Source organism: Plecotus auritus, assembly GCF_963455305.1.
Source record: "Plecotus auritus genome assembly, chromosome: 3".
Classification (NCBI taxonomy): Eukaryota; Metazoa; Chordata; class Mammalia; order Chiroptera; family Vespertilionidae; genus Plecotus; species Plecotus auritus.
In genome coordinates this window covers 98,287,608-98,431,786 of record NC_137772.1, presented here as the reverse complement: position 1 = coordinate 98,431,786, position 144,179 = coordinate 98,287,608, and the positions used below count along the sequence as shown (strand labels likewise).

Here is a 144,179-nt window from a genome sequence, read left to right as displayed (position 1 = left end):
GTTTATCCCAGGAATGCAAGGATGGTTCAATATCCGCAAATCAATAAATGTGATACATCACATAAACAAATTGAGAGATAAAAATCACATAGTAATATCAATTGATGCAGAAAAAGCATTTGACAAAATCCAACACCCTTTCTTGATAAAAACTCTCAACAAGGTGGGAATAGAAGGATCATACCTCAACATAATAAAAGCTATATATGATAAACCCACAGCTAACATCATACTCAATGGGCAAAAACTAAAACCATTTCCCCTAAGAACAGGAACAAGACAGGGATGCCCACTCTCACCACTCCTGTTTGACATAGTACTGGAAGTATTAGCCACTGCAATTAGACAAGAAGAAGAAATAAAAGGCATCCAAATTGGAAAAGAAGAAGTAAAGCTGTCCTTATTTGCAGATGACATGATATTGTACATAAAAAACCCGAAAGACTCCATCAAAAAACTAACAGACTTAATAAATGAATTCGGCAATGTAGCAGGATACAAAATTAACACCAAGAAATCTATGGCATTTCTATACACCAACAGTGAACTTACAGAAAGAGAGACTAAAAAAGCAATCCCATTTTCCATCGCACCAAAAAAATTAAGATACTTAGGAATAAACCTAACCAAGGAGGTAAAAGACCTATATGCGGAAAATTACAGGACACTGAAAAAAGAGATAGAGGAAGATGTAAACAGATGGAAGAACATACCATGTTCATGGATTGGTAGAATCAACATCATCAAAATGTCCATACTACCCAAAGCAATCTATAGATTCAATGCACTCCCCATTAAAATACCAACGGCGTATTTCACAGACCTAGAAAGAACTCTCCAAAAATTCATCTGGAATAAAAAAAGACCCCGAATAGCCACAGCAATCCTGAGAAAGAAGAATAAAGTAGGAGGGATCTCAATACCAGATTTCAAGCTGTATTACAAAGCCACTGTCCTCAAAACAGCCTGGTACTGGCACAAGAACAGACATATAGATCAATGGAACAGAATAGAGAATCCAGATATCGACCCAAACCAATATGCGCACTTAATATTTGACAAAGGAGGCATGAGCATACAATGGAGTCAAGACAGTCTCTTTAATAAATGGTGTTGGGAAAATTGGACAGATACATGCAAAAAAATGAAACTAGATCACCAACTTACACCATACACAAAAATAAACTCAAAATGGGTACAGGACTTAAATATAAGACGGGAAACCATAAAAATACTGGAGGAATCCACAGGCAGCAAAATCTCAGACATATGCCAAAAGAACTTTTTCAGTGATACTGCCCCTAGGGCAATGGAAGCCAAAGAGAAAATAAACAAATGGGACTACATCAAAATAAAAAGCTTTTGCACAGCAAAAGAAACCATCAACAAAACAACAAGAAACCCCACTGTATGGGAGAACATATTTGCAAATGTTATCACTGATAAAGGTTTAATCTCCAACATCTACAGGCAGCTTATACAACTTAATAAAAGGAAGATAAATGATCCAATAAAAAAATGGGCAACAGACCTAAATAGAATCTTTTCGAAAGAAGACAGAAGGAAGGCCAAGAGACACATGAAAACATGCTCAAAGTCACTAATTATCCGAGAGATGCAAATGAAAACGACAATGCGATACCATCTCACACCTGTCAGAATGGCTATCATCAACAAATCAACAAACGACAAGTGTTGGCGAGGATGCGGAGAAAAAGGAACCCTCGTGCACTGCTGGTGGGAATGCAGACTGGTGCAGCCACTGTGGAGAACAGTATGGAGTTTCCTCAAAAAACTGAAAATGGAACTCCCATTTGACCCAGTAATCCCACTCCTGGGAATATATCCTAAGAAAGCAGAAACACCAATCAGAAAGGATATATGCACCCCTATGTTCATAGCAGCACAATTTACCATAGCTAAGATTTGGAAACAGCCTAAGTGCCCGTCAGCAGATGACTGGATCAGAAAACTATGGTACATCTACACAATGGAATACTATGCTGCCATAAAAAAGAAGGAATTACTACCCTTTGTAGGCACCTGGATGGAATTAGAGAACATTATGCTAAGTGAAATAAGCCAGTCAATGAAAGAAAAATACCACATGATCTCACTCATTTGGGGATAATGAAAAACATTTATAAACTGATGAACAAAAAGATAGATACAGAGGCAGTAAAACATTAAACAGACTGTCAAATTACAGCAGTAAGGTTAGGGAGAGGTGGGGGAAATAAGAGATCAACTGAAGGACTTATATGCATGTATATTAGAGTAACCAACGGATGCAAAACATTGTGGGGTGAGGCATGTATGGGAGTGGGGTGGGGGGGCAATGGTAAGATATGTACACATATAATACCTTAATAAAAATTTGAGAAAAAAATAAATAAATAAAATAAAAAAATAAATAAATAAAAATCAATTTAAAAAAATAAAATAAAATAAAATAAAATAAAATAAAAAAATAAATAAAAAATTCGACCTGATGAGTCACAGCCTGAGGAGCTGATATCTAAGTTATTTATTTATTTATTTATTTACTTTAATTGAATTTATTGGGGTGACATTGGTTAATAAAATTATACAGGTTTCAGGTGTACAATTCTACAACACATCATCTGTACATTGTATTGTGTGTTTACCTCCCCAAGTCAAGTCATTTTCCATCACCATTTAAGCCCCCTTTATCTTCTTCTACCTCCACTACCCCATCCCCCTTGGAAATCACCACACTGTTGTCTATGTCCATGAGTCTTTCTTCTTTTTTTCTTTGCTTAATCCCTTCACACTTCTCACTCAGCTCTCAAAACCCTCCCCTCTGACAGCTGTCAGTCTGTCCTTTGTATCCATGAGTCTCTATTCACTGTTAGTTTATTTTGTTAATTATATTCCACATATAAGTGAAATCATATGGTACTTGTATTTTTCTAACTAGTTTATTTCACTTAGCATAATGCTCTCTAGGTCCATCCATGCTGCTATAAAAGGTAATATTTTCTTTCTTTTTTTATGGCTCAATTGTATTTCATTGTGTAAATGTATCACAGCTTTTGTAACCACTCATCTACTGATAGAAAATTGGGCTGCTTCCAAATCTTGGTTATTGTAAATAATTCTACAATGAACATAAGGATGCATATATCCTTTGGAATTAGTATTTCAAGTTTCTTCAGATATATTCCTAGAAATGGAATTGCTGGGTCATAAGGCAGTTCCATTTTTAATTTTTTGAAGTAGCTCCATACTGCTTTCCAGGGTGGTTGCACTGATCTGCATTCCCACCAACAGTATCATCCACAGCACTTGTTGTTTGTTGATTTATTGATGATAGCCATTCCAAAAAGTGTGAGGGGATTTCTCATTGTGGTTTTAATTTGCATTTCTCTGATGATTAGTGACAGTAAACATCCTTTCAAATGTCTATTAGTCATATGCATATCCTCTTTGGAGAAGTATCTATTCAGGTCTTTTGTCCATTTCTTAATTGAATTGTTTATTTATATATCTTTTTGGTGTTGAATTTTATAAGTTTCTTAAGAATTTTGGATGTTGAGTTATTATCAGATGTATCAGCGAATATGTTCTACTATTCAGTGGGATATCCTTTCATTTTGTTGATGGTTTCCTTTTCTGTGCACAAACTTTTTAGTTTGATGTAGTCCCATTTGTTTATTCTTTTGTTTCCCTTGCTCAAAATGATATGTCAGAAATAATATTGTTCATAGCACTACAGGCTTACCTCAAAAAAACAAGAAAAACTTGTAATAAGTTATCTAACCCTACAACTTAAAGAATTAGAAAGAGAGCAACAAGAAAAACCCAGAGTATGTAGAAGGAAGGAAATACTAAAGATCCCGACTGTAAATAAATGACATAGAAACAAACAAACAAAAAATAATAAAAATACAAAATACAAAAGATCAATAGAACCAAGAGCTGGTTCTTTGAAAGGATAAACAATATTGATGAACCTCTTGCCAGACTCACCAGGAAACAAAGAGAGAGGACCCAAATAAACAAAATCAGAAATGAAAGAGGTGAAGTAACAACTGACCCTAAAGAGGTACAAAGGATCATTAAAAAATACTATGAACAACTCTATTCCAACAAACTGGAAAACCTTGACCAAATGGGCATATTACCATAAAAATACAATCTTCTAAAACTCAATAAGGAAGAATCAGAAAACCTGAATGGACCAATAACTACTGATGAAATTGAAGCAGTAATAATAATAAAAAAATCCCAGCAAATAAAAGCCTGGATTTGGATGGCTTACAAGGGAGTTTTACCAAACATTCAAAGAACTAACACCTATCCTCCTCAAACTATTCAAAAAAATTCAAGAGGAAGGAAGTGTTCCAAACTCTTTCTATGAGGACAATGTTACCCTAATCCTAAAACCAGATAAAGCCACTGCAAAGAAAGAGAATTATAGGAAATATCCCTTGTGAACATAGATGCTAAAATCCTCTACAAAATTCTAGCAAATCCTCTACAAAAATTCCAGCATTACATTAGAAAGGTCATACACCGTGACCAAATGGGATTTATTCCGAGGATGCAAGGATGGTACAATATCCGCAAATCATTAAATGTGATACATCAAAAGAGCATGTAATGGAATCAAGGCACTGTCTTGAACAAATGATGTTGGGAAAATTGGACAGATAGATGTAAAAAATGAAACTAAACCGCCAACTTACACCATACCCATACACAAGCATAAACTAAAAATGGATAAGATACTTTAAGTCATGAAACCATAAAAATCCTGGAAGAAACCATAGGCAGCAATATCTGAGACATCTATTGTGGCAATATGTTTATGGATACATCTCCTAGGGCAAGGGAAACAAAAGAGAAAATAAGCAAATGGGACTACATCAAAATAAAAAGCTTCTGCACAGCAAAAAAACCATCAACAAAATGAAAAGGGAACCCACTGTATGGGAGAACATATTTGGCAATGATACATCTGATAAAGGTTTAATATCCAAAATATAAGGAACTCATACAACTTAACAAAAGGAAGACAAATAATCTAATTATAAATGGGCAAAAGACCTAAATAGACACTTCTCCAAAGTGGTCATACAGATAGCCAAGACACATATAAAAAAAAAAAAAACCTTCATAGTCACTAATCATAAGAGAGATGCAAATTAAAATGACAATGAGTTATCACCTCACACCTGTCAGAATGAAAACCATCAACAAATCAACAAATGACAAGTGTTGGAAAGGGTGTGGAGAAAAGGGAACCCTAGTACACTGCTGGTGGGAATGTAGACTGGTGCAACCATTATTGAAAACAGTATAAAGTTTCCTCAAAAAATTAAATATGGAACTTCCGTTTGACCCAGTGATTCCACTTCTAGGAATATATCTTAAGAAAACTGAAACACCAATCAGAAAGAATGTATGCACCCTATGTTCATAGCATAATTTATAATAGCTGAGATCTGAAAATAGCACAAGTGCACATTGGCAGATGAGTGGTTAAAAAACTGTGGTACATTTACACCATGGAATACTATGCTATGCAGCAGTGTAAAAGAAAGAACTCCTACCCTTTGAGTCAGCATGGAGGAACCTGGAGCGTATTATGCTAAGTGAAATAAGCCAGTCAGAGACAAGTATCACATGCTTGCATGTGAAATCTAATGAGCAAAATAAACTGATGAACAAATAGATCCATAGACATAGAAGCATAGGACAGACTGTGGAATGTCAGAGGAAAGGCAGGGGAGGATGGGTGGGTGGGAAGAGATCAACCAAAGAACTTGTATGCATATATGCATAACCCATAGACACAGACAAAAGTGTGGTGAAGGCCTGTGGTAGGGAGTTGAGGTGGGCTAGAAGGGGTCAGTGAGGAAAAAGAGGAAATATATATTTCTGTCAACAATAAAGATTTAAATTTTTAAAAAGTAGTTATGCAATAGTAATATATACAATGATAAGTATTTAAAAAGCAGTAATATAGAAAGCTTTTTGAGACTTTCCATATAAACAATTAACAAGTCTTATCCTAATAGCTAAAGTTTGAGTATTGTAAACATCTATATGTTCAATATACTCTACATATAAACATAAATATATACATATAAATATATAGATATTAGTACAATAAAATATTGACATAGAAACTCGCTGATTCTCTGATAAATAAATGTATCTTTCTCTACTAATTCTTAAGCAGTCTAATATTAGTCTTTTCCTTTCTAAATAGCCATATTTGGATTCAGAGTAAGTCTTTCTTTTCACTTCTTATTTAATCAACATTGGCACCAAATCTCCCTCTGTCAGCTTGATATTCAGTTTGAGTCTGACCTAATTCTATTCAGGCAATAAACTTACTCCCCATGGTCAGTCAAAAGCAGTTGGAAGGAAGGAGAAAAACATGTGAGAAGAGAGATGTCAAGTATTTCTTGTACTAGGCAGCATTATGGCATCAGCCTAATAATTTTAGGTAATTTGGTAACATTTCATGGATTGTTAAGTATTTTTCTCATTTCATACTGCCCCTGATTGAATTTAACTTGACCCAACTCATTTCTTCCCCAGCTATGCATAGCAAGCTTTTCAGGGAGAGTGGGGTCTAGAAAAGTGCATTTTTCATCACCTCGAGTCAGTGGTTCTAACCCTTGTGTGTTTGTTCCCAATGCCCTTCCAAGCACTATATTGCCTAGTGGTACTTGTGAGCCCAATTGCTGATGTCTGCTGAGTCCACCCTCTGGGTGTGTTGTTTGTGGAGCTAATTGTGTAGTGCTCTTGTGTGGTCTGAAGCCAGCCACCAGGTGTGTTAGTTCGAGGGTCTCTTGGGAGGAGTCTCTGGTGCAGGCCAACATCAGTGGTTGGGAGTTACAAAGTGATCTGCAATTGGTAACTGCCTGTGCTGGGCTTAGAGGCACACTGGAAAGGCTATGCTGTGAACTCAGGCCAGCTATCACTACTGACAGGCTTGGGGCCACTTAGCAAGAAGTATCAGGCATGCAGAGGCCAGATGCTGCTTGTCCGACCTTTGTGAAACTCTGAGAGATTTTTGTTTGGTCTGTAGCATGCACAGAGGCTGGCAGCTTGTGAAGCAGCCGCTGCAGAGGTTCAGGCTGGTGAGCAAGTAGGGTGGGACAGAGTGTCAGGGAATCACCAGGGCCAGGTGAGGTGGCGTTAGCCAGGTTGATGGAGACTCCGATTTGTTGCCCTTTTGCACTTGCCAGCTGTGTATGGGGAGGTCTCAACAAAGGAATAATGACACCTGCTGAGAGGACTGCTGATGGCAGCCCCTCCAACCCTCGCCATGAAGCCAGACAGCTCCCAAGAACAAGCTGGAATTACAACTGAAATACAGAAAGGCTTCCTAAATAATCAACAGAAAACTCCTAGGAGAGAACCCAAGGACAGAAGGTGGAGACCCCATAGAGACTGGTAGGAGGGACAGAAGTGTGAAAGGGCTGGCTGGGCACCCACAGACAGCAACTGAAGTCCCAGAGAGATATCTCAGCTGTGGGAAGTGCCAGTGAGAACTCTGGGATCTAATCCCCAAGAAGGGCTCCCCAGCAGAGAGCACCAAATCTGAGAAGGTCACCCACATAACATCTAGCTGTGAAAAGCAGCAGGGTGCTGTCTGCCAGGGAGTGGCAGCTGAAAATTCCAGCACCCTCTGGAAGGGATAATGCACAAAAATTCCCTGTGGAGCCACCCACCTGGTGCTCTGGCACAGGGAGGGTGAAGTGGACTGGAGCTGTGAGAGCAGAACCCAGGACTTGGGACTCAGGGGGGTAAAGCTCAGAAGGCAGACACCCCAAGTTTCTTGGGCTAGGTCATTCCCTCATGCAATGGAGGACATCTTTCCCACATAACATTTGCCTTGCCTGGGAGGAAGATAGTCCACACACTTTATTGGAAAACACCTTGCCCTGAAGCCACTTAAGGGATTAAAGGTAACAATTAGCCTCCAGGCAGAAGCAACCACCCCACCCTGTTGAAAAAACTCTCACTACACCTGAGGATGATTGCCTGGCAGCAATTAAAGTCAGAATCCTATTAGTCTGTAGACAGAGGCAGTCTCTGGAGGCTTTGAGTTTTTGCCCGATCCAATTTGTCAGAAACAGCCTTTAACACTGTCCTGTACTAGAGATTGAGAGGCATAGAGGATCTACCTAAAACATAGTCACAAACTCAAACAGACAACCAAAATAAGGAGACAAAGAAATAACCCCCAAATGAAAGAACTAGAGAATTCTCCAGAAGAAGAGATAAATGAAGCAGAGATAAGAAATTTATCTGAGCTAGAGTTCAGAGTAATGATGGTAAAAATGTTCAACAGTATGAAAAAAGATATAGTAACTATGAAAAAAGAACAACCTGAGATAAAGAATGGTATAACATAAATAAAGAACACATTAGAAGGAAAACACAGCAGATTAGGGGAAGTTGAGGATCAAATCAGTGAATTAGAAGACAGAGTTGAAAATATCAGGGAACCAAAAAGAAAAAACAATTAAAAAACAGGAGGATAGCTTAAGGGAGCTGTGGGACAATGTAAAATGTAACAATATTAGAATAGCAGGTGTTCCAGAAGAGGCAGAAAGGGATAAAGGAATAGAGAAGGTGTTGGAAGAAATAATGGCACAAAACTTCCTAACCTGGTAAAGGAAAAAGTCACACAAGTTCAGGAGGCACAGAGAACTGCAAACAAGAAGAATCCAAACAGGCCCACGTCCAGACACACCATAAATAAAATACCAAAAATTAAAGACAAAGAGAGAATCTTAAAGGCATTAAGAGAAAAGAAAACTGTTACCTATAAAGGAGTTCCCATAAGGCTGACACATGATTTCTCATCAGTAACTCTACAGGCCAGAAGAGAATGACATGAAGTACTCAAGGTAATGGAAAGCTCTGCGACCAAGATTACTATATCCAGCAGGGCTATCATTCAAAATAGACGGTCAAATAAAGAGCTTCCCAGACAAAAAAAGGCTAACGGAGTTCATCACCACCAAGACAGCATTATAAGAAATGCTAAAGGGATGCTGTAAGGGATTGCTGAGAAGAAGAAACAGAGAGAGAAACCTAGCCATACAGAATTAAAATGACTATAAATAAGTACCTCTCAATAGTAACCCTAAATGCCATGGAATAAATACTCCAATCAAAAGGCATAGGGTAGCTGAATGGATACAAAATCATTACCCAACTTACATGCTGTCTATAAGAGACCTACCTCAAAAGAAAAGACACACACAAGATGAAAGTAAAGGAATGGGAAAAAATTTTCCATGTAAATGGAAAAAAAAAAAAAGCTGGAGTAGCAATACTCATATCTGACCAAATAGACTTTAAAATGAAGGCTATCACAAGAGATAACAAAGGTCACTACATAATACTAAAGGGATTGATCCAATAAGAGGATATAACCCTGGTAAACACATATGTACCCAATATAGGAGCATCTAAACATATAAAAAAAACTTCTAGAGGACTTTAACAGAGAGATTGACAACAATACAGTCATAGTAGAGGACTTTAACACCCCTCTGACTTCACTGGACAGATATTACAGACAAAAATTTAACAAGGAAACAGAGATTCTAAAGGACACAATTGATCAGATGGATTTAATAGACATTTATATATAACATTTCACCCCAATGGAGCAGAATGTACATTCTTCTCAAGTGCACATGGATCATTCACAAAGATAGACCACATGTTAGGGCATAAAACAAGTATCTACAGGTTTAAGAAGATTGAAATAATATCAAGCATCTTCTCAGATCACAGTGGAATGAAATTAGAACAGTAAATGAAATTACTATAGTAAAAATACCCAAAAACATTCAAACACATGGAGGCTAAATAGCATGTTATTAAACAATGAATGGGTTACCAATGATATTAAGACAGAAATCAAAAACTTCCTGGAAACAAATGAAAATGAACACACAACAACCCAAAATCTCTGGGACACAGCAAAAGCAGTCCTGAGAGGGAAGTTCATAGCACTACAGGCATACCTCAAAAAAAAAAAAAAAAAAAAGGAAAATCAGCAATAAACTATTTAACCCTAGAACTTAAAGAACTAGAAAAGCCCAGAGTAAGTAGAAGGAAGGGAATAATAAAGATTAGAACAGAAAGAAATAATATAGAGACTAAAAAAAAATTCAAAAAATTAATGAAACCAAGAGTTGGTTCTTTGAAAGAATAAACAAAATTGATAAACCATTAGCCAGACTCATCTAGAAACAAAGAGAGAGGACCCAAATAAATAAAATGAGAAACAAAAATGAAGAAGTAACCATGGACACCACAGAAATACAAAGGATCATAAGAAAATACTATGAACAACTATATGCCAACAAAGCTAGACAATATGGATGAAATAGACAAATTCCTAGAACAATACGATCTCCCAAAACTGAATCAGGAAGAATAAAATAAAAATCTGAATAGGCCAATAATCACTAATAAAATTGAAGCAGTATAAAAAAAACTCCCCTGAACAAAAGCCCAGGTCTGGAGAGCTTCACAGGGGAGTTTTTCCAAACATTCAAAGAAGAACTAATACCTATACTCGTCAAACTATTTCAGAAAATCCAATAGGAAGGAACACTTTCAAACTCTTTTTATGAGGCCACCATTATCCTAACACGAAAACCAGATAAAGACACTACAAAGAAAGAGAATTACAAGTCAACATCCCTGGTGAACACAGATGCTAAAATCCTCAACAAAATATTAGCAAATCACATCTAGCAATATATTAAAAAGATTATACACCATGACCAAGTGGGATTTATTCCAGGGATAAAAGGCTGGTACAATATTTAAAAATCAATAAACATGATACATCACGTTAAAAAATTGAAAGACAAAATCACATGATCATATCAATAGACTCAGAAAAAACATTTGACAAAATTCAACACCCATTTTTCATAAAAACTCTCAGCAAAGTTGAAACAGAGGGAACATATCTCAATATGATAAAGGCCATATATGACAAACCTACAGCCAACATCACACTCAATGGGAAAAACTAAAAACATTTCCCCTATGAACAGGGACAAGACAGGGATGCCCACTTTCACCACTCCTGTTCTACATAGTATTGGAAGTGGTTAGCCATAGTGATCAGAGAGAAAGAAAAAATTAGAGGCATCCAAATTGGAAAAGAAGAAGTAAAACTGTCATTATTCGCAGATGACATGATATTGCACATAGAAAACCCCAAAGACTCCATCAAAAAACGACTAGACTTAATAAATGAATCTGGTAATGTAGCAGGATACAAAATTAACACCCAGGAATCTATGGCTTTTTATACACCAATAATGAACTCACAGTAAGAGAAACTAAACAAACAATCCCCTTTACCCTTGCAACAAAAAATTAATATACCTAGGAATAAACTTAACTAAGGAGGTAAAAGACCTATACTCAGAAAACTACAGGACATTGAAGAAAGTGATAGAAGACATAAAAAAAATGGAAGAATATACTGTGTTCATGGATTGGTAGAATGAACATCATTAAAATGACCATACTACCCAAAGCAATCTATAGATTCAATGCAATCCCAATTAAGATTCCAACAGAATATTTTCACAGACCTAGAACAAACTCTCCAAAATTCATCTTGAATAAAAAAAGACCCCAAATAGCTGCAGCAATCCTGAGAAAGAAAAACAAAGTTGGAAGGGTCACAATACCAGATATCAAGCTATATTACAAAGCCACTGTTCTCAAAACTGCCTGGTACTGGCACAAGAACAGACATATAGACCAATGGAACCAAACAGAAAACCCAGAAATCGACCCAAGCCATTATGCTCAATTAATACTTGACAAAGGAGGCAAGAGCATACAATGGAGTCAAGATAGTCTCTTCAATAAATGGTGTTGGGAAAATTGGACAGATACATGCAAAAAAATGAAACTAGATCACCAACTTACACCATACACAAAAATAAACTCAGAATGGATAAAGGACTTAAACATAAGACGGGAAACCATAAAAATCTTAGAAGAATCCATAGGCAGCAAAATATCAGACATATGTCATAGCAATATCTTTACTAATACAGCTCCTAGGGCAATGGAAACTAAGGAGAAAATAAACAGATGGGACTACATCAAAATAAAAAGCATGGGCACAGTGAAAGAAACCATCAACAAAACAACAAGAAAGTCCACTGCATGGGAGAACATATTTGCCAATGTTATTTCGCATAAGGGTTTAATCTCCAAAATGTATAGGGGGCCCACACAACTTAACAAAAGGAAGATAAAGAATCCAATAAAAAAATGGGCAAAGGTCCTAAATAGACACTTTTCAAAAGAGGACATAAAAAAAGCCGAAGACATATGAAAACATGCTCAAAGTCACTAATCATCCAAAAGATACAAATCAAAACAACAATAAGGTACCATCTCACACCTGTCAGAATAGCTATCATCAACAAATCAACAAAGGACAAGTGCCGGTGAGGAAGCGGAGAAAAAGGAACCCTATTGCACTGCTGGTGGGAATGTAGACTGGTGCAACCACTATGGAAAACAGTATGGAGTTTCCTCAAAAAATTAAAAATGAACTCTCATTTGATCCAATAATCCCACTTCTAGGAATATATCCAAAGAAATCAGAAACACCAATCAGAAAGGATATATGCACCCCTATGTTCATAGCAGCCCAATTTACAATAGCTAAAATTTGGAAACAGCCTAATGCCCATTAGCAGTTGAGTGTATTAAAAAACTGTGGTACATCTACACAATAGAATATTATGCTGCTGTAAAAAAGAAGGAACTCTTACCATTTGCAACAGCATGGATGGACCTGGAGAGCATCATGCTAAGTGAAATAAGCAATAGGAGAAAGATAAATATCACATGATCTCACTCATTTGTGGAATATAATGAACAACATAAAATGATGAACAAAAATAGAGCCAGAGGGGGAAAAAATAACATTTTAGAATATAATAGAGGTAATCCTATTATTTTCAGATATTTATTATTTTCTACAACTTTTGTGATATCATACTATGTTAGTACAGTTTCATAATATTATTATACTTAAAATCCTTTTTTCTTGAAATATTAACATTTATTGCATGTATTATTATATTTTAAGATCATTTTTCTTAAAATATTAATGTTTATTGCATGTAACATTATTATATTTAAAATCACTTTTCTTGAAATAAAAAAAAAAACAGTTCCCATTTGCAAAAAAAAAAAGGGGGGGGGGAAATAATTATCACTTCCAGTCTCTTTATACTCAAGAGTTTCATGTGTTCAGAACTGAAATACTCAGAAAAAACAAGATGGAGAATGGCCCCTCACCCTTCTGAGCTGTAAAGAATTGTTAGTGCTCTGCTCCCATTGTCTTCTTATTGAGGGCCCCTCATTACTCAGGTACCAAAGATGCCAGGCAGACAGAAGGCAGGTCCCTCTATTCTGTCTGAGAAGTCCATCTCCTGCTTAACAAGGACAACTGGGCAAGGGGCAAGTTATCGAGATAAAATCTTAAGACATAAAGAAAATCATTTGAAGATTAATTAAATGCAAATCCTTTTTTAACTTCAAGTGTCTTACAAATCTGACACCACATAGATACAGATACAAGCATACTATATTTTGAATATTTCCACAATATACATAAACCAAAGGAAGTGTTCATATTATAAACTTCAGTTTACCACTAAAAGGCTAATTCTGAAAGTCGTAAATACAGTAATATCTCCAGGGATCTGGAATCAAACAGAAAGTGTTTCAAAATTCTAGCAGCATAAAAGAGTGATATTTATAATAAATATAATTTATCTCACAAATAATGATAAAATCACACATTTCCTTCTTAGTTGTTTGGCCCATGGGATAAACTAGAGTCCTGCTGTAAATTTCATGGCACCTCAGTGATCACTTGAAATGGGTCAGTGATTGGGGAGTGGAAGCCTCTGAAATAGTCTTTTGAAACTCATTAGCTCTATTGAAATATGTATATAGGTGTAGCAAAGACACCAACTACCTACCAAAGATTCAGGCTTCCCCTATAGTATAGAGTTGTGGTCAAAAAGTGGGTCCATGCTGGCTCAGTTCTCTGGGTAAAAGAATGAAGGTGGAAATAACGTGTCACTCATGCCTGGCCCATGAAAACCTACCTGTAATCTTTAAAGCTCTCCTTCATCCTCTCTCCACTGGCAGGAAGTGAATAATCTGAGGCACTCGGTGATGGCACCACAATACAGAAAGAGCTTGGATCCCTGTAACATTATGTGGCTATCTGTTTGCATTGGACTCACCTCAGACTAATCTTTAAACAAAAAGTAAACTTTGTGCTAAACCAATGACATTTGGGGACTTATCTGTTACTAGAGGCCCTGTGCACAACATTTGTGACTGGGGCGAGGGGGGTTGTCCCTCAGCCCAGTCTGCGCCCTTTCACAGTTGGGGAGTCCTTGGAGGATGTTGCTGCCCCAGAGGCAGGAGAGGCTCCCACTACTGCTGCTGTGCTCGCCAGCTGATAGCAGTCAGCCCGGCTTCTGACCAAGCCATGCTCACCCTGTGGGAGTGCACTGACCACCAGGGGGAAGCTCCTGTGTTGAGCATCTGCCCACTGGTGGTCAGTGCGTGTCATAGTGACTGGTCGTTCCACGGTTTGGTCTATTTGCATATTACCCTTTTATTATATAGGATTATTATATAGGATTCCAATTAGCTCTGGCTTAATTAACAAGGCAGGTTATGGTGTATCAGTCACAGAATCCTCATTCCTCCTCTCACTGCTATGATTTCCTTTCACTAACATTAACTAAAAAGAAGGCTTTTTTTTAATGACTCCTCCATTTCTTTGTTCTTTACATTTTCTCTATAATACCTCTTTTGAATCTCCTGTCAATCCACTAGGGATTGAGTCTTGATTGTCTTCATACAGGCTCCAGTGCCAAAAACTGAATTAGGAGTATAGGAAGTACCAGGAGGAAGAGTTGATAGAATCAGTCCCCTGATGGTGTTCTCTCTTTGACTCTTTCCACTTTCACACTGCTTCGTCTCTTCCATCCCAGGGCTACCTGAGTCATACTCTGAGGCCTGGCTGTCAGTGCTTTACTGAGTTCAGGAATGAGGCCATGTTGCAAGAGTGACTCTGGACAGGACAGAACCAGGGGCCTGCTGCATAGCAGCCTGAGAGCACCGGGAAACCCAGTCCCATTGTGCTCATGATAAAGTGGTGACTGATGAAAGTGTAAAGGGTATCTAACTTGCAATTTTTTAAATTCCCCAATGTTCCCTGAGACTATGCCAATGAATAATTACTATTTCCATTCTTCCAAGGAGAATCAATCACTGTACAAAATGGTACCTGGCTCCTTTATGTAATTATCCCTGGAATTTAGGTCATGGCAATATTTTAGTTTCATTTAATTAATAGGAAACTTGCTTGAGAAACAGCACCACATTTTATTGCCTTTTGTTGTATTCCTGAGTGTAAACAATTCAGGAGTCAGAATGGGGTAAGTGTGCACCTGTGTGCACATGTAAATGTGTGCATGAGTGTGAGAGTGTGTTCTATTTACTTCAACACCAATAGTCTAAACTGGCATCTGAAAACTGCATCTTGAGGACTAAAACTGAATTTGTTATAGATCTCCAGAAGGATTTGACATGAAAAGTCAGAAGTCTTTATTCTTGTCACTGCTATTTCACAACTAGAACAATGCTGTGTCTCTATTGCCTCAGTGCAGATCCTGGTTCCAATACTTACCAGCTGAGTAACTTTAGACATGGTACTTAACCTCTCTGTTTTTCAGTATCCTCTCCTAAAATATGAGAATTGTAATGTTACCTACTTCATAGGATTGTGTGATAATAACAAGAGATAAAAATAACATCCTTAACACAGTACTGTAATAGTAACCCTTAATTTATATTAGCTAATACTACTAGTAATTATAAAAAGAATGATCTCACTCATTTGTGGAATATAATGAACAACATAAACTGATGAACAAAAACAGATCCAGAGACAGAGAAACATCAATCAGAACGTCAAAACTCAGGGAAGGTAGGGCACAGTAGGGGGTAAGGGGGAGAGATCAACCAAAGGACTTATAGGCATGCATATAAGCCTAATCAATGGACACAGACAACAGGGGGGTGGGGCATGAATGGGGGGTGGGAGTAATGGGGGAATAAGGACACATATGTAATACCTTAATCAATAAAAAAATTTAAAAAAAGAAATTACATCATCCATTACAAAAGATATTTATGTTGAATAGTCCATGAATCTATACCAGAGCTTCATATGCTATAAAATAGGGGTGACATTGACTTATCTACCTCATTAGGTTCTTGACCAGGTTAATTTAATGGTACCTGTATGTTTCCTGCTCAACAACCTGACTCTTGCCACAAGCCACAATGAGAAAGCCTTTACTCAGTCTGATCATGCCCTCACCCCTGCTGAAAATGTTCCAGTGGTTCCCTTTATCTTATACAGTCATAAGAAACTCCTAAGATGGGTTATAAGGCCCCAAGCCCACCAGTCTAGCCTTACCAGTTGTATTGCCTGTCTTGACTCCATGCTCAAACTTCTCACAAGCCATGAATCTCATAGCATGCCTTTCTTTCTATTCACTCTTCTCTTAGGCTTGAATGCTGATCCTGACCTTCCAGCTACACATATTGTCCCTTCACCACATGCAAACATGTTTCAATATCATTGCATTTCTTTCAGGATTCATTTTAAGCATCCCTTTCATTTTGAAACATTTCACCAATCCTACTCCCAAAATAAAACTGAATTCCCTCTTCCCTAGGTCCTCACAGATCTTCCTACATGTGCCTATCACTACACTCATAACCCACCACTGCAACTGTTGTTTGCATGTCTGTCTTCTTATATCTTACTAGAGGCCCGGTGCATGAAATTCGTGCATGGAGGTGTGTGTCCCTCAGCCCAGCCTGCACCCTCTCCAATCTGGGACCCCTTGAGGGATGTCCAGCTGCCCGTTTAGGCCCGATCCCGGTAGGTGGACATCCCCTCTCACAATCCAGGACTGCTGGCTTCCAATTGCTTGCCTGCCTGCCTTCCTGATTGCCCCTAACCGCTTCTGCCTGCCAGCCTGATCATCCCCTAACCACTCCCTTGCCAGCCTGATTGCCCCTACTGTCACCACAGTAACCCAGCACTGACTTCCGGTGTTTTGTCGAGCCTTGGTTGTTATGGATCCTGGCTCTTTATATATACAGATGACAGAGATATATTCATAATTTTGTTCCCAGGCAAACAGAAGATTTAAGAAATGTCTCAGACAATCTCACACACACACACACACACACACACACACACACACACACACACACGTGTACTCACATACATACTTATTCCATTCTAAATCCTCAACTTTTACATACTCATCACTGTTTCTCCCCACTGAAACAGTTTGAAACACTATAAGAGGTTCCAGTTTACTCAATACATTATAATTAATCACTATATTATCTAGAAGCCAAATAATATTTTTTATTTCCCAGCCCCACTTCCTGTACCTGCCATCTATTCTTCTAAAAATGTTATTGTGGTTAAAAAAAAATGGCTCCAAATGTGTTGAACAACCATAGAACAAACAACATACCAGAGGTGTTTGTGTGTCGCATTTCATAATATCAGGGAATGACCCAAATAAAATCATCCATTTAGAGTACCTCTTTGGGGATTTTCTCTGATCAAATAAATAAAGATAAAATATATAATAGTAATTGGGGTTCACAACACCTCAGGTATAGAATTTCACATTTTGACCAACATTGTGCTGAGGACCAGTCCTCTGAGATGGGACCTGACTTGACAAGTCAAGGAGCTATATCCCTTCTCTGAGGGTGAGCAGTCTGGAGAAGACCACCAATGGGTTGTATGACAAAATCAGCAAGCACATATTCAAATGCCTAGCGAGGCCAGGTAGATAATGTAAATGGGAAAAGGAGAATAAATGTAAAACAATAGAGAGCAGTTGGTTAAAGTATTCTGTAAAAAGGAAACAGCCACTCAGTTCCAATAATGTGTTAGCTTGCTGGTCTATGAAGTCAATGTTGCCAGGTTTTAGAATTTTTAAAAGCTAGAAATGTGGATGTTTATGAGAAAATTTCCAGTTTTAAAGCACTGCATATGTCATACAAAATATTACTGAGTGTTAAATGTGACCTCCACTCAGTCAAAAATTGCAACTCCTACATGAAGCAGTGATCCATGAAACCTTCTGAAGACAAGGTACTCAGGAATTGAAAAGGAGTTCTCAGGTTAGAATGTTCAAAGACAACTCTAATGTTCAAAGACACATAGTGGAACTCATTTCAATTTTTAATTTGGAAACTATAACTTTAATATCTCTAGTTCACATTTTGGACATCCTTAGAAGTTAGTAGTAGTCCCACAAAGCTGGGAAAGAGAGAAGAAACAAGCCTAAATAGTAACGGGTGAAAAAAATGTTGAGCTACACAGTATGTTTCTTTTAGGGAATAAGGAATGTTAAAAACTGCCTCAATGTTTTTCAGCTCTTCTTGTGTCTCCTTTTCTTTCACTTGCTCATATCTCTCAAAATTTAAATGCTTTAACTGTGTTAAGAAATTGTATGTGAATCATCCTCAGAGATTTGGTCTATGATGAGGGGACCACATCCATTATATAATTACTACTCCTTTCTAAAAGTTTTCATTTAACAACGCAAAACCTGCTTTGCAGCCTGAAATTCTTCCAGCTCCCTAACCAACAGATGACATTACCAACTTTCCTAAAACACACATACACCATTCCTGTGAGAAAACACACAGTTCAGCACTGGTGTTAGAAGCACAGTGAACTTATCAAGCAACAAAGTGGGTGGCAGGGAGAGAGATGAGTCTAAGGAAAAGTTTATCTCCATTTTCCCCTCCCCATTATGGAGCCCAGGGCACTTAAGGCCTACCACACTTCCATGTGAGGACAGAAACATCTCTATATACAAAAAGCCAGCAACCAGGATGCCATAATGACTGGAACGACCGGTTGCTATGTCGCCCACTGTGGCCAGCGAACCTGCCCAATCAGAGGGTGGGGCTGGCCTGTGGCCCCTCCCCCCAGCTGTCCCTGCTCCTGATACCCCCACCCCAATAGGGGATGGGGCTGGCTGGCTAACCTTCTGCAGCCCCTTCCCCTGGCCAGCCCCATTCCTTATGGGCCCCCACCACCCCAATTGGCCCATGGTCCCTCCCCCTGGCCAGCTCCACCCCCTTTGCTCTCCCACAGACCCTCCCCCAGCCGCTGACCTCTGATCCGCCCCCCACCCCATTGGGGGTGGGGCCATCCAGCAAACCACCCACAGCCCCTCCCCTTGGCTGGCCCCACCCCCAATCAGTCCCCCCCACCCCAATTGGGGGCAGGGCTTGCCGGCAAATCTCCTGCAGCCCCTTCCCCCAGCCAGCCGGGCCCTGATTTGGCCCCAATCAGGGCGGGCCAGCCAGCCAACCTCCCACCATCTCCTCCTCCTGACAGGCCCAGCCCCAATCTGCCCTGATTGGGGCCAGGCCAGCCAGACCCCACCCATACATGAATTTGTGCACTGGGCCTCTAGTTATTAGATAAAATGTAGCCTTTGAACAGGAAATGGGAGGTTCATTAGTTTGGACTGGAGCATATATCTATATATATAAAAAGGCAGTGACCATAATGACTGAAGGCTCGACCAAACACTGGAAGTCAGTGCTGCAGTCCGTGCTGGGTTGCCGTGGTGACCCAGCACAGACTGCTGCCACTGCAGGCATGATGACCCAGCACTGACTGCTGAGGGGGCTTCAGATCAGTCCCAGAGAAAGGCCTGGAGAGAGAAGTAGGGTCTGATCCATAGCCTCCATGGCAGCTGTTGATCAGCTCTTGCCTCTCTCTTTCTCTCTGGGCCTGGCCAGCAGTGCACCTCTCTTTCTCTCTGAGCCTCTGTGGGGGCTGCTGAGTAATGGAGGATTTGATTAGTCCTGGAAATAGGTCTGGAAATTCTGACTGGCATAGAAACCGACCTATCAGAACCAAATCTGGGTGAACTGCAAGGAGACAATAGCTGCCTAGGAGGTGGAGTTTTTGATGCTGACTGGCATAGAAACCAACCAGTCAGAACTAAATCTGGGTGAACTGCAAAGGCAGAACCTAATGTGGGGGCTGAGGAGGGGTTTTAAGGCAGTTGAAGGCAAGATCAGGCTGGCAGGGGAGGGCAGTTTGGGGTGAGATCAGGCTTGCAGGGGAGGGTAGTTGGGGGCTATCAGGCAGGCAGAGGCAGTTAGGGACAATCAGGCTGGCAGGGGAGAGCAATTGGGGGTGAGATCAGACCAGCATGGGAGGGTAGTTAGGGGTGATCAGGCAGGCAGGCAGGTGAGTGGTTAGGAGTCAGTGGTCCTAGATTGGAGAGGGATGTCCAACTGCTGGTTTAGGCCCGATCCAGTAGTCAGACATCCCCTAAGGGGTCCCTGATTGGATAGGGTGCAGGCTGGGCTGAGGGATGCCCTTCCCCATGCATGAATTTCATGCACTGGGCCTCTAGAACAGGGGTGGGCAAACTTTTTTTTTTTTTTTAAATAGATTTTATTGGTATTTTACAGAGAGGAAAGGAGAGGGATTGAAAGCTAGAAACATCGATGAGAGAGAAACATCGATCAGCTGCCTCCTGCACACCTCCCACTGGGGATGTGCCCGCAACCAAGGTACATGCCCTTGACCGGAATCGAACCCGGGACCCTTCAGTCCGCAGGCCGACGCTCTATCCACTGAGCCAAACCGGTTTCGGCTGGGCAAACTTTTTGACTCGAGGGCCACAATGGGTTCTTAAACTGGACTGGAGGGCTGGAACAAAAGCATGGATGGAGTGTTTGTGTGAACTAATATAAATTCAAAGTAAAGGAGCAGAGGGGAGAGCAAGAGAACCGGATAGAACAGCCGGATCCGGCCCGCGGGCCGTAGTTTGCCCACGGCTGCTCTAGAAGAATAATATGTCACTGCCTTTGCTAGTGTCAAACCTAAATTTATTAAACAGCCTGTACAGTAGCAGGGCACCACTATCTTCAGATGCATCTGATACTGAGTGGTAGGAACAACAGCAAAAAATTCCCTGTCTACCCACCCAAATCAGATAATTATACTCACTGCAAAACATCCAGGCATGAAGCACTGGAAACCTTTTAAGGGGTCCTTTATCATGTCCTGCCTATTCCAGAACTAGACTAATTAGCTTCTATTTCAGCTGACTTCAGTACAGAGAGCAGGCAAAGGAGAGAAAAGAGAATGAATTGTCAGCATTATTGAAAAGATTCATGATTAGTCACACTCACTCACAGGCAAGGTCCTTGCCAGACACCACACCACTCATTAGCAGACCTGAGAACTGGCGTGCCTCCCACAGCTGAGCAACAGCTCCGGGCCTGGCAGGCCTTGGGGGACCCACAATGCCCTGTGTTCTCCCACACCCTGTGATGAGAAAGGCCAGTTGGGGCAGGTCTAAATGAAACTGGATCCCCAGATGCCAAATAAATCTGTTTGTTTTATGCTCTATTTTGCTTAAAATATAATTATTTAGGAGCTCAGCTGGTGTGAAATCAAGGTAACTACTTTTCATGTTACACTGAAACAGTTATCTGACTGGGGCCACCATTTCCTCCACAGGCTCCCTTTGGAGGACCCAAGAGCTGAGCATGTCTGTGGTTTGGCAGCCTCAGTCCTCTCATGTTCAGCTATAGCATGAGGTCTGCTCTTCCTGGAACTGGAAATGTTTCTTTTCCTTGTTGGAGAAATACCAGCAATTATAACCTAAATGTGTAGTGCTAGCTATCAGAAGGCTCAGAGCATTAAGACTAATCTAACTCATTGGCAGGAGACAGGGTGGACAGCAGGAATTAATTTACTAGTAATTCCTGCAGCAATGGGGAACCTGAGGCTGAGAGGCAAAGGTAATTGCCTGAAAGTAAAACAAAGAAGAGTCAGTTCCCTACTTTTCTGTTCACTTTCACTCCATGTGCTTGAGCTACAATCCTATACGAGAAGACGCCATTTCTAGTTAGAACAGTAAACCAACCCCCCTTTATCAAAACACCATTCTCAGAGCCACAACTCCATGAAAGCTCAATCAAAATGAATCAGACAATCCAGCCGGTGATGCTCAGTGGTTGAACGTCAACCTATGAACCAGGAGGTTATGATTCTATTCCCCGTCAGAGCACGTGCCCTGGGTTTCAGGCTCGATCCCCAGAGTGGGGCATGCAGGAGGCAGCCGATCAATGATTCTCTTTCATCATTGATGCTTCTATCTCTCTCTCTCCCTCTACCTTCCTCTCTTTTATTTTTAAATAAAATATATTTTTTTAAAAACTAACCAAACAGGCCTGACTTCTGTTAGTGAGCTCTGTACCCTCCACAGGGGATGTGAAAGCAGTGGGCGTGGGGCTATTACTTACAAGTGATCACAATGGGCATCAAACCAGGTGGGTCATTATCCCATAGGTCAGAGTAATGTGGAGCCATGGTGGGCTCTGGGAGAGAGGAAATAGCTGTCACCAGCTCAGTGTAGAGGTGTGGCATCCCACCCCCAGCAAAGTCAGTAGATAGCCTCATTCTAGAACCTGTGTTACTTTGCATACACAGCCATACATATTAGCTTAGCTTTATGGTACCTTCAAAAAGTGACCCTGGCCTAGAAGAAATTCAAGTGGTTAAAAGCCATCATTAACAATGTAAGTATGACTCAAACCATTCATACTCCATTTCTTCAGGCTTCTTGGAGTTGTTGCCATGATGACCCGGGCACATGTAGTGAAGCCTTGGGGAAATCACTGTGTTTCTAGAGTTTTCAAAACTCCCTGCAAACCTTCTAGTCAGTATTTTGCCTGAAGGATGTTGGCAAACTCAGAAGGACATTTGCCATGATGGATGCTCTGCCCTGTACATTCCCCTTCCTTTCAAAAAGGCGAGAAGGGGGTGGTGGACCAGGGGGTCCTGCAGAGGGAGGGGAAGACTGCCCCTTCCCTGTGGAAGTTCTCCAATCTCTCCCATTTGCTATGCTCCTGAGTATAAAGAGGTAGCACCTAAGACAAGGAATAAAGTTAAAGGAATACCTCACTTGACCCCCTCCAAAAAAAAAAAAAAAAACTTGCGTAGGAGTTGCCAGAGTCTCCTACAGGCTCCCCACCCCCATGAGACTGGCTTTTCCGGCAGTATGAGTATTCATGACCGTGGCAGCCAAGTTAAGCCTGACTTGTGTGCTCTTCAAATATGTGCCAGTCTACTTCTGAGAGTGTGCATATGTGCACACCGAGGAAAATATATTTCACCTCCAGTTTTTTCATTATTGGTTTTCAGAAGGGAAGTGAAAATAATAGCCAATAATACTTGCACTTTTCCCAGGCACCATTTTAAGTGTGTGGTCTCTGTCAGCCCTCCTCACAACCCTTGAGGAAATATTTTCCTCATTATACATGAGGGAGATGATACACAGAGAATTCCCATTCACAGCTAAGAAGTGGCAGAGCTGGGCTTTGAACCCAGAGCCAGTGTGTTTAACTACTATGCTGATTAAGAAATGATGGTATGATTCTATGTGGACCCTGGTTCTTACGTATCCAATGTACTTCTGAGTTTTGGGAGTACTTCTCTCTCTTCAGTGACACATATGCAGAGCGAGACAAAGAAGATTTGGGAAAATAAGGCCAAATGGAAATTTGGCATAATGGTCAAGAACAAGGATTTGTGATCAGCAGATCTGGCTGGAGTCCACTCTCTCATTTACCAGCTATATAATCTTGGGCAAGTTACTCATCCTTTCTAAGCCTCATTTTCCTCATCTATAAAATAGGGATAATGAGGGCCCCTAGCTCACAGGGTTCTTGAGAGGTTAAAAAGAGTTGACTCACATAAACAGCATTGAACAGTGGTTGACCAATAGTAAATGCAGAATAAATGGTAGTGTCAATTATTATTAAATACTGTGAGGTAAATGACAAAAGAAGATAAAGTTTTTAAAAAAGATTTAAGGTCCACATTGTTTTCTTAGTTATCAAGTTTACCATAGAGACTTATGTACCATAAGTAACACAGTTCCCTTTAAAACAGTTTTTGAAAATAGCTCCTTTTCCTATGTTGGCTGCTGTCACTTGTTCTATTTCATCCCTTCCTCCCAGAATTTGGTAAATAATTCACAGCTATCATGTAACAACTAAACCTGGCTTCTCCACACCTTGACTCCAGGCCTTGATCACAAATATGCTCCCATTATCTATTGGTTCCTGTCAGAAAGGTGCCTCTGGGCATTATGGCTGGACACTCAACCACAGGTTTTCATGTTCTGGAGAGGGCACAGCTCTACCCCATCTCCTCCAATCATCCTCACCTGCACCTTTCCTGTCCCTCACAGCTTGGCAATTTGCTGGCAGGAGCCCGTATTCCTCACACAAGTCCTGTCACTATAATAACCATATTTTCTCTTGTGGTGAAAAGTAATTGAATTAAATTGGGCAGCATTTGATCCTGACTATACTAATTGCCTGATCCAATTGAGGCCTCTGTGAGGTCATGGGCAGAATGAGTGGAGTATTCAGACAGATTTTCTCATCCCAGAGGCCTGCACACAAGAGACCCCCTCCTCCACATGGAACCCTCTGAAGGGCAGTAGGGCCAAGTGGGCTAGAGAGTGAACCAGGACACTCTCCAGGCATGCAGGAAGCATAATAGAGGACAGGCGGAACAAGGTTTGACTGATTCCACAGCATACGGACATGCAGATGTTTAAATAGGAACAGATGGAAGCATAGGCAATCAGTGACATCTATAAAAATGAGCTAAAGAAATACTTTGTGTGTGCGCATGCACACACACACACACACACACACACACATTGGAGGAGGATTGGCTAGTACAAATTGAGTTTTGCTCTGGTAATATCTCAAACTGTCCATGGTTCAAAAGACACCTGTCTTTGGCAAACAAGTCGTCCCAGTAGCTTTTATCAGAATAAATTATGTGGGTGTTTTTCTTATCTAAAAGTAAATAAGGAACACAGAGAACTGCTTTTAAATGTATAACTAGCTCTATTTTCCCTTCTCTCTGCAAATAAAATTAAATATAGACATCAACATCTAAATTTATCATCAGGATGCACAAAGGAACACCAGGAGGGGGAAAGAGGAAGAAATCTCAAGGTTTAATGCCCTTAAAAAACCTCTTTCTCCATCATGGTTCCCTTGTCTTTACTGACCACGAAGTCCTGGAATCACTGCTCATCATTCAGACACAAAATTTAGTGACCTTTGGAAATATTTAACGCCATCTCTCTCAATCTTCATTTCATAATCTCTTAAGGCAAAGATGAAAACACATGTTGAGGGCACCTGGAAATTCAGCTCTATCTGCAAAACACTGGCAAGACTGACTTTAGACTCAGAGGCACAGCCTCTGTCACTTCACAATATTTGTCTCCCTTGATGGTTGGCCCTGGGTGAACCAAGTAATTGAGTTGCTGGGCTGGGAGGAGTACTTTATTTTGACTAGTCACCCACGATCTTCCAGGAGGTTAAAAAAAAGTACTGGGATTTTGTGGACAATAAGCAACAGTCACACACAAGGACATAAGATGGTAAACATTGCCCAAAGTAAATGCTTCTTCATTGTGTCTGTTCTCATATTATTAATCCAGAGGTGATGGGAAGACTTCCCCCTTCATTGATATTCAGAAGATTCAGTTTGAGTGTGAAGATAAGGGTCTATGGGCTGAGTAAGAAAGGAAATCCTAAACACCCAATAATTTTTAAATTATAGGTTATGACACATTAATGACTCCAGGATGAGGAAAGTTTCCATGGGGCTATATGATTCAGCCCATTAAGGGAGTCCAATGCCTTTAATAAGTGTCAACTTAGTTCCCAAGCCATGAATCTTCTAGAGTTCAACCAACTCCTTCCCAGTAAGAGGTCCTCCCAAGAGATATGATGAATCACCATTACAGTATTGATACAGCTAAGGGAGTTAGTCTTGCTTTACTATATGAAACCAGCTTAAAGTTTACTATTAAAACTTAAAAGAGGATGAGGAATAGGAGAGAATACCAAAGGTACCCTGGCCTAAATTCTTTCCATATATGGCTTTATATCACTAGTATAAACTATACCCTTGAATCCTCAAATCCCTAAGGGTTGTCCCTAATTGTGTTAACATTACTAATTTGTCGTATTTATAGGCTGTTAAAGTAAATGAAATGTAGGTTAAATGTAGCACTGAGGCATGTGGTATATAATGTGGTCAAAGAATTCTCACAATGCAAACTGGCAAAGCATAATCAAATCTCCTGAGCCAACTTGAAATCCAGTACCATCTTGGTGCTTTCTTTGTTTGCTTCACCTGCATGTTCCTTATTCATGATGATGTTCTATCGGTGTTGTCTGTGCCCTTTTTCTTTTCTCACTTACACATTTTCCCCATAAGGGTAATTAAGAGCTACTAGTATTTAGGGTTTCAGTTACCATGTGCACACTCTGGAAATGTCCAAATTCAGATGTTCGGTTAACACACCTCCTAAACTTGAGTAAACTCAATGAATATCTATAGAGAATATACTGCATGGCAGGCCCTGGTCTGGGTACTGGACACCGGGAAATGATTAAGGCTTGGTGTCAGTTGTCAAGGCTCACATATAATTTTATATCCAGCTACTTACTCAAACTTAGAGCAATAACAATAGCAATAATGATTTTTTTAAAAAAATCTGCTACCATTTGTTGTGAATCTATCAAACAACTTTGTGCTCAATACACAGTGTTTTCTGGCCCACCAGAGCAAACAGGCACAGCCTTGCTCACTCACAAGCCAGGCAAGGCTCAGGTGCATCACCTCAATATGCATTCTCATCCCAGCCTAACAGCCAGGCAATGATAAGTAGACATGGACCAGATCACATCTTGATAATATGTTATAGGTCATTTCATCATCGATCCTAAGATCATGGTCTCATCTGACTTTTATATCTATAATAAGAAAACGAAGATGTTGGTAGATAATAATTTAAATCTGAAGTGAAATATCATACCACTTTTAAGCTTCCAGATCAATTAAGTATCCCAAGATTGCAAGTTGAGTTCTTTTGAAAAAAAGCTATCTTTTGTAACTAGTTCTCTGAGTAAATAGTTTTTTCAATATTATGTAATTAGAATAAATATGTATAAAATGGAAGTTGAGCTTGTCACACATAACCCCTATTTTTTAATTAATACCTCTTTATTATTCTCATTGATTAATTTTGTAACTTATAAATTTTAACTTATAAACTAAACATTCCCTAAAAAAATGCTTTTATTTGTTTTACATGCTGAGTTTCTCCATTAGATTTTGATGGGGGGAAAAAATCTAGTGCCAAAGAAATTTGAAAACCATGGAACAAACCTAAGGATTTAGCCCTGCAATTGGGGACCCTCCTGGGCAGGCCTGCCTATATCCTCAGCCCCACATCCTCCTACACCCCTCACACATACCCTGCACCTCGACATTCAAAATCCCCTGCTCCTCCCCTATCTGAATCTTTCCTTATACACTCTGTGTTCTCTGCTGGAATACCCTTCCCCCCTCACCTCTCATTGAACATCACCTCTGGGAAGCCATCCTGATATCTGCTGATTGAGATAGGATGTGTGTTCTCATATCTGTGTTCCCACAGAAGTGCTTCCCCAGCCCCTCCTCCATCACTAGTTTTGTGTGTGTACATGTCTGAGTTCCTAGTTAGGAAGAGCTGTAGCTTATTTATATTGATTTGCTTAGTGGCTACCCTCTACTGGCTCATAGTATATACTTAATAAATGCATGTTTAATGAACAGATAAGCAACTTAGGTAAGAACCCATATTTAGTCCTTAAACTTTTAAATTTCTAAAATGTCCATGCTTGATGTGTAATGCCTACACATTGATGTGTAATAGTTAAAGGTACTGCTTTAACTATTCATATGAATTGTCTCATTTAATCCTCCAAACCAGCTTTATGAGATAGCTATTAGAATTCTTATAGTAGTTTTTCAGATGGGGAAATGAGGCCCAATTAGGTGATGTAATATGACCTAATTCCTACATCTAGTGAAAGGAAAGCTACACATGGATGTTGTATATCCTCCTCAGAATGTGCCTACAGCTTACACAGAGATAGCTGGTACAGGTGAGCATCTCAGTGACACAGTCCTGATGACTATCCTCTAAAACAGATATATTTGGGGACTGGTGAAGCCACTTTCCTCTGCACTAGAGAGTCCCAGAGTGTGGTAATTTAAAGTTCTGATTCCATTGTGTCTTCTACCTTTGCTTTGATCCTTAAGGCTTGCTTCTCATTTCTCCAGTCTTTAGAAAGGCCAGGAAGAGAAGATGAAGGGACATGAGCATTGGAAGAATAGGATCCTGAATGTAAGGATTGAGTCTACCATTTTGGCTGACTTTCTTTGAATTTGTTTTATCATCTTTAAAATGAGTCAATAACACCTGTGTAACATTGGTTGCTATTGGTTATTGTTAGACTAAAATATATATGTATGACATATCTCACTTCACTTTCCTTTCTTCTCTTCCATTCTAATTACTTGATTCTAACGTGCTGTATGGTTTGAAAACCAAGGCTGGCTGTTAGAATCTCACCTAAGATAAGCATTAAACAAGCTTCTGACATGGCATTCTTTGAGTAAAACACATAGGCTTTAGAACATGTATTCTCTTAGCAGTTACTTTGGCAGCAATGGAATCTTCTTTGCCCTCTTGCTGTTTTTTTGTCCATCTTCCAGAAGATGAGGTTGGGTTCCGGGCAAGTGAGGGATCTTGGTAGTCATCAGTCTTAACATGGCTCACCACTTGGTGGCAGCACAACACATTTCCTTTATCCCGAGGCACTCTACTTATGGGCCACTCTCTACTTCTCAGTCTCCTACATTGCTTTTGATGTAAATTATTGCTTACACTTTTAGGTAAGAGAAAATACTGTTTGTGTGTGTTTTTATGCCCTCAGTTAGGATGACATTGAGCTTTGCCAAAATCAAACCAGGCACATTTTATTAGACCATTTCACTGGAGGTTTTTCTTACACAAAATTATCTACAATCTAAAAGGTAGAGAAATTTTCTCAGTGTTACACAGCTTTTTAAAAGTTAGGGACAAAACCTTTATTGGAAGAGCAATTTATAATAACAGTAATTTTCTACCTCTGTCCTGCTATTGTTAAGGATAGCAGTTTTAAAAGGAACTCAGCTCTGGTCTCTCCACTTAGCCTGTAGTCTCTCTCACATAATGGCCTGTTTTAACTTCAGCCCATTGCCATGGAAGTAATTATGCCACATGCTCAGAAGAGCAATTTGCTATGGAATCAAAAAAGCAATTGGGTTCAAAATGAAAAACAATCTCTATATATGTGAGGGAAAGAAGCATGATGAAGTGGGGAGGATCCAGAGAGCACTATTTTGTGTAAAAGAGCGCTGTGAACAGAAGTTATGACACAAAATATTATTAGAGTAAGACAATAACATATACCGTGAATTAAATAATTTTCCTGCTGCCCTCTTTGTTTCTCCAATATTTTTCTATCACAGCACATGGTTAGATGGTCCCAAATAAATAGCTCTTTACAGCTGTTATATTTTCTGTACCAAGCATTCCAAGTGAATAATTTTATTTCTTTCATAAAATCTTGAAAAAGAGTCAAAGACCCCATGGCTATAGATGTGATCTGAAAATTCATCTTCTACCATTCTCCTGTCTTCAGGAGGGTTCAAACTGAAACTTTCCCAAAACAACCAAAATCTACACTGAAAATACCATACAATATTTTTTCTGAGGCCAAAGACAAAGATCCCTAAGAGTGAAGGGTCAAATATTTTTTCAAGGAAGGAACATGATATTTGGAGTCAAGAGACCCTGTGGAAGTCTGGACTCTGGGGTTTGCCAGCCCTGGGACTTGGACAAGTCACATGATGTCTCTGCACTCAAAATCAAAGATAATAATTGGCATCACAGACTTGTTCCAGTGATCAAGGGACACAATGGGTATTAAAATGTTTTGTAAACTAGACAGTGCTATTCAAATGACAGTTACTAGCTGTGCTCACTCAGCCCATTTCCCCCTCAGTCGGCTACAGAATCCAAGCCCACAGAGCAGGAGTGCACTTCTATGTGCACAGGCACCACCGGCTCAGCAGCCTGCAAGGAGGTGTAATCTGAAGTCAAAGGGAGGACACAAGACCCGTGTACACCCAGCAACTTCCTGCCTCCTCTAAGGGAAGCGAATCTGTGCACTTTCCAAAGCCCAACCTTGATCTAGCACTAGACCTGTGGGGTTGAGGGACAGGAGATCCGGATTCGGGCCACTATCTTGTCACATGACTCTAAGTTATTTATTTACTTATTTGGTTACTTATTCCAAATAAATAGTGGTTAGAGACACAGCTTTTGAACCAGGCAGCCTGGGTTCAAAATCCTTGTTCCACCCATGATTCAAGAGGTTTCTTCGGGATAAATACAAATACTCGCCAGTATATATTTATCAAGCATTCAGGTAGGCCAGCATTGTTCCAAATGCTTTATGTGTATCAACTCAGGTGACCTTCATAATAACTCTATGAGGTTAGCGCCATAATAATTCCCATATTCCAAATGATGAAACCAAGGCCGAAGTGCTTCAGTAACTTGGTCAAGATCACTCAGCTAGTGAGTGGCAGTCTCACACACTCATCACAATTATGGCGAACTCCTCTTAAAGAAATGTGTCAATGTATGTGAAATGCTCACACTGGTCCCTGACATTCAGTTAGCACTTAATGACAGCTGTTAGTCATTGTTTATTGAGGACCCATTATGAACCAGCCACTTTGCTAGATGCATGAAGAAACACAAGCTCTACAGCCCCACCCCACAAATATCACAAATACTAACACCAGCTCTATTTATCCCATAATTGTTCTGGAGATCAAGTCAGAAAGACGATGTATAAATATTTAGGTGTGCTAAATATTAAGCAAAAAGTAGCCACATTTGGAAGTCTGTATTAGCATTAGTTTATATTAGTTGTATCTGACATGATGTCCTTGTAAGAGGAAAAACTTAATCCAAGAGATACATTATAATAACCTTCTTGTTGGAATAAACATAATCTGGTGCTGTGGCAAGTGTCTAGAATCCCATTTGCCAAAATAACTGATTTGATTTTGTAGTTCCCAGAGTGTCACGTTGACTCTAGCCCTGTTGTCATAACTCTAAGCTTGTTTATTTTCCTCCAGAGTAGGACACTTAAAGTGATATAAAATTCTGTTTTGTTTTCCAGGACTTGCTGGCCTTCTACCAGAATAGTGAAGAACTATTTTTTCTAAACACACAATCAACATGTATTTGCAAAACACTATACTAGGACTGTATTTGTTCCTGCTTTCCTCAATTCATATCTACCATTTTGGAATAATTATGCTATAATTTTTATATTACAAAGTCACATAATAAAGGCAATCGGGGCTTATTCTTCCTTTCATCTCCAAAGAATGTCTTATAGAAGAAATTTGAGCCTAATACAATCTGTGAAAATATTAAAGAACACATGGTTCTTTTAACCCAGCAGGCAAATTTCTAAGGGAACATAGTAAGTAACATGACACTAATCTGATTTTAAAGGGCATTTCTTGACCACCTACTGTGATCTAAGTTTCAGAATATAATAACAGCTGTGTTATGTTGGACAAGTTACTTAATTTTTCTGGACCTCAGTTTCTTTATCTATAAAATGGCAGAGGGCATAAAATACTTGTGAAGCACTTTCTAAGTATTTATTACATCATTTAAGCCTCAAAAAATATTGTGAAATAGATGTTGTTGTCCCCATTGCATCTGATGAAACTGAAGCTTAGCTTCCTGACCTAAGTTCTCACAGCCGGTAAACAGAAAGGTGAAGATTCAAACACACTTAATTTCAAAAGCCTGTGTTCTTTTCCCTCGACCAAAGGCCCAGGACAAGGTAGGATTGCCGCTGGAGAATTCAAAAGCCTAAGCAATTGGTGCTAGGTTTTATTCTGATCAACTCAGTTGTCCTTATCCTAGTTATTTGGACACTCTGGCCCCAGAATTTCTTGGTATCTGTATTTGCAGGTCAATGCTCAAAGAACTTCTCATAAACAGTTTCAAAATACCAATGCTCTATTTCAAAGGTAAGCAAAACCAATTTGATTTTAAAGTCAGAAAGTTTCATTCCCTCTGCTCCATGACATGCTTTGCATGCTAGAGGTCCAGTTTTCCCAGTGATAATGGGGCCTTAACTAGGAAGTTCTCAAAGCAGGAAAGTTGAGTGTGAGTGTCCCTAAGGTCATCAGCGGAGAGATGGCCTTGAGAAGAGGGCATGATCTAAGCAGGCTTGCCACCGGGAGTCAGGCATGAGCAAATACACACTATTTTTGCCAAAGGTTATACACCTAGGGAAGCAGCTGGCATAGTTGCGATTGCTGCTGGCTATGGTGTGAACGTGCAAAAAGAAGTGATGTCACTGTCTGGGTAGTAAGTGAAACTGAGAAACTTCCTTTGGGAAGTAAAGTGAGATTTAGTGCCTTAAAATGCATGACACTCTTATGCTCCTCTTCCCTCTCCCCCACCTCTTCCTCCTGCTCCCTATACTCCTGCTTCCCCTACTTCTTCTGCTCTCCCTCCCCCTCCTCTTCCTTCTTATCCCCTGCTTCCCCTTCTTCACCTGATTCCCCCCTTCTTCTCCTCTCCTCCCTTTTATTACTAATTTTTCATAGAACAGCAATCAGTCCATTTTACTCAATCCATTTAACTCAAAGCATATTATGTCCTATATGCTTATTTTTTTTTCTTCACTAAAACGTCGTAAGATATGCCTCACACCCAGCCCTACCAGGTACCACTCAAGGTGATGAGCATACATTTTTTCGATCCCTGTTGATATACTCATTCCCAGAAATGATATTTCCTTTAGGTCCTGTTCTTTGCACCTGTCTGAGAAAGATGCTGATGAGGAGTGCCACCACACTAACCAGGTAGTTAAGCAGACTGGAAGGATAGCAATGGAAGTTTTAAGAGATATACCTGGGATAAATGCTTAAATGATGTTAGAAAAATTACCATGTCCAATGGCAAGAGCCAGTTATTATAGTCAATAAAGGAAAATTATAACAACACTTTTAAAATTAGAGCACTCTCATTTATTTCTTTAAAACACCATGAAAAGAGTCCATATTCCAGCAGGATGGAAGAAAAAAATGCAGAAAAATAATGGTTTTTGCTCCACTAACTTTCCTGTCTGTCTCCTAGAGTCTCTCCTGACACAAAGGAGGCCAGTTTGGAGTCAAGTGCAGAAGCTGCTCCAAGCCCAGCTACTCCTGAGCCCAGTCAGGCACTCAGGGACACTTCTTCGACCCTCAGGGCATGGCAGCTCCAGCCTTTTCCCAGTGCTGTTCTGACTGTCCGAGAGGAAGGCCACCGGATTCTCCAAATGCTGGTTGCATTGCAGTTCTGACAATAGGTCCCGAGAGGCCAAGGTGAGGGCCTGGACTATAGACTTAGCCTTATGTTGCTCTGTGCTCAGAGACCACAGTCAAATGAGGAAATTCCCCATGTGAGAGTGTTGTGTAAACTTGGCACCATTGTCATATTCACCCCCAGCCTTCTTGGCTAAATGATTGCAGTTCTTAGAGCCTTTCCTGAGAGCCTTCTTCACTGATCCTCTCTGTGGTGCATCTCTGAGTACTCCATAGAAAATGTTCTCTGCTTTGGTAATGCAGGTCAGATTTGCAGAACCTAAATTAACTGAGGACTTAAACATTTTTACACATTGGCTGCCTTTTGTGCTTAAATTCAGATGACAGTTGCTTAGTTCCCAGCTCTGTTCTGCATAGATTTAGCCTAATATTAATAAAGAATCCTCAGGATCACTCAACTCAGTCCCAGCCTCCCCCTCTCCCCACAATAGTAGCAGTATTACATCTGCAACTAGAAAGGAAGAAGGATCTAATTACACAACCTGGGAAAGAGAGACTTTCCTGACTATAGCAAAATATAAAATATATTATGCCATCACTGGAGTTAGTATGTGAAACTAGTGTAATTTCATAAAAAGAGCTCAGAATTGAGAGATGGGAAATCTGGATTCAAGCCTTGGTTTTAGCACTTAAAAAGTAACAGATTCTCAACCTTCCTTTTTTGCATCAGGGACCCCTTTGAAGACCTTCTAAATTCTTCAGAACCTTGATCATATATATACAAAATTTGAGAGCCTGGCCCTCAGGGTAACAATCCCTTCCCAGTTTTTCTCTACAATCTTTTCTGGCACTAACACCCATAAAGTCCATTAATCTTGCATTAGGAGGAAAACAATCTATTAAGTTATGTTTTTAATGTTCAAAATGCTAAGTGTCCCATACAGCCTTGAGAGGAAAACAGAATAGTGTTGGGAAATTTAATCAACTGGTCGCTGTATCTTGTCCTTGGTTTTCACAGAATGCTAAAATTATCCCCAGTTCCTTGGAGTGTTATGCGCAGTTCCATATGGTTCATATCCTAGCAATCTAGCAACTCATCAATCTGTTTACATACCAATGTTATACTTAGATTGATATTTAACTCTGCTCAGAATTCATGCCTTGCAAACGACTTACAAATGACTGCTCTGTGGTAGTAGAGCAGATATTGCACTAAATAGACACTAGTAACCATTTTTGTTTCAAATAATGATCCCTTTCTTTTAATTTATACATACATAACTTCATATTTACACACACAGAGATAGAGCTGGCTATGCCAGAATCCCCAACATTAACAAGTATGCTAAATACTGAATGTCAATTTTTTAAACAGCAACCAAATTTCTAGATATAAACAGACTCAAGAAAAAATGTATGTACAGTAAATAAACGGCTATCAATTCACATATAAAAAGTGTGCACTTATTCTCTTTTTCTACTTGTTTTTATTTAATGGTATATGTCACAGTGGTTTTTAAAATCTGTCAACAATAAGTAGCTACTACTTCTGTAGTTTTATAGTCTTAAAGTTGGAAAGGATTTGAAAGGTTGTTTATGCTGGCTTCCAACCAAATACAGGAATCCCCTCTTTTACACCTTAACATATAGTTCTGCAAGCCTCTGCTTGAATACTACTAGTGATGGGGAACTCCCTTTTGTACAGATCTATTTGTCAGGAATATATTCCTTATATCAAGCCAGAATAGGTTCCTGGTAATTTCCATGGCAGATCTAAACCTAACTTGTCTTTTTTATTCTTCAAACTAAATCCTTCTTCTATGCTTCCTATTTTGATTAATAGAACCCCTAATCAACCACTTAGAAACCGGCCTCACACATCTTTCTTTTTCTCGTTCAGTTCCTTACCAAACCCAGGTGAGTCTGTCTTTCTAAAATCTCCTCTTAGGTCTGGTGCTTCTCTCTTTTCCAATAATTTTATAATCTCTTTCTTGGATTACTGCAATAGTTAATAACTGATCACTCTGCCTCTAATCTCACCCTTTATAATTCACCATACAAATGGAATCAAGTCTCTACCCTATAAGATCCTACACTGAAGCCTTTTAACGCTACAGCACGAAGCTCCCCTCCTTCCATGATCAGGTTCCAGCTTAGCTTCTCAGTTGTAGGTCTTCCTTACCACTGAAAGTTTAAGCCCTATGGAAACACTGTGGTTAGTTCCCTGAACATGCAATAGTAGTTGATATCCCATGCTTTCATGAATTTTGTTAATTTGCCTGAAACACTGGTCCCTTTTGACTTGCCTAATGATGTTCCTAGCATCCCATCCTTCCCTGGCCCCCTCAGGCAAAGCTGATTCCTGTCCTCTTTGAGTGTCCACTAAACCTTCTGTTCATCCCAATCACAGTAAGTATTGCTTTTAGGGGCATATATTTGAATGTTCACCTCACCCACTGGAATGAGAAACCCATGAATTCATCCATGTGTGGAGCCCTGGGAGAATAGCACAGTGTCTGGCTCTCTGGAGGGAGGAGCTCCCTAAATGCCTGTAGTACTGCTCTACCAGTCTCTGCCTGCTTTTTGCAAGCAAGAAGGAAGGCAGGAAGGCAGGAAAGAGGAAAAGGGGAAGGAACATGGAGGGTGGGAGGGAAGGAATAAGAAAGAATGGAGAGAAGAAAGGAAGGAGTAGAATAAATTATCTCCTCAAACAATAGCCATACCATTTATAGATAGCTAATCCCACTCTGAATTATAAAAACTACTACTCTCCCTAGATTAAACATTTCCCATTATTCGTTATAAGATACTTTTTATAGACGTTTGACTTTCCTAACAGCCCTCTTTCCACGAATGCTAGAGCTGAACAAAATATTCTACCTGTTCTGACCCATGAGAAAACTGTATGTTTGTCTATGACTAAAATACTCCTAAAGTAAGTTATTTGGTGCATATTGCAACTGAACTCCACCTACCCATTTTTTTTCTCATGAATTACTTATATGTTTTGATGTCCCAATTCTACACTTATATAGTACATGTACCTGCTTTTCTAAAACTTCTCCACCTACCATCTCTACTGCCCATATGACCTCCTCCTCTATCCTCAGCTAAGGCTCAGATAGTCCAAGTATCTCTTTATAGATATTGAAATAAATACACACACAGAGCTCAGACAGAGTGTCTCAGTGGTTGAGTGTCGACCTATGAACGAGAAGGTCATGGTTCAATTCCTGGTCAGGGCACATGCCCAGGTTGCAGGCTCTAGCATGCAGGAGGCAGCTGATCAATGATTCTCTTTCATCATTGATGTTTCTATCTCTCTCTCCCCCTCCCTTTCTCTCTGAAATCAATAAAAATATATATTTTTTAGAAAGATACACAGAGAATGTACCCAGACAGTGTAGGTCCTTGGACTATAGTACACACAGTAAGGTTGGGCAACCTTCTGATCAGTTTGCACACCGAGGAGCAAGCAGAGAAAGTCAAGTAGCAGAAGGAAGTGGGCTAATGGAACAGACACCCAAAGAGAAGAGAAAGAGAAATTAGGGGAGTCAAGGGAAAGGAAGGGAGTGAGGGAACTCTCTTGGTCTTTGGACTGATTTCATGAGATCTGTTTGGGCTTTGTTCCTGTGAGGTGACTTTGTATCCTTTCATTAACCATGTGCCACTGACCCCCACCCTGTGTATACTCATAAACACAGACACAGGGAACACACACAGAATTGTGTTTCCTTGAAATGAGAGAGGCTTCACTAGAAGTCTCGGCCTACTGATTTTTGTATCTTAGAAACCAAACATTATATTTACTCTTATTAAATTTAAATGTCTGTATTTTTCCAAAATTCCAGTATTTTAAAATGTCATAAAATCTCTCATAATATGTTTAGGAAATACACTCACCCGATCTTTCAGGCCAGTGACCGTCTGAAGAAAGAAAATGAGGCTTGTGTGTCCCAGTCTTCATAAACCCATGATGGGTCCATAAATAATCTCATCTCTTCCAAACATTTACAGGTCCTCTATTTAATTATCTAACTTAGAATTCTAAAAACTAAAATGTTTTCTTGTTTCCGGCCTTCTGCACCTTTTCCATTCTCCACGATTCTCCAGACATTTTCATGTTGTCCCACCATATTGCATTATCTTTCAGTTATCATGTTGGTTTGACCCTTTCTTGTCTGAAAATCACTTTTTATTGTTATTGAAAAAAATGAAATTCACATAGGAATAGGAATATTTGTTTCGTTTGAGGCTACATGATCCCAAATTAGCCCATGTGTGAGATCACCCCTTGCATGATCCAGACTAAAGTCATTTGTCCAGATCTCTTTCTTTCTCAAACCAGAGGAAACTAGGATTATCTCTACCAACTGCTGGTTCTATCATTTTAAAATATAAAAGCATAATTCTTCACTCCTTTTCCAATTTATTTAGTTTGACTATACACACACACAAAGACAACAGTAATAATAATAGCAGCTAATATTCATTTTGTGCTTCCTATATACCAAGCACTAGGTTAAATATGTACATCATTTCATGTAATTCTTATAACAGTGTTATAAAGTAGCCCTATTAGTCATCCCCATTTTCAGATAAAATACTACAGTTTAAAGAGATTATATGGCTTGCAAAATAACACGCAGAAAACAAATGTTAGAACTGCAATTTTACCCTAATCATGGTTTGCATCCTCTCTTACTCCTATTCCGCTGAGTATAGGGAGAAGGCCATTAGAACTGGTGTTAAATTTGGAATCTACTCTCTTATTCATTTGCTCATAAAAAATTCACTCTTACTACTGGTATTACTATTTTTATTACCGTTATTAATATCATTAAGGTCTCAGTGCCAATTAGTGATACTGATGAAGCTTGAACCTCAGATGACTAAATGTATCCTAAATTGGATACTAATAAACCCAGCAATTAGGGAAAGCAGCCATTGATATATCTAACACCTCATATTATGCATGGGCTATATTCAAAATTGTGTTTTTAAGTTAGTTGCTCAGAAGTTCAAACACATTTCCTCATTGAAATAATATTTTAGATAGGTTCAGCCCACACACACACAAAAGCTGAAATACTCTACATGTATAATTAAAAGAACACAAGACAATTTTACATGTATAACACTGTATTTTAGCTACACATTCTTCTATCTTTGCTGCTCCTGAAAAATTTCCCTGAGATGATTATAGCACTATCAGCACTGAAGTTCATTCATACTGAAGTCAAACGATGGAGGTCAGATTACTCTTTAACACAATCATCTTTGTGAGCTCCCACACTCATCCATGGGCTTTACACCAGGTGAGGTGAGCACACAGTAACTGTTTCCTGGGTGGGTGAAAACATTTAGTACTGAGGAGTTAGAGAACTCAGTTGTCCTAGGGTGAAAGGTGCACTGGTGAGAGAGAGTTGATGAAATCCCATGGTGAGCTGAACTTTCTTACTGGTATGACTATAACTCATCCCTAACTCCTATTTTTGGTGAGCACAAAAAGAAAACAGGCAGAATTGGTGTAAGCCTGGACTTTTCAGTAGAAGTTGATAATTATGTTGGTATCCTATGGATAGTAGTGATTCCAATATACCTCCTTCAACCAGCAAACATGGATTTTTCCCCCTAAGTTAGCCAAAATGAAAGTTATTTAACCTGAAGAGTTTGTTAATAAACAATCTACCCATAGGCTCTATTTTCTTCCTTATCTATTAAAGATCAGTTACCTGTGATTTGAAAAGAATTCATCAGGTACACACAGATTACCTATGCTGGGAATCGCCAGAATCCATGGAAATATTACTTTAACCACCTAGATAACCTTAGGCCTACTAAATTAGTGGTTGCCATCATGTACTTATGTTTTTCCCCAAGGGTTCAGAGAAATAGAGTTAATTTTTTAATTTCTATTCAACAAATAGCACCCTCTTGCTCCAACTAGCTTATGTGGAACTGACAGGTCTGGGCCTGACTGACTGATAAAAGAAACATACTCTCTCCTCTACTCAGGGGTCTCCCAAATCTCTCAGTCTCTGTTCATCTGGAACTTAAATACATCACTTAATATCTAATGAAATATCTATCACAAATATCTAATGAAAATTTATATACATACAAAACACTTCACAAATGTTTAGACCTTGATTTGTAATCACCAAAACATGAAAACATCTCAATATCCTTCATTTGGTGAATGAATATAGAAACTGTAGTACATCCATGCATTGCACTACTTACTTCAGCAATATTGATACATGCAACCATATGGGCAAATCTCAAATGCGTTATGCTAAGTGAAAGATGCCAGACTCAAAAAGCTACATACTGTATGGTTGCATTTGCATAAGATTCTGGAAAGGCAAAGCTATAGAGACAGAAAATCAATCAAGGGCTGGAGTAAAGGGAAGAGGTTGACCACAGAAAGGAACAGAGGCATTTAGAAAGGTGATAGAACTTTTCTATATCTTCATCATGGTGGTCACATTAGAATAGGTTTGTCTAAACTCATAGAACTGCACGACAAAAAAGTACATTATATCTCAATAAATTTCGCCCAAAATAATTTTTAAAATTTTTTGTAAAAAAAGAAAAAAAAAAAAAGAAGAAAACAAATGGCTATGTGAGATTATAGTACTCTTAACCCCTATAAATGTTCAGGTAGATGTTTTAAATTGAGAATGATTAATTTGATAGCTAAGTGGGGTCAGCATTGGGCAATATCCACCCAGCAGGGCAAGCTGATTGCTCTTCTGAGAGGCCACAGAGAGCCCTTGTGGGTACAACACTAAGTTTATTCCTAGGACTTGTTGATAGTGTAGGTTGGGATGGCAATTGTATGGCTGGAATAAAAGCCAAGCTTCTTGTCTGTGGCACATGGCTTTTAGTGCTTCTTCTCCTCTAGGGCAAAGGGTAGATGCCTAAATGATCTATGAGCAAAAATATGATATGATATGCACATAGTTTCCAATTGCTTCCGTTTGACATCTCATTGAATCTTCTTAAGAAGTTTCTAAGACAGGGGTTATCTCCCTGTTATGTAGGTGAATAAGCTGAGGTTGGAGGATGTGACTTAGCCAGATCATAGCAACATTGTGAACTATAGGGCTGGAGCTTCTGACTTCACACTTCTTTGCTTATTGTTGGGGGTAGTGGTTTAAACAGTACTTAACTCACTTGTCTTTGAGGTGAGTTAATCATCAAAATAAGAAGAAAGACTGGTGGAGGAAGATAAAAGCTTTTCTTTCACTGCAAAGATTAAAATTAGAATGAATTTCTGAAAAAGAGACATAAAGCAAATGTCAGAACTTTGTCCAGAAAGTCAGCCTGTGGCTACATGAAATAAAGTGTCTGATTTATAGCTGTGTAGTTCAGGACAGTAGTCAGGTATTTTGACTACACTATGGAAAACACTTGGATATTTAGAGTTTTGAGATTAACTGTCTGCCTTTTCCATGCCAGCCAGGTGTCCAGGAGTGTTTGATTTACATACCTCCCAAGGGACCCAGTGGAGGCACATGGAAGTTGGGTTTGTATCTACAGGGTAAGTGTCTCTCGGAGCTCTGTTGTTATATCTGAAATCACTAGACACCCCCCACACAAAAGCATGGAAAATAAATCATACTTCCACACACCTTCCTGGTAACATACATTCTGCTGCTACATTGCACAAGAAACACAGAGCATGTAATGTTTTTGGTTAGTATAGGAACAGCCTTGGAAATTTTCAAACAGGGAAAATTCTTGCAGTGGCAGCTGATAAGCTAATATCCTGACTAGACTCTCTCCTCTCTTTCTGGCACACCACCTGAATGAACAAATTGAGTTCTGTGTGGTTCTGCCTCTGCTTAAAGACCGTCCAAGGCTCCACAGTGTCTATATGGAAGACTGGGGCCCAGAAACATTGAATGCAGGGTTAGTAAGTGTGGAGGGAAAATAGGAACACAATGTGACATGGGCTTTGTGCGCACTATTACAGATCACACTAAGTCCCCTTATCAGTCTAGATGTATGTGAGAAAGAGAGCAGAGTTCAGAAGTGGCTTAATTCCACCCTACTGCTTTCTGACACTGGAGATTTCCCCCCTCTCTTTCACTCTTTCAGTCTCAACTTTTCTCATCAAACCCTAGCAGCAGGCTCACACCTTCAGAAGAAAGTGGAGAATATTTGAACGGTCTCTTCTTTGTTCTTTTGTTGTTGTTTTTCCTTTGTTTACCCAGTTTGGGGAGAAGCTGGAAGAGGAGGAACACCAAGGTGGGACGGGGAGGAGGCTCTCTAGAGGCAGACAACAGAGGAAAAACTAAAGCTTGAAAGCCTATGCACCTTAGAAGACTCCCAACACATTAATAATTGTACATCTCTGTATTACCTGCAATCAACCTTCAACAGTTCTTGTGTATTTCATTGGAGCAAACTCAGTTTGTGAAAATCTGCATTTTCACAGAAGAGAACTTATGGATGGATAATCCAATAGCAAAGATGTGACTTTAAAAGTATTTATAAACTCCTCCATTAAATGGTCAGTTTTAAATACACCTTTTCTAGAGCATTTTAACTATGACTAGATTTCTAAAAATGTGGTTATCATGTAGTTCTATTGGGTAAAGTGAGTCACACCTGCAATAAAATCAAGGTTTACAGAGGAGAATATTCTCCATTCCTTCCACCATTTACCTTAATACCTTAAGAGGGAGGGAGAAATAGCTGGCAAGAGGGATGAGCTTCCTGATCATTTTACTTTCCATAGCTCTGGGTTTTATGGGACCAGTGGGAATGAAGCAAGTAAATGAACTAGGAGTGAAATAAAGCAAACCAATTGCCTTTTCAAACTTATGTTTTAAATAAATCCTGGCTAAAAATACTCAATTTATAAATAGATTCAAAACTTAGCTATCCCCCTCATTATAGATCCTTCTCATTAATCTGCCTCCCGGTGTTTGAGAGTTCAAACTGCACAACACTATTCAAAACTGTAGAATATTAGGTGTCAGTGTCTTTATTCTGCTCACTGATACTGCAGAGAAATTATTCTTCATCACTGCTCAGCAAAATCATATACACTCAATGCTTAATCATCACTTGTATTTTTTCATTTTATTTTTTCCAGTTTCCTTGCATTATTATAGTGTCTGTTACTGGTTTTTAAGAGCTTGTTTATGACTAAAGATATTAACCATTTCTCATGCATTACAAATGAAATACCATGTTTTTTGTTACTATTTTACTCTGGTGTTTTACTTTTTGGTTGTATCAAACATGTGTATTAAATATAATCATGTTCTGTTTAAAAATTTTTTAAATAAGTAAATAAATCCTGTCTCTCAAGTAGTGGCCAATTTAATCTTTAAGTATGTCTGTGTCCAGATTGCATGTTACAAGGGCAGAACATTATAAGAATTTCTTGACTTGGCCCCAACCTATTTAAAGTATTAAAATAAATACCATAAATTCTATACAAATTATCAGCCAAGACTTGTGCTTAAAATCTTTAAAACTGCTTCAAGTGTAACAGTCATTCAGTCAACAAATACTTACTGGGTGGCAAGCTCAGCAGGAGGTATCAAGGTGCTCACTATAACTATATCCCGGATCCTGACATCTAAGTGTTTGCAACCAAATTGGAAGACAGACACATACACAAATAAGCCCAAGGTTATGTTAAAAGGGCTAAACAGGGGCACAAAATGAATGTGATGTGGAAGAGGGATTGATGAAAGGAATCCTGCGGATGGAGTTAGGAAAGAATATTCCCAGAGAACGGTGCTTGGCCCAGCCTTGCAAGATGAGCAGAAAGTAACAGGACCAAGAGCCCCCTGTTCAGAGCATTTACACTCTAGGGGATTCTCAACCCAGAGAGCATTGAATTTTCCATCAAGAGGGCTGCCAATCTAATTTTTCCATGAAAATATAGATACATGCACATACACACATTTGCCCTCCTCGATCTTATCAGATTGATAGCAATTATTTTTGTTCTATTTCCTCAGGTCACATATGTATTTAGATATAAATTCCAAAGGTGAATAAATAGTAATATGATTTCAAGCACTCTGGGGAAAGATTTAAGATATTAAATAAATAACAATTAATATTTTTCCATCTGACTGGCAGATCATATGGTGTTTTCTCTTTGGAATTAATTTAGCTTTCTAGTAAGGTTATCTTGCACACTTTCCAGGGTCCCCTGATATAAATAGACTAAGTAGTAAAGAGAAAATCAAAACAAGTGTGCATTTGTCTGGAACATGGTGTCAGTTGTGCGGAGTGGAGGAAGATAAACACAAGAAAACAACAACTAACAGAAAGCTTTAGGGCATAGCTAGTCACTATGATATCACTGCAATATCCTTGTCAGATCAACTTGTTGGTCATAAAATACTAGCTAGAAAGTCAGGTCAAGATCAAGGAGAAACCATAGATTACAGTGAAACAATGGAGGTAGTTGGCTCTTCTAATTTATTTTTAAAAATCGCTTCAAGTTTAGCAAATTTCTTCCATAAAGAAAGAAAAAAGAATACCTCACTATTAATCAATAATGAAAAATGGATCCAGTTCCAAAGTTGCCTAGTGCTTGCCAATAGCAAGTTGGGGATCCTAAATGAAGATTGATCTACCTAAATACTTTTTTGGGAGGTGGCAGGGCAGGGGAGGAGGGGAATGGATATGGAAAAATGCACATAGCCTTCATTTTATTTTGTAAATAAGAATCAACAACATGCCCTTTTGACATAGATTCTGCTAAACCAAAGGGGAGATGGGGTGAATGGTGTCCAGGTTTACCCAGAACTCTTAAGTTTTGAACTAGAGAACCCCTCAGTCCTGGACAGACCAGGATCAGGATCATTGGTCACCCTCAGGGAGAATGAATTCCCAAACACAGGTAGCTACATTCCGACTGAAGGAATTCTGGGATGGGAGGGGCTATTTGTCTATAGGTCAATCACTGACCTGGCCTGTTATGTCTCCTTTCTTTACACATATTTGGGCCTTTGATGGGAAGGAATAAAAAGGAGCAATCCTTTCTTTTCCCACATATATTCTCAAAGTCAGTGCCTCTTTCCTGTGGCCAAATCGTTACCAGCTGGCAGACACAGCTGATCAAGTTCTTGGTAAATGACAATTTCACCCACCTGTAGACAGTGAGATTGGTGTTTCTAAGAGGCATTAAGATAGCTCCCCTGAGCCTGAATCAGAAACTGGGAGGGGCCCAGTAAGCTTTGTTTTATAAGTCCTCCAGGTGACTCTGAAACAGACTCAAGTCTGAGAACTATCACGACTGCTCTACAGACTCATCTCAAAAGATCAGATAGAATCAGTATATACCTGATGTACCTATCACACACAAGTGAAAAAAATAAAGTTAGAGTGCAGTACATGAGTTTAAAGAATTTTTATTATAAATAGAACAAAGGCTAAACATCTGAAAGAATTTGATCAGATGTCACCTCTCCTCCTTTCTCCCTTTTCACACCCCCATCCTTACCACACCCACCCTTTTCTCCCCTCTAGAAGCAGGACAATCCGGTCTTGGAAAAGGACAGGTCCCTTTAATGCCGACCCAATTAGGTCAGCAACATCCCTTCTCAAGGCCTGTTGGTCTCTGCCCTCCTGGATAAACCCCACTCAGGGTTGCCTAGCAGCCTGGCTTTCTGGCCTTTAGAAATGATGATAGATTCAGAGGGGTTACTGAGCTCAGGTGCTGCAGAAATGGCAGGTGGTTGGAGCTGACTTGACAGCAATTAAATGTACAAATCTTTGATTAGGCTCCAGAGAATGGAGTCATTAGCAACCCAGAATGGACCAGCTTGCTTTCCACCGCCTCATTAGCTGCTCCACCAATGTTACTTTAAAAAGTCAAGGGGAGGGGAAAAAACACCCTCTCCAACACAGAATTAGGAAAGTTGAGTGACAAAGCAGAAAGAGAAGGGAGGAAGCCAGTGTAAGCATTTCTAGTTGAACAAACAGATCCCCCACTTTCTTGCAGTGTGGTTGCTGACATGAGCGTGCATATTTGCTGGGCTGTGAAATAGCCCCATACCTACCTGATTAAGCCCAAAATGGCTCCTTTTTTAAATCTTCTTTTTCAAAATTCTCAGTTGATTCTTTCTTACCAGCCAAAGCCTCAATGTGGTGGGAGCCTTCCTCTAGGGTGCAAAGTCCAGAAGGACCAGATCTCATGCAGAGCTACTGCAGGGCTCCTTAACTTCCTCAGTGGTGGATCTGGGGTCCAGAATCACCCAAAAGGGGCCACAGAACCCATCTCAGTGTCTATATTCTGTTCCTATTGCAAGGTCCTGGCTCCCTCTGTGATCTGGGTTGATATCTACCTTATGAACTTCCTCCATGTTATTAGAGAGCTAGAGGCTGGCTAAAACCAACCATGCCATTTAAATAATCTTCCCAACTGGGAGCTTTAAAACAAAAGAAAAATAGTCTCAGAGTCTTAATGTAAAATCTTGTGTGAACTTTTTTTGATATGTGCCTAATTCATAGCACAATTTATTATTTTTATTGTTCTCAACCTGCCAATTACTAGATTAATATTTATAAAGCATGTTCCACAAATATTTATTGATCATCTGCTATAAAACTCATATTAATTGCTGTGGGAAAGCTATGGATGAGAGGATATTCTCTCATTGACTTTAGAATTTTCTAGAAAGAAGTGTCATATATACTTCCCATCATTTTATTTATTTATTTATTCAACCATAAATGCTTAGTTTAAACACCGTTCTTGCCAAGAAAAAATACAAAAAACAATAAGCATTTTCATGTATTTGCTCATTTAATCCTTCCAGCAACTCTATGAGGTTGGTACTATTATTATTTCCATTTTAGAAGTAAGAAAACTAAAGCACAGAGATGTTAAGTAACTTGCCCAAGATCATGCTGCTAGTAAATAACAGGGCTGGGATTTAAACCAGCTGCTTAAACACTAAAATATATGCTCCTTTGAGTTGCTTACAGCTTAATAGGGAAAATAAACATCAAAACCAACCATTGCAATACAATGTGATAAGCACATCTGTGTAAGATATATAAAAAGTGCATGGTAGGGAGAGAAAATATTATTAAGTGCTCATGGAAAAGAATTCACAGTGGAAATGATGCTTGATCTGGGTTTTAAATTAAAAAGAAAAAAGCCACCACTTTTAAGAAGTTATAATCTAACTAGAGGCCCAGCACACAAATTCATGCACCATTGGGGTCCCTCGGCCTGGCCTGTGGGATCAGGCCAAAACTGGCTCTCTGACATCCTCTGAGGAGTCCCAGATTGCAAGAGGGTACAGGCCATGCTGAGGGACCCCACTGGTGTACAATTGGGGCTAGGGAGGGATGTGGGAGGTTGGCCAGCTGGGGAAGGATTGCAGGAGGGCAACAGGAAGTGTCAAGCCCATCTCACTCAGTCCCAATCGGCCGGACCCCAGCAGCAAGCTAACCTACTGGTTGGATCATCTGCCCCCTGGGGGGTCAGTGCATGTCATAGTGAGCGGTTGAGTGGCTTTAGCATATCATTAGCATATTACGCTTTGATTGGTTGATTGGAGGACTAGAGGACCAGACACTTAGCATATTAGGCTTTTATTATATAGGACTAGAGGCCCGGTGCATAAAATTCATGCATGGGGGGGGGGGGTGTTCCTCAGCCCAGCCTGCACCCTCTCCAATCTGGGACATCCCTCTCACAATCCAGGACTGCTGACTCCCAACCGCTCACCTGCCTGCCTGCCTGATTGCCCCTAACCACTTCTGCCTACCAGCCTGATCACCCCCTAACCACTCTCCTGCCAGCCTGATCGACGCCTAACTGCTCCTCTGCTGGCCCAATTGCCCCTAACTGCCCTCCCCTGCCAGACTGGTCTCTCCTAACTGTCCTCCCCTGCAGGCCTGATCACCCCCAACTGCCCTCCCTTGCAGGCCTTGTCCCTCCCACCTGCTATCCCCTGCAGGCCTGATCGCCCCCAACTGCCCTCCCCTGCAGTCCTGGGTCACCGCTAACTGCCCTCCCCTGCAGACCTGATCATCCCCAACTGCCCTCCCCTGCCAGCCTGCTCACCCCTAACTGCCCTCCCTTGTAGGCCATCTTGTGGTGGCCATCTTGTGTCCACATAGGGGCAGCCATCTTGTGTATTGGAGTGATGGTCAATTTGCATATTACCTCTTTATCATATAGGAAGATAAGATGCTTCACTAAATGCCTTTGATACCATTGTGTAGACATAAAAGGGGTTCTATGGAAAGTAACCTCACAGTATGATCTGATCATAAATTTCTAACTGGGCAGGTCATGATGAGTAGTCATGCCCCAAGCCCATAACTTCTTTAGTGAAAGGTTTATCTTTGCCATAAGCAAGCCCTGTTCATTTCACTTGTTTATAGGTGAACACACTTTTGAAATAAATGTAACCACCCTGAAGAAAGCACATAATGTAAATTACCCTGTACCCCAACCCCCAGCTTCATGTAATCTTTCTTATGTTCCCTCCTTAATTTCAAATGCATAAAAGAAGTCGCAAAACTGTCATTTTCTAGAGCAAGCATGTCAACCTCAAAGGCTAACTTGGGCCAAATAAACAAAGTTTAAGTTTATGTGGGCTGCAGAAAAACAAAAGCTTAAATTTTCATAGAAATGTAGGTTTAGCCCTGACCGGTTTGGCTCAGTGGATGGAGCATCGGCCTGCGGACTGAAGGGTCCCAGGTTCGATTCCGGTCAAGGGCATGTACCTTGGTTGCGGGCACATCCCCAGTAGGGGTTGTGCAGGAGGCAGCTGATCGATGTTTCTCTCTCATCGATGTTTCTAACTCTCTATCCCTCTCCCTTCCTCTCTGTAAAAAATCAATAAAATATATTTTAAAAAAAAAGAGAAAAAAGAAATGTAGGTTTATTTCAATAGAGATATGCTGAATACAAAGGGCTGAAATAAATGAGTAATCGTTAACATAAAATAATAGAACATTTTAATAAAAATCAATATTTTTTCTTGAACATTAACTTACCAGACACTGAATAACTGCACAAATTAATAAGAGTAATGCAAATAAACCTATTTTTCTTGTTCTCCGAAAGCAACATATTTCCTGTTGCACACACCAAACAAGTCAGTCCAAGACTAATGATGTGGCAATTGGCTGCTAAAATATTCGCTGCTAGTATTAGTGGAGAGAAATGGTGCACCTGCGCTTAAGGCGAGTAAGGGAAATGAATGCAACGCAATTATAGTAATCAGTCATTAGTGAACATTGTAGTTCGTTATTAATAATTATCTATAACAGGATATTATAAAAATTAAGTTACAAAATTTTTATTAAGATGTTTCTTACATACTGTTATATTGTCTGGGCTGCAAAAATATTCGTTGTGGGCTGCATGCGGCCTGTGGACGGCGAGTTTGACATGCTTACTCTAGAGCATATGAGTTCTCACTTCCTGACAATTGTCATCAATTTTGGCTCAAATACTTTTTATAAAAATTCTCTAAAGGTTTGGACATTTTTTAAAATCCTCATACAAAGACACATTTCCAGAGAGAGAAGAAGGGAGAGAGAGAGAGAAATATCAATGTGAGAGAAACATTGATCGGCTGCCTGCCATAGATGCCCTGACCAAGGATTAAAGCTGAAACCTGGGGATGTACCCTAATCTGAGATCAAACCCGCCACCTTCTGTACCTTCTGGTATAGGAACAACACTCTAACCAACTGAGCCACATCATGAGGTTTGGACATTTCTTACATCAACAGTTATGACACAGTTTTTGAAACAAAGATATCAATATATATTGGGAACCTTGAAAAGAAAGAGATGACATTTGGCTATGAGAGTGTTGGCAAGAATGATTTTAGGAGGTGGTATCTAAGTGAAGCCTTTAAAAGCTGGTTAAAGTTTAGGATCCAGCCTTGTTAAAAGCAGAGAAGTCAGGAAAAGGGGAAGGCAAGGATGGGATTACAGGAGGGAGAAAAGAGAGAACAAAGATAAATATGTTCTAAGGAGATGAGGTGAGGAGATAACATGGGAAGAATGATTTGATCCTAAGCATAGAGGGCAATGAATGAAAATTTATTTAATTCCAGATATCTACTGAAGTCTTTAGGAGGGAAGGGAGTAAAATAAAAATGACTTAGAAATACCAAGGAAAGAAATAGAGATATACAATCGAATTAGAATAATAAAGAAATATACTTTGAAGCTAAGAAATGTAAGGAGCTGCAAAGCTCAAATATAGTAACAAGAGGAATTGCTTTATAAATCATAATGTGCTGTACAAATATCATTTTTATTTTAAACAATATATTTATTTGATAAGTAATTCAATTCTCTTCTGTCCAAAGTTAGAATGATACCCACGCTATCTGCATGTCTCTATGGCTAATAAATAGAGAGGCCATCAAGGTTCTTTTTATCTTGAAGTAGACAAGTATGAGAGGCCTTTCTAAAATATCTGCAAGAGGAATGAATCAGAATGCCCATGGGCCTCCTACGGAAACTGCAGTGACATACCCAAATGATGTGGGTTCTTTCTCTATATGGTCCATTGAGAAGGTTGTTTTGAACCAGGGAGAAGAAATAATTATTATTCTTTCCCTGACACCAACAACAACCAAAAATATGATTCTTCTGATTAAATTAAGAAGGCACCACAACCTCATTTACTACATTCTAATTTTTCTATCCAACCAATTGACTTATATGAGACCACAGCCCAACCTGTTTCTTTTAAGAATTATCTCTTTATCTCTCTTAACGTACTCTTATAATTGTTTTGGATGTGAGGTGGTAAACTGGATTCAGTTTTCACCACATGTTCCAGATGCTTGTTTATTAAGTGATTTCCCAGTCTTTCTTCTTGTTGTTTCAATCTGGAGTTGGATGACTTCCACTCAGTAGGCCTGGGTAGATGTTCCTTCCTCCCTTGCCAAAAGTGTATAAAGACCATGGTAGCCCTCAGGATGCTGGGGAAATGCCTGATTGATATGGGGGTGGGAGGATGGTCATCCAATGATTTCAGAGTTTCAAAAACTTTAAGCTTATGCATAACCCCAGGACAAGGACAAGGAGAGATTTGAAGTTAAATATATTGTTTTTCATGATTGTGAATTGGAGCAAAAATGAAAATGGGATCTCATCTGTTAAATAATAATGATTGTAATACATGCATGGTTTCTTCTGTGGTAATTTCTTTCTCTTGATCTTCATGTGGATAAACAGGAAGATAGAATTATTATTAAACTTCCTGAGCCTGGAGAAACCAAGATGGCGGCATAGGTAAACATCTAAACTGCTGCCTCGCACAACAATTTCAAAACTACAACTAAAAGACAAAACAGACATTATCCAGAACCACAGGAAGGCTGGCTGAGTGGAAATTCTACAACTAGAAGGAAAGAGAAAAGCACCCTGAGACTCAGAGGAGCTGCAGGAGGCAGAGGTACTGAGACACGCGTGCGGAGAGGACTGGCAACTGAGTGTGTGGCTGGCTTTCTCAAGCAGGAGGGAGACAAAAGCTCCTGACTGCACTGAACTCTAGTTCCAGGCGAGACTCTGGGGACCCAGACTCATTCGAGGAATAACTGAACTGTCTGGCAGCGAGCGGAACTCGAGGGAGGCTTTCTCTCAAAGGTGCTTGCAGCGATTACCACGGGACACTGAGACACATGGGCTTATTAGGGCAGGGCTGATGGGAAACCAATGCTGTCTGCTCCACCCTGAGACTCCGCCCCATGCAAGCTGAGCACAGAGGCTTTTGCAAGTCTTGTCCCATAAGGGTGTCTCCAGCACAGAAGTTCTCTTAGAATAGACACAGCTGATCCTCACAGCCAATTGGCCTGGAGGTCAATTCCTCCCAGTGATACCAACAACAATCAAGGCTTAACTACAACAAGACTGTGCACACAGCCCACAAAGGGGTGCACCAAGAATGTCCACCTCAGATAACTGAGGAGGCTGAGCCACTGGGCCCTATAGGACACCTAGCACACAAAGCCACTCTATCAACACAGGGAAGCAGCCAAAATGCAGAGACAAAGAAACAGATCACAAATGAAAGAAATGGAGAAAAGCAAATGACTAGATATAGAGTTCAAAACCACGGTTATAAGGTTTTTCAAGAATTTTCTAGAAAAGGCTGATAAATTTAGCGAGACCCTCAACAATACAAAAAAGGACCAACTAGAAATTAAGCATACACTGACTGAAATAAAAAATATTATACAGAGATCTAACAGCAGACTAGAGGATCACAAGAATCAAGTCAAAGATTTGAAATACAAAGAAGCAAAAAACACCCAACTGGAAAAGCAAAAAAAAAAAAAAAGAATCCAAAAATATGAAGATAGTATAAGGAGCCTCTGGGACAACTTCAAGAGTACCAACATCCGAATTATGGGGGTGCCAGAAGAAGAGAGAGAGCAAGACACTGAAAACCTATTTGAAGAAATAATGACCGAAAACTTCCCCCACCTGATGAAAGAAATAGACTTACAAGTCCAGGAAGCCCACAGAACCCCAAACAAAAGGAATCCAAAGAGGACCACACCAAGACACACCATAATTAAAATGCCAAGGGCAAAAGACAAAGAGAGAATCTTAAAAGCAGCAAGAGAAAAACAGTTAGTTACCTACAAGGGAGTACCCATACGACTGTCAGCTGATTTCTCAACAGAAACTATGCAGGCCAGATGGGAGTGGCAAGAAATATTCAAAGTGATGAATAGCAAGAACCTACAACCAAGATTACTCTACCCAGCAAAGCTATCATTCAGAATTGAAGGGTAGATAAAGAGCTTCACAGATAAGAAAATGCTAAAGGAGTTCATCACCACCAAACCAGTCTTATCTGAAACTAGAGGCCCAGTGCACGAAATCCTGCATGAAGGGGGGGTGTCCCTCAGCCCAGCCTGCACCCTCTCCAATCTGGGATCGGGCCTAAATGGGCAGTTGGACATCCCTCTCACAATCCAGGACTGCTGGTTCCTAACTGCTCGCCTGCCTACCTTCCTGATTGCCCCTAACCACTTTGCCTGCCATCCTGATCACCCCCTAACTGCTCCCCTGCCAGCCTGTTTGCCCCTAACTGCCCTCCCCTGCAGGCCTGGTCACCCCTAACTGCCCTCCCCTGCAGGCCTGATCCCCCCCAACTGCCCTCCCCTGCAGGCCTGGGTCCCCCCCCAACTTCCCTCCCCTGCAGGCCTGGTCACCCCTAACTGCCCTCCCCTGCAGGCCTGATCCCCCCCAACTGCCCTCCCCTGCAGGCCTGGGTCCCCCCCAACTGCCCTTCCCTGCAGGCCCGGTCACCCCCAACTTCCCTCCTCTGTCAGCCTGATCACCCCCAACTGCCCTCCCTTGCAGGCCTGGTCCCTTCCAACTGCCCTCCCCTGCAGGTCTGATCACCCACAACTGCCCTCCCTTGTAGGCCTGGTCCCTCCCAACTGCTCTCCCCTGCTGGCCATCTTGTGGTGGCCATCTTGTGTCCACATGGGGGCAGGATTTTTTACCACAGGGGGGCAGCCATCTTGTGTGTTGGAGTGATCATCAATCTGCATATTACTCTTTTATTAGATAGGATAGAGGCCTGCTGCATGGGTGGGGGCCAGCTGGTTTGCCCTGAAGGGTGTCCCAGATCAGGGTGGGAGTTCCCTTGGGGTGTGAGACAGCCTGGTTGAGGGGCCTGTGGTGGTTTGCAGGCTGGCCATGCCCCCTGGAGACCCAATCAGAGGCCCTGGTATCTGGGATTTATTTATCTTCTACAATTGAAACTTTGTAGCATGGAGCAGAGCCAAGCCTTCTGCTCGCTCCGTGGTGGAAGCCATTTCTGTTGGGATTTATTTATCTTCTATAATTGAAACTTTGTAGCCTGGAGTGGAAGCCTAGGCTGGCCAGGGCTGCAGAAGCTTGGCTTCCTCTATCGCTGGGGGCAACTCTAGCCTCCTGCTCTCTCCAGCTCCACAGCTGCCACCATTTTTGTTGGGATTTATTTGTCTTCTATCATTGAAACTTTGTAGCATTGAGTGGAGGCCTAGGCTGGCAAGGGCAGGCAGAAAGCTTGGCTTCCTCCATTGCCAGGGAAACCCAAGCCTTTCTCCTGCTCTTTGTGGCCGCAGCCATCTTGGTTGGTTATATTTGCATATTCGCTCTTGAGTGGCTGGTTGGCGTGGCTTGTGGGCATGGCTTGTGAGTGTAGCTGAGGTACAGTCAATTTGCATATTACTCTTTTATTAGATAGGATGCTGAAAGGTATTCTTTTAGAAGAGGAAGAAGAAGAAAAAGGTAAAGATAAAAATTATGAACAACAAATACATATCTATCAACAAGTGAATCTAAAAATCAAGTGAATAAAAAATCTGATGAACAGAATAAACTGGTGAATATAATAGAATCAGGGGCATAGAAAGGGAGTGTACTGACAATTCTCAGGGGGAAGGGGGTGTGGAGGGTGTGGGAAGATACTGGACAAAAATCGTACACCTATGGATGAGGACAGTGTGGGGGGGTAAGGGCAGAGGGTGGGGTGGGAACCGGGTGGAGGAGAGCTATGGGGGAAAAAAGAGGAACAATTGTAATAATCTGAACAATAAAGATTTATTAAATTAAAAAATAATAATAAAATAAAATAAAAATACTTCCTGAGCCTGTTTTCAGACAGGTTCTTTGACACTACCATTCACCAACACCTCCAGTTGCTTTGCATCCCTGGCCTTTTGCTATGCCTAAGTGGCAAAGCTCCAACCCTGAGTGAATCCTGCAACCTGCCTTTCTCTTAAATATTGCCCAACAGTCTTAATGGGTCTGTCACAAATCCATAGTATTCAGAGCTTCAGAACTGAAGCTTTTCTTTGATCAGCACCCTTTCAGTAGAAATTCCACTTCTTCAGAACTCTCCAGAAAGGTTTAATATTCTCCTTTACCCTTCACTTATACCATATGGCTTCCATGTATGTGTTTTAAAAACCTAAGCCTGTTATGTGAAAACTTGAAGCTTGTCCCCACCTACTTAACCTTTCATCCACTTACCTTTTTGCCTAACTAGAGTCTCCTAAACATCGAAAAGACAATGTTTTTATTAGTTTCTTTTGTTTCTATACTATTCTTTTTTTGTTTGTTTTTAGATGGGCTGCCTCCTGTAAGCCCCTTACTGGGGAACTGGTAACCCTTTGGTATGTGGGACAACCCTCAACCAACTGAGCCACACCAGTCAGAGCTTGTTCCTATACTATTCTAGACCAATCTCTTTCCTCTTAAGCTCTTGGTATCATATCCACCTATCTCCTTTTGGACTTGGATCCATCAAATACCTTCTTTTTCTCTTGCCTTTACAATTTCTTCATCTCCCTAAGTTTGTTTCTATCAGAAAGAAACTTTCTTTAATTTCCCCCACTAGAAGAAAAAGGAATGAAGCATCCTCTCTGCTGTCCCTTCCTTCCTCTAGCTACTTCCTTTTCTTCTTTTCTCAACAAAATATTTCAGTCAACATTCTCTATCTTTATTTTGTCATCTCATATTCTTTCCTCCCTTCCTTGTCACCCACTTGCAAAATCAGTTGGCCCCTTCTCTGTCCTACCTTGATGGATCTCCATATGTCATATAAAATGATTGATCTCTCCCTTCTTCACATTTTGTAGCTTTGCTTATGTTCTCCCTTCTGCCTGAAATGTCTTCTCCCTCCCTTCCTTGCCTTTCCTAGCCATCTTCTGCTTGTCCTTAATTACCTGGCTTAAACAACAGCAGCTATATGAAACCTTCCCCAAACCCTGGTGCTGGATCAGGTGCCTGAGTCTATACCCCGACACCCACACCCATACATTCAGCAATCTCTGCACTTACACGTTTTGCAGTAATTATTTCTTAACTAGAGGCCTGATGCACAGATTTGTGCACTGGTGGGGTCCCTCGGCTTGCCTGCGGACATCCTCCAGAGGGGTCCCAGATTGTGAGAGGTCACAGGCCAGGCCGAGGGACCCCACCAGTGCACGGCCGGGGAGGGACCGCGGGAGGGCTTCAGGGTGTGTCTAGCTCGTCTCATCCAGTCCCGATCGGCTGGACCCCAACAGCAAGCCAACCTACTGGTCAGAGCGTCTGCCCCCTCGTAGTCAGTGTGCATCATCGCAACTGGTCAAACAGTTGAATGAATGGTCAGGCACTTAGCATATTAGGCTTTTATTACATAGGATTATGTGTCTCCCCCATCAGACTGTGTCTTATTCATCTTTGCACCCCCAGTCCCTTTCATGGTGCCTGACATTTACAACTTGTTCAGTACGTGTTAAAGGTGTAAGTGGTTGAAAGCCTGACCATCAGCAATCTCTTCCTCACTCTGAAAAATAAAGTGACATATTCAAGTGGCAAAAGAATTATGACTAATCATCTCAGACAGCTGTGATTTGAAATATTCTTCTTTACAGCTAAGAGCATCATTGTACTGAACCATGGTTCTGCACCATAAATGTACCTTCCTTGACCAACCTAAACTTCTTCCCCTCAAGTAACTGTTAAAAGACTGAGTCAAGGTAGTGGAGAGAAGTCACATGACCAGTGAGAAACTTAATATATTTGCATATTTTTACTTAAAATTTATTGTTTTATGTTGTAATTAACTCCCCAGCCTTTACTTAAGGCCCTTTATGTTAGTCTTCCTTTCCAGCCCTCACATGCAGATATCACTAACCGGAACTCCACTTCCCAACACTGGCTTTGCCTCTGGCCTTTCCCCCTCCATACTGTTCTTGCGCCATCTTTCATGTCTTCTCCACTTTTACAATTCCTGTCAAAGCCTCAAAAACAGTTCAGATAACACTTTTTATTTACAGTCTTCTGTCTTCCCCAGCCAGAAGTGACCTTCTAATAGTTATTCTTTACATAAACCATTTGGAAAGTAATTATACACTAAAATTAATGCTATATTGTCATAAAACATTCTTCTTCATGACCTGGAATGGTCTTTAAATTGATCATTTGTCATCATTTGGGTTTATGTATATCTGTGTCTTTTTTGCTAATAGTTTTTAGGGGACTAATGATTTTCTTCTCTTTAAACCCCTGATTCTCCCCAACCTTTCCATTCCAACAATCTCCTCTTTTTCTAAGCTCAAAGACTGCACTTAAATTCTGATCTTACCCTAGATCCAGGCTGTTACCAAATCCACCTGATCCTTTCCTAATACATCTGACTGATATACTTCTCTATCTATAGCCCTGCAGCCCTGTACCAGCCTGTCTACATGAATCCAGTGCTACACAGAGAGTATCAAACAGGAGCATCATTCTCCTTTATATTTTCCAGTTCTCCAAAACCACCTGTGTTATGCCATGTGGTCCTGGTTTAGCAAATACCCAAATTTCATGTTCCTTGTGTACTCTTAATAGCACTACAAGGGGAGGAGGTAAGAGTCAACACATTTACAAAATGCCCATGACTCAGAGAATCAGAAAACCCCCAAACAATGTGAGATGTAAATAGTGCCTTCCTTCACTAAGACCCCACTGTAATTTTTTATCTAAAATCAAATCACAGGGAACAATGCAACCACCCTTATAAGGTGTGATAAAATCAACTTACTTGTGATTTAATTTTCCACTCAATATGCTATTCTGATTTATGAGAAATATAGTTTTGTGAAGCAATCATGGCTAACGTACAGACTCAAGCAGGAGGCAGGTATCTGTGAGTTGGTTTCCAAAGACTTTCACATGGATGTGGAGAAGTCAGGGAAAAGGAGTAGCTGTGGAAATGTCTTTAGTAAGGAGTTGGTGACTGAAACTGGCATTTGAATATAATCATTTGGAAACTGTCTGATACGTGAGGTGATAAACAAAAGTGGTCATTTTCTGGCTAAAATTTTATATTATCTCACCATGGAACAAAACCACAGGTATAACATCCTATTACTGCCTTTATAGGTGATCACCTTATACAATGTCAACCCTCTATATAGGAAAATAATGATTTTGCTGAGCGTCCACTGGGTGCCAGGTGCTATTTGTTTTGAGAGCTGCGTAATATTAACTCATTTAAATTTCTCAACAATCCCCTGTTATGATTATTGTCCACCTTATACAAATGAAGAAACTGAGGCTGAGAGGGTTTTAGTTTCTAGCTGAAGGTTACACAGCAACAAGTAATAGCACCAGGATTTGGACCCTGGCAGCCTGATGGCAACCCCATGGTTTTCCTCTCTGGTGCCAGACTACTTATAGGTTCTTTCTAGGTTCTGAGTAGTGTCTTAAGATTTTTGTATACCCTAACTCTTAAACCTCACAAAAATTCTATGACACAAGAACTAGTTTTGTTCCCAATATAAGATGAGGAAACTAAAGTGCTGGCACATTATGTGACTTGCCCAAGGCCACATGGCTGTGGAGGGCCAGGGCACAGATGAAAAGCAGGCACTATGGTCCTGAGGCAACACGCTTGAGCAATGTTGCAGGACCTCACTCACCAGCCACAAGTAACAAAGGAAGGGCCACCACTCAGGGCTGCTGAAAAACAATGGGTATAAGGCATTAGCACAGAGCTGGCCCAAGGGTGTGTCCCACCCCACACACAGATCCTCATTCCCCTCTGAAGGCTGTCACATCACCTTGACTCTCTCTCTCCCTCTTTTCTGGTGCAAGGTGTCCTAGTACCCTTTCCTCTGCTGCAGTCCTGGGACAGATAAGAGGTCAATACTTCGGCTTCCTGGGCCAGGTTTTGTCTCCCACACCCCCTGCAAGCTGAGCTATTATCACATGGCTCTGATAGTGGTTTTGTTAGAAAGGGACACAGTAGGACTAAAGTGCCCTAATCCCTTCATCTGTCCAGGCTGAGGTGCTAGCCTTGCCTGTTCTAGTGCCCCTCCCCATCCTTCTCATATAGTCTGTTTGCTAAATCCCGTTTTTTTGGCTTGGCATCTCTGACTGTTTACTTGTCGGACCCCCTTGTTCTCAGTTAACAAATTGGAATTGATTTGGCGGCTTCACAAAGAGAGTCTCAATTCTGTTTCAAAATTGGGTGGGTTGGCTGGTAAGGCAGAGGGTTGACGGGAGGAGGGGGTTGTAGATGCCCCAGTTCTGCAGGGAAACTTCACTGAAAGGTAGTTGAGAGAAGGATGAACAATGTTTGGCCTAAAAGCTCAAAGTCTGTCTCCCTGCTCTTAGGGCAAACATTGCAGAATTTCCAAATGATAACTCTAGATGGTTTACACTTGATGTAAAAAAAAAAAAAAAAAAGAATTGAATGACATAGCACTGACAAACAGAAGATGGGGAACATAGTGCTTTCAGATTATGCTGTGCAGTATAAATTTAGGGAAAGAGTTGAAGGAATCAAGTTCAGGGTGTCAAGTGTGGCCTCTGGAGCCTGGTCACGTGGGCTCTTGCCCCAGCTTTACCACTAATCACGAGCTGTGTGGCCTTGGGCAAGAAATTAGCATCTCTATTCTCAGCACCCAACTCTGCAAAATGAGCCAGTGGTAACTGTGCCCTCTCCACAGGGAGGCTAGGATAATTATAACTGAGCGTGCTTATAATGTAATTATAAGCATGTCTGCTGCATAGTAAATTCTCAGTAAGGATTGGTGATCATTGTTACCTATGAAGAACATAACAGTAATGCTGCTCACACAGGTGGTGCTAAAAAAGGAATTGTTGAAAGGTTTTGAAGAGAATATAAACTTTGCTCTCCAGATGCTTCCATATTATCTGGTTGTTAATCTGTGTTTACCTGGTAACCCTCACTCAGGAACAAACTATGATTATAAAGGGTTTAAGGTTTGCAATATTATTCTTTAAGCATTTTTATAATAAAATGTCTTTAAAATACTAGGATTTTATTTTGGGTTAATTTTTGTTTAAAATGTATTACCCTCTTTTTAGAAACTTAATATTTTAATTCATGTATAAATTAGAAATAGAAGGAGAGAGTAGGATCAAGAAGAAAGTGCAAACAGTTAACACTGCCTTATGAAAACTTTTTAGAGCAAGACCTGCCTGGGTCCAAATCCCAGGCTGGACTTCCTACATGTTTGTGTTTAGGGGCAATTTACTAACCTTCAGTTATTTGTTTCTTCTCTTCATAAAGTGACATGAATAATGCCTGTTGTCAGGATTGCAGTGAGGTTTACGTGAGATGACATATGTCATCCCTCAACTAGCCACACACTAGGCCCTGAATATACATTACATTTTTATTTCCTGTAATAGTGAAGTATAGATTGGGGGAATAAGTGGGGTAGGAGTGGGGGTGGGAGTACAGGAGAATGAGTTTTGTAGATTTGATGAGAAATTTGTTTGAACTCTCTGTTGAAATAAGTTCAAAGCAAAATTGTAAAGTAGATGTTATAGTCTGGGCTGCTTTCTTCCTTGACCAGTGGCCTCAGGCAGTTTCTAACATGTGGACCTCAGAAGAGAGAATGAGATTAATTCATTCCTAGGAATAGACAAATGACAGGTTTTAAATATAATGACTTCTCAGAAAATTTTCATTTTAACTACTGAAAAGCCTTAAATCAAAAGAGCAAATTTTCAATAATTGAATCTCAGCAGGTAATGTAGAAGAGAAATTACATTTTTGTTTTTTGGTGGGTGGGGAAAGCAAAGTAAAGGCTTTTCTGGTGTCTCTGAAACATGCCACATAAAATCCAATGCCTTTTATTCCAGCAAAGTTTGTGGGGTGAAGGAAGAAGAAAACAATAAGCTCCCTTTCATCACTGCTCACTGTCAGATGTTGACTCTAGTGGACAGTGGGGCATCCTGAATTGTCACAGCCCAGCAAGAAACATAGCAGGAACTCTACAGGCACAGGATGCCATGGACAAAAGGACAGTGTCATCAGGAACCTGAGGACAAGCAGGAGGAATGAAGAAAATGGTCTAAATGTGCCAGGTAACATAGGAGTTTAAGGTACATTATCTCATTTAACCCTCACAATGATAGTAGGAGGATATTATTGACTCCATTGTACACACAGTAAATAAGGCTCAGCATAGCCCAGGCAACATGCCCAACATTACGCAGTTGGAGATCAGCAGGGCCAGGATTTGAACCAAAGTTGACTGTTTCCATGAGGACTAAATTAACCCCAAAGGACACAATAACTCTAGTGCATGTGTTCTGGTCCCTGTGTCTGAAAAGTTGAGAGAGCAGGGGCCAGCATTGTTACTCTTGTTGCCATCCTTCCTTTATAATGCTGCTTTCAAACAATTGGCTTTGAATGCCCCAGCAGACCCATCTCCCTGGGAGGCCATGTTCTGGCCTGGCCAAACCAGCTATCGACAGGAAGGAGGTGTTTCATTCTCTTCCTGCCTGTTCTCTCCTCCTCCCAGTAGCCTGGGGCCTAAGCACCTTTCCTGCAGTGCCTGCTTATCTGGAGAGTTTGGTTTGCTCTCTAGATAAAAAAAAACAAAGCCTGCTTCTTGCAGGCACTTGTAGGCCACTGTTCTCCGGTAATTGTGGAGGAAAGGAGGAGGAGAATGATGGTGATGATGATGATGATAATGATGATGATGATGATGATGATGATGATGATGAAGGTAAGCCCACCCCATGGGAAATGTAGCAGTGAGCAATTATTTCTTTTTATTGGGGCTTTGGGATAAGTATTCTCTTGTCATTTACTGTGGAATGTAAATAATCTAAATCAAAAAGTGATCAGGACAGGAGTAGAGAGCCACTTCCCCATCTGGGTTAGGATGGTAAGGAAGCAGAAGTGTCACCTAAACTTTATTTTTCTCCCCATGGGAAATGAGCAGCCTCAGCAATTTGGGACCTCCAGCCTCACCATAAGATATTGGCTCCTAGGATCACACTAAGTTTATGCTAACGAGGTGAATCATGGTAGACCACTAGATCATTTCAGAATGGAGGCTGGTCATGCCAGAAAGATCAGTCATGTAACTAAAGAGTTAAAGATTTGAGCACATGATTTCATCCCAACCTCCATTCCTTCAGGGAGGGAAGATAGAAATTGATATCAAACAAGTGTAGATCCTAAGATGGTGACAGATTAAATGGAAGCTACACTGACATTCTCCCAGGATCAAACTGGAATTACAACTAAAATATAATAAAATTATCCTGAATAACCAACTAAAGACTAGCAGGAGAGAACTCTTACAACCAAGGATGTAAAGAGGAGGCCACATCAAGACTAGTAAGAAGTGCAGAGGTATGAGAGGACTGGCCAGGTGCCCACAGGCAGCAGCTGAAGTTCTGGAGGAATATCTTAGCTGTGGATTCTGAGAATTCTGGAGTCTAAACCCCAAGCCAGGCTCCTCTGTGCCAGAACTGGAAAAGGTGCCCAATAACATCTGGCTGTGAAAGCAGCGGGGTGTGTGTCCACCGGGGAGAGATGACTGGAAATGCAGGCACCCTCTTAAAGGGCCAATGCATAAAATTTCATGTGCAGCCATCACCTTGGGCTCCAGCAGAGGGATGGTAGAGTGGACTAGAGCTATGTGCAGAGAATCCTGAGTTAGTGAATCTGGGGAGAGAACTTGAGGGGACAGCCACCTGGATCCCTGTGCTGAGTCATTCCCCCATATTGCAGAGGCCATCTTTCTCAGGTAGACTTTTACCATCCAGGCAGCTTTTGGTTGGAGGGAAACAATTGCCCCATCCATTGGAAACCCTCTTGGCCCCACCTTGTGGAGTTTAAGTCCTGCTGAGCTCTATAGCCTGATGCTCATTAAGTGACTGAGATTATCAATCAGCCTGTAGGCAGAGGCAGATCTCCAGGTGCTTTGAATCTTCGCCTGACATGCTTCTGGGCCCAGGTCCAGTAAAAGCAGACCTTGATCCCCAGCTTGGTACTTTTCACACACATCCAGCCCTAACAAAGGGAGCCACAAGCTGTGGAGAACTGATAGCTCCAAACAGGGTACTCTGGTCAAGTTACAAACAGCATCTGACATTGCCTGCACCTAAAAACCTCTAAAGAGGCCCAAAAACCAATAACCCCACTGGCCAGCTTTAGACAATAACGGATCAGGATCAATAAGCTTCGCAAGCAGTATATCAATAGGGAGATATTGGCAGGCTCCAAACCCTGCTGAGGTGAATACCATTTTGTTATAAGCACCTGCACAGCAGCCTGCATGCTGTGTGTGGGGTTGAACCTCAGCATCAGCCAGCCTGAGGGGAAAGCCCAGGCACAAACAGGCCAATAGCAATCAAGATTCAATTACAACAGGAGAGCCTACACAGTGCTCACAATGGACATTATTAAAGCACCCAGGTCTGCTGATCAGGGAGATTGTGCTACCAAGTCCCATGAGTCACCTACCACATAAGGCCACCCTACCAAGACTAGGAGTTTTAGCAGATCTATTTAATACATAGAAACAAACCCAAACAGGCAGCCAAAATTGGGAGACAAAGAAACAAGTCTCAAATGAAAGAACAAAAGAATTCTCCAGAAGAAGAGCAAATGAATGTATAAGATATAGAGTTCAGAGTAATGATTTTAAGTTCAAGAATATGAAAAAAAGAAAAGATATAGAAACTATGAAAACAACCAGTCAGAAATGAAGAATGACATAGCAGAAATAAAAAATACACTGGGAGGAATGAACGGCGGATTAGAGGAAGCTGAGGATCAGATCAACAAATTATAAGACAGGTAGAAAAACATCACTCAGTCAGAGAACCAAAAAAAAAAAAAAAAGAGATCAAATATAAAAGCAGGAGGACAGCTTAAGGGAGCTGTGGGACAACATGAAACATAACAATATTCATGAGCACCAGAAGGAGAAGAACATGAGCAAGGGATAGAAGACCTCTTAGAAGAAATGATGGCAGAAAACTTTCCTAACCTGGTGAAGGAAAAAGTGACACAATTTCAGGAAGCACAGAGAGTCCCAAGCAAGAAGAACCCAAAGAGGCCTACTCCAAGACATAACATAATTAAAATGCCAAAAATTAAAGACAAAGCGAGTATCTAAAGGCAACAAGAGAAAAGCAATTTGTTACCTACATAAAAGCTCCCATAAGGTTGTCAGCTTATTTCTCAACATAAACTCTGTAGGCCAGAAGATAATGGCATGAAGTATTTAAGATAATGGAAAAACAAGGATCTAAAACCAAGAATACTCTATCCAGCAAGGCTATCATTAAAAATAGAGGAAGTAAAGAGCTTCATAGGCAAAAGAACACTAAAGGAGTTTATCTTCACTAAATCATCATTGCAAGAATTGTTAAAGGGACTGCTGTAATAATAAGAAGAAAGAGAAAGAAACTAGGGATAAAGAAGAAAAATGGCAATAAATAAGTACCTATCAATAACAACCTTAAATGTAAATGGATTGAATGCTTGAATCAAAATAAATAGGGTAGCTGAATGGATAGGAAAACATGACCCATGTATATTCTGTCTACAAGGGACCCACTTCAGAAAAAAAGACTCAAACAATATAAAACTAAAGGGATAAAAAAAAATTTTCCATGCAAATAGAAACAAATAAAAAAAGCAGGGGTAGCAATACTTATATCTGACAGAATAGATTTCAAAGTAAAGACCATTACAAGAGACAAAGAAGTTCACTATATAACACTAAAGGGAATGACCCAACAGGATGATATAATCCTGATAACCATATATGCACCCAATATAGGAATACCTAAATATATTTTTTAGAAATCTTGGATGATTTTAAAGGAGAGATCAACAGTAGTACAGTCATAGTAGAGTACTTTAACACCCCACTAACTTCACTGATAGATCTTCCAGAGAAAAAATCAACAAGGAAACAGTGACCCTAAATGGCACACTAGATCAGATGGATTTAATTGACACTTATAGAACATTTCACCGCAAAGCTACAGAATATAAATCCTTCTCAGAATATAAATCCTTCTCAAGTGCACATAGGACATTTTCAAAGATAGACCACATGTTAGAACACTAAGTTTCTATAAGTTCAAGAAGATTGAAATCATATCATGCATCTTCTCAGATCATAATGGCATGAAACTAGAAATCAACTACAATAAAAACACTCAAATACATGGAGGCTAAATAGCATGTTATTAAACAATGAATGGGTAACCAATGAGAATAAGAAATAAATTTAAAACTTTCTGGAAACAAATGAAAATGAACACATGATAACCCAAAATCTATGGGACACAGCAAAAGCACTCCAAAGAGGAAAGTTCATATTACTACAGGCCTACCTCAAGAAACAAGAAAAATATCTAATAAACTATGTAACCCTACAACAAAAAGAATTAGAAAGGGAACAAAAAGAAAGACTCAGAGTAAGTAGAGGAAGGAAATAACAAAGATTAGAGTGGAAATAAATGACATGGAGATTTAAAAAAATACAAAAGATCAATGAAACCAAGAGCTGGTTCTTTGAAAAGATAAACAAGGTTGATGAACTTCTAGCCAGACTCATTAAGAAGTAAAGAGAGAGGACCCAAATAAATAAAACCAGATATGAAAGAGATGAAGTAACAACTGACAGCACAGAAATACAAAGGATTGTAAGAAAATATTACAAACAACTATATGCCAACAGATTGGACAACTTGGGCAAAATTGAAAAATTCCTAGAAACATACAACCTTGCAAAACTGACTCAGGAAGAATCAGAAACTCAGAATAGACCAATAACAACTAATGAAATTGAAGCAGTAATAAAAAATAAAAAAACTTCCAGCAAACGAAAGTCCTAGACTGAATGGCTTCATGGTAGTTTTACCAAACGTTCAAAGAAGACCTAAGACCTATACATTTCAAATAATTCAAAAAAAATTAAAGATGAAGTAAGACTTCCAAGGTCTTTTTATAAGGGTACCATTACCCTACTTCCAAAACCAGATAAAGACACTGCAAAGAAGGAAAATGACAGGCCAATATCCCTGATGAACATATATGTGAAAATCTTCCACAAAATATTAACAAATCAGATCCAGCAATATACTAAAAAAATTATTCACCATGACCAAGTGTGATTTATCTCAGGGATGGAAGGCTGGTACAATATTCGCAAATCAATAAATGTGATACATCATATAATAAAAATCATATGATCATATCAGAAAACACATTCAACAAAATCTAGCACCCATTTTAGTAAAAACTTTCAGCAAAGTGGGAATGGAAGAATCATATCTCAACAAAATAAAGGCCATATATGACAAACCTGCAGCCAACATCATACTCAATGGGCAAAAGCTAAAACTGTTTCTCTTAAGAACTGGAACAAGCCAGGGATGTCCACTTTCATCATGAATACAACATAATACTGGAAGTCTTAGCTACAATGATCAGACAAGAAGAAAAAATTGAAGGCATCCAAATTGGAAAGGAGAAAATTAAACAGTCATTATTCGCAGATGACATGATATTGTACATAGAAAACCCTAAAGATTCCACCAAAAACTACTAGATTTAATAAACGAATTTGGCAAAGTAGGAGGGTACAAATTAGCATCCAGAAATAGTTGGCATTTTTATACAGCAATAATGAATTCTTAGAAAGAGAAACTAAAATATCAATCCTATTTACCACTGCAACAAAAACAACAAAAAATATGATACCTTGTAATAAATTTAACCAAGGAAGAAAAAGATGTTTACTCAGAAAACTACATGAGATTGGAAAAAGAAACAGAGGAAGATACAAACAAATGGAAGAATATACTGTGATCATAGACTGGATGAATTAACATCATTAAAGTGTTCATACTACCCAAAGCAAACTATAGATTCAATACAATCCTTGTTAAAAAAACAAATGACATAATTCAAAGATCTAGAACAAATATTCCAAAAATTTATATGGAACCAAAAAAGACCAGAATAGCCACAGCAATCTCAAGAAGTAGGAGGGATCACTATGATGGATATCAAATTATACTACAAAGCCATTGTAATTAAAACAGCCTGGCACTGGCACAAAAACAGGAGTATAGATCAATGTAATGGAACAAAGAACCCAGAAATCGACCCAAACCATTATGCTCAATTAATATTTGACAAAGGATGCAAGAACATACAATGGAGTAAAGGAAGTCTCTTCATTAAATTGTGTTGGGAAAGTTGGACAGGTACATGAAAAAAAAAATGAAACTAGATCACCATCTTAAACCATACACAGGAATAAGCTCATTCCCTAGAATGACTCACAGAACTCAGTAAAACAATATACTTACATTTACACAATGGATAACAAACTTAAATGTAAGTTGTGAAACCATAAAATCCTAGAATAAACCATAGGCAGTAAAATCTCAGACATCTCTCATTGTTGGAGGCCAAAGCATAACAATCATTTGCATGAAAGTGCAAGAGACATTGGAAGGCCAATGAATGGACTTTGATATTCAGCAGGGCTGAAATCAGCACAAGTTTGCTCCTGCTGTGATTTCCTGACCTGATAATCTTTACATTGTATACCAGACTTTATCTTTGATCTGCCTATAAGCATTGCTAAAGGGAAAATGTGTATTCAAAGTGAATAAAAGCAGTTGGACCTACTGGGACTTGGTGAACCTCTTCATGAAAGAGGCTTCCACCTGGCCCCCCAATGCCTTCAAAATTCATATTTCTTGTATAGTGTACTCATTGTGTCGTCAGCCCTCCTGCAAGTCATCCTAAACCCACTGCACAGGTTGCAAAATCTCATAGCAATATGTTTGCCAATACATATCCTAGGGCAGTGGTCGGCAAACTCATTAGTCAACAGGGCCAAATATCAACAGTACAACGATTGAAATTTCTTTTGAGAACCAAATTTTTTAAACTTAAACTTCTTCTAACACCATTTCTTCAAAATAGACTTGCCCAGGCCGTGGTATTTTGTGGAAGAGCCACAATCAAGGGGCCAAAGAGCCACATGTGGCTCTCAAGCCACGGTTTGCCAACCACTGTCCTAGGGTAAGGGAAACAGAGAAAAAAATTAAATAAATGTGACTACATCAAAATAAAAGCTTCTGCACAACAAAAGAAATCATCAAAAAAATGAAAAGGGAGCCCACTCTATGGGAGAACATATTTGCCAATGATACATCTAATAAGGGGTTAATTTCCAAAATATATAATGAAACTCATATAACTTAACAAAAAGAAGACAGTCAATCCAATTAAAAGTAGGCAAAGGACCTAAATAGGCACTTCTCCAAAGAGGACATACAGAAGGCCAAAAGACACATGAAGGAAATTCTCAAAGTCACTAATCATCAGAGAGATGCAAATTAAAAGGACAATGGGATATCACCTCACACCTATTGGAATGGCAACCTTTAACAAATCAACAAACAAGTGCTGGCCCAGGATGTGGAGAAAAGGGAACCCTGGTGGTGGAAATGCTGACTGGTATAGCCATTATGGAGAATGGTATGTTGTTTCATCAAAAAAATTAAAAATTTGACCCAGTGATCCCACTTCTAAGAATATATCCTAAGAAGCCAGAAACACCAATTAGAAAGAATATATGTACCCTCTATATTCATAGCAGTGCTATTTACAATAGCCAAGTACCCATCAGCAGATGAGTGGATAAAAAAGCCATGGTACATTTACACCATGGAATACTATGAAACAGTAAAGAAGAAGGATATCCTACCCTTTGAGACAGCATGGAGTGACCTAGAGAGTATTATGCTAAGTAAAATAAGCCAATCAGTAAAAGACAATTATCACATGATCTCACTTACCAGTATATGTGAAGTCTAATGAACAAAATAAACTGATGAACAAAGTAGATCTAGAGACATGTAATCAAAGGGCAGACTGACAAATCTCAGAGGGAAGGCGGTGGTGGGATAGGAAGAGATTCACCAAAGAACTTGTATGAATATATACATAAACCTTGGACACAGACAATAGTGCGGTGCAGGTCTGGGGGAGGGGGATGTGGGGATTGAGCAAGTCAGTGGGGAGAAAAAGGGAATACCCGTAATCCTATGTAATAAAGAGGTGATATGCAAATTGACCATCACACCCTCACAAGATGGCTGCCTACAACCAGGATGGCAGAGGGTTAGTGAGGGATGACTAAACGACTGAACTAGCAGGCTGCATGGGATGACCAGGCCAGCAGGGGGGCCATGAGGGGCAACCAGGCCAGAAGGGAGCGCAGTTGGGGGTGACCTGGCCAGCAGCGGGGGGCAGTTAGGGGCAATCAGGTCGGCACACAGAGGCAGTGAGGGGCGATTAGGCCAGCGACAGGGTTGGGGGGCAGTTAGGGGCAACCAGGCAGGCAGGCAGGTAAGTAATTAGGAGCCAGCAGTCCAGGATTGTGAGAGGGATCCTGGACTGGAAAGGGTGCAGGCTGGGCTGAGGGGACCCCACCCCCATGCACAAATTTTGTGCTCCGGGCATCTAGTACTTTCTATAATAAGGATAAATTTTTAAAAGAGAGATCAAACAAGTGGCCAGTGATTCAATCAATCATGCCTACATAATGAAACCCCAATAAAACTCTGGACACCAAGGTTCAGGTGAACTTTCTGGTTGGTGATTACATCAATGTTTCAGGAACGTGACATGTCCTAATGACATGGGGGAAGGAAAGGGAAGCTCTGTATGTGAGATTCTGCCAGCCCTCCACCTATAGGTCTTTTCTTTTGGCTGGTCCTGATTAGCATTCTTTAAAAGAAAACTGTAAGTATAGTGTTTTTCTGAGTTCTGTGAGTCATTCTAGTGAATGAAAAATCTGAGGGCATCATTGGAATCTCCAAATGTGTAAACAATTTTTCAGAAGTTGGGTGGCCTGGGGACCCTGGAACATGTGGCTGGGGTCTGAAGTGAAGGCAGTCTTTGGAGGAGAGTGACCTTTAACTGTGAGGTCTGCTCTAACTCTGTGTGATTAGTGTCAGAATAGCAATGCACATATTTTTTAATGAATTGTAAATCTCACAGTCTCATGAGGGAGGTGAAAACAAACTATATTCTGCCTCCTTGTCACTCCTTGTCTCATCTGGAGAGAAGAGGATGCAATGATTCAGCTTTCATGTTAGCTGTTTCTTTGGGTAAAATGGTGATTAAAGTTCCAGTTCTGGATCCCAGTCTTATACAAAACCTGAAAATGTATTTACATGGTGCCACTGAATTGACATTTTTGGAGCCAAATCAGCTATTTAGCTGATACAACATGTTAGTGCCAAAGAGTGAATTGATTAATGAATAATCAAACGTATTTGGTGTTTTTAAAATAGAGATAATTTCACAGAGTTCAGACACAACCCAATTATTTTGTTAGGAAAAGTGAATTGGCTTGGTTATGTGCAATTCAATCAGTTGCTTGGCAGTCAACTTCCCAATAGTTTTAGTCTCTCCATTTTTTTTCTGTGATTTTAATTGTAGTATTGGGCTAAAAGGATAGCCGACCCATTTGCTACCTTGGATTTTTCAGGCTTAATTTTACAAGATTATCCTTTGTTTATGTATATGTTTGTTTGTTTTACTACCCAGACTGAAGAAATGCAACTATTATTTTACTAGAGACCCGATGCATGCAAATTCATGCACTGGAAGGGACAGGGGTCCCTCAGCCTGGCCAGCCCGCTCTCACAGTCTGGGAGCCCTCAGGGGCAGGAGGTGACCCAGCGATCAGGGGAAGGTGACCACGTCCCATCACACCTCTGCTGCTGCCACTGCCGGCAGTGCAAGCCTCAGCCAGCCCTGGTTACCTGAGCCTCAGGCGGCCCTGGGTGGCTGGGAAGTCACCATCCGAGGCTTGCCTATGCCTCAGACCAGCCCTGGGCGGCTGGGAAGCTGCCATCTGAGGCTTGCCTGCACCTCAGGCGTCAGCTGGGCAGCCACCATCTGAGGCTTACCTGTGCCTCGGGCTGGCCCTGGGTGGCTGGAGGGTTGAGGGGACTAGGAGACTCCAGAGGCAGGCACACAGAGTGGCTGGGCCCACCTGGGGGCGGGCCTGGCCTTGCTGCATGCCTGCCACCCCGGCGGGGCTGAGGGAACTGGATGCCGCCATCTTGTGGCTGTGGGCGTTGCCATCTTTGAGGGCTGGGCAGTCAATTAGCATATTCCCTCCTTATTGGCTGTGGGTGCCACCATCTTTGTGGCGGCATGAGGGTCAATTAGCATAGTCCCTCTTTATTAGATAGGATACCCCTGTTATGTTTTCCTTCCACCTTGTATCCACCAATCTTCTCCAGTTCCTTTTACTTTTATTTTCCTCTTCTTTTACTACAAATATGGAAACTGCCTGGCCAGTATAGCTCAGTTTCTAGCAGTTTGCCCCACGTACCAAAGGGTCGCAGATTTGATTCCTGGTCAAGTGCACCTACATGGAGTGCAGATTTGATCCTGTGTTCAGGTCTCACACCGATGCTTCTCTCTCTCTCTCTCTCTCTCTCTCTCTCTCTCTCTCTCTCTCTCTCTCTCTCTCTCTCTCTCTCTCTCTCTTTCTTAAATGTAATAAGAACTTAGCCAATGCTGAGAAGCTTACAAGACATTCTATTGGCTTCCACATACTATATTCTAACTAAGCATTATTTTACATAATTTGCTTGCACCTATTCAGCAGTGTTGTGTTGCACCATGACCCCAGATCTTTGTATTTCATGCTTGCTTGGATTTCCAAGTTTCCCTTCTCCCTTCCTCACCATTTTTGTATCTGTGTAAAATTTGCTTTATTCCTAAATTTACTATTTGGCATTGGTTCTAGCAACATTATATTTTATCCTGTGTATAGTTTTTCAGGGTCACTTCAAATTTTTCTCCATATTTTAAGGGCCTAGTGACAATATCCATATTTATGACATTTGCCTGAGATTAGAACTATTGCTTTTCCCTTGAATTGGGAACACTTAACTCTTGGCTAATTGCAGTAAAGTATGGTTGGATCCCATTCATGGCTTTTCTAAGAGATACTGTCCTACCATATCCCTACTGAAATGTCCTATTACCTCTGTCCTCATCTGATTAGACTAGAAATATGTACCTGTTTCAAATGCTGCTTATTCAAGCTTATCACATGACCTATTATGAAAAAATGAGCTCTAAAAGGGATCCACTGAACCAATCAGATACTCACTTACAAGACTTTGAATTTGTAAATACACAGAGATTCAAGCTGTTTGCCACAGGGGGCTGAAGTGCACTGAATAATCCCATGAGTACCCCTGAGCCAGGTGAAGTTAGCAAACAAAAATTGTGAGCAAATAGAAACTATGATTAAACTGAAGATATAATGTAGAGCGATTGCATTAAGCCAAGGGTGGTGGGAGGAGAAATTAAAGTATACAGCTAGAAAACAGCAAAAGTGTTGGCTAAGTCGCTTCAACGGCAGAGTGTGAAGATCCACCCCTCAACCCCCATCCCCACCCCAAATGCCAAGGTCCTGAGAGCTATATTGCCTCCAACTCTAATCTCTGTGTGGATTAATCATACTGTGTCTTTTTAATGAAAAAACTCCTTCTTCACTTCCTTTTATTTGTTACAATAACTGGACCCTCTCTTTCTGTGACCCAGCCATCAAGGGTTGCAGTTCTTTGTAACTCAGGACACCTACATCTATTGCTTCCACCTGTGCCTAGGTAGTAGATGACAGGGAGCATTGCCAAGGGGTCATGTCACTTACTGGTTGCTACAGTTCCATCACTATGCTCCTTAAACATGAAGCAGCCACTTACTTAGTCAAGCTTCTCCCCCAGGTCTGACTCTCCAACAAGAATGCCTGAAGGATCCTAGGTAAAAACAAATAAAAACACTTATAGATCATATATGTTACATTCCTTTGTCTACATGGAAGGACATTATTGGTTTGGCTACATCTGCTCATTAAACTCCAGGAGACCTTTTTGTTATACATGATATTCACCTTCTACTCTGTGATTCCTGGTTTCTAAGTGATTCACAGGTGTGAGGTAGCTGAGATATTCTCCCAATTCTGAGGGAAATTGATGCAAGAAAAATCTGAGTGAAATAACGTTTCTTTTACTATTTCTTGGCCTTTGGTTGTCCTGCAAGACAGCAAGACTTTGGGTACAATCAGAGCCATAAAATGAGAAAAGGATGAGTTCTTCCCCATCCTAGTCATTTGTAGGGAAAAAGAGGCAACTATTTCACCTCCAGAGGGACAAGAATGAAGAGGGCTTGAACTGAACACAGATGTGTATAAAGCTTCAAAGACTGGTCTCACTGTTTTCACATAAAACTGACCCCATCCTTCATCACAGAGGGGGCATGTCCAATCCCTAAGTACAGGAAGGGATTTAGACCCCCCATCTATATGTCTGTTTGATGAATAACCTGCCCATGGATACACCAGCTAATTTGTTAGAGCTAACATCTTAGTGAATATGTTTATTCACTGGAAGCTGGTCACCTTGAACCACTTGACACCACAATTCCATGGCTCTCCATGACTGGTTCCAGAAGAATTGTGTCATCTTCACCTGTTTTACTGGTGGTAGCAATTATGCAATTGTCTAAGTCAGGGTGACTCCCCACCATACATACAGGGCTAAATCTAGACCATGGAGAGTCAGTTATTTGGTCAGCCTGGCATGCAGAGGTCTCAGATGTGCCTTGAATCATCCCTGAGTACATCAAGGATTCCACTCCACGATTCTCTGCAGGCCTGACTCATGTGGCAGCTTCCCCAGATAGGCCCATAGCTTTAGGTACTTCTCACAAGCTGGTTACTGCTTGCACACACAAAGAAAGCCATTCACTAGACTTGCTTACTTCTGCATAAAGATACAGGGCCTTGTGCTCAGGGCTCCAGGCTGCTACATGCACACCTCTCTCCTCTGAGTTTCTGGTTTCTGCCATGACACCATAGTGTAGTAAACCTACCGAGGGTCCATTTCACATTAGTAATTGCATTTGAAATTATGAAAACTGGAACATCTTAGAAAATGCGGTGCCCGATATGAAAGAAAAAAGAGGCAAGGAGGGCAAGAGAAGTATTCAGAGCTGCATCTCCCAGTTCAGATCTGAGGTTCCTGGGCACAAGCCTACGAGTTTCTGTTTCAGGGCATCTGATAGGGGCCCATGCCACTGTCTTTTTTTAAAAGCATCTCAGATGGTTCTGTTGATTCTGACAGGGTTGGGAATCATTCAGGTACACACACACACACACACACACACACACACACACACACGCACACACATATGACTAGGTCTTATGTAGTTATAACTACATAAGTATGACCATGTTGTCATAGAAGAAAGCAGGAGAGGTATGCAAGTGCATGGTACACACACGCACACACACACACACACACACACACACACACAAATATCGTGAAGAGAAAAGGATCTTCTCTAAGAAGTCAAGAGGTAGAATCAATATCATTAATATGTCCATAGTACCCAAAGCAATCTACAGATTCAGTGCACTCCCCATTAAAATACCAACAGCATATTTCACAGACCTAGAACAAACTCTCCAAAAATTCATCTGGAATAAGAAAAGACCCTGAGTAACCACAGAAATCATGAGAAAGAAGAACAAAGTTGGAGGAATCTCAATGCCAGATATCAAGCTATATTACCAAGCCACAGTTCTCAAAACTGCCTGGTACTTGTACAAGAACAGACATGTAGACCAATGGAATAGAATAGAAAACCCAGAAATCGACCCAAACCACTATGCTCAATTAATACTTGACAAAGGAGGCAAGAGCATACAATGGAGTCAAGACAGTCTCTTCAATAAGTGGTGTTGGGAAATTCGGTCAATACATGCAAAAAAAATGAAACTAGACCGCCAACTTACACCATACACAAAAATAAACTCAAAATGGTTAAAGGATTTAAACATAAGATGGGAAACCATAGAAAACTTAGAGGAATCCACAGGGAGCAAAATCTCAGACATATGCTGAAGCAATAAAAAATTAAAATTTAAAAAAGAAGTCAATAGATATAACATTAACTAATAAAATGTTCCTGAGTAATCACCTTTCTTCTGCAAGCCTTGCTTGAAAAATTAAAAGTTTGGATTAAATTCTCTCCAAGATCTTTCCAGCTCCAAAGAATGTTGATGCTGTAAACACTATAAATTTCTCACTGCCCTCAGACCTTAATTTTTCTTCCAGGTAATGGTTGTTGTTTGAAAAAAAAACAACAAAAAACGTACAAGTGGGCCAACCCAAAATATATTTTTTAATATCTTCATTCCATATAGGTGACTAATAATTAGAAGTATAGGTAGAGAAAGCAGGTAGTGGGCGTATGAATTAAAGAGGATGAGCCCACTATGGTGTTATTGAAACTTTTTCCATTGAATAAACATAATGAATCCCACAGAAAACTATAAACAGAGAAATTCCACAGTCATGCATTGTGAGAGTTGCTGTAGGGAAGGGAGTTAACGACAGGGAAAGTAGTTGACTTACAAAGAAGGGTTTGGGAAATATCAGAGTTTGGAGGAGAAACAAGACAGTGGCTACCTGTGAACGAAGCTAAGTCTTTTTCCCCCGATTAACCCAGAAGGGAGTTCAGGCATTTGGATGTTTCAGGTAGAGATAAAGCCAGAGAGGGAAAAGTTACTTCATAACTTATGGATTTCAACAAAGCAGGAAGCAAGGAGCCTGAGGGCACAGAAGAAAGACAAGGTGGTATTTCAAGTGAGTAAATTTGAAAGAATTTTCTTAGCCTCTGTCAGGAGCTGGTCATGGCTTTGTGAAATGGACTAGCCTTGGCAAATAAATATTGACTCAAGAGCAGGTATTTCTAGTCTTAGAACTTAAGGAAGACAAAAAGTGGGTGTATTTAGTAAGACTCCCAGAAAAGTAAGAAAGCAGAACACAAACCAAGTCTATTTCAAAGTCTTGAATGAAATAGTTTCAGCAGTTGTGAGTTAAGGTGCATGGATTTTGTATACATAATTAATAATTCTCAGTAATTATATGCAGACTAACCAAATAATGTTTAATGGCTATTAATTATATAGTACTAGGGGCCCAGTGCACGAATTAGTGCACCTTGAAAAGAACTGTGGACCGCGAGGCTGTGGTGGGCACAGAGGCAAGTCTTGGCCCATCCTCCACACCCCTGCCCAGCACCTCCTGCTGTGGCCCCCAGTCCCCTGTCTGCCTGCAGCCCTACTCCCACTGCCGACACTCCCACATGCTGATGGTGCCAGCCCTACTCATACCCGCTGACAGCTCAGAGCCATTGGGGCTGGCGCCAGCAGTGGGTACAAGCAGTGGCTGCTGCCCTGATCACCCCTCAGGAGCAGGGGGAGGTGGAGAAGCCCTCAGGGGCAATCAGGGCCGGCAGCCACTGCTTGCATCTGGTGATGGCACCGAGCAATTGGGACTGGTGCTGGGCGCTGGCAGTGGGTGTGAGCAGCCACTCTGGTGCCAGCTGTGGGTGCAAGCGGGACCAGCACCAGCAGCAGGTGTGAGCACCCAGTGGGACCGTGACACGCAGGAGCAAAGAATTTTAAGTAACCACCAGAGGCTTGCCCCAATGACAGTGACCAGTGCCCCGCCTTGGTCTGGTGCTCCCACTCACCTGCTCCACCATCCTGCCATGGCCTATGCTCGCCATATTCCATGCTCTGCCGCCTGTTGCTGATGCCGCCATGTTCTGCGCACGACCCCTGGTAGTCAGCACATGTCATAGCTACCAGTTGTTCCGTTGTTCTGCCATTCGGTCTATTTGCATATCAGGGTTTTATATAGAGATTTTATGTAAATCATATAAATTCTCCATATAAATTTGAGATGCTTACCTATACATATAAAAGCCTAAGTGACCATTACAACTGAACGACCAGAATGACTGGAATGACCAGTTGTTATGACACACACTGACCATGAGGGGGCATTTGCTCAATGTAGGAGCTGCCCCTGGTGGTCGGTGTGCTCCAACAGTGAGAGCACCGCTCAGCTGACCGATCTGTCCCAGCGACCCACTAGTCCAGCAGCAGCCACTCACTCCCTCAGAAGTCCTGCCAGCCTCCTGGAAGTCAGCCTCAGGCACTGTGGTCACTTCCCCTCCCTAGATGCTCTGCAAAAAAGGAAGGATATAAAAGCAGCTGCCAGGTGGCTCCTGACAACTGACACAAACATCAGCGGGAAGGATCTGGATCCCAGGTCGGCGACGGCGTCCCACCACATGCCTGGAGGGCCAATCATGTCCCAGCCTCTCCCCCACTGGGGACCCCACCCATGCACAAATTCATGCACTGGGCCTCTAGTTTCATATAAAAGATTCCCAAAACCATTGAGAAAAATTAGCCCAAGGATAATATCCAACAATAATAAAAAACTATCATGGGGACATTTTTTAAAAGTAAATGCTGCTCTCAATTGTGACTCAAAACTTTTTCAGATTCCTTCCATTTTTAAAGGAAAACTAAAACATGGATAAAATGCCATATGAACTTACAAATCTCTCTAGCTTTGTGATACTAACCCTCCCCATGCAGTAAGTAGAACTCGCCATCCTACCTTATGTATTCTTTCATAGATATACTAGAGGCCTGGTGCACGAAATTCATTCATGTGCAGGTACGGTCCCTAGGCCTGGCCTGTGATCAGGGCCATATTCCCCGGCTTCCCCCAGTGGCCCCACCCCCTGCCACCACCCACCCCTGGTTCCCTGTTCACCATTGGGCAATCAGAGCCTGACGGCTGGGGGAAGGGACCGAGAGGTCAGCACTTCCGCCCACTTGCCCCCCCTCCACAGCCACCCACCCCAGTTCCCCATTTGACATCAGCAATCGGAGCCTGCCGGCTGGGGAAAGAGATCAAAAGGTGGTCAGTGCACCTCATAGTGACTGGTCGAGCAGTGGTTCTGCCATTAGGGTCAATTTGCATATTATCCTTATATTACATAGGATCACCTCCATTTTGAACAATATCTATTTTTCTGTCATATCATAGGCTTACCTTTCTTTGTTTGAGGATTTCTTAGGTCTCTGAAATTCTAAAGACATTATCAATGGTCACTATTTTACATTTCCAAAACTGATATCTCTCTTCTGCGTTTTTTTTTGAATTTGCAGTGTTCAACATGACTATCATCAGCTTCTCTATCTTCCTGTCATATGACTTTTGGACTCATGGAAACCATCAGTGATTCCCTCCTAATCAAAAGCAATGACACTACAGGGTTCCCATCTCTCCCTGATATACTCTGTTGGCTGCATCCCTTCCCTAATGCTTTCTCTTGCTTTGGCTTAAGAAATAACTTCTAGTTTTCCTCATTTATCTGCTCCCTCCTTAGGTCTCTATTAGTCAGTGCAAAGTTCAATGACAACATGGGTCAGACAAGTACATAAGTGATGGAGGCAGGCCAGGGATGAACTACAGCTAAGGTTGTGCCTAACCAAAGTGGATTAGCCATTGCACAGCTTTCACCAATGATTTAATTCTAGGGAAAGGAGATTCAGTGTCATTAAGTATTCACAGCTTTCAAGGGAATCTAGAAATCTAAATTTTCATGGGGAATTAAAGTTTTAAACATTAGAAATTAATTTTTAAAATTTTCTTAGAAATACTTGGGAGCCAAATCAGGCACATTTAGGACTGGGATCAGCCTGAAAGCTGTCTGTTTGCCACCTCTTCTCCACACTGCTTCCTCTGTTCCATCATACAATGACATGGGACCCTGTGGCCAAAAAGTCATATGCAAAGTTGGGAGTAAACCAAGACCATGGATAGGGTTGCTGAGTATGGAATGGAGATATGCTCTTGCTTTATGTGAAGGAATACCATATAGAGATTTCCTCAAGAGGGATGGAGAAACATAAGGGGAATTCAGGAGAGATAAATAGAAGAAACCTAAATTGTGAGAATCTTCATTGTGCTTTGTTGGTTGCAAAGGAAAAGGGCACACCCAGATTCCCCATAGAATTGCAGCTGGAGCATGGACACACTTGGGGTCCAAGGCAGTTCTAGCAACCAACAGCAGGATCTCAGAGATCTCTCTCTGGTGTTCCTCCTTTAACAAGCCTGTTATTATCAGGTTCTGGAATCTTTGTGCATATCTTTCTTGGGTTCTCTTCCCAGCTAATGGAAGTTTTTATAAGTCTTGCCCATAGCTTGTTCACATCTCCAATTCAATTCCCTTAAAGAATAATTCTGTTTGGCCTAGTTAATCATTTTCTGACCTTATTTGAACACTGCATTTGTGCCAGCCTACCTCAGAGGCTATAAGCCAGTTAAAAATTTGATTCCCTTGAGTCTGTCTCACCCATGGGTCTAATTCCCTGGCCTGAAGCTCTGCTCAGTTGCCCCAGGTGGAAAGATAGTGTGGTAGGTGCAAAGGGTGATCTGCCTGAATACTTCACTTACCAAAGTTGGGATGAAGCAAAAACAGCCAAGAGGAAAGAGACTCTTCTCTCATCAATGACTCTGGGAACAGCATTGAAACTTTTAGAACAACTAGTACTTGTATAGGGAATGAGTTTTGGAGGGAAAAAACTCAGTAAGATTTATACCATGATTGGTAGAAAACATAAAAAGTGGTCAGACCTAGCCAGCTCAGGGAATAAGGGAAAGGGAAAATCTAAGAAAGCTGCTATTTTTGTTAGAGTACTAAATAATACATAACTTTTAGCATCCAGAGTACTAATTCGTATAGAAAATAAATAAGTCAGAAAATGGAAATCAAAATATCAAATTGACTGATAAAGCTAGACCAGTCACCAACCCTAGAAATAAGCAGATCTATCCACCTTGTTATATGCCAATTGGAATCACCTATGCCTACTCACCCCAACAAGCCTTCAGAGAAGTAGGCCATGAACAGAGCATGCTCTGTGTCCAGGCAGATGTGTGAAACAATACTTGTTTTGCTCATATTTTCCAGATCAATTCAGATATTCCATCCTTTTGTGAAGAGTGAAACAAAAGGACAGATGTGTTTACTTTACAGTAAAGACAGAAATGCTGAGGGGGAAGAGATATGGTGCCCATGATAATTTTCAGGTCAGAGTTCTGTACATTGTTTTCAAAATTAATTGAAATAATAAGCTTACTTATGTAGCCAAAATTGTTTGCATATTCACTCTAACCAGGCAGACCAAGTCTCTGCCCTAGTAGAGCTTGTAGTCTATAGGAATTCAGGGATTAATCATATCACCAATATATAGATACACATTTAGAAATGTAAATGTGTGCTTTGAAGGAAAAGCACCTGGTACTATGGGAACATTAATAAGGATAACTCACCTAGCATGGACATGGTCCAGTGTCAGGAAAGACTCCCATGAGGTAAGATATTTGTTCCGAGATCTGAAAGCAAAGATGGGGAGAGAGATCTCTAGACAAAGGGAGTAGAATGTGGAAAGGAGAATGATATTGCAAAGAACAAAAAGGAAAGTTTATGTGGGATGGTGTGTGAATAGTGGGAATGTGCTGGTTATGCAGATACTGAAATGCCCCCTTTCCACTTTGAAACCACTGGGGAAATCCAACCAAGGAAAACACAGCAACCAACAGGGACTTTAAGATATCCAGGCAGGTTAGCATTCAAGAAACAACAACCATGGAAAGAAAAAAGTTACAAAACAAAAATAGGTGCTTTGATAAAAGAAGAGAAAAATTTCAAGGAAGGCTGGTTGGGTGATCAACAGCAGTAAATCCTCTGTGAAATGAACTAAAGTGAGACTTGAGTGCTATTAGATTTAAAGACAGTGTCACCACTGGTCAACAGGTCAAAAACCATTTCAGTGGACTGGATGTGGCTGAAGCCAGATGGAGCTGAAGAAATGGAAGCAGTTGTTCAGCAGAGAAGAGAGATGGAGTGTTAGCTGGAGGTAAAAGCAATATCAGGGGATTTTATTTTTAGATTCATGTAAAGTATTTAGCAGTTTAGGGTCTATTCAATACATATGGCATGATCACTACCTCCCAAAAGACTGTATAGTAGTGTAATTGGATAATGTAAGAATGTTTGTGATGTTGTCTTAGTATCTGTTAAATGTCAAGTAAGAGTGTAAACAATAAGGAATAGAAGTATTTGAAGTTCATTCAATATTTAATTAAATAACCTCTTTTCTTGTTTTGTTTTCTTTCTTTCTTTTTTTTTTTTTTTAAGAGTAAATCTCTTGACATGTAGGAATGGGAAAAAAATCTCTGTCCAAAGGCATCTTGGTTTCCTTGTTGCCAGTAGAGCTAAGAATGATCTACTAAGTTGCTCATTCAACAAAATTGTGCTTAGTTTCTATCCTCCAATGCCCCTTTGCACTACAGTACCATAGTTTGTGAACTAACATTTCTGAACTGAGAGGAGTACTTCTTAAGTCTCTATGATATGCGAGAATATGATATGTGCTGAAGGCATAATAATTAATAAAACATAGTGCTTGAATTTAAGGAGCTCACTCCAGACCAGGAAATAGACGTGAAAACAGATATTTCCAAAACAATGTTGTGAGTATATAATAAAAATATAACCAAAAAGCAGTCTTAGTAGGGAGGTCATGAATAGAAGCTTGACAGTCTCCCCAAGGATAAGAAAGCATCCATGACAGAGGAACTTGTATAATATGGTGATTATTTTTTTAAGTTATCTCAACTTTGCCCCTCCCCTTTTTTATATTCTGCAATATAGACTTTCCTTGAAACTAACATGAAGAGATTGGTAGAAGATTTAACCACTGAACACAAAGAAATCAGTTGGTCAACATAAATAATCCATTTCCATACTCTTATAAGCACACTACTTGCAATATTCAGGAAATTCTAATACACTGAAATGGTAAAATGCAAAAGTTAAAGTACATGGCTTCCTCTTAGGTTCTCACATATTAAAAGGTAAAACACAAATGTAGATATTTAACACAATAACTATCTAAATTGAAACTTACTTTCCTTCTTTGCTTTTGAATTTCTTGCACTGCGTTTAGAAGGATGGCAGATGAGTTTAGGCAGAGAGGGACAAGAGTGGAAGAGGAACTGAAAAGGTGAGGACAAAAGACTATGGTTAATTAGGGCAATAAACTCTGTGTGTCAAAGCTTTTACTCAAGAAAGATTCAGGCCTTAGGTAAGGACTTCTTTATGAATCTAACTAATTTTTCCTCACATATAAAAGTTAAATATTCAACAGCTCTAATGACTGAGCTACCTGTCTGAGAAATAAAACTGTCTATAAAAAAAAAAGTCAGAGAATCATCTCAAGAGTAACTTCTTGAGACTTTGAGCACCAAATTGTGGTCTCCCTAATCACACCCAGGCTCTGCTATAGAGTCCGAGAGTCTCCAAAGAGGCAAGGATGATTCCTAGACTGGAGAGCGATCTAAGGATGGCTATGTATGTACCCAGTTAGAGGATCTGCCTGTTTCTATCACCACCTGAATCTTCTTCAATGTTCCCAAGCACCTGGGAGTATTTCCCAAATGTCCCCAGATGATAGTGCCACCAGCCTCCTCCTTGCTCTCAGGGAACAAATGAATCCTTGATTTGAAACATGAAGCAGTTGTTAACACCCTCTATAACAAGGTCAGAGATAGCAAAGATCCATTACTCTTTCTGCTCTCAGACATGCTGATATTTATTGAAGTATCCTGACAAGGCAACATTCTTAACTCTTAGTGCCATGGTTCTCAAACTTCTGACCATCAGAATCATCTGGAAATCTTGTTAAAACCCAGATTACTGGTTCCCACTCCTAGAGTCTCTGATTCAGTAGCGCACCAAATTGTGGTCCTTAGATCTCAATGGATGATTCCTACCCATCCTTAGATTGCTCTCCAGTCTAGGAATCATCCTTGCCGAGAGGATTTGCTTCTCTAACAAGTTCCAGCAATGCTGATGCTGCTGGAGTCCCACTTGAAGAAACTCAGTCTTAGGGTATCCTTGATATCCTGAACTTCCATGCACTGTCTGTGGATATGTGCCTGTGTGGTTTTGTCCAAGAGTATGCTTCATAGTTTTAATCAGAATCTCAAAGTGAATTAAACCACAAATAAACAAAACCCAATGACTTATTTAATAAGGCAAATACCTGAGGGAATACAGATCTCAAAGAGAAGACCCTGTGGTACAGAAAGTATAAACTCACTGGATAGAGCAAAGGTAGTTCCACAATAGGTGTTCAGAATTATTAGGTAAAAGCTGGGTAATGGTTGATAGGCACTATTAAAATAAAGAGATTTGGTTAGGAATTAACATTCTCATCCTATAGGAATTTTTAAAATTATAGGTAATTATGCTAAATTTCAACAAGATGATTTGAAGCATTATGCTAATTCAGGAGTAATAAAGCATGAATCACTATGCAATCTTTAAAAACATAACCCCAATCAATCAACATTGGAATAACAACAGACAAAAGGCTAGGATCTGTCTTTATTTTATTGTATTATAGTTAAAATTGGCCTTCAACTTACTCTTTAAGAGCCCCCAAAGGGCAATGAGATGCTCCATGTAGAGCCAAATGAAGATCCATATCCCTCTAGGCTGCCCTCCCCACTTCTCTCAGAATCCCTTGCTTTTTAGAGGCAGTGTTACACAACAGGTACAGCACAGGCTTGTATCCAGTCAGACCTTGGTTCAAATCCCAGCTTTGACCTTTGCTAGCTCTAGATCTTGAGCAAGTTTCTTCCACCTCTTTGAACCTCAGTTGCCTTATCTGTAAAATGGGAATAAGAGCCTCACACACAAAGATCTTCTGATGATTAAGTGATATGGTCTATAAAATCTCTGAGACATAGCAAAAATTTAACAAGTGGTCATGTGAATCAGGTCTTGCCCTTAATTGATGTTGCTAGTAGAATCACATTTGGCTATTATGCTTAGAACTAGCACCTAGCCTTCCAATGAGTCCCTCCAGGCCCAGTTTTTTTAGACCCAGTTTTATTTAATCAGACATAATTGTTTGCCTAGTTTTCATATGACTAATATTTCATGAGGATTGTGGCTTAATCTAAGAACAGTCCTCAAGCTTGAAGGTCAAGTAAAATCCTTTAGTTGGTACAGGGAGAAAGTACTGGACTTGCTGACTAAACATCTGCCCAATATGTATTCTCTCTCCTGAATCTAAAAGACTATAGACTAAAGGAGATAATGAAGGGTGAAGGGTTAGAGAGGGGAAGAAGTAGATTACAAAAGTTTCCCACACAATGATTGCAAAATACTTCACAAACAGGGGAAAAAACAGTATTGAGTACCATCTTTGTGTATTATTACAATGCCTTTTTATAGAAAAAAAAAAAAGCAGAAAAATATTACCTAAATTTATAGAGCCAGTTATTGGTGGGGTTGGGTTTAAATTCAGGCCTCTCTTACTCTAAATGTCACATGCTTTTTAGTTAAATCATACAATCTTTGCCAAGATAATTGACCTCTACTTTATAACATTTCTATTTTACGTAGGAGAAAGGATAAATGGTGGGAATATGCAGAAGAAGAACCATAATGTACCTACAGTAATTGAAAATAAGTCAAGAAAAAAGCACATCATCACTAGAACAAAAATTAATAACAAAATACACAAAATTGCTTGATACAAAATACATGCTCAATTTTAGACTGTAAGACTTATTTATTGCATCTAGAATGCACAAAGTTAACCAAAGTTGAAGAGTAAAGGCAATGAGGTCATGGCCTATTGAGGACAGCAGAGAGTTGGAATTAGATGAACACCTTTCCCTGTCAGAGATGGAAGTCAACAAAAAAGTCTCGCCTGGCAAGACTGCATTGACTTTTGAGAATCAAGCTCTGTGTGAAAGGTAGACTTAGGTTAGGGCAGGCCTGCAGACAGGACTTTGCACTTGTGTCCAGCCAGGCATTTGCATTTGGATCCGAGTGGCAAAAGGGTCTTAACCAGAGAACAAACTGCCACAGCTGTGAGTTAGAGAAACAAGAACAGCTGATGGAGTTAGAGCCCTAGTAGTACACACTGTTGGGGTGAACATGCTCAGCCCCACTGGCTCTCAACAGAACAGACAGGCTTGACTTCATGGCAAGAACACGGAGCTGGGTGGGCAGTCTTCCTTAGTTTCTTGACTCACCCCAAAAAGCATATGAGTTTTAGGCTCTTGGTTTTAAATGGACATTACTCCAGGAGATAACTTTTGAACCTGACAACACCCATCATTGAAATAACAGATGTCATAGACATTTGTGGAATTCAGAGCCTACACAATGGAATGGACCAATGGAGAAAATTTAAAACATAAAGAATAAAGACAGTATCCATGTCTTATTCATATTTTTAATTTAAGGAGCATCCATCATGGGTCAGCTACTATGCTCAAACTATTGAATACAAAGATACATATGGCATGATCACTGCCTCCCAAAAGACTGTATAGTAGTGTAATTGGAGAATGTAAGAATGTTTGTAATGTTGTCTTGGTATCTGTTAACTGTCAAGTAAGAGTGTAAATAATAAAGAATAGAAGTATTCGAAGTTCATTGTGATCTGAGATGATTTTAATTGTCTTCACAAAGATGGTAGAAAATTAATGAGATCTTGGATAAAGGTTAGGTTCAGATGGCAGAAGAATAGAAAGAAGGGTATTCCAAGAATGGAAAATTACATGAACTAAGAGAGCCAGCATGAAGTTATGGGGCAAAGCTAAGGCACAAAGAGTAGGTCAGTCTGGCTAAAGTTGCAAATTCATGTGGAAAGAATACACTGAGGAATTTAAAGACAATCTATTATTCGGATTTATAAGACCACATATAATATCATGGCTTGTATCTTTAATTTGGTAAAATATGATCATCATATGTCCCACCCACTAAATTCTGAAAAACCCCTTGTAGCCAGGATCTTAAGTCCTATTTATGATTCTATCACTCTGTCCCTACTTCAGTATCTTGAACTTAGTAGGCTAAATGAACCAATACAATTTATTCTCTATTTGTTGAGAGTTGTCTTCCTAATGAATATTTTATCAAAAAATCTTATTAGGGTCTTAAGGGCTAAATTTTGAGATGTGCAATTTCAAAACTATATTTTACCTTTTGGAATTTAAAATAGATTCTAGGAGCAAAATAACTGGAATGGAATGACGTATACAAAGTGATGCAAAGGAATGAATCCAAGAATACTCAGAATACTCTATCCAGCAAGGCTATCATTAGAAATTGAAGTTGAAATCAGGAGCTTCATAGCCAAAAAAAAAAAAAAAGGCTAAGGGAGTTTATTACCATCAAGCCAATAATGTAAGAAATACTAAAGGAACTGTTGTAAAAGGAAGAAATAGGAAGGGAGGAAGGAACACAGGCATATAGAAGAAAAATGACAACAAACAAGTACCTATCAATAACAACCTTAAACATAACTGGATTAAATGTTCTAATCAAAAGACATAAGGTAGCAGAATGGATAAGAAACCATGACTCATATATATGCTGTCTATAAGAGACCACCTTAGAACAAAGAACTCACGCAGACTGCAAGTGAAGGGATGAAAAATCCAATGACACATGGATTGAGCATATTCACCCAATCTAGCTGAAGTGAGATATTTCTTCTTCTCTCACAATTACAGAGAAGATTTTTCATATTTTTTAATATCATCTGCTGATGCGCCAAGTAAATCACACAGCTTCTCTAAGCAGCCATGTGGAGTGGAGGTGAGCATTGTTTCCCTTTAAGAGATATGATTACTAGATGGTTTTAGAAGATAAATATTTACAACTATTAACAGCAGATGTAACCCATTATTCTTATTTAATTGATACCATTATATGCAATTATTGTTATACCAGGTAAAAGCTCTGCTGCAGAAGAAATGCTTGTATTTGTGACTGAATACCTGAATGAATAAGTGAAGGGATAAATACATGCAGAAGAACTGATGTTTCTCAAAGTATGGGCAGTGAAGCCCCTGCATCAAAACCAGACAGAATGCTGATTTAAAATGCATAGTTCTTAAAGCTAAGGCTTGCATTTTAACAAGCTCTTGGGTGATTCTCACAGCTCTAAGTGCTATAATCTTTGCTGTGGAATAGGGAGGGAACAGACTTTGCAAAACGTGGAAGTTAAGCTAAAAAGTATCTGTAGTAGATCCTTATTGTAGGGCTGAGAGAGGCCAGGAGAGAGAGCCCCAGGTATTTTCCTTTGGCTCCTGCAGGCTGAAGGGCCCTGAATGTATGCTATGATGAGATGATTTGCATAATAAGGGGGTCACAAAAATAGAGAACAGAGGTAGTTCTGGGATACTCAGAGATGATGACTGCTCCCAGGGAAGCATTGTTGCCTTAGGTTTGCCCTGGTTCTTTTCATCCTGCAGCAATGCACCAACACAGGCTACTGAAGTGTAAGAAGCTCCAGGAAGCATGACAGAATCCCCAAGGATAGGTCATAGCAACCAAGGACTGAATCCTTTAGGAAGACTATATGCCTTTAATAACTTGTTTTTGGACTTCTATCTCTTGGTAACAAGGATCACAGGACATTTGATTTTTAAGTTAAGGGCTGATATAACCAAAGGACACTTATGAAGTTGAATCTGAGAAACATGTACAAACTGGATTGGAGAGGGGTAGAAATCATAGGCAGCGAATGCATTTAGAAGACCACTATAGGGTTTACCTATTATAGTCTGCCCTGTTCTTTTGACAGCTCTCATATTTCCTGCCAGCACTGATTATTCAAACTTTCTAAAGGTATAGAGATTATGTCTTATCAGTCTTTGTGTTGCTACTATGTATGGTGCCAAACTGAATCAAGCAATCTCATATTTATCAGCCTTTTTATGTTTTTATTAGTGGGGTCCCTCGGCCTGGCCTGTGGGATCAGGCTGAAACTGGCCCTCTGACATCCCCTGAGTGGTTCCAGATTGTGAAAGGGCATAGATCAGGCCAAGGGACCCCACCAGTGCACCATCAGGCCTGTAGGGATGCAGGAGGTTGGCCACCAGAGAGGGACCTTGAAAGGACTCCATGGCGAGTCCGGCCCATCTTGCTCAGTCCCAATTGGCTGGACCCCAGCAGCAACTTAACCTACCGGTCAGAGCAACTGCCCCTGATGGTCAGTGCACAACATAGCAATTGGTCAACCAGTTGGCTGTCTGCCCCCTGGTGGACAGTGCACATCATAGCGAGCAGTTGAACTGTCTTAGCATATCATTAGTATATTATACTTTGATTGGTAGAACAGCCAACGGGTGGACCAGACACTTAGCATATTAAGCTTTTATTATATAGGATTCACCAAATAAATATTTATTGGATACATATTTTGTGCTAAACGCTATATTAAACCCTGGGAATAGAGTGATGAGCAAAAGAGACAGGGTACCTACGGCGATGGGGAATGGTGTCCACTGGGAGACAGACACAAAAGGCAGCGTGTACAAGGGCATTTCAGGCAGCAGAATAACACAAAGGAGCAGAGGTCCCACAGAGAATTGTGTCCTCTGTGTAGATTAAGTAAGGGTCACATGAGATGGAGCAGTGAGTGTGGATGAAAAGCATGGCCCGAATGCCCTGCAAAGAAGTTTGAAATTTAGTCTACAGGTAGTAAGGAGCCATTGAAGGCCTTTAAAAAGGTGAGCTAATTGACCAGAGCTAGGTTTTAGAAAACAAACTTTATAACAAAGCAGAGCATGTACTAGAAAAAGTAGATTCTTGAGGCAGGTATATTAATTATAGAGCTACTAGAGGCCTGGTGCATGAAATTCGTGCCCGGCGGAGGGGGGGGGCGGTGTCCCTCAGCCCAGCCTGCACCCTCTCCAATCTGGGACCCCTCGAGGGATGTCCAACTGCCTGTTTAAGCCCGGTGGGATCGGGCCTAAACGGGCAGTCAGACATCCCTCTCACAATCCAGGACTGCTGGTTCCCAACTGCTCGCTTGCCTGCCTTCCTAATTGCCCCTAACCGCTTCTGCCTCCCAGCCTGATCACCCCCTAACCACTCCCCTGCCAGCCTGATTGATACCTAACTGCTCCCCTGCCAGCCTGTTTTCCCCTAACTGCCCTCCCCTGCAGGCCTGGTCACCCCTAACTGCCCTCCCCTGCAGGCCTGGTCACCCCTAACTGCCCTCCCCTGCAGGCCTGGTCCCCCCCAACTGCTCTCCCCTGCAGGCCTGGTCCCCCCCAACTGCTCTCCCCTGTAGGCCTGGGTCCCTCCCAACTGCCTTTCCCTGCAGGCCTGGTCACCCCCAACTTCCCTCCTCTGCCAGCCAGGTCACCCCTAACTGCCCTTCCCTGCAGGCCTGATCACCCCAACTTCCCTCCTCTGCCAGCTTGGTCACCCCTAACTTCCCTCCCCTGCTGGCCTGGTCTCCCCCAACTGCCCTCCCTGCTGGCTTGATGCCCACAACTGCCCTCCTCTGCAGGCCTCTTCCCTCCCCAACTGCCCTCCCCTGCAAACCTGGTCCTTCCCAACTGCCCTCCCCTGCTGGCCATCTTGTGGTGGCCATCTTGTGTCCACATTGGGGCAGTCATCTTGTGTGTTGGAGTGACGGTCAATTTCCATATTACACTTTTATTAGATAGGATTGAGGCCTGGTGCACGGGAGAGGGCCGGCTGGTTTGCCCTGAAAGGTGTCCCGGATCAGGGTGGGGGTTCCCTTGGGGCGTGGGGCGGCCTGGGTGAGGGGCCTGTGGTGGTTTGCAGGCTGGCCACACCCCCGACAACCCAAGTGGAGGCCCTGGTATCTGGGGTTTATTTATCTTCTACAATTGAAACTTTGTAGCCTGGAGTGGAGCCAAGCCTTCTGCTTGCTCCGTGGCAGCAGCCGTTTTTTGGGGGATTTATGTATCTTCTATAATTGAAACTTTGTAGCCTTAAGCGGAGGCCTGGGCAGGCCAGGGCTGCAGAAGCTTGGCTTCCTCCATCGCCGCGGGCAACTCTAACCTCCTGCTCTTTCCAGCTCCGTGGCTGCCACCATTTCTGTTTGGTGTTATGTATCTTCTATCATTGAAACTTTGTAGCATTGAGTGAAGGCCTAGGCCGGCAAGGGCAGGTGGAAAGCTTGGCTTCCTCCATTGCTGGGGAAACCCATGCCTCCCTCCTGCTCTCTGTGGCGGTAGCCATCTTGGTTGGGTTTATTTGCATATTTGCTCCTGATTGGCTGGTGGGTGTGGCTTGTGGGTGTAGCGGAGAGATGGTTAATTTGCATATTACTCTTTTATTAGATAGGATGGCAATAGTCCAGGTGAACGATGATAAAGACATGAGTGAAAGCAGTGACAAAGGGGATAGTCCAGCCGTGGGCAAACTAAGGCCCGCGCGCCGGATCTGGCCCGTTTGGCTGTTCTATCCGGCCTGCGGAGCCGAAAGAGTGGAGGGTTCTCTTGCTCTCCCCACCGCTCTTTTACTTTGAATTTATATTAGTTCACACAAACACTCCATCCATGCTTTTGTTCCGGCCCTCCGGTCCAGTTTAAGAACCCATTGTGGCCCTCGAGTCAAAAAGTTTGCCCACCCCTGGGATAGTCTGAAGAAGCCAAAAGGGCCACATAGAAAATGAAATCTATAAAGCTTATCACTGGGTGAAAGAGGAAGAGAGGAAGGCTAGAAGGAAAGTTGAAAGTGTCCCTGTCCTGATGACCATGTGGATAAGAGAATGCCATTAATTAAATATACCACAAGAGGAAGAGTCTGTATAAAGCAAGCTGGCACATTCAGTTCTAATTTGTCCCTCACATTTCAGTTAGGCATCCCATTAAACTCACTGACTTGGCCTCAACCCTCAGCTCCTCAGTAGACCACCATTAGTTAACCTCATCAAGTACAAACTCATTACCTCCTAATCCAACCAATATTTATTGTATGCCCACTTTGATGAAGTAATTTCAGGAAAGGATGGATTAAATGCTAAATTAAGATGCACCTCCTACTTTTATGAAGCTCACAGGATCAGAGTCATTGATTCATTGACTTTTCCCATAAGCCAGATCGTGTGCTGGGCACTTGATACACTAGGTGAATAACTTTTGGTACCAGTAAATCCATATACAGAAATAAATTATGTGCTGACATTGCTCTAACATTAAAACTAACTCCCACAACTCACGCTTTCAAATGTTAGCTCACTGAGGCAATTTTATTTTTCTCATTTACTATTTTTAGAAAGGGAACATTTATTATTTTAAATATAAACACTTAAACGTATCTATTTTATTTGAAAAAACAATTCTGCTGTTCAAAAGTGAAAATATAGCTTGACAATTTCAAAACTAAAATGTGAAGCCTCCCAGTCACCCTGGTCACCGGCATGTCCATGCTGTTATTGACAGAGCCAACGCACAGTTTCCATACAATTCTATGTCTCAATCTCAGCTTTGGACAAGTTTGTCTAGAGCAAATACGAGTGTCCACAGGATGCAAAAAGTAGCTGCTTAATTCAATTTTTTTAAATTCAATCACTCAGATTTTTTTTCCCCTCTAAGACACCAGCCAAGTGTTTGCACTGATTTTTTTCCAGAGAATTTATTGGTTCACATCACATAGACAAGAACTCTATGTCCAAAGAACTCAGAGTTTCAAAGCAAGGTGATGATGCAATGAGACATTTTGACCAAATTCCATTCTGGATTTGATGAATCCACCCAAACCAAGAGGAGCAGCTGCTTCTGGTTTGAACCAGTTCTGGAGTCAGCAGAGTGTACTACAAACATCACTGTACTAGAAATGTGGAAGCTGGTGCTTTTGTCCTTTCTCTGCTACTAACTGCCAGACCTGGGTTAACTCACAGATTTCTTCATCTGTTAGTGAACTCTTTCAATCAGTGAATTTCAGAGGATTCATCCAGCTTTTAAAATTCGACCATCGCAGAAACATCTCTTAAAGAACAGTTCTCCAACTTCGCCATTCTGGGTAAACATGCTGGTCATGCTGAGATTTCCTGTTCTTGGTAATTACAATTAATTAGCAGAAATCTATGGCATAAAAATTATTTAATCATAGTGCAATACGGATCGTAAAAGCTAGCCAGATGGTGATGAGATGAACTAAGAGAAGAAACTTCCTTTTCATTTCCAAAGCCCTGTTTAAAGTGTTTGTAGGCTTCTCTGACTTGGGTGATTACCAGCAAGTCATTAGTTGTTTCTGCAAGCAAGGCCCAGCCTAGGCTCAGCTTGGCTTTGAAAGACTCCAGTCTGGTCTGAAGTTTCATTTGGAGCCTGGTCAGAAAAATGCTGTTGATGGTAGTGAGATTTACCTCTTTCTGTGTTTGAGGACAAAGAGCCTTCTGACAAACAGGGTAGGAAGAAGGCTTCCCAATCCAGACAGAGCACGTCAGCTCCAGAGTGCCTCCTGTTTGCTGTAAAGCTAAGAAGGAGGAACTGTCGGTGGGTGGGTTGGGGGGGGGGGGGCGGGTAGGGAGGGAGAAACCATGACTTGCTAAAGACCTCATGCTATTTAACTGTGCCTCACCCTGGCTAAGAAATAGAAGAGTTTTATTAAGCTATTCCCTTCATGTCTGCGTATCTTAGAAGTGACGTTGGGTTAGAATGTACTTCATAAGCAGATCTGGGTTTTTGAAATCCTGGTGGAGTCTGGTGTCTGTCCTTCCTGTGTTTAACCTTAAATTCTTGTGCCCTCCCCTCTCTTGTTATTTAATGATGTGGATTCGGGTCAATGGCTCAATATGGAATTATTTTAAATTTTACAGTAATTTCAGAGTAGAAATAGAACCTTCAAAGTAAATTTGCTTGTGTGAAGAGTGGCACATTTCATCCTCTAACCTATATATGGATATTTATGATTTTGTTTTACAAACTGGATTCATTCATTCTAGCTCCCAGGCATGCATGTGGCCCCCTTGGGAAAAGGAGGGGGTTTTATATAACAAATAGAGACCTGACCTACACCTACATCTTCACCTATGGGTTTGGTCCAAATGAAACGGTAGAAAAAGACCTAATAAACACATGAGCATTTAACCTAACTCAAACAAATGATTAACTAAAATGTGAGGAGAAAAACAATAACAGGAACCAACAATAGTACAAACACAGATGAATCATCTGTCAACCCTTCCTGATTGACGTCAGATGGGCTACAAATGGTGTTTTACAAGTTAAGGACAAGGTGACCTCCAGGGTCATATGCTCATGCTTCTTTAGATTATTTTCCTTTTCCGGGTACCATCTCTAAAGAGATACAAATACACAGCCAGGGGCCTTTTAGCAAGTTAGGGTTCAAATTTCAGAATTGCTGCCCTAAGGAGGTTTACATTATCTGGATTTATTCTAAGGGGAAAGCAAGTTTAACAATTTCAAAACTTTAAAACAAAATTTTATATTTATAATACCTGAATACCTTTATACATTTTTTACTCTTTCCACTCTGCTTCTATCACTATCACTCTTTCTTGCCCACCCTTTTTTTTTTCCTGATTGCACTTATTACCACCTAACATACATAGATTTGTTGTCTGTCCCTCACCCCACTAGAACGTAGACTTTCTGAGAACAGAGATTTTTTTTTAATGTTCACAACATAGGGGTTGCTACTTAACTCACAGAAGTTATCAATCAATGAATGAGTATAATCAAACACCTATATAAGGTGATTCACTAAACGTTTGTGAAATAGGAAATAAAGGGATAATTAAGTCTAAAAAGAAGGAAAAAGGCAGATTAATTGATCGCCTATAATAGGACATCAATAAATGTTAACTAACAATATCTTCATTATTTTTGTTATTACTTAAATTATCTGCCCATGATTTTAGATGAAATCTGACCCTGGAGATAATACCCTGGAGCTTCCCCATGGCTAAGGGACAAATCCTGACTTTGACTCTCTCCTACCTAGACTATGTACACATTCTTCCTTTGTTTAGACAGTAAAGGAAAAGCCTGTTGAGTGGGGAAAGTAAAGGCAGTGATAATAAGATAGCGCTTTATTAACAGTAGGATCCAATTTGTAGGCAACAAAAAGGTGGGGACTGATGAATAAATTTGGTTCAGAGAACATTCTGAGATTTTAGTTTATTTAAATAAAACATATATCTCTCTGATTTGAGATGGTTAATTAGGCATTCCTTTAATAAAAACACAAGTTTCAAAAGCTATTTGTAAGTTTTTCTGTGTTCAGCTAACTATTAATGCTACTAGAGGCTGGGTGCACAAAATTCATGCACAGCAGGGCAGAGGGGGGGGTCCTTCAGCCCAGCCTACACCATCTCACAATCCAGGACCCCTTGGGGGATGTCCAACTGCCAGTTTAGGATTGGGCCTAAACTGGCAGTTGGACATCCCTTTTGCAATCTGGGACCACTGGCTCCTAACCACTCACCTGCCTGCCTGCCTGATCGCCCCAACCACTCTGCCTGTCTCATTGCCCCTAACCACTCTGCATGCCTGCCTGATGCCCCTAACTGCTTGCCTGCCTGCCTGATCACCCCTAACCACCTTTGCCTCGGACCCCGCCACCACGGCTTCATCTGGAATGAAATCCAGAAGATTGTTCGGTTGTCCAGTCTAATTAGCATATTATGCTTTTATTATTATAGATTATAGTTCCTTGGTTCAACTAAGTTCTTGTATTTAATAAAGACCCCCCCAAATGATCATTTGAAGAAAACATTTTGTTAGGAAGATGCAAGATTATTATACAGTGGCAACTCATATACAAATTATTCATTATTACAAGTTGGGTCACAATAATGAGTACACCTGAGCTAAGCAGGCCACAGGTATATAATGATGGCCCTAGGTCTCCTGGGACAATGCTGTGTAGGAAGGGTCCTGAGAGAAGTGGGGATTGATGGGAATGGGGGATCACGCTGGCTGCAGAGACACACAGAGTCACTTTGCCCTCATGACCCTTGTAGCACATGATCTTAACCTGAGTTTCTAACTGCTAAGGTAGAGGGGTCAGGAACTTGTGCTGCTTTCTCTCCCTCTCCCCTTCATATAAAAGTGACAAGGGATCCTGGGGGAATATGGAGAATTTTTAAGTATTTTAGTCTGGAAACTCAGGATGACTGGGTACAGAGCGTCTTGAGCTAGTTAATCCAGGCTCTTGGTTTTTTAGTGGGTGTGACTCAAGAAATCGGAATTACATAAATGAGTAAGAACACAGAATTCAGAATTTAAACTGAGAATTGTCTCACCAACTTCTTGGACTTAATTTAGATTTGGGTAAGAAGGGGTAGATGCCAAAAAAAATGCTTGAAAAATATAACTTCTACTAAAACGAAATAAAAAAAGTTCTAGTATCTTTCTCTTAATCATGAAGACCCTTATGCTGAGTAAAATGAATCCACATTTTTAGTAAGAGTAGTGGACATAAAGGTGCCTCTGTCACAGCCACTTTCTGAGCTTTATTTACTTCTCTGAAAAATGAGTGAAGCAACACATGGTTCTAATACGCATAATGATAGTTCTAGTTTTCTCACTAAGGCAAATGATCAAACTACTAAGACTTTACCAGAAGCCTAGGTAGTCCAGATAGGGCAGGAATATCACCAAAATATTCAAAGGAACCTGCAAAACTACATAAATATAATAGAACCATTATAATAAAGATAAAATGATTAAGTAAGCCATGGAGGAAAAGACAGATGGAGGAGAATTATAGAAAAACCTGGGTAAAGTTACATATTGCAATTGCGCTTCCTCCTAATCAAATAAAAATGTCAACAGGATGATTATAATTCCCAACAGCTAGCAAAAGGAAGCATAACAGTGTACCAAAGAAGAGATACTATAAAATAATTGCAAATCCTAATTGGAATGTATCTTCTGGTTTGATATGTAAGAAATGATGAAAAACAGAAATGACAATATCATCAAGAATAATTTTCAAAGCTCCAAAAATGTGTTTTATGATCTTTTTTTCTTAAAGAGATATCAATAACAGATCCATAACAACAATAATGAACCAAGGGATCTAGAATAAATAGTATAGCTATATTGCTTTCTGGTGATCTACTTTAGTAAAAAGATAGACCTTTGATTGCCAATATTTCCATCCCACAATTATTTTCAAATATCAATCATCTCATGATGTGTTGTGGAATTGTGCACCTAAAACTTTTATAATTTTGTTAACCAGTGTCACCCCAATAAATTCAATAAAAAAAAATAAAAGACAAAAACAAAAAAAAAATCATCTCAAACTGGCTTTGGTATCATATAGACCATTATTGGGCAAGGCCTATATACATACAATGAAACACGATAAATAATCGGCGCTATTATCATTGGGTTCTTTCAGTTTATGTGTTATTTTTTTGATTTTTTAAAATGTATTTTATTGATTTTTTACAGAGAGGAAGGGAGAGGGATAGAGAGTTAGAAACATCGATGAGAGAGAAACTTTGATCAGCTGCCTCCTGCACACCCCCTACTGGGGATGTGCCCACATCCAAGGTACATGCCCTTAACCGGAATCGAACCTGGGACCGTTCAGACTGCAGGCCAACGCTCTATCCACTGCACCAAACTAGTTAGGGCAGTTTATGTGTTATTAATTAAGATGAACTTTTATTTAAACAAATGACTTGGCAGGGACCCCCTACCACCACCACCAATAAATCTGAGTGGCCACCACTTACTTAGCAAGTGGTTTAGCATTTTTCAGGAGACAGCCAAACTTTGGGCTCATCGTGGTTTCTCTGCAGGAGAAAAGATGGATTGGAAAAAATAAATAAATAATTATAGGTTATTATTTAGAACCATCTGAAAGGAGTCCATATGCTCAGTGTTTGCTCATTTAAAACAGAAATTTCTGTAAGCTTCTAAGTTTTTTGAGACTTGCCTGGTTTGAGATTGGAGAGTGTCATGTGCCATATGTTTTTGTAGGGGAAATGGATGTTAATTGTTCCTCATATGAATGCTTAAAGCAGTTATGCAATATAAAAGCTTGGATTTTGTTTGACTATGATAATCCTATAGATGACCTCAGAATTTCAGTAATATAGTATTTTGCAAAGTGTTATAGGAGGTAAAATCTAATTTCCAGTTTCCTTTAACAAAATAAAAAATTCTAATAGAAAAAAATTATTCACTTGTACCAAAATGTTCAGCACAACACTGTTTTATAATAAAGAAAATTTGGGAACACCTATATAAACAACAAAAGGGAAATAGTTAAGAAAATTATGGTGTTATCAATTAGCTATTGCTGCATAACAAGTCACCCCAAAACACTCTGGCTTAAAACAACAAGCATTTGTGTTTGTATATGAGTTAATAGATCAGATGGGGGTTTCTTCTGGTCTCAGCTGGACTCCTTCATGCATCTGTGGTCAGCTTATAGGTCAACTGGAGCTGGCTGGTCTATGAAGGCTTAGCTGTAATGGCTAGGTTGAGTAGTTTCCTCTCTACCCCCCGCCCCACATAGTTTCTCAGTTCCTAGTAGACTTGCTTGGGATTTTTCTCATGATGATAGTCTACAGCAGGGTTTCAAGAAGAAAGCAGAAGTATGCAAGTCTTCTTGAAACACAAGCATAGAATCTGCACATCATCACTTCTGCTACGATCTCTTAGCCAAAGCAAGTCACAAGATCAGTCCATATTCCAAGAGTTGGAAAACAAACTTCATCCCCTGATGGGAGGAGCTACAAAATCACATTGCAAAGGTTGTAGAAACAGGGAGAGGTGAAGAATTTGAAGCTCTTTTGCAATTTACCACAATGGTAGATTTAATAGATTATTATCCAGTCCTTAAAAATGAAGCCCATGAAAGTTTATAAAGTTAATGGAACAAAAGCAAAAATTATGCTTTAACTTTCAGTACAATCATATAAATATGATTATAAAAGGTTACAGAAGAATATACAGATAGGATAGTTGCTCTTATGGTAGAATTTGTGTTTTTAACTATTTGATAAAAGAATATTCTTACAGCTTTTGTGGAGAAGTCAAACCTCATATCACATCTGCATATAGCATAAGCTATATTTTATTTCTTCAGTTGAATTTGGCTGAAGTACGCAGTGAATGAACAAACAAAATTATGAAGAAAAGGCAAATGACCTATTTTTTTTTCCTTTTTAGACAAAATGATTCAACCCCAAAATTTTATGCCATACAATTCAGCTGACAGAAGGAATTTAATGTGACGCAGTATCTTGTTATTTCTAAAGAAATGGAGTTACAGAGAACTTTCAGACTACAAAGCAGAAAGCCTTTGCCTGTTCAAGTATTTTGTTCAGGAGTGAAACCTTTCATTGTATGACTAAGTCAGTGGAGATGATCTTCTCAGTCAGAATTTCCTTCTGTCTGCACGTGTATTCTGCAGGCATCTGTTCTTGCATTTGGTTCAGCAGCTGAGATATCAAGTGAGTGACTCAATTCAAGGTAATGCTGAATATTGTATTAAAGTTACTATGCAGATATTTATTTCATGGCCTTTGACTCTTTCTGAGGTCAGCCATTGATCAGTACATTAAACTCAATCTCATGGGTTGACGTTAGCCACCAATGGCATCATCCTCATTAGGTTTGACTTAGTGATGCTGTGATTGTTCTAATACAAACCTTCTCTGCAGTACAATTTCTTTGGGATTGCTTTAAACAGGACTCATTTGTGGCCTAATTGGCAAATAAACTGTGGTGTATCACAGGAAGTCGAATGCAAGTTTACACTAGAGGTAAAGCCTCATACGTGGCCAAAAGGCACAGCTCTTATGGGACAGCAAAGGAAACTGGAATTAAATATATTCAGAGCTGGAAGGCAATTTAGCATCTGAGGAAAATCAAGTCCAAGGGCAGCATGCAATTTGCATATATTTCTGTCCTAAACTTAGTTGCACTGAGGTTGCTCCAAACCTCATCTCCATTGTTCTGTTGCCCTGAGGATTCCTTGTCTTCCTACAGACAGCAGAGAGCTGGGAGCACTAATGCCCCCATGAGACTGTGGGAAACTAGTCTAAGCAAGAGAGGACCATGTCACTCCCCATTTCACCGTCCCTCCTGCTTACTTTCAAGGAAGACTTGAAAGCTGTCAGTCCTTCCTCCAGTCCCAGCCCCTCTCCCAGTCTTCCCAGATTTTTTATTTAATCCTCTAGCCCAGCCTAGAACCTATGTGTCCCCAAACACTCTCCTCTTTGTTTCTAGCAAAACATGCACTTAGAGCTTTTTGCACAGTGACATATAATTTATTTAAATCTCAAAGTGTGAATCCTGTTCAAGGGATTTGCATGTTCACAAGGATTGAAACTTAAAGAACTGGGCCTCTTTTTTTTTTTTATTGTTTGAAGTATTACAAATAGTAGTACATATGTCTCCTTTTATTTTTTTCCCCATTGACCTCCCCCCGGCCTCCCCTACCCCCCAGTATATATGCCTTTACCTGTACCCCCCCTAGTGTCTTGTATCCATTGGTTTTGCTTATATGCATGCTTACAAGTCCTTCGGTTGATCTCTTACAGCCCTCCTCCCATCCCCCTGCCACAACCTCCCCTGCCTCCCTGCTGTAGTGTGACAGTCTGTTCAATGCTTCTTTGCCTCTGTATCTATTTTTTCCCCATTTCTTTCCTTTAAAAAATCTTGCCTCTGCAGACTAGAAATAAACATATAATAACAAAAAATGTTTGAGTCCCAATTTCAATGTCCAACAGTTCTGATTCCCCGTTTCAATGTCAAACAGTTCCTTATGTGTACATGTCAGCAATGATATCTGGATGGTGGGCACATGGTGGCAATGCAGGTCCAACCCTCTCTGGTTTGGTCCTAGGCAACTTGCTGCATCGCACAGCTGCTGACTGCTAGAGTGACAAGGCGTCGTCAGCGTCTCCCATCTCTGGACTGTTTCTCCTCTGTCTTCGTGGTTGGAGCAGACCTGTCAATTGGAGTTGTTTTCTGAAAATATACAAACATATTCTCGACCAGAAGTTAATAGAGGAATCTTTTCTATATAATTGATTTGGGATCCTTTTTATTTTTGCCCAAAGGATTTTCCTTTGTCTTATTTAGACACCATGTGTGTTTTTCATGGGTGTCTTGCTGTTAGCATTACAAATGAAAATTAATTTTGTAAAGTAAAAGTTTTCTAGATGTAATTTACTTATAGGATATTTTTCCTTACATGATATTACCCTACTATCCCCCCTTTTTTTGATTAATGGAGGCTTTTGTAAATTTTATAATGCAGTCTTGATAACTTTAAATTTTAATTTTTTGCACAAAAATATGACTGCTTTAGGTTCATTGCATGTTCAGGAATTTTACCATGAGATGAACTACCAATAGAAATTTTAGTTACTACTTTAGGAACAGCTTTTTTGTCCAGTACAATTAAATTTTCTTGAATATTCACTTATTTCAATTAGCCTATTTAAATTAATCTGAAAACTTGATTATTATTTTACTGTCAAATTTAATACTCTACCAACAATCTTAGTTTACCCTGTAAATATTAGTGGAAAGGATTATTTGCATTCTTGAGTAGGCCCTGAGCATTCCTGGTGCTAGGCTGGATTTAGATATAGGGCAGCTGCTGTCGGCCAAGTCTCTGTCTGTTACCTGGGTCCCAATCTGAGCTGGGCCAAGTCACTGTCTGTCACCTGTGTCCCTATCTGAGCTGGGTGTGGGAAGCAAAGCAGCCATTGGGGCAGGAGACCTCCATCAGACGGCGTGAGGGTTCAGGCCCCTGCAAGGTTGGGGGGTGAGGGTCTGTGCCCCACCTCTGTTGACCCCCAAGTTCTCTCCTGATGGACCCTCTGCGACTGTGCCTGTCTTAGGTTGTTCCTTCCCTGAGGAATCTTACCCATCTCTGGCTAACCAGTCATCCTCCAGGGCCAAGCAGGGTGATGTGAGGTTCAGTTCTGTCTCCTTGGTAGCCTATGCCCCCATGGCCTGCATGCCCAGCACCTGCCTTGGGATCCCCTGGCCTGCTGGCAGGGCCCCAACACTGATCACGTATCTCGGGGAACTCAGGTTTCTTCTCCAGGGAGGGCCCAGCTCACCCCACTGGGCGAGAGACAGATCCATGGTATCAGCCACCATGAGGCTTCAAGCTCAGCATGAACAGAAAGCTCAGGCAACAGCTGAGGGCAATTGGGTTATGAGAAGAGGGTCCCTCTTGGCACAAAAGGCAAGAGGGGCCAATATAGAATGCTCAAGTGCCTTCCCAGTGCCTTAATTCCTTCTGAAAGGGATTAAATCCTTTCATGTCCCTTTTTTTTTCAATTGCTGCCAAACATTCAAAGAATTAGTTTGTAAGTTTGTTTGGGATAATTGTACAATATGCTGTTGTAAAATATCTAAAATTATAATGACATTGTAGAATAATATCATGTAAGGATATTCTTTGCTCTAGGCCATGGCAATTCAATTTCAAACTGACTGTCAATTTATTTTTGTAACTTTATATAAACTTTGTTAGGGAGGCAAAAACACAAATTACTTACTTTAGTTCAAGAGGCCAAATATATTGTCTTTCAATTACAATCCTTACGACTTTTGAAGGAAACTTCCCTTTGTTTCCTTCCAAAATAATTTTCGGGCTACAGAGAGTTTCATTTAAAAATCTTTGTCACATGAAACAATTTCTCTTAAGGTTATGGTGACCACTAGTATGGATTAAATTTAATATTTTATTTTTATTTTATTTTTTTATAATTTTTTAAAATTTATTTTAATTTTTGTTCTTTACATATGTGTCCTTATTCCCCATAACCCCCAACCCCCACTTATGCCCACCCCCTTGTTGTCTGTGTCCATTGATTAGGTTCATATGCATGCACACAAGTCCCTTGGTTGATCTCTCCACCTTACCCCCACCCTCCCTTACCTTCCCTGAGGTATGACGTGCTGATCGATGTTTCTCAGTCTCTGGATCTGCTCTTGTTCATCAGTCTATGCCGTTCATTATATTCCACAAATGAGTGAGATCATGTGATATTTATCTTTCTCTGCCTGGCTTATTTCAATTAACATAATACTCTCCATCTCCATCCATGTTGTTGCACATGGTAGGAACTCCTTTTTTACCACAGCGTAGTATTCCATTGTGTAGATATACCACAGTTTTTAAATCCACTCATCTGCTGATGGGCATTTAGGCTGTTTCCAAATCTTAGCTATGGTGAATTGTGCTGCTATGAACATAGGGGTGCATATATCCTTTCTGATTGGTGTTTCTAGTTTCTTGGGATATATTCCTAGAAGTGGGAACACTGGGTCAAATGGGAGTTCCATTTTTAGTTTTTTGAGGAAACTCCATACTGTTCTTCACAGTGGCTGCACCAATCTGCATTCCAACCTTACAGTGCACGAGGGTTCCTTTTTCTCTGCATCATCGCCAACACTTGTCGTTTGTTGATTTGTTGATGACAGCCCTTCTGACAGGTGTAAGATGGTACTGCATTGTTGTTTTGATTTGCATCTCTCTGATTATTAGTGACTTTGAGCAGGTTTTCATATGTCTCTTGGCCTTCCTTCTGTCTTCTTTTGAAAAGTGTCTATTTAGGTCCATTGCCCATTTTTTGATTGGGTTGTTTATCTTCTTTTTGTTAAGCTGCATGAGTTCTCTGTAAATGTTGGAGATTAAACCCTTATAGTTGATATCAATGGCAAAAATGTTCTCCCATGCAGTGGGCTTTCTTGTTGTTTTATTGATGGTTTCCTTTACTGTGCAAAAGCTTTTTATTTTCATGTAGTCCCATTTGTTTATTTTCTCTTTAGTTTCCATTGCCCTAGGGGCAGTATCAGTGAAGAAGTTCCTTCGGCATATGTCTGAGATTTTTCGGCCTGTGGATTCCTCTAGTATTTTTATGGTTTCTCATCGTATGTTTAAGTCCTTTATCCATTTTGAGTTTATTTTTGTGTATGGTGTAAGTTGGTGATCTAGCTTCATTTTTTTGCATGTATCTGTCCAATTTTCCCAACACCTTTTGTTGAAGAGACTGTCTTGACTCCATTGTATGTCCATGCTTCCTTTGTCAAATATTAATTGAGCATAGTGATTTGGGTCAATATCTGGGTTCTCTATTCTATTCCATTGATCTATATGTCTGTTCTTGTGCCAGTACCAGGCTGTTTTAAGAACAGTGGCTTTGTAATACAGCTTGATATCTGGTATTGAGATCCTACCTACTTTGTTCTTCTTTCTCAGGATTGCTGCAGCTATTCGGGGTCTTTTTTTTTATTCCAGATAAGTTTTTGGAAAGTTTGTTCTAGGTCTGTGAAATATGTTGTTGGTATTTTAATGGGAAGTGCATTGAATTTATAGATTGCTTTGGGTAGTATGGACATTTTGATGATGTTGATTCTACCAATCCATGAACATGGTATGTTCTTCCATCTGTTTATGTCTTCCTCTATCTCTTTTTTCAGTGTCCTGTAGTTTTCTACATATAGGTCTTTTACCTTCTTAGTTAAGTTTATTCCTAGGTACCTTAATTTTTTTGTGTGTGATGGTAAATGGGATTGCTATTTTAGTCTCTCTATAAGTTCATTATAGGTGTATAGAAATGCCATAGATTTCTTGGCATTAATTTTGTATCCTGCTACATTGCCAAATTCATTTATTAAGTCTAGTAACTTTTTGATGGAGTCTTTAGGGTTTTCTATGTACAGTATCATGTCATCTGAGAATAAGGACAGTTTTACTTCTTCTTTTCCAATTTGGATGCTTTTTATTTCTTCTTCTTGTCTGATCACAATGGCTAGTACATCCAGCACTATATTGAACAGGAGTGGTGAGAGTGGGCATCCCTGTCTTGTTCCTGTTCTTAGGGGAAATGGTTTTAGTTTTTGCCCATTGAGTATGATGTTGGCTGTGGGTTTGTCATATATGGCTTTTATTATGTTCAGGTATGATCCCTCTATTCCCACCTTGTTTCGAGTTTTTATCAGGAAAGGGTGTTGGATTTTGTCAAATGCTTTTTCTGCATCAATTGATATGACTATGTGATGTTTATCTCTTAATTTGTTTATGTGATGTATCACGTTTATTGATTTGTGAATATTGTACCATCCTTGCATTCCTGTGATAAATCCTACTTGGTCGTGGTGTATGATCTTTCTGATGTACTGCTGGATTCAATTTGCTAGAATTTTGTTGAGGATTTTGGCATCTATATTCATGAGGGATATTTGCCTGTAATTCTCTTTCATTCTGTTATCTTTATCTTGTTTTGGTATTAGGGTGATGCTGGCTTCATAGAAGGAGCTGGGAAGTGTTCTTTCCTCTTGAATTTTTTGGAATAGTCTGAGTAGGATAGGTTTTAGTTCTTCCTTGAATGTTTGGTAAAACTCCCCTGTGAAGCCATCTGGCCCCGGGCTTTTGTTTGCTGGAAGATTTTTGATGACTGCTTCAATTTCTTCCATAGTTATCAGCCTGTTGAGATTTTTACAATCTTCCTGAGTGAGTTTTGGAAGGTTGCATTTTTCTAGGAATGTGTCCATTTCCTTCAGGTTGTGTAGTTTGTTAGAATAGAGTTGTTCATAGTGTTTTTTAACAATCCTTTGTATTTCTGTGGAGCCTGTTGTTATTTCACCTCTTTCATTTCTGATTGTTTATTTGGGTCCTCTCTCTTTGCTTCTTGGTGAGCCTGGCTAGAGGTTCATCAATCTTGTTTATCCTTTCGAAGAACCAGCTCTTGGATTTGTGGATCTTTGGTATTGTTTTTTTTGGTCTCTATGTCATTCATTTCTCTCTGATCTTTATTATGTCCTTCCTTCTGCTCACTGTGGGCTTTTCTTATTGCTCTCTTTCTAATTCGTTGAGTTGTTGAGTTAGATGATTTCTTACCATTTTTTCTTGTTTTTTGAGGTAGGCCTGTAGAGCTATAAACTTCCCTCTCAGGACTGCTTTCATTGTGTCCCATAGCATTTGCATTGTTGTGCGTTTATTGTCATTAGTCTCCAGGATGTTTTTAATTTCTTCTTTGATCTCATTGATCACCCAATCATTGTTTAATAGCATGCTATTCAGCTTCCAAGTGTTTGAATTTTTTGGAATGTTTTTTATTATAGTTTATTTCTAATATTATGCCATTGTGTTCTGAGAAAATGCTTGAAATGATTTCAATCTTTTTGAATTTGGGGAGACTTTGCTTGTGACTCAGTATGTGCTCTATTTTTGAAAATGTCCCATGTGCACTTGAGAATAACGTATATTCCGTGGCTTTGGGGTGAAATGCTCTGAAGATGTCACTTAGGTCCATTTGATCTAGTGTGTCATTTAGAATTGCTGTTTCTTTGCTGATTTTTTGTCTAGAGGATTTATCCAGTGATGTCAATGGTGTATGAAAGTCTCCTACTATGATTGTATTGTTGTCAATCTCTCCCTTGATATCTTCCAGTTTTTTTTTATGTATTTGATTGCTCCTGCATTGGGTGCATATATGTTTACCAGAGTTATATCTTCTTGTTGAATTGCTCCCTTTAGTATTATGTAGTGGCCTTCCTTATCTCTTGTTATGGCCTTTACTTTGAGGTATATTTTATCAGAGATAAGTATCGCAACCCCAGCTTTTTTCTCATTTCCATTTGCCTGAAAAATGTTTTTCCATCCCTTCACTCTCTGTGTGAATCCTTTGCTCTGAGGTGGGTCTCTTGTAGACAGCAAATAAATGGGTCATGTTTTCTTATCCATTCAGCTACCCTATGTCTTTTGATTGGTGCAATTAATCCATTTACATTTAATGTTATTATTGACAAGTACATGTTTGTTGTCATATTTTTCCTTAGTGTTTGTGTTTCTTTTTGCCTTTCTCTTTCTTCTTTTTATAGCAGTCCCTTTATCATTTATTACATTGCTGGCTTGGTAGTGATAAACTCTCTTAGCCCTTTTTTGTCTGTGAAGCTCCTGATTCCACCTTCAATTTTGAATGATAGCCTTGCTGGGTATAGTATTCTTGGATTCAGACCCTTGCTTTGCATCACTTTGTATATTTCATTCCATTCCCTTCTGGACTGGTGTGTTTCTGTTGAGAAATCAGTTGATATTCTAATAGGAGATCCCTTGTAGGTAACTTTCTGTCTCTCTCTGGCAGCCTTTAAGATTATTACTTTGTCGTTGGTGTTCGCCAATTTTTTTTTTTAAATATATTTTATTGATTTTTTACAGAGAGGAAGGGAGAGGGATAGATAGCTAGAAACATCGATGAGAGAGAAACATCGATCAGCTGCCTCCTGCACACCTCCCACTGGGGATGTGCCCGCAACCAAGGTACATGCCCTTGACCGGAATCGAACCCGGGACCCTTCAGTGTGCAGGCCGACGCCCTATCCACGGAGCCAAACCGGTTTCGGCGGTGTTCGCCAATTTAATTATGATGTGTCTTGGTGTCGGTCTTTTGGGGTTCAACTTGTTTGGGACTCTATGTACTTCTTGGACTTGCATAGTTTTTTTCTTGCCAATATCAGGGAAATTTTCTGTCATTATTTCTTCAAAGAGGTTTTCTATTGCTTGCTTCTCTTCCTCTCCTTCTGGTATCCCTATTAAGCAAATGTTGTTTCATTTTGTGTTGTCCCAAAGCTCCCTTAGGCTCTCCTCTTGCTTTTTAAGTCTTCTTTTCAGTTGCTGCTGTGTTTGTGTGTTTTTTCCTACCTTGTCTTCTAATTCGCTGATGCGGTCCTCAGCCACTTCTAGTCTACTGTTTAAGCCTTCCAATGTGTTCTTTATTGCAGCTATGTCGTTCTTCATCTCATCTTGGTTTCTTTTTATGTTGGTGATGTTCTATTTCAGCTCCTTATAGTTCTCATTAAGTTTTATGTATTTGTCATTGAGTTGTGTGTGTTTGTCATCCATCCGTTTAAACATCCTTATAACCATTACTCTGAATTCTTTCTCTGTTAAGCTGCTAGCCTCAATTTCATTTAACTCCCTTTCTGGTGATTCCTTTTTCTTTCCTTTGTGGAGTGCTTTTTTGTCTCCCCAAGTTTTCCTGAAATGCTTTAATTGTAGATCCAATTGCTTTGCTACCCAGGTTCTTTTGGTGATGGTGCTACTGGTGTAATCTCTCAGTTCTCCTGGGCTTGGTAATCTAGTGTAGCTCCCTACTTGAGCTATTTGGGTTCTCTTGATGTAGGCCTGTGAGCTTGAGAGGCACAACTGTGGTGTCTTGAAGTCAGCAGCCATGGAGGGGAGTATCCCAATTTTTGCTGTCTTGCACCCTTAATTGAAATCACACGTGCCCATTGGGGACTCACAGTGGTACCAAGGAACTGTCTGTCAGCGTGATGTGGCTCAGGGGGCCTGAACTCTGGAAAGGCATGACTGTGATGCCCAGAGTTCTCTAGTTATGGGGTGGGCAGACTCAGCTTTCACTGCTGCACCTGTAGTGGATAAGCGCTTACTCCCAGTGGTGGCTCACAGGAGCACCCGTGGTAAGTTTGCCAGCGAGGCACACTGAAGCACTCTGAAGGGCCCTGGCAGTGTAGCTGTGTAATTGAGGTGCCTAGCTTCTAAAGATTTCTCTTTAGGGCAGATCCTATGGCCTCAGGGAGTATTCAGATTCCATGGTGTTATTCAGGGTGGGATCTGGGTGTGGCTATATTGGTTGCCTGGAGACTGGAGGGAGGGGCTATCTCTCAGGAGAAAATGGCAACCAGGGCTTAGATATGACTCAGCACCAGACTTGCTTCCACCTCTCCTGGACCATCCGCTGCCTACTCTTCCCAGATTCCACAACTCCACCCCTTCTGCTGCACCTCAGCCACAGGTAAGTGTCTGTATCCAAAATGTTCTACGAACTAGGTTCACTGGAGAAAGGCGCAGGCCCCAGCCTAAGGAGGGACCGCATCTCTGCAAGTTCCTCTCTTGGTGGCACTGTGCAGTCTGGCAGCTCTTCATGGCTGCCTTTGAGCTCAGATCTCAAATCCAGACTCCAAGGTCTAAAATCCACTACCTCCCGCAGTCCCGTGGACCCCCTTTTTTTTTTTTTTCAGTCAGACGCTTTCCCTGTCCTCAGGGACGTGGCTTGGCGCCGTGTAGTTTCTCCCTGACCTTCTGGGCACTGAGGTCTGGCAGATTCTACTGCCTAGATCTTTGATTTTACCTTTATCGGGGGGATCTCTGCCCTTCCTGGTTGCAAACTGTCTCTCCAGCTGCGCCTCCTTCGCCAATTCGGGAAGGAGGTGTTTCAGCTGCTCCCTCTATTTGTTCTGGGACACAGCTCAGGACACGTCCGTCTATTCTGCCGCCATTTTGTCTCCACCCAAGAACTGGGCCTCTTAAAGGTGAGACTTCATATATGAACCCATGGGAGGGACACAGAATCAAATGGCTAGACAACTTGAAGGAGTGAAACAAGCCAGGGAGCAGGAGTGATATTCTCCAAAGAGGCTCCTTTGCAACCAGGTTCTCAAGGTGACTGGTTAACATGATGGTCCTGTGTCAGCTTAAAGAGGTTCGAGGGGACATCATTCAGCTGAGACACTCTAGAGTGAGGAGAACGGGTGGTGCCCTTTTTATATCCTGGCCAGACTCTTCACCCACTGGTGCAAGAAACAGGTCTTCCTTTCTGAGGAAATTCTGGTCATATTTTCCTTTTTGTTATGTTTTCAAAGGAAGTTGAAATGTGGGTTTTATGTGAAGTTTTCTGATCGTTAAATGTTGGGAACTAACTCCAATTTTGGAAATTCTTTTGAGGGGACAGTAATGTCTTCTGTGGGATGAATCTGATCCACCGGATGCCCTTTTACAACCTCTGCTGAGGGTGGACATTTGGAGAAAAGTGGGACATGGTGAGACAGAGCAAATACTCCCCAAATCATAAAGCAGGAAAGAACATATTAGGGGTATGATGGAGGCTTATTAGCATCTCCCAAGATGGAGCAAATTGAAGACATGTGGATTTTTGTTTTATGTTTCTCAAAGGGATATATGACTTCTAAAAGCTCTGTAACCCTACCTTAGTGACTGGCTACTCACTTGTGGCCACCCATGAGGGACTATGTGTGCCATGAGCGGAGGGATCAGACAGCAAGAAGCTGAAAGCCACAGATGTGGGGGCTACCACATTGCCCATGCTGTCCTGCTTACCCTAGAACTGTTTCCTGGGTGTGGAGCAGGAAATGTTCTTAGAGAGATTGTCAGCAATATAGAATCTCAGTGCTCTAAACAACCTTAGCTGTCATCTGTTTAACCCTATTGTTTCACACAAATCAACTGAGCCCAGAGAATGAGCGACTTCTTGCTCTCAACCTCACACAGCTGGTTTATGGCCAAGCTCAGACAACAACCCAGGATAGCATCATATCATAAGAAATGTCTGTTTCCCATTACCCTTTGTCCTCCCACATCTGTCCCATTTGGAAGGCTGAGTTTCTGCAGTGAGCCAGGTTTGAGTTGACCTAGTGAAACAAGAACCACAAATAAGTTCCTGTTACCTGGAAACAGAACAGCAATTCTTGTCTTAAAAACCTTCCCTACCCCTCACTTCCATCCTCACCCCAGAAGGAGTTGTCATAAAGGGCATTTGTGACATGAAAAATTCAGATATAGCTTCATTTGGTATCTTCATGAGACTTTTCATATCAAAAATTTTGCAAGGCATGGGGGAAAATCTTTCTCAAATTATGCACCGTTATTTAGGGCTCAGAAAAGAGAGATACCAAATTATGTTATGCTTTGTTTGATTATGACTAAGAGCTTAGTAAGTGTACATGCCTGACACTCTGTAAAATGTTCATTTCATACACATTACTGCATTTAATTGGCATTATTATTCCCCCTTTGACAGTTGGGGAAGTGAGGCTTTAATAGGCTCACTTTAAGTGAGGCTCTAAGTGTGCCCAAATGCTCACAATGATGAAGTGATAGAGCCAGGATTTGAACCCACATAGATGGACCAGAGCCCTAAGGTACTGTAGCTGAGCTTCATCCCTGACTCAAATCCCAAGTGATACTAAATACTTCAAAGGTCCATGTTTTTCACTATCCTGGCACCTAGGTAGCTACTCTAGTCCTTTATGCAAAACACCATGCTGCGCCCACTCTATCATTTTTTTTTTCCAGGTTTCAAAAATGTGGTCTTCCCTCATTATGCCAATTAGACAGAAACAGATGGTCTTGTACTCAACAGTTAACCATTCAACATTTATGGAAGAAAATCCTGGAAGGTTTATTCTAAATATGAAAGTGTCAGTCCAAAGGAAAAAATTTAAAACAATTCTTGGGGCCGGGGGGGGGGGGGGGAGGGGGGGCGGGACTCTAGAGGAAGACTTTCTGCACTTTACCAAATGTCATGGGATGTGTACACTATAATGGCAGAATGTCTTGATCCCAGAAGAATACACATAAACAGAGGAGGTAATTGGATTCATTATTTTGACACCTGAAAGGATAATAAGAAACCCTTAACCCACCAATAATCAGCTGAGTGCACTGTCATTGTGTATCATTCAACCAGACGATGGGATATCACATTAGCAAGCTGACTGGCCTATTAGAGCAGTGGTTCTCAACCTTTCTAATGCCGCGACCCTTTAATACAGTTCCTCATGTTGTGGTGACCCCCAACCATAAAATTACTTTCGTTGCTACTTCGTAACTGTAATTTTGCTACTGTTAATGAATCGTAATGTAAATATCTGTGTTTTCCGATGGTCTTAGGCTCTACAGCAGCGGTTCTCAACCTGTGGGTCGCGACCCACAGGTTGAGAACCGCTAGCAGGTCGCCTAAGACCATCGGAAAACACAGATATTTACATTACGATTCATTAACAGTAGCAAAATTACAGTTACGAAGTAGCAACGAAAGTAATTTTATGGTTGGGGGTCACCACAACATGAGGAACTGTATTAAAGGGTCGCGGCATTAGAAAGGTTGAGAACCACTGTATTAGAGGCATATAATTCTTTCATATACTTAACACAGAAGTGGATAGGATTCAAAACATCTTCCTTGTCTCTGACATGCATCCAGATTTTTAATAGCAGCTAAGTACCTTACTAAGCAATTGAATAAAATAATGCATTCAAGCCCTACAAAATTTTTTCAGGCCTCTTTTTATCTCTACATTTCACTGATGGAAAATGGGTTGTAATTCAAATTTTTAGATTAGGCACATGCTGTGCAATAGATTTTTTTTCTTTGTAAAATGCAAGCATTCCAAACTATTGGAGTAGTTAAGCAATTTTGATCATTTTGAAACTAGCTGTCAGATTTAATCTGTGCTAAAGAGACAGAGGGCAAATGTATTCTGAAGCTTGTTATATAATTTACAGATTATTTTTACAATTTATATCCCATCAAATAGAGTATATTAGGCTCTCAGAGAGCACTTAATGATCAATTAATTTTAGCAAAGCAATCCTAGTAGCACTTATGGGACAGAAATGATTAGACCCTTTTCTAGCTGAGTCCCAAGGTCAATTCATCAAATATGACTGATTACATTTTCTAATGGTTTCTCTAGGCCCATTAAAGAACACTCAGCTATTCAGACTCTCCATTGATCATGACATTCAAAATTTGCTTGGATGGCTCCTGACAAGCAAAAATGTATTCTCTAATCTTTAACCACATAAACAATAGCTAACCACTTGTAATTGAGTTTAAATTGATTTCAGGTGGCTTCATAGAAAAGCAATTTCTACAACAGATTAACTTCTTAATTAAAGTATATTAAAAATACTGTCAGGTGTAGAAATCCTGTTATAGCAGAAAATTATACTTCATTGACATTCATTTATAAAATAATTGCTATTCTGTTCCCAGGTAACAGGTTACTTGTCTGTGGTTCTTGTTTCACTGGATCAACTCAAACCTGGCTCATGGTAGAACATCAGTCTTCCCAATGGGACAGATGTGAGGAAGGAGAGAGGGTAATGGGAAATAGACATTGTTCCTAGCATGATGCTGTCCTTGTACTTATGTCTGCAGAAAGGTACTTTTCTCAGGGGATGAACCCTTTCTGCACAAACCATAGACTCCCTTAAATGAGCTGAGAAATGAGGAAAAGCAGTGCCAACCTCCACATCAGTAGTGACTCAACAGGTTTCTGTGAGGCATTCTACAGAGCATTTTAAGTGGACTCCATCCCTCTCCTCTAAGTCCTTGCTTCTCAAGAGTGGTTTTCAGATCAGCATCAGAGTCATAGAAATCGGAGTCTTAGGCCTCTGGTGCCCCACCCCAGACCTACTGAAATAGAATCACCATTTTAATAAGATCCCCAGGGGACTCACTTATGATATTAAAGTTTAACGAGTATCTCTCTATGAGAATGTTATGTTTGCATTCCCATTATCTCAGGCTGCATTAGAAACATTTGGTCAGTTTGGTGAAAAACAAACAAAAACCAATGACACTGATTGTTAAGCATTATGTAAACCAAACAATTTCCTCTGCATTTTCTACTTTTCATGTCCCTTTCTTCAAGACTCTCCTAGCTTTCTATATTTCCTATTTTGGCTGCGGATACCCCGGTGAATTCAGTTCCACTTACCAGTTCTGGCCAAGGACATGGGACATATGGAGTTCTTGATTTGGGCCATAGTTGGTTTTAGAATTAAGCTTTATCCCTTTACTGACCACACCAATCTGGGATAATCTGACTTTGGCAGTTTGCTCTCTTGGCACTGAAGCCTTTGGCTCATGCTCCTAAATTGGTCCCAGCCTCTGTCATCCATATCCTGGGGATTTTTTGCTGCCTTTTGCACTTACATTTTTTATCTTGCCCACCTATTCTACTTCCTATTCTAACCTGTCTAAACTTAGGGTTGTGGCATTGACTTCTAAACTATCCCATAGGTGGCAGCCTCCAGCCTGCAGTCATGTGGCTTGTGGTAGTTCAAAGGAAGGTACATAAAAATGCATCTGTACTCAGCACCCACATGTATTTAAGAAAAAATTGGTTTAGAACATCGAATCCCAGGTTTGGCTACACATTTGAGTCCCCTGAGGTGATTCAAATTTTCTGATTCCCAGGGTCCATCCTAGATCAGTTTAAATCAGAATATCATGACCTGAGCATAAGTAGTTATGAAAAACTCCCCGTGATTCTAACATGCAGCCAGAATTAGTGAACAGAGTAAAGAAACTTCCCTGCCACAGCCATGCCCAACCCCACTCTATCTTCTATGCTTAACAATTTACTTCCCATTATATTCTATTTAGTTTCTCTCTCCCACACCAGAGCTTTTAGAAGATAGTGAATGAAGAGTGTAGGGCTTCTGTGTGTGTGTTAATGGGAGGGAAGGATAGGAGGAAAAGGGAGGGGGGAGAAAGACCATGCATACATTATCCAACTAGCCACTCCAACATCCTCTCATTTAAAGTGTACAACTAGTGCAGAAGAATCACAAAAAGTGATACAATGTAACCCCATAATCATAACCACCACCAAGACTGGAAGAACGGCAGACATAGCATGAGGGAAGAGCAGATATTTTTCCACTTGCAAATATTCAAAAAAAAAAGAGAAAAATACCCCTCTTTGTGTCCACAAGTGGCAGTTCTCAACCTGTCCTGAGCATTCTAAGTCTTGTAAATAAAGCTGAGAGGGCACCAGATGCTCTGTCCATGTCTAAGATTAGCATGAGATGGAGAAGACAGAGGCAGCGCCACCCACGCCAGGGCTCCTGCCTGGTGCCTGCCCTGGGTGAGTCTGAGTCTGCCAGGTTAGAACACTTGCTGTGGTGAGTAGGAAACCAGGAGTCTCCTGACAAGCTTCTGCTGCTTATCATTTCTTTCATGGATTTTATAACACTGATACAGTGTGCTTGGTTCTCTTTAAGTGTCATCCCCAAAGCAGCAGATGAGCTGCACCTGGGAACTTGTCAGACATGCAAATACTCTGGGGGGATGGCCCCACCCCAGAGCTACTGAATCAGAAACTGTGGAGGTGGGGCCCAAGCAAGCTGTGTGTTAAGAAGTCCCCTAGGCAATTCTGTCTCACACTAAAGTTTGAGAACCACTGCTTTATTTTACAGTTACTTAGAGATTGCTTATGTGTCCCCTCAGTCTACTTTTTCACCTGGTCTGGTAAGGGGAGTCTCCACTGAGACTCTGCCTGAGCAGGCGCTGACTGGCCAGTCCTGCAGTCCCCGCTCCGACTCTGAGCCTCTGTTTTCCAGGCTCCTGACTGGCCCCTGATCTCTGTGGTCTAGTTTCCTGGATGTAATCTTTGCCCATTGAACCTAAGGGAGTTGTAGTCTTCTTCCCACCTCAGTTTCTCTTCCAGGCTCTAGCCCCCCTCCTCCACCTGGTCCTTTCCACTCCGCTTCCTTCTTTCCTGGTTTGCAACATTTAGGTAGCTACCTATATGTGGATATAGGTAAATATTTTAGAATGAAAGAATTAAGCACTTTTTGGTGTCCAAATCCTTCTACCTATTATATCTCATCAGCTCATTGTTATGTTCAAATAAACATCTCAAGTATTATCCCTATGTAACAGCCAGCAACACTGAGGCCAATCTAGGTTACAGTCCATTAGTAGTAAAAGGCTTGAATTTGGATCTCTTAAATCCTACTCAATGCTATTTCTGTAACAGTGAGAAATTGTAACCCACCCCACCATTCTTTTGACATTGTTTCTGTAAATACTGACTCTGACTAATATGTAGCTTGTAGATACACAGCATGTTTGTATAAAAATCCTAGGAACTTACTTCAGAAGATGCAGACTCCAACCTTCAGTCATCCCAGCTCTAGGAGAATTATTGATCTTCAACTGTAAAACCAGAATGACACAGACCAGACCATCACTTCACCAGTTTCAAGGATCTTATTGTAATGGATTTTGTTGGTCTGCATGTAGAGAACTTTTCAACTCCCTCTTCTTGATCTCTATTCTGCTTTGCCTCTCCCTTCTTATAAAAACCTCTGTCTGCACCTCTGATGTAGGGAGATGGGCTTTGGGGCAAGAGTCCCCCATCTTGTTAGGTGGCCAACACTAAAATAACCTCTTTCCTTTCTCACTAGCACCTGTCTTTCATTGCAGCAGGCAGCTGAACCTGGATTTTGCTTACATTTCCACTAAGCTGCATTTTTCCCACTTTTCTTTCTTCCTTCCTTCCTTCCTTTTTGATTTTTTTTTTTATTGATTTCAGAGAGGAAGGGAGAGGGAGAGAGAGAGAGAGAGAGAGAGAGAGAGAGAGAGAGAGAGAGAGAAACATCAATGATGAGAGAGAATCATTGATTGGCTGCCTCCTGCATGCCCCCGACTGGGGATTGAGTCTGCAACCTGGGCATGTGCCCTTGACTGGAATTGAACCCGGAACTCTTCAGTCTGTAGGCTGAATCTCTATCCACTGAGACAAACCAGCTAGGGCTTACGCACTTTTAATTTATCTCTCCAGTGGCATTTTCCACTCTCCCCAATAGCACACCATTAACATTTCAAACAAGGCCCAGATTTGAAATTAACATTTACTTACAGCAAGTACTGGTTTAAACCAGACAAAGTGCAAAGAATATATTTTACCTTGTCACACTGCTGCACAACAAAAATTTAGCAGAAAAGGATGGATGTTTGGGCCATGCAAAGGGGTCACCTGCCACCACTGTGATTGGTTCCTGGGGTCAAATGAGCCTCTGGTGATTGACAAGGGTGATTAATGGGTCAATAACTTCTGCAATGGTTAAGAAGTCAAGAGGTTTTCAACTTGAACTTATTAGTTCATACTTACCGTACCTCTCATTTCTTAGGAAGATCAAGAATAAATTTGGGCATTTAACAGACAATGCGATTCTTTTCAGGATCTTCTGCTGCAATCTCTAGTATCTGAACACTGATGCTTTGCCTAGAAAAGAAGCACCCATCTTCCAGTCTTAGCCTGTTCAGAGGGAAAGGGGTGAAGGCCCTGAGCTGGGACACAACCATTTCCAGTGTGTGCTGAGGAGGTTGAATGGACTACTCACCTATCCTAGGTCCTGAACCCATGTCTCAGTCTCTCAATGCAAGCCCTGTGGCTTGGTACTTAGATTGAAACGTTAAACTCATACAGGTGCCTGTCACCTCAGCCTCCGTGGCTGAGGCCTTGACCACTGAAAACCCACTCCCTCATTGCATCTGTGTCTGTGCTTGCTACCTGTGTAATCCTCTGAATTCTAATCTCGTCCAGCCTATGGGGAGGCCAGACCATGGCCATGCCTTCTGGTTTGGCTGAATAACAGATTCTTATTGCAAATTTGCCTTTGAGACTAACACAAACCTCAATCCCATTTCTCATATTATCATCTTATTTTCTTACTTTCTCATATCAGCATCTCATCTCACCTCACATACTTTCTAGATGATCCACCCCAAGCTCAGCCCACCTTCCAATACAAATTCTTTATGGTCATTTCTGACCTATGGTTCCTATGAACTGGCACCTATTCTCTTCAGCTCAGGCAATGGTCAAGTCTGCACTGGGCTCAATAAATGACAGTAAGAAAAAAAATTAATGTGTGAAGAATGGAATAAGTAGATGAGCTACATTTATAGAACTGCATTTGTATAAGCATAACCAGACTGGCCTTGGCTTTCAAATATTAAGCTAAAAAGAATTTATCATCCCTTCCCCAAGTCAGTTGACTATGAATCCCACAGGTATTTCTATGCCTCCTCACAGTGGTCTGAATTGTCAGTTATTGTGAGAGAACCTGACAGTAAAGAATATGGCAATGAGAGGATGAAATAAAAAGAAGTAGGAAAGTCCTGGCTGGATGGCTCAGCTGATTACAGGTTTGATTCCCTGTCAGGGCACATATCTGGGTTGCAGGTTTGATCCCCAGTTGGGGAGTGTACAGGAGGCAACTGATAGATGTTTCTCTCTCAGTTTTCTTTCTCTCCCTCTCTCTCTTCCTCTCTCACTAAAAAAATCAATAAAAACATAACCTCATGTGAGTATTTAAAAAAATAAGTAGAAGAAAATAAATGATTCAAAAAATAGCTTTTAATGAGCACTTTACTCTGTCCCAAGCACTCTGCTAAACACTTAGTACACAGTAGCACACTCAATCACTGCAACAGTCCTATATAATAAAAGCCCAGCGACCAACCAACATAATGACCAGAACGACTAGTCGACCAGTCGCTATGACCTGCCCTGGCCACCAGCGGGCAGGTGCTCAATGCAGGAGCTGTCCCCTGGTGGTCAGTGCACTCCCACAGTGAGAATGCCGCTTGGCTGAGCAGGATGAGCGGGGTTCCCACAGCGGGTGGGTGGGTCCACAGCCACTCAGCTGACCAGGCCACACCCCCCACCAGTCCACAAATCCCGTGCACTGGGCCTCTAGTCTTGTATAATGCAGTATTGTTTCCAACTGAAACTGTGGTCAAGTCAGAATGTGGTCCCAAACCTGTGTTCCTAACACCTGTTTAGCTTCTTTTCTCACAGACATGGATTCTCTGCCCTTCTACTTAGTTCACTCCTTCATTTTGGCCCCAAGAAGTGGTGGCTTGGTTTCCATCTCCCACCATTGTCAAATGTGATGTTTTTGCCAACAATCTTCTCTTTGATGTTATGTAACACCAGTATAAACACTTGAAACATTGAAAAACTAAGTTGACTAAATAGGCTGAGTAATTGCAGCTCATCTATCCTGAGGAGAGGACTGGACTTGGGTCTCATTTCATGTCATATAACCTTGAAAACCACTGGCCATTTCTGAGGCTGCTCTCTAGCATTCTATGCCTCTATGTTGTTCAAAAATGAAATGAGCTATTGACATACAATTACTCTGTAAACTGGAAGTCACCACAAAAAAAAAATAAAAATTACCATCATGTCAAAAAAGTGTTCAACTCTTTTTTTCCACTGAATTCAATAACTACCTATCAGCCAGAGAGGGAGACAAGACCTTTTATGTCTGGGTTCATTCCAACAACAATACTTTCTATAAACATTCATTAAGGTCCTAACATGAGCCAAGCACCTTTACAGATATTTTTTTTTTTCTTTTCAGAAACAAGAGACAAGACATTTATGACCAAGTTACCTCTGCATCTTTTAATGTTTTGGTGGGTATTACACCTGCTGTGAATTAAATACCTAGAGCTGGACATGGATAGTCAGTTAACTGGGATTTGGACACTATGGTTTGATTCTAAAAGCACCAAATTATTTTCATTCTGCTTCAGCATCTTGCCACAGGCAAATTGGTGTGGCCTATGAGGCAAGGTCAAGTTGCTTTTTCATGGAGGCCATTTTGTCAGATGAATTTTCCACAATACACTGAGGATGAATCACAGTAGATGCATCACAGCTCAAAATGCATGGCCTGCTGAACATGAGTCAGGACAGTATAGACCTATAGACAGTCTCATTACCAGCTTTCTACTTTTTTTCATCTTGCTTTTCTTCCTGGGTGTGTTCAGCTTTTAGATTTTTTGTTATTAACTTTATACCTTGTCTTAGTAAGAACGAAGCAGCCAATGGTTTTTCAGAGAAACGCATTCAATATAAACAACCATGATAGACTATAGTATTTCTCTATTTCTTTTAAATCAACATATACCAGAAACATATTTTTAACAAACTTTTTTATTGAGGTATAATTTTAATACCTTATAATTTACCCACTTAAAATACACAATTCAAGGGTTCTTAATATGTTTACAGAGTTGCAAAATCATCACCACAATCAATATTAGAACATTAGTATTACTCCTCAAAGAAATTCCATACCCATGAATGATAACTCTGCATTTTCCCCTAAACTTCTCAGTCCTAGACAACCAATGAAATACTTCATTTATATAGCATTTGCCTATTCCTGACACTTTATATAAGTAGAACTAGAGGCAAGGTGCACTAAATTCATGTACAAAGGGGGGTGGTATCCCTCAGCCCAGCCTGCACCCTCTCCAATCTGGGACCCTTTGAGAGATGTCCGCCCACCCTTTAGGCCCGATCCCACTGGGATCGGGCCTAAACAGGCAGTTGGGCATCCCTCTCACAATCCAGGACTGCTGGCTCCCAACTGCTCGCCTGCCTGCCTTCCTGATTGCCCCTAACCGCTTCTGCCTGCCAGCCTGATCACCCCCTAACCACTCCCCTGCCAGCCTGATCGACGCCTACCTGCTGCCCGGCTGGCCCAATTGCCCCTAACTGCCCTCCCTTGCAGGTTTGCCCCCCCCCAACTGCCCTCCCCTGCAGGCCTGGTGCCCCCAACTGCCCTCCCTTGCTGGCCTGGTCTCCCCCAACTTCCCTCCTCTGCTGGCCTGGTCACCCTAACTGCCCTCCTCTGCTGGCTTGACCACCCACAACTGCCCTCCCCTGCTGGCCATCTTGTGGTGGCCATCTTGTGTCCACATGGGGGCGGCCATCTTGTGTCTTGGAGTGATGGTCAATTTGCATATTACTCTTTTATTAGATAGGATTATCCAATAAGTGGCCTTTTGTGTCTGGCTTCCTTCACTTAGCATAATGTTTTCAATGTTCATCTATATTGTAGTTCCTGGAAATTCTACATTGCTTCAATTAGGAACTCAAACTCAACTGATTCTTCTCATGGAATTTTGTATTGTTTTAGCTTCTCTTGGAATAGTAATAATCCTATCTAATAAAGAGGGAATATGCAAATTGACCATCACACTGTCACAAAGATGGTGGCGCCCAGTCTCCTCAGCCCCCCCAGAGTCCCCCAGTCCTTTCAGCCCCGCTGGGAGTCGGGGGTGGCAGGCGCGTGGTGCAGCCAGATCCGCCCTCAGTCCCCCAGCCTCCCAGGGCTGGCCCGAGGCACAGGCAAGCCTTGGATGGCAGCTGCCCAACTGCCCAGGGCTGCCCGAGGCTCAGGTAACCAGGGCCAACCAAGGCTTGCGCTGCTGGCAGTGGCAGTAGCAGAGGTGTGATGGGGGCATTGCCTTCCCCTGATCGCTGGGTCACCTCCCGCCCTTGAGGGCTCCTGGACTGTGAGAGGGGGCAGGCCGGGCTGAGGGCCGCACCCTCAGTGCATGAATTTTCATGTACCGGGCCTCTAGTAAATAATAATAATATTAGATGCCTATATGCATAGAGTTTCATCCTCACAGCAATCTAGAGGGGTGCATCTATGCTCACCACTTTCCAAGTTAAGAAACCAAGAAATGTCATAGTGTTTATTAAGTGATAGAGCCAGTATTCTCACTCAGGTCTCTGAATCTAAATCTGTTTGTCTCCTCTATTGCACACAGGTCTGTCTTGGAATATAAGTCATAATTATCAGCAGCATCATGAACACCTTCAGGATATGTTTCTGTTTCTCTGCACCATGGCTGTGGCTTTGCCTTGCACCAGAGGAGGAGTAGAGAACTACCTCCTTCAACATGAAACCCCTTCAGATATAGCCTATATGGGAAATGAGGCAGGACACACAATGCTGAAGACTGTGGGACTCCACAGTCCAAAAGACTTAGCTTCAAATCCCATAGTTTTTACCTTTTAGTTGTGAGTACTTAGGGCAGTCACTTCCTCATTCTTGATTTTCTCACATGTAAAATGAAAAGGATAGTTCCAACATTGTAGGGTTGTTATGGAATGAAATAAAAAAATGAAGGCTTAGCACAGTGCCTAGCACAAAATAAATGCTGAAGAATATTTACTATTGTTGATTATTATTACCCCACTAGACAAAGATGGAATGGCATTTCATCAGTCATTCAGGCAGCACACACGCTCCTGTTGTTTGGGAGGTAAACTCATTGGCCTTCTATGATCATATCTGAGGTACCTTGTTAAAGGGGGAAAGGTTTTAATGCAAGAGGTAATAAAGAAGGGGCAAAGCTTGCAACCCTGGGCAAGAGAACACCCAAGGCCCAGAATAAATGACCTGCACAGAGCCAGCACTGCAGGGGACAGAGGGAAGAGCCAAAGGGGAGAGATGCTGCCATGCTATCATGCTTTTACTGCAGCAAACTATTGATGGAGAAGCAGCTTTTAGAAAGTTCACTGAATCTTACAAAAGCATGACTACCATAGTAGGAAAGTTTGCCAAATTATGCAATTTGTAGCAAATGCTCCTTTCCGCCCCCACAGTGATGTTCAGCTTTTGGCTGTGCCAAAAGCAGTTGCTGGCAAGGAAATCGCTTAAAAAAATTTTTTTTTGGCATATGGCAAAAGACTTGGAAGTAGAAAAAGAACCATAGAAGACATTTTCCTTAGCCATTTATTTAAAAATTTTCTGGATTTGGCAAAATGGCATTAATCAAAATGCATAATTCATAATGAAACTCATTTCAAAGCTTTTAATGAGAGAAATAACTTCTTGTGAAAGTTCTGGATAAGTAACCTAACTTACTAATACATTCTCATATGCTCAATAAGAATGTACAAGGATATTTAGTGGAACATTTTTTAATATATTTTATTGATTTTTTTACAGAGAGGAAGGGAGAGGAATAGAGAGTTAGAAACATCAATGAGAGAGAAACATCGATCAGCTGCCTCCTGCACACCTCCTACTGGGGATGTGCCCGCAACCAAGGTACATGCCCTTGACCGGAATCGAACCTGGGACCCTTCAGTCCGCAGGCCGACGCTTTATACACTGAGGCAAACCGGTTTCGGCAAACAATTTTTAATAATTTTTAAAAACAATTGGAAGTTTTAAAATAGGAGAGTAGCTAAGCAAAGTATAGTATATGCATTAAAAGAATACCATAGAACTTTTAAATTAATAGACTATTTTCATGTTGATATAGGATGATGGGCAATGTAAAATGAACAAAAAAGCAACCCATGTAACAATATATGTATTTGGTTTGTTAAAAATGTATAAAGATACATGATGCAATAAGCAGATAATATATTATAGAATTGTACACTTGAAACAAGTATAATTTTATTGACCAATGTCTCCCCAATAAATTTAATTTAGAAAATGAAAAACAATGTATAAAAAAGGCCTGGAAGGAGACACTAAAACTGTTTGCACTCTTGGCCTTTGGGGAGAAGACTGGGTTGAGATTGGGTGTCAAGAACTTCCACTGTTTACTGCCTATGCTTCCATGCTCTATTTTAATGCCACGTATATATTCTTCCTTGTGTTCATTCACTCTTTGCTGTTCCTCCTGCCTTGAAGGGGCTTCATCTCTCAGGATTTAACTTAAATCTCAACTTATCTGACCATTATCTAATTCACAACCACCACCTACTTCCCCAACACTCCCTACCTCCTTTCCCAGCTTTTCATTCTTAGCACATGTTACCTAATATTTTACATATAGGGGCCCAGTGCTTGAATTTGTGCACCTTGAAAAAAACTGTTGGGACACGAGGCTGCAGTGAGCACAGGTGCAGGTCTCAGGCCATCCTCCCTGCCCCTGCTTAACCCCTCCTTCCTAGGCCCACAGTCCCTTGTCTGCCAGCAACCCTGCTCCCACCGCCACCCCTCCCACATGCTGATGGCACTGGCCCCTCTTGCACCCGCTGATGGCGCAGAGTGATTGGGGCCAGCGCCAGCAGTGGGTGTGGGTGGGACTGGTGCCTTGAGTGGGTGCAAGCAGCGGCTACTGCCCTGATTGCCCCTCAGGAGCAGGGGGAGGTGGAGAAGTCCTCAGGGGCAATCGGGGCTGGCAGGTACTGTTCACACCTGCTGACAGCACCATGTGATCAGGACCAGCGCTGGGCACTGGCAGCAAGTGTGAGCAGCAGCTCTGGCGCTAGCAGTGAGTGCAAGCAGCAGCTCTGGCGCTAGTAGCAGGTGCAAATGGGAGCAGCGCTGAAGGCAGGTGTGGTCGCCAGCAGCAGGTGCGAGCACCTGGAGGGACCGTGGTGCATGGGAGTAAAGAATAACCACCAGAGGCTTGTCCTGATAAGAGCAACCAACGCCCCACCTTGGTCTGGGGCCCCCACTCACCTGCTCTACCATCCTGCTGTGGCCAATGCCCGCCATGTTCCACACTCTGCCACCTGCTGCTGACACTGCCATGTTCCACGCATGCCCCTTGGTGGTCAGCACACATTATAGCAACTGGTTATTGGGTTTGGCTGTTCGGTTGTTCTGCCATTTGGTCTATTTGAGTTTTATGTATATAGATTATATTTATGTCTTCTTTATTATCTGTCTTTCCCCCATAAAAAATGGGAACTCTGTGAGAGCAGAGATTGTGCCTGTTTTGTTCACTGTTCTATTTCTACTGCCTAGAATAGTGTCTGGCCCTTTGTAGAAACTTAAAATCTGTCAGTTCACAGAATGGGTGAATGTTCATGAAACACTTTGACAATAAACTGCTAAATATATGTATACTAGAGGCCCAGTGCATGAAATTCGTGCATGGAGAGGGGGGGTGTCCCTCAGCCCAGCCTGCACCCTCTCCAATCTGGGACCCCGGGATCAGGTCTAAACGGGCAGTCAGACATCCCTCTCACAATCCAAGACTGCTACCTCCCAACTGCTCACCTGCCTGCCTTCCTGATTGCCCCTAACTGCTTCTGCCTGCCAGCCTGATCACCCCCTAACCACTCCCCTGCCAGCCTGATTGATGTCTAACTGCTCCCCTGCCAGCCTGTTTGCCCCCAACTTCGCTCCTCTGCCAGCCTGGTCACCCCTAACTGTCCTCCCCTGCAGGCTTGATCACCCCCAACGGCCCTCCCTTGCAGGCCTGGTCCCTCCCAACTGCCCTCCCCTGCTGGCCTGATCTCCCACAACTGCCCTCCCTTGCAGACCTGGTCCCTCCCAACTGCCCTTCCCTGCTGGCCATCTTGTGGTGGCCATCTTGTGTCCACATGGAGGCAGAATCTTTGACCACATGGGGGCAGCCATCTTGTGTGTTGGAGTGATGGTCAATCTGCATATTACTCTTTTATTAGATAGGATAGAGGCCTGGTGCATGGGTGGGGGCCAGCTGGTTTGCCCTGAAGGGTGTCCCGGATCAGGGTGGGGGTTCCCTTGGGGCATGAGGCAGCCTGGGCCAGGGGCCTGTGGTGGTTTGCAGGCCGGCCACACCCCCTGGTGACACAAGCAGAGGCCCTGGTATCTGGGGTTTATTTATCTTCTACAATTGAAACTTTGTAGCCTGGAGCGGAGCCAAGCCTTCTGCTCCCTCGGTGGCGGCAGCCATTTCTGTTGGGATTTATTTATCTTCTATCATTGAAACTTTGTAGCCTTAAGCGGAGGCCTGGGCCAGCCAGGGTGTGCGGAAAGCTTGGCTTCCTCCATCGCCAGAGAAACCCAAGCCTTCCTCCTGCTCTCTCCGTGGCCACAGCCATCTTGGTTGAGATTAATTTGCATACTCGCTCCTGATTGGCTAGTGGACATGGCTTGTGGGCGTGGCTTGTGGGTGTAGCAGAGTGATGGTTAATTTCCATATTACTCTTTTATTAGATAGGATGTGTGTGTGTGTGTGTTCATATGTGTACAGTGTATATATAAGTATATGTTTATTTATGTCTGTGTATATGTGTGTATAAAAATGTAATAGTATTTGAAATTTTAACAACTGTCAAAGGCAGGCATAAAGATATTGATGCTTGAAGGACAGAGGAGGCCCTCCTGTACAAAGAACTCTTAAAACCTTCCTGTGACTTCTTCACCCCTGTTCTTTTACTTTTATTCTTGCCTTTTAATTGGGGTTAATTTTCCTTCACTTTTTTCCATGGTAGTGGTTCTATACTAGAACCTCAGTACTTGTATGTTGAAAGCTGCCCATTGCCTTCACTAGCAGAGAGGTGTGGACAAGGAACCCAGAAGGCTGGTCAAACTTGAGGCTCTGGCAAGGGTCAGAGCCATACACCCACTGACTGGTGGAGACAAAAGGAGCTGAAGCAACTTCCAACTTTTAGTCTTATGTAAGTCTTTGCTGATGGGCTATTATTGAGCTGTTACTGGAAATTGCCTGCCTAAGGGCTATGGGTGGATCCCAAACCTGAATAAAAGGGATCGCAAGGCCAGAGCAAAGTGGAGTCCTCTCTTGGGGTTCCACCTGGCCCCCAATTTCCAAATTAGTATTTTCTTGTCTTGTCTCTTTCATTTGCTTGCGGCCTCCTCCAGAGCCCGAACCCTGAACCTGAACCCAGAACCACGCGTGACGTGGGGGGTACACTCACAACTGGCACCTTTGATGTGGGACCTCTGGAGGGGATGATTTCTCTTAGAACGAAGAAAGTAAGATTTCACCAAAAAGGTGGGGAAGAATTCACCATATAGGTGAGGGGAATTCACTGCACGCAAAGCCCACAATCAGCTGCAGAATTCTCGATCTGTAAGTAGGGTGGGAACGTCTTTTTCAGCCAGGCTAATGGGGCAGAATTAGGTTATAAAGCAAACTTTATTATAGACTTTTGGTTTGTATGCTTAAGGAATTAAAGTTTCAGAAGGTATTCTCTTAGAGTTTTTGCTTGATGTTATAGAACATAACCCTTGGTTTCCTGAAGAAGGTACATTAGATCTTGAATGTTTGGCAAAAATTTGGTCAAAAGGCAAAATTATAAAGAAATTGGAATATCAAAAGGTACTTTTTTAAATCAGGCTGAAAAAAGAGTGCCGTGGCCATCTTTAATGTGGTTTCTTGTTCAAATTAAAATCTTAATTTGTATTTGGAATCTAAAATCTGTAATAAGAAATGAAACACCACTGCCAAAACTGCCTCTGGTGCGGAGAATTTCAAAGGTGGCAGGAGAGGGCAGAGCTATAAGCTCTCCCGCAGAAAGATTACTTAAAGCTTTGTTTAAAAATTACTGTAGAACATCTTATGATAACCAAATTTTGGCAAAGATAAGCTTAAGTGCTAGTAATTATTTCGGAATGTGAAAAAAAGAAAAAAATTAAGATCTGTCTTAATCTATTAAGCCTGAAAAGATATGCAGCCAGGTCTGTTACTGAAAACTTCCCCCAAAGCAAGCAGGATGTGGGGGAAGGGAGACATGTGGCAATCCAATATGGACGCTCACTCCCCGAGAAAGCCATTTTAAAAGATCTCATCTTCACCATGCTTTTTTCTGGCTAGTGACTTAAAAATTTTTACAAAATTTATAAATGAATCTGGGATTTCTGTGCACGTGTAAAGAGAAAAGCTAGCTTAAAAACAAATGCATACAACTGTCCAATTTTGGACATTTATAGAGTTTTTTAGCTGAGCTTTACTCTTTGCCATGTTACAGTATCAAATCCAAAAGATTCTTTCCCTCAGAAAGATGGCGGATTTGACCCCGGGGGGGAAAAAATACAGGCTGGCTTCCCAAGGCAATCTCTAAGGGAAAAAATGTGGCTCTTTTAAAATTTCCAGCCCAGAGGCAAGTAACCAGCAGGAAGAGATAGCAAGTTTGCATTTGAATAGCTACAGGTTTCCTTCTTGACTTCCCCAGCAGAAAAATTATGGTCATTTTAAAAGTCAAGCAGCTGGACCAGGCCTGTCTGCTGGAAACTTAAAAACTTTGAAGTTTACTAAATCAAATGAGAATAACTTATATCTAAATATATTGAAATGCTATAATACTGAAATGTTGATCTGAGTATGCCTTGTATGAAGTCTAGAGGATACAATTTAATCTATTAATTGAATATGCCTTGTATTTTATTTGAAATGTATCCTTAAAAATGTAAAAGTATTATTGATTTGAGAAATGCTAAGTATTTAACCTCCTACCTAAAATTTGAAGCTCTAAAAGTTTAAGAATTAAACTGGGAGAAAATTAAATTAAATTAAAATTAAATTTCTCCAAATTAAATTGGGAGAAATTCTGTAATTGTGGTAACTAAATGCCTAAAGTATAGAAATTTATCCTTGAGAAAATAATTTTTGTGTTTTCTCTGAAATAATTAGGAATTCAAAATATGTTACTTATTGGTCTAATTAAAAAAGAGGATTAATCCTGTGATCCAGTTTAAATTTAATTGATATTCTTTAAGATAATTTAAGTATATAATCTTTAAATCATATATATAAACATATATATATATATATATATATTTGATCTTTCCAAGTTTATTTCAAGACTTTGACTGAAAATAGCTTTCGGACATTCCACGGGCCCTGAAATGTTTTTGAAAAGTCTGTTCTCTCTTAAATATTTTTTTAATTAAACCGATTGATACTTGAAATCACATGGAAAGGTTTATCAAATAAAAATTAATCAATATATTTTACTTATATACATATATTTTAAATGTTATGAAGGTCTTGGCCTGTAAGAAGGGCAAAATAAAGTAACAACATATTTCTTAAATACAGCCAAATTTTTCAACAGCAGTAGAATTTCAAGAAAGACAAAAGCCACAAGCAGCCTGCATTTTAAATAGGCTGGGGGTGGGGCAACGTTTGTGTTTTGTGAATCAGACCTATCAGTTTACTAAATTTGCTTGCTTTGCTTTTTTAATAAAAATACCTACTTAAATTACTTTATAAATCAGCTTTTTAAAATATAATCAAGGTCTCATATAAATTAAGTTATATGAAAAGCCAATATTTTTATAAACTATTAAATTCTAATAAAGCCACCAGAAACAGCTAGTGAGATTTCTGTTTATCTGCAATATAATTTTGACTGTCTATCTTTTAGGGATTTTGGTTTGCTCTTCCCTTGTTTATTGTGAGAATAAACAAACCATCTTTTCTGTTAGACAGCCACCATTTTGGACTGCCTGATTTGGTAGTTGCCATGTTGGCCACATGGCTTGCCGCTTTCCTGGAGGCCGCCATCTTGAAACAGCAAAGGCCAATCCCTCCCTTTGAATTGGCCAATGCTTTGTAAGCAATTTGACTGTTTTCTAATAAAGTTACTGAGACCTCCCATGATCCCTCTGTATATGCAAATTAGCCAAAAGGGATACTCTAAAAATTTAATTCTAAATTTAATAAAAAGGAGAAATTTGAAAATTTTGAAATCTCTTCCACTAATATTTTCAGTGTAAACTAAGATTGTTATTAAAGTATTAAATCTGACAGTAAAATAGTAGTCAACCTTACTGTAAAGTTACTTGTAATATAGCTAGCTATTTGGCTATACTACCCAATATTAAGCAGCAGCTCTGTAGGTTGCTTGGTATAAAAAAAGGAAAAGGTTTTTAAATAAAACTCTCTGTAACCTGAAAACTATTTTGAAAGGAAATAAAGAGGTTTTCTTCAAACATTTGACGAACTGTAATTGAAAGTCAACATATTTGGCTTTATAAACTGAAGTAAATAATTTGTGTTTTTGTGTTCTAACAAAGTTTATGTTAAGTTACTCAAAGACTAATTGCAGAAGTTTAATTAATGTCATTTGTTGTCCATAACCTAGGACAAGTGAAGTTAAGAAATAGGCTTTATTTCAAATTATTTAAATTGGCTAACTGAAATAAGTGAATATTCATGAAAACTTAATTGTACTGGACAAAAAACTGTTCCTGAAGTATTAACTAAAATTTTTTTTATTGATGGTTCATCTCATAGTAAAATTGCTTAACATACAATGAATCCACAGCAGTCATATTTGTGTGCAAAAATTAAAATTAAAAGTTATCAAGACTGCATTATAAAATTTCCAAAAGCCTCCTAATATTGAAATAAAAAAGGGGGATAGTAGAATAATATCCTGTAAGGAGAAATATCCTGTAAGTAAATTACATCAAGAAATTTTTTACTTTGAAAATTATTTTTCATTTATAATGCTAATAGCAAGACACGCATGAAAACATACATGGTGTCAAAATAAGCCAAAGGGAAATTGTTTGGGCAAAAATGAAAAAGGATCCAAAGTCCAAACTTATAGGAAAGATTCCTTTATTAACCTTTGGTTGAGAATATATTTGTATATTTTCAGAAAACTCCACCAAGCCCATGTGGATTCCTGCAACAACAGATCCCAAAGAGGAGCTGACCAGATTGCTCCAGCCACAAAGACAAGAGGAGAAACAGTCCAGAGATGGAAGATGGTGAAGACGCCTTGCCATACTAGCAGTCAGCAGCTGTGCATCACTGCAGGTTGCCCAGGACCAAGCCACAGAAGATCAGACCTGCATTGCCACTGTTTGCCCACCATCCAGAACTAGCATATCATTGCTGTCATGTACACATAAGGAACTGTTGGACATTGAAACTGGAACTCAAAGAACTGTTGGCCTGGAAAGAAACTTACTACAGGCTGATTCATTTGCCTCTCAGCATGACCACTATTGCTTGTCTCATTTTTGTTCTCAAATGTTTATTTCTAGTTTGCAGATGCAAGATTTTTTAAGAAAAAGAAACAGGGGAGATGTTGAAAGCTGCCCATTGCCTTCACTAGCAGAGAGGTGTGGACAAGGAACCCAGAAGGCTGGTCAAACTTGAGGCTCTGGCAAGGGTCAGAGCCATACACCCACTGTCTGGGTGGAGACAAAAGGAGCTGAAGCAACTTCCAACTTTTAGTCTTATGTAAATCCTTGCTGATGGGCTATTATTGAGCTGTTACTGGAAATTGCCTGCCTAAGAGCTATAGGTGTATCCCAAACCTGAATAAAAGGGATCGCAAAGCCAGAGCAAAGTGGAGTCCTCTCTTGGGGTTCCACCTGGCCCCCAATTCCCAAATTAGTATTTTCTTGTCTTGTCTCTTTCATTTGTGTGTGGCCTCCTCTAGAACCCGAACCCTGAACCTGAACCCTGAACCACGTGGGACATGGGGGGACACTCACACTTATAAAATGCAAAATTTATATTAATAAAGAGAATGGGGCTACTTAAATATTTTAAGCTGGAGTGATGGAGGGAAGGTGTTATTTTATATTAGCCTCAGAACACATTATACTTCTGGTTGCTCCAAATTAAGAAAAAATTTATTTGTATAGGTAATTATTTATTGATAATAAATTTTAAAATAAATATGTCAGGGTTACCAATGAGATCAAAGAAGAAATTAAAAACATCCTGGAAACAAATGACAATGAAAACACAACAATCCAAAATCTATGGGGCACAATGAAAGCAGTCCTGAGAGGGAAATTCATAGCTCTTCAGGCCTACCTCAAAAAACAAGAAAAAATGATATTAAATCATCTAACTCTACAACTCCAAAAATTAGAAAGAAAGCAACAAGAAAAGCCCAGAGTGAGCAAAAGGAAGGCGATAATAAAGATCAGAGCAGAAATAAATGACATAGAGACCAAAAAAACAATACAAAAGATCAAAGAAACCAAGAATTGGTTCTTTGAAAGGATAAACAATTTGATAAACCTCTAGCCAGGCTCACCAAGAAGCAAAGAGAGAGGACCCAAATAAAATCAGACATGAAAGAGGCAAAATAACAACAGACCTCACAGAAATACAGAGGATTGTTAAAAAATACTATGAACAACTCTATTCTAACAAACTACACAACCTGGAGGAAATGGACATAATACTAGAAAAATACCACCTTCCAAATCTTAACCAGGAAGATTCTAAAAATCTCAATAGGCCAATAACTATGGAAGAAATTGAAGCAGTCATCAAAAATCTTCCAGCAAACAAAAGCCCAGGGCCAGATGGCTTCACAGGGGAGTTTTACCAAACATTCAAGGAAGAACTAAAACCTATCCTCCTCAGACTATTCCAAAAAATTCAAGAGGAAGGAATACTTCCAAGCTCATTCTATGAAGCCAGCATCACCCTAATACCAAAACAAGATAAAGACAACACAATGAAAGATAATTATAGGCCAATATCCCTCATGAACATAGATGCCAAAATCCTCAACAAAATTCTAGCAAATTGGATCCAACAGTACATCAGAAAGATCATACACCATGACAAAGCAGAATTTATCCCGGGGATTCAAGGATGGTACAATATCCACAAATCAATAAATGTGATAAATCACATAAACAAATTGAGGGATAAAAATCACATAGTCATATCAATTGACACAAAAATAGCATTTGACAAAATCCAACACCCTTTCTTGATAAAAACTCTCAGCAAGGTGGGAATAGAGGATAATATGTCAACATAATAAAAGCCATATATGATAAACCCACAGCCAGCATCACACTCAATGGACAAAAACTAAAACCATTTCCCCTAAGAACAGGAACAAGACTCTCACCACTCCTGTTTGACATAGTACTGCAAGTGCTAGCCATTGCTATCAGACAACAAGAAGAAATAAAATGCATCCAAATTGGAAAAGAAGAAGTAAAACTGTCCTTATTCGCAAATGACATGATACTGTACATAGAAAACCCTAAAGACTCCATCAAAAAAATTATCAGACTTAATAAATGAATTCAGCAATGTAGCAGGATACAAAATTAATGCCAAGAAGTCTATGGCATTTCTATACACCAATAGTGAACTTACAGAAAGAGAGACTAAAAAAGCAATCCCATTTACCATCGCACCAAAAAAAATTAAGATGCCTAGGAATAAACTTAACAAAGGAAGTAAAAGACCTATATGCGGAAAACTACACAACACTGAAAAAAGAGATAGAGGAAGACATAAACAGATGGAAGAACATACCATGTTCATGGATTTGTAGAATCAGCATCATCAAAATATCCATACTACCCAAAACAATCTATAGATTCAATGCAATCCCCATTAAAATACCAACTGCATATTGCACAGACATAGAACAAACTCTCCAAAAGTTCTACTGGAATAAAAAAAAGACCCCGAATAGCTACAGTAATCTTGAGAAAGAAGAACAAAGTAGGTGCGATCTCAATACCAGATATCAAGATGTATTACAAAGCCACTGTTCTCAAAACAGCCTGGTACTGGCACAAGAACAGACATATAGATCAATGGAATAGAATAGAGAACCCAGAAATTGACCCAAACCACTATGCCCAATTAATATTCAACAAAAGAGGCATGAATATACAATGGAGTCAAGACAGTCTCTTCAATAAATGATCTTGGGAAACATGCAAAAAAATGAAACTAGACCACCAACTTACACCATACACAAAAATTAACTCACAATGGATAAAGGACTTAAACATAAGATGGGAAACCATAAAAACACTAGAGGAATCCACCAGCAGCAAAATCTCAGACATATGCCAAAGGAATTTCCTCACTGATACTGCTCCTAGGGCAATGGAAGCTAAAGAGAAAATAAACAAATGGGACTACATCAAAATAAAAAGCTTTTGCACAGCAAAAGAAACCATCAACAAAACAACAAGAAAACCCACTGCATGGGAGAACATATTTGCCAATGTTATCACCAATAAGGGTTTTATCTCCAACATTTACAGGGAACTCATACAACTTAACAAAAGGAAGATAAACAATCCAATCAAAAAATGGGCAACAGACCTAAATAGAAACTTTTCAATAGAAGACAGAAGGAAGGCCAAGAGACATATGAAAACATGCTCAAAGTCACTATTCATCCAAGAGATGCAAATCAAAATGACAATGAGATACCATCTCACACCTATCAGAATGGCTATCATCAACAAATCAACAAACAAGTGCTGTCGAGGATGTGGAGAAAAAGGAAGCCTCATGTACTGCTGGTGGGAACGCAGACTGGTGCAGCCACTGTGGAGAACAGTATGGAGTTTCCTCAAAAAACTGAAAATGGAACTCCTATTTGACCCAGTGATCCCACTTCTAGGAATATATTCCAAGAAACTAGAAACACGAATCAGAAAGGATATATGCACCCCTATGTTCATAGCAGCACAATTTGCCATAGCTAAGATTCGGAAACAGCCTAAGTGCCCATCAGCAGATGAGTGGATTAAAAAACCGTGGTACATCTACACAATGGAATACTATGCTTCGGTAAAAAAGAAGGAGTTCTTACCATTTGCAACAGCATGGATGGAACTGGAGAACATCATGGGAAGTGAAATAAACTAGTCAGAGAAAGGTAAATATCACATGATCTCACTCATCTATGGAATATAATGAACAACATAAACTGATGAACAAAAACAGATCCAGAGACAGAGAAGCATCGATCAGATTGTCAAACCTCAGAGGGAAGGTACGGGAGGGTGAGAGTAAGGGGGAGTGATCAACAAAAGAACTTGTATGCATGCATATAAGCCTAACCAATGGACACAGACAACAGGGAGGTGAGGGCATGAGTAGGGGGTTGGTTAGGGGAGGTAATGGGGGGATGAGGACACATATATAATACCTTAATCAATAAAGAAATTAAAAATAAAATAAAAATGTCATCTTATAGGCTAAATAATGGTCCAGTTCAACTGAAATGGCAAGAGAAGCTTTATCCCAAAGTTCACATAACTTAAGCAGATGTGGCAGTACAAACTTCTGAGTAAGTGCTGTCTCCAGTGAACAATCTTTTGGTACAAAACAAATATATGCCGATGTTGTTAATTATAACGTTTTAATAGAAAAAAATTCTTAAGTAAAATTTGAGTGAAATTGCTTTTGTTTATCCAAGCCATGGCAGAGACCTGCAGAAAATGTTGCAAACCTTTGTTCTGGAAGTGTTTTGTCTTGGTGACCTGTTGATACCTTCTTCCTCTTGGCAATTTCACTGCTTCTTAGCCAGAGCTCACATCGCAAAGGTGCCCAATCCAAAGTGCTATGTGAACTTCAAAATGAAAACAAATGAGGAGTTCAGCCTAATACTCATTTCATGTTTCCTGCACACACACATCCACACACACACACAGGAGAGGAATATGATGCTGCCTGGTCAAAGGGTTGGTAGCAACTTCTATCCTTTGGATAGTTTCACAGTTTTGACTTGATGGACATTTAACTAAAAGTTGGCCATCTTTCTGTAGCCCCCCCCCCAACTACAAAAAGCATTGGGACCTTCTGTCTTTGAATTCAGCTCTTATCATCATTGAAGCCTCCATCCTAGCAACATACTCATTGGATCTTTCAATGCAATAATTTTTATTTAATCCATTTTAATAATAACATCCATTCCACATATATGGTTTAACATAGTATGCTCTTAAAATAAAATGCAAATACCTTGCCTTATTCTTCAAGATTGCGCTCGTGTCTACTATCCTGTCTCAATTTCATGTCTCACTAGCTCTTGCCAGCCTCCAAACATTTTTCCCCCACCATCTGTCCTCTGCTCTTGTTGTTCTTATATTTTGGAATGGTATCTTCATCAGTTAGATTCTTTTTTTAAATAGCACCTCCTCTGAGAGGTCATCCCAGTATCACCTCATCTTTCCTTTGTCATATTCACTCTACCATAATTGATCTTTTTTTCCCTGGTACATCTAACAGTCTTTAAATATCTTTCTTGTTGGTATTTTTTATTTGGGTATTATCTGTCTTTCTTCATCAAAACTTAAGCTCTGTGATGACAGAGATGTGTCTTGCTTACCACCATATTCCCAGTGCTTAGCACATAGTAGGTTTTTAATAAATATCGAATGAATGAATGAAAACTACCCCCGATGTTGACATAGTATGGAGAACATAAAGTATTGGGCTTAGAACTAATAATATAGAGCATAGAGTATACACAGTGGTAAATGAGAAAAAACCTAAGGGACTATGAACAGAGAGAAGCAAGTTGGGGAACCATTAAATAATTGGAAATAGAATTTTTAAAAAAATAGTGAAAGAAGTAGCCCTTCTAAACAAATAATGGATCGATTTAGAGACAGCCTACACCAGGGAAGTCTTACAGCATGTGGCAGGTCCCTAGCAATTGAGATAAAATTCCAAAAAAGGACTCATATGTTTGGAGAAAAATAAATAAATCTAGGCAGGACCATGGTCTATGGACCTATCCATGAGTCTATGGGGACTAAGCAAAAGTATTTATGGGACAAAGACCAAGTAAAATCCAGAAATATACCAGAGTTCCATTGTCCCCTCCCCCTACCACCACCTCTAAGATACAAAGGTCAGTGCTTGGTGCTAAAGATGAGAGTGACCCGAGCCTGTGGCCATAGATGAGGGTGAGAAGGCAGTCCCACATAAGGAAGGAAAACAGTCAGGGACTAAAAGAGGGGAGCAGACATTCGTCATCATGATGATGTCCAAAAGTACATTTGGGAGTAGAAAATACTATCTTCAAAGAACACATAGTACAATAGACTACAGCCCTACAACAAAGCATTCTCTATATGCCTCCTCCCACCACCCCACCCCCTCCCCACACAAACATATACATCTTCCTGCTCTCACACCTGTGCATCTGCTGTTTTCTATTCCTAGGAGTACCTTCTCCAACTTTTTATCTGGCAAACTCTCACTTGCTATTCAGAAGCCAACTTCAGTATCAACTCTATTGTAAGCCCAATATGCTTCTCTTCAATGCCTTTAATCTATTTCACCCACAATATCAAGGTCTGGATCAGTGACCTTGCATATCCTGGAGGATCTGCTCTGTTCTAGTAATCATGGTATGTATGCCTTCAATAAATTTTCATGATTGAGGGCAGCCAGGAGGGCCTTGCCAAGGCCCTGTCTCACCCAGTTCACGCTCTGTGCAGACAGGTTACATAGTCAGAAGCCAAAGCAGTTAGACCCATGCTGCACTCATGCCTCAGTCACTGGCTTTCATAGTAAGAATGGAATGGACAAGACTCACTGCCTGATGTGAGGCCAGACAAGGTGCCCAATATGTGAGAGTCTTTTTCTTTGGGGGCTCACATGAACCAACAACTGCTCTGGGAGGCACCAATGTTGGCTGAGTCTCTGCTAGTCTTCCTCCCTGCCTCTGAAGCTCAAGGTTCACCATCACCCTGACTCCATAACAGTGCTCTCCAGTTCTGATAGCCAGACATGTTGTCTGCCCTGTGGCTTCTCTCAGCCAGATAGTCATTTAGTCAATATGCACCATGGGAATGGAACACAGCACAGTGCTAGGTTTTGTGAAACTAGACAGAAAGGGAGGCTGTGAGGAGTCTTACTCTGTGGGGCTCCAGCTTTGCCAATTCCATCTGGGACTATCAACAATGGACCCAACTGAAGGTCCACAAAGATGCCTCATACATCAAAGGAGCCTTTCAGAGGTAGGGGAGAGGAAATAAACCAAATGATGAAAGGACTGAGGTACAAAGCCTTCTGAGTAGAGATATTACATAAATTTCCATAAGGCAAGGTTCCTCTTTCCCTCTGAGTTGTGCTCTGTGAAATATATAAATATCCAGTTGTCTCCTAAAAAGTGTACTTGTATGATATGTATGTGATAGATGTGTTGGTGATATTTTAGGTATGTGATGAGTATAGCCAATGGGAAAGCCTCACATTTTAGAGTCTGGGAGGTCTAGGTCTAAATCCCTGTTCTGCAAAAACAACTGTTCTGTGTGACTTCAGACAAATCAACCTGTCTCTGTGCCTAAGTTGTAGCAGCCGTAAAATGAATGACTTTGTTTACAAAATTGTTAGGAGGATCAAATCAAAGAATATATATAAAGTAATTAGCTACTACCTCACCCCTTGTAGGCATCAAGAATACTGTTTCTGAAATACATCCTATTGTATTTCTAAGGCCTATTGTCCCAAGCAAGCGTAAAGTTAACTCTATCTAGACCAAAGAATGTCCTAAAGTAGAAATGCATAAATAAATCAGTTTTTCCACAAGGCAGAAAAAGAAGGTGATCTGACATTTAGGGGAGCTCCTTCCACCCAGAAGGGAGTTGGAGGGAGGCAGGAACAGAGGAGAAAACAGGGCAGTGGTCAGACTGAAGGGAGTCTCCACTTCTCTTTGTCCACAACCTTTTGGTGAACCTTGAGAGGGGCAGTGATAGAAGATGGTTAACAACTCTCTATAGGTTTGAGAAACTACTAGAATACTGAAGTTAGGTTCCTTTCTCCTGAAAGCCTTTTCTTAGAAGATATGCATTGGAATCAAGAGCATCCAGCATGGCGTGGGAGCTCATAGAAAAGCACCAACTGAGGAACAGCACAGTAGCAGCCCCCACTACCCCCATCTCCCACAATGGAGGCAGGTGGGAAGAATGTGGCTGCAGGTTTCTCAGTCTCTCAGTGATGCTGAAAAGGCCAGAAGATCAGAAAGAAGACAGTCAGGAATAGGAGGCTACAGATGCAGAGACCTCTAGGCAGAGGCAGAGTTCCTGTCCGTAGATGTACACAGGAGCTCTCAGCAGACACCCATGCAGAATGCTCAGTACCAGAAAGGAGACAGCGGAGCTCAGGCAAGGCCAGCAAGAATGCAGGGACACCCCTGAGGCTTCTTCATCTCCACTATGATGTTAGACTCTGGCATCATTAGATGAAGGGAAAAAGAGCAAGAAGAAATCACAAAGGACCACAATTTTCCCAAAATAAGCTTTGCTAACATGAAAGAGGCTGTTTGAAGTCAGTCAGAATTGCATTAAATCAGAACATTAAAGCACCCTCTTCCTTCCTCATTCTCACTTCCACTACCAAATGAGAAATTAGTCCTTGGAAGACAATAAAAACAGTTGTAATTCTTTGCCAATCCAAATTGAGTATACTTCAATATGCTCTATTTGTTCAAGTTTTTAGTATTATTACTATTGTTTTTTATTGCTATATTTGGTCATTTTAGCCTGTAAATATGGCAGTTTCCAATGGTTCAAAGTAATAGATATTAATTGCTACTTTTTATGAAACCAAGATATGGATGGAAAAGGGGTTCCCTGCCCTCTGACCCAAAGGACACCGTACCTGACCTCAGGCAGGTCTGAGAGGTCAGGCAGTCTGTGCTTGGTGTATTCTCTTCCCAGAACACTTTTCTTTCTATAGCCATTTCCCCTTCCCACCATTTTTCCACCTGGATCACCCAATGCAGGCAGGAGGAAATCAAGCAGTGTGCTTATCAGCTTGAAGTAGTTTCTGACAAATAAAAAGGGTTGCTTCTTTATGCAGAAAAGCCTTCCCTAATAGTTGTAGTATGATCAGGCTGAATATTGGTTGAAAATATAAGGTAAGCCACTAACAATCTCATCCTCTGAGGGTGGTATCTCAGTGTTTCCAATTTTATTTTCTACAGGCTTGAAGTCTGTGAAACAGACAATATTCATTCAGGCTTTTCTTGGAATATAGTGCATATATATCAGAATATATCAGAATAGATGACTTTATGCTCCTTCTGGACTTGTGCCCTCTCTTCAGCTGGGAACAAGCTGACCCACAACTCCCTAGCTCCTCACGAGTCATAATGTCGTAGAGTTAGAGGCGGATTTGGAAGCCTTGTAGCCATGTCTCGGCCACACCTCCCGAGTCAGAATTGCTCACAAACCACCCTAAAACAATTATACTGTTTCAGCTCATGCACCTCCAGTAACAAGGAGCTCACTTCTACTTCCACTATTTGAGAATGTCCTCCTTATGTTAAATCACAGTGTGACAATGTGTGGAGATTGCTAGCCTGGGTTTCAGAATGGTGAGATAAAAGATCTCATCTAACTCTCCATATTGCTAGCTAGTATATGAATATGAACAAAGGCCTAAGCAATTTGTGGGAAGGATTAATTAAGGAACTCCTAGTATGTAGGATCCACTCAATTAATACAACACCTTAGTGTATTACACTATTATTGTAGTTCTACCTTCCAGGGTGACAAACAACAAATCCAATAGTCTCTTCCACTTTAAATATTTGAAGACAGCTGTCACATGCCTCTGAGTCAAATGTCTCAGTTCTTTCAGTTGCATCCATAAATTTTAGAATTCCATTCTTTCACCTCCAATCCTTCCAGAGGTTTCTACGCTTCCAGGAGTTCTCTCCAATCCAAGACTGCCCGCCTCAGTGTTGGGCAGGACAGTTCTGAGGTCCAGTTCTTTTGTGAATCAGAGGAAACTTTCTGTCTGCTTCCCATCTCTTCAGAGCCCACTCTACTCTTCTTTGAGTTTCTCTCCCCCAGTGCATTCCTGTCCTTCCTCTATTGTTAGCGAGAATAAGGCAACTTTTGATTAATGGTAGGTGTATCCATCAATGGGTGCAGACCTGGAGGCAGTGTAATGTAGACTATGGCAAGATGCTTAGGAACTGACTTTAATGAGTGGCCAGTGGAAACCTATAAATGCCTGTAATTGGGGGGACTGGGATTATCATCAGATAGAACCACCAAAATGACCCTCCTGAGTATGTCTTTAGATTGCATGTAGATCTAACTTGCATATAATTTCCTCCTGAATAAGACTGTATAGATACCTGAGCTAACCTTATTTCTCATCTTTGTAGATGTGCGAAGCTCGGTTTTTGTGGCAGGCTAAGTTTGTGAACAGCATCTGAGAAAGTTGAGTACACTCAAGAAGAGGCACATAGCTCCATGGAAGATCCCAGCCTCAACTTCTGACCTGGGACCATGCTGGGGACCTCCGGCATAGTGCTGACCATGTTGCTGCAGGAGACCTTAGGCTCCTCACCAAAGAAACACTGGGATCTTCCCATTCTGAGCAGGACTGAGAGGACAGCTTTGCAGGAACAGGAGGAGTTGTCTGAAGTTGTCACACATCTTCACACACCTCCCTGACTTAAATAGCACCATGAAAATGCGGGCAACTCTCTCTGTGTATGTATGTGCTTCATTGTAAGCAAAAGTGCAACATTTGATCTCTGTCTCAAGACAATGGATTGTTAACTGTAGTACAATTTTGATGCCTTTGCATGACTCTTTGAAATGCTAACTGCGGCTGTGGTCAAATTTCACCACAGTTTGAAGGCCTGCTTTAAGGAGATCCATCTAAGGCTTATATAGGTAAGTCTATAGTGCTCTTATTCTCCATTATAGTCCTTAGTACCAAGTGTAAGTTAAGAGAGTTTTACCAAGGCTTCTAACTCCCCAGCTTTTCCCTGCCTCAGAGCCTTTGTACTTGTCAGTTCCTCTTTCTAGAATGTTCTTCCCTCACCTCAGAACTTTCTTTTTAGAATATTCTTTCCCTCAGTTCTTCCAACATTCTCAGAAAAGCATTTCTTGACCAACTTATACAAAGTAACCCTCACTTCCCAGTTTCTTTCTGTCCTATAATCTTGTTTAGTTATTTATATGTTTTATTTACTTTAGAGAGAGAAGGACAAAGAGGGAAAGAGAGAATGGAACATTGATGTGAGAGAGAAATTGATTGGTTGCCTTCTGCATTCTCCCTACTGGGAATGGATCCTGCAACCTGGGCATAGGCCCCTACTGAGAATGGAACTCATGACCTTTAAGTGCATGGGAGATGCTCAGCCAACTGAGCCACACCAGCCAGGATCCTAGTATCTTCTTTAATTCCTCATGGCACTCCTACAATCTGAAATCAGCTTGTTTATTTGTTAATTTTTTACTTCCCTGACTAGATTTTTAGCCCCTCAAAAGTGGAAGCCTTGTCTGTTTTTTACCCCAGTGTCTTGTACATATAAGGCACTCAATAAATATTAAATGAATGAATGCTACTATCAGTCTTTTAAGATTCTTAATAGGAAAAAAAAAAAACTTTCATGAATTCCAAGTAGGAAGAAGACAGAAAATAAAGCAGAAAATGGAAGAATTGTTAACTGACACATTAGCTTGAGATTGAAATGACCAGAAAAGTGAAAATATGAATGTTTAATTATAAAGGCAGTTTTCAACTAGGAGCAGTATTATGTCCTCCAGAAGCAGATGGAGTCTAAAATGCCAAGGATAGTTACTTCACATCCCATCAAGACCTGTGCCCAGTTCCTTGCTGAAGGACAGCATGATTTTTCAATCCCTCCCAAGAGCCCTTCAATCAGAAACATTTCAAATCAAAGCACAGAAAAAGTCAGGAAATCCTTGCCATGTACAGCATCTGGGCAGAAATAAGAACATCTGTTCTCAGCATGAACCCTATTAGCTTCATGATTTGGCTTTCAACAACAACACAAAAGTACAATTATGATACATGGGTGTAACTGGTGGCAAGGTAGCAACCCGTGCTCTGCAGCAGGTGGCATGCTCCTGGCAGACACAGCTGCCGTGGAGGAACGTCCACATGCTGAGGGACAAGAGACATGCCAGCAGCAACAGCTCTGGCACCTGGGGTCAGATACAAGCTTCCAGAGGCAGAGGCCCTCTGGGGACTGGGAGAAAGAGACAAAAGAGGAAGAGTGGAGCAAGGAGCAAGGAGCAGATAGATGAGGAGGATGAGAAGAGAGAGGAGATAGGGAGAGAGAGGGGATGGGAGGCATGAAAAAGCAGCCAGATAGACCTGAGCCACACAAAAGGGCATGGGGGTGAGGGGAGAGAGCACACACAGAGAGAAAGGTCACTCTGCCTGACAAATAAATGGAGCAGCAGTGTCCCACCACAGCAACACCACCTTCTAGATGTGTGGCCTCAGGCAGGTTGCCTAACCATTTTGTGCCTTGGTTTCCTCAACCCATAAGAGCTAAAAACAATGGCACCTCCTGCAGAGGGTCAATGTGAGGGTTAAGATAGTTAATGCATATAAAGGGCTCAGAGTAGCATTTGACTCTTGACTCAGTTGTGGCTCTCAGAAAATGTCAGCTGCCATTGGTATTATTATTATTACTACTATTATTATCAGCATTATTTATAAGATAGTAGTTATTCCTTACAGCATAACGAGCTAAGTAGTGCTACTATTATCAAGTCAAGAAGCAAGAGTGTGGAAATAAAGGGCTCAGTCTCAGCTCTGTCTCTAGAACCTGTGTTTCTTAACTATTTTGCAGGACTCTAATGCCTCCTTAAGAATACCCCTGGAGCTTATTGCTGCTCAAGTGATAACAAGCCAGAAGCACTGCAAACTATAGCTATGCCTTGACTTGTTATGTGGAAGGCCAGGAGCAGACTCTTTTCTATGTAGTGCAGATGGCACCATCTGCACCTAAGGAAACAGGATTGAAGTCAGACACGAGTTCAAATCCTAGCTCCACACTCAAGACCAGTGAGCATGCTGAGACGAATGACCTCATGGCTGAGCTCTCTACTGGAAACAGAGAATAAATCTATGATGAGGATTAAACAGGACCATGTAGAGACCTCACTGTGTCTGGCACTCAGCACAAACAGTAGCTCTTCACATCATTAAAAGACAATATGTTCCCAGTGAACACTGAGAAGCACTGGGGTGATAGGAAAGGAGACAGAAAGGTAAAGTGGCAAGGAGAAAGGGAAGCATTTGGCAGATGGCAGACCTGGGAGCAAGAACCAGAGAGGCCAGGGATGAGGATGGAAGTTGTGAGCAGTGGCAAAGGGAGAAACCGATAATAGCTGGGCTGCTTGGGATCCAGAAACCCCCATTCACCTCAGCACTTCAGCTCTGAGAAAGCCTCTCAGAATCACAGCAATGATGTTCCTGAGAGCCAAACAAATAACACATTTCATTATGTGCAAAATAATCTATATAAAAGGTCCAAGATTTATATAGATTAGAATATCTTTTAAAATGACTTCTTATCAAGTTGTCAACATTTTATAAAAGGCATGTAAAGGGGGGTATGTTTTTAATATATAATAATAAAAGTGTAATATGCTAATTAGACCTGACGTCTTTCCAGATGTCTTTCCAGACAACCTTCCAGATAAAGCCAGGCCTGCGAGGGAAGCCCTGGTCCCAGGTGCCTGCCGGCAGCCAAAGGGAAGCCTGGGTCCCAGATGCCAGAGGGAAGCTGGTGCCTGCAGCCGGGGGAAGGAAAGCCTACTCTTGCAAGAATTTTGTGCATTGGGCCTCTAGCATAAAAATAAAAATAAACAGACTATGCAAAGGGTTCATACTCAATGACTCTAATAAAACTGAGGAGCTGATGTTTATATTTCTTGAAGTCCCTTCTCTTGGAAGATGCCCTCCTGGCATATGAAAATCTGTTTAATCTTGAGCAAATTGCCTAACCTCTCTGAGCCTCAACATTTTCATGTGCAAAGAAATATAATAATAGAACCTTCCTCATAGATAATTGTAAGAATTAACAGAGATGATGCATATGAACAGGTCAGCACAATGTCTAGCACATAGAACTCGATCAATGTGAGCTAATGTTATTATTTCTATTTGACTTATTTACTTGGCAATTGCAATAGACAAAGTGTGCAATATGGCTTAAGAGCCATACAAATCTGATGTCTGGAAATTATCCAAGGAAAGTCGTCAAAAATATTAACTCCTCCCTCTGCCTCTCGCCTTGTGATCAAGTCCTCTCAACTCCATGTTGTAAGGACCTCTCTCCTCCACTCTGACCCTTCCTTGCTTGTTTTTTTCCTTTCTCACGGGATCCACCTCAGCCAACCACACGGGCATCCTCTGAGTTTCCTGCTACTAATCCTCTTAATCTATACTTCATACAGAAGCTTCATAGTCCATCTTTGAAGTCTTAGCTTGTATTAAAATTTGATTCATACACATTTTTTTCAGTCTACTATATAATATAACCACATTTGCTTTCATTAAAGAAAATTATTTAGTCTGGCCAGTGTTGCTCAATGGTTGAGCATTGACCTATGAACCAGGAAGTCATGGTTAGATTCCCCATCAGGGCACATGCCAGGGTTGTAGACTCTATCCCTGATAAGGGGTGCACAGGAGGCAGCCGATAAATGATCCACTCTCATCATTGATGTTTTTATTTCTATCTCCCTTTACCTTCCTCTCTGAAATAAATAAAAAATGTATTTTTAAAAAAACAGAAAATTATTTAAATGACTTACTATTGGTTAAATTGACACTCCTGAAAATTTCCAAAGCTTCTCTAGCTTCCTCGTTACTAGGGGCTCAGCAAATGGTTGCAGACTTGAAGCACAAATGTAAAGAAAATGGGTAAGCAAAAACACTAGAAATTAGTATGCAAATGTGACAATAATTGACAAATTAGAAAAGTGGGATTATGGCTGTATATTTTACTCAATTTCCCAAGTATTAGGACAAATGTTTTCTCTGATTGTGATCACTGAAAATGTATTGTATATATAGGAAGGGCGTGGAAGTATTGCCCAGATACCACACAGCATTGTGTGTTGTGGTAGTGGCTTGTGAGTGCTGTTTGCAGAGCCCATGGCTATTCCTGGTCAATGTTTCTCCACCAGGAAAGAACAGGTGCCCAAAGTCTGACAGATTGTGTGCCACCCAAGTGTATAACATTAAAGAACAATGACTCCTGAAGTCAGGAGAAGAGACAACTGTGCCAGTCTCAGTGTGCAGCAACAGCCACAGCTACACCTCCAGCCTGAACCAAAGGGAAGAAATGTGGGCTTCGGCTCCCCTGCTTTACATGTCTCAGGACTGGTGCTCTCCTCACTTATACGAAAGGAAGTCCACTACTACCTGCTTACGCAAAGCAGCGGCCTGGCTCATCCATGATTCTCCAGCAGCTTTAGCGCATGAAATGACATTCCCAGGGTTTGCTGCCAAGAAGCTGATTTGTCCTGTGTCCCCTCTTGCCCATAGTGAGGAAAGAAAGCATCAGGTTTGTGGGGTCCAATGTTGCAAGCTGTGATTTATTTGCTCTTAGCAACCAATATCATGGCTTCGGCTCCGTGATATCTGTGAGCCAAACATTCTCATCAAACATGTTTTTTATTCAACTGTGTGCCCTCAGGGTGCTGCAGGCTTGTTTGGCCGCCTGCTGAAGACTGACAGCTCACACTGCACCCTCGACCCACAAGAGGCCTCTGGTCAGCTATTCACAGCCTGCTCTGTATCTGGCTTTTGTAGCTCCTCATCACTGGGCAAAGGCATCTCACAAACATCTTCATCATCACTCTGCTTCTCAGGGCCCCACTACTTAAACGAAGATGCTTTTCCTTTTCTTGAAAACACTGTTTTCCTCTTTTACCTGTTTTGTTTCCTGTTTGCAGTTTAAGAGCCAGCAAGGCAGATGGATGTGAGAAGCCACCTAACAGAGCAAGAAAACCCATCCCAGGCCCTCACTTAATGGAGCCTGTGGCGGGGCCAGACTCATGAAGATGACTGTGAACATTGGGCCTCAGCACAAGAGCCTGGCAACTGGAATGCTCAGTTCACGCAGTGAAGCCCAGGACCCAGCTATTAAAGTCAATGAAAATGAGAAGCCAAGAATCTTCCTGAATTATGTTAGACCCTTTTCAGGATCCAGGGCCCTAAGTCTCTTCTTCAGGTTTCTACAATAAATAAATAAATAACAAGCCATTAAAAACATAATAAAACAGAAAGATGATTTAGAGGGCAGGTGTTGAAGTTACATGGATAGACATGAATTTATATCCCAAGTCTTGCATTAACTAGCTGAGGAGTCCTGAACAACTAACCTCATCTCTCTGAGCTTTAGTTTTCTCATCTGAAAAAAAAAAAAAAAAAAAAATGAGGCTGA

The 144,179-nt window shown here is 40.7% G+C and overlaps 3 long non-coding RNA genes across 5 annotated transcripts; all 3 read left to right on the top strand.

Moving 5' to 3' along the window:
• Positions 1-31,955: 31,955 nt before the first annotated feature.
• LOC308244842 lies at positions 31,956-34,962 on the top strand. The gene is made up of 4 exons (XR_013960179.1): positions 31,956-32,037; positions 32,169-32,227; positions 33,010-33,070; positions 33,345-34,962. It is a non-coding gene; the product is annotated as an uncharacterized lncRNA (long non-coding RNA).
• Positions 34,963-90,917: 55,955 nt separating this feature from the next.
• Positions 90,918-128,586, top strand: LOC308245188. Of its 3 annotated transcripts, none has more exons than XR_013960222.1 (3): positions 90,918-91,186; positions 126,658-126,784; positions 127,839-128,586. It is a non-coding gene; the product is annotated as an uncharacterized lncRNA (long non-coding RNA). The 3 variants fall into 3 exon arrangements; XR_013960223.1 differs by lacking the exons at positions 126,658-126,784; positions 127,839-128,586 and adding exons at positions 117,085-117,139; positions 119,294-122,347; XR_013960224.1 differs by lacking the exons at positions 90,918-91,186; positions 126,658-126,784; positions 127,839-128,586 and adding exons at positions 104,907-106,906; positions 117,085-117,139; positions 119,294-120,975.
• Positions 128,587-132,346: 3,760 nt separating this feature from the next.
• Positions 132,347-142,488, top strand: LOC308245189. Its single transcript, XR_013960225.1, has 3 exons — positions 132,347-134,343; positions 138,117-138,633; positions 141,399-142,488. It is a non-coding gene; the product is annotated as an uncharacterized lncRNA (long non-coding RNA).
• The last annotated feature ends 1,691 nt before the right edge of the window (positions 142,489-144,179 follow it).